Below are 144,179 nucleotides of genomic sequence, written 5' to 3'. Positions count from 1 at the left end.
ATTTGTGCACGCGAGAGTGTCTGCATGCGCGCACGCAAGAGTGTGCGTGTCCGCACGCGAGAGAGTGATAGAGACAGTCTGTATGTGTGCACGTGTGAGAGAGTGCGTGTGTGCACGCGAGAGAGTCTGCATGTGTGCAGGTGAGAATCTACGTGTGTGTGCACGCAAGAGTGAGTCAGTCTGTGTGTGTGCACGCAGGAGTGAGTCAGTCTGCGTGTGTGCACGCGAGAGAGACAGTCTGCGTGTGCACATGTGAGAGTGATTGAGACAGTCTGCGTGTGCGCACGCGATATAGAGTCTGCGTGTGCACGCATGAGAGAGAGTGCGTATGTGCACACACGAGAGAGAGTCGGCGTGTGTGCAGGTGAGAGTCTACATTTGTGCACGCGAGAGTGAGTCAGTCTGTGCACGCAAGAGTGAGTCAGTGCACGCACACAAGAGTGAGTCAGTCTGCGTGTGTGCACGCGAGAGTGTGAGAGAGTCTGCATGTGTGCACACGATAGAGAGTCTGTGTGTGTGTGCACGCGATTGAGTCTCCGTGTGTTCACGCGAGAGAGAGGCAGTCTGCATGTGTGCACGCGAGAGAGAGTCTGCATGTGTGCACGCGCGCACAAGAGAGAGGCACTCTGCGTGTGTGCACGCGCGATAGTGTGTCTTCATGTGTGCACGTGTGAGAGAGTCTGCGTGTGTGCATGTGTGATAGTGTCTTCATGGGTGCACGCGAGAGAGACCGTCTGCGTGTGTGCACGCGATAGAGAGAGAGAGACAGTCTGCATGTGTGCACGCAATAGAGTCCGCATGTGTGCGCGCGATAGAATCTTTGTGTGTGCGCGCGAGAGAGAGTCTGCGTGTGTGTACGCGTGAGAGAGACAGAGTTTGCGTGTGTGTACGCGAGAGAGTGAGAGACACAGTCTGCATGTGTGCGCGCGATAGAGTCTTCATGTGTGCATGGGAGAGAGAGTTTGCGTGTGTGCACGCGAGAGAGAGAGAGACAGTCTGTGTGGGTGCACACGAGAGAGAGAGAGAGGAAGAAAGTCTGCGTGGGTGCACACAAGAGAGAGAGACAAGTGCGTGGGTGCACACGAGAGAGAGAGAGAGAGAGAGAAAGTGCGTGTGTGCACATGAGAGAGAGAGAGAGACAATCTGCGTGTGTGCACAAGAGAGAGAGTCTGCATGTGTGCACGCGAGAGAGTCTGCGTTTGCATGCGAGAGAGAGAGAGAGAGAGACAGTCTGCGTGTGTGCACGAGAGTCTGCGTGTGTGCACGAGAGTCTGCGTGTGTGCACGAGAGTCTGCGTGTGTGCACGAGAGTCTGCGTGTGTGCACGAGAGTCTGCGTGTGTGCACGAGAGTCTGCGTGTGTGCACGCGAGAGAGTCTGTGTGTGCACACGAGAGAGACAGTCTGCATGTGTGCATGTGAGAGAGAGCGACTGTCTGCGTGTGCACACGCGAGAGAGTGATCGAGACAGTCTGCGTGTGTGCATGCGATAGTCTGTGTGTGCACGCGCGAGAGAGAGTCTGCGTGTGTGCAGGTGAGAGTCTACGTGTGTGCACGCAAGAGTGAGTCAGTCTTCATGTGTGCACGCGAGAGTGAGACTGTCTGCGTGTGTGTGTGCGCATGCGAGAGAAAGAGAGCCAGTCTGTGTGGGTGCACACGAGAGAGAGGCTGAAGGGCTGAATGGGCCTCTTTTGTGACATAACATTCAAAGAAGAACATTTAAGTTAATGACAGCAAAATTACTTTCTTTAACCCCACTGATTGGTTCAGCTGGGCCAGTATTCATGAGAGTTTAGAAGAATGAGAGGGAATCTGATTGAAATGTAGAAAATGTGAACAGGGATTAGACAGGCTAGATGGAGGGAGCATTTTCCCCTGGTTGGAGAGTCTTGAACCAGGGGATCACAGTCTCAGGATACAGGGTGGAGGCCAACATCCCAAATATATTCAAGAAAGAGAAAGAAAGTTTTAGATTTTAAAGGCATCAAGGGGTATGGGGAGAAAACAGGAATATGGCATTGACAAAGGGGATCATCCATGATCCTATTGAATAGTGGAGCAGTCTCGAAGGGCTGAATGACCTACTCCTGCTCCTCGTTTCTATGTTTCTTTTGTCAAGTCACGTCATGTAAATGGTGTGCAGTTCTACTGCCTTTTACAGCTAATGTGATCCTTTTTGAAGTGTAATTACTGTTTTATTGTGTGCAACTTGGCAGCCATGTGAAGCACAGCTAGCTCCCACAACCACCAACGGGTTAAGTGGTATGATCACCTATTTCTGGCACACTAATTGCAAGAAAAGTATACCTCGGGAGACAAATCTCCTCACACTTGTCGAAATGGGTGGCGTGGAATCTTCCCTGCCAGGGCAGACTGGGCCTTGTCCTTAATTTGAAAGCCAGCACCTCGGGCAGGCCAGCACTCCCTGAGTGGCACACTGGGAGGTTTTGAGCTGGGTTATGTGTAGTTTGGGCCATGAGCCTGAGACTGTCCAACCTCCCCATTGCATAGACCTTGCAGTTACGTACACAGGATACCTTGGGAGGAAGATTTTTAAGTTGATTTAGTTCCTGTGCCCTGACCTCAGTGAGGTACCGCTTGACTTGGCCTGTTTAACCCTGTGCCATTGGCTCTTCTTCCCACAGGATGGAATCAACAGAAAAATGTGAAGCCATCATTGCTCACTTCAATGGGAAATTCATTAAGATGCAGCAAGGAGTTGCAGGTGAGTACAATGGACTCTGAACCTGCCTCTTGCTTTGTATTCCCTTGAGATAAAGGAAGCTGGGAAATGCTCTCATTTACGATTACAGGGTGGAGTAACACAGCATGGGTTGAGGATTCAGATAACAAAATGGGCATTGGGCATGGGATTGAGAGTTCCTCGACCCAGACTGAGCATCATTCTTCTCTGACATGTTGGTATTTTCTGTCTTTCAATGCAGCTCCCTCAGAACCACTGCTGTGCAAATTTGCAGATGGTGGCCAGAAAAAGCGGCAAAACCAGAACAAGTACTTGCAGAATGGCCGGGCCTGGCCCCGAGACGGAGAGCCGGTAAGAAAGGGCCATATGGCCTACTCCTGCTCCTCATTTTGAGGTCTCTGTGAACTCAGATGCTGCTTTCTCTGTCACGTCAACCTTCGTACATCAGCCATTCCAGAAACCGTGAGAGGCAAGTAGGTGCCATTTCTACAAACAGGCACAGCCCACGACAGTGTCACCATGCCAAACCTTATGTGCACTGTTCCCTTGCCACACTGTCTCCTGTTCTTGCCTCCCATCTCAACCTGCAATAAGCACAAGCTCATCCAACCCCAAGGCAATCTATCAATGGGATCTGTCCATAAAAATGACCCTGAGATTCCAGTTGCCTGCCACTTCAACACACCACCGTGTTCCCAGGCCAACATTTCTGTTGCAGGTCTGCTGCTGCATTCCAGTGAGCCTCAGTGCAAGGACAGCATCACATTTTCCACTTGGGCACCTGCAGCCTCCAGGACTCAACAGAGTTCATTAACTTTAGAGCCTGATTCCATCCTTCAATGTTTTTCTACTGACCCCTCACATCCAGTCCTGTTACGACATGGTTGCTTTTAGTACATTTACTCATTCTGTCCTATTCTCAGCTCTCATTATCACTTGACTGCAAGCCAACTGACTCCCACAGTTACCTTGACTCTCTATCTTGAGAGTTGAACCACTCTCTCCTCATAGGTCAGTCCTGCCATCCCCAGTACCAACCTAGTGACCCTCACTACACTCCCTTTATGGCAAGGATATCCTTTCATAGGTAGGGAGACCCAAACTGCACATAATACTCTGGGTGTGGTCTCATCAAGGCTGTGTATAGATGCTGTAAGAAATTCCAAGTCTGAACTTAAGATACTCCTTAAAACCAAAACTTTGATCAAGCTGGTGGTTACCAAACTCATTACCTCACGTGGTTTGGGGTCAGATTTTGTTTAGTAATACTCCTGTGAAGCATCTTGGGACGTTTTGTTAGACTTAACATAAGTTGTTGTGGTAATGCCATTGGGCTGGTAATCCAGAGGTCTTGGCTAATGCTCTGGGGTCATAGGTTCAAATCCCACCATTGCAGCTGGTGGAATTTAAATTCAATTAATTGATTACAGTGAATAATAAAAATGTGGAATTGACAGCTGCCCTCAGTGATGGTGACCATGACAACAACCATCGATTTTCATAAAAACACACCTAATTCACTAATGTCCTTTAGGGAAGGGAATCTGCCATCCTTATTCAGCCGGGCCCATGTGTGACTCCAGACCCACAGCAACATGGTTGATTCTTAACTGTCCTTTGAAGGTTGAGAAAACCTCTCAGTTCAAGGGGTAGCTAAGGATGGGTGACAAATGCTGGCCTTGCCAGCGATGCCCACTTCCCATGAAAGGATAAAGAATAACTTCACTATCTCCTCCAAATCACAGCATTACCCATGTGCTGAGCCACTGCCATTGGCTCCCAGTCCTCTTTAACAAACTTTTTAACTGTTCAATTTTCAAATCCCTCCATGGCCCGATGTCTGCCATCCTCCAGCTTCACAACCCTTCAAGATATCTGCCCTCATCTAATTCTGGATTCTTCAATCACACCCACTAATGGTGCCCATCTTTCAGCAACATGGACTCCCTGGATTTCCATTCCTAAACATCTTTGCCTCTCCATCTTTCCTCATTTAAGATGCTCCTTAAAACCTGCTAATCCATCCAAGCTTCAGGTCTTGTGCCCAATTGTCTCCTTCTGTGGCCCAGCATTGCATTTTGTTTGATATTTGCAGTTGCAAAGCACTTTGGGATATTTCACTCTGTTAAAAATGCTCTGCCAAGGCAAGTTGGTCTTTTTGTTTACCTGCCAAGATTCAAAATGCAAGGAGCTCTCATCAAGAGTCAAGGGAAAACTGGACTTTCTGGTGTAATACAAGGCTATGCAGAGCACAAAGCTCCTAGGCCGGGATATCCAGCAAGTGCTGACTTCGTTGCTATTTATTGAGGCACAGTGACCAGGTCTGAACAGACAGGGAAGGGGAAAAGTTGAGCCAGGGTTAGCAAACCCATAAAAGACAAACTATACAAGGGGGCTTATTTCCTGAGGGACAGAATCGAAAAGGAGCAAAGTTATGCTAAACCTGTATGAGCATTGGTCATCTACATTACTGTGCGCAGTTTTGGTCTCCATATTATAGAAAGGATATAGAGGCACTGGACAAGGAGCAGAGGAGATTTACAAGGACGTGTGGGCTTAAATACCATGAAGGGATTGACAGATTAGTTTGTTTTCTCTTGAACAAAACAACTGAGGGGTGATCTAATGGAGGTCTTTAAAATGAGGTCTTTTTTGTTCAATTGAACACAGAGAGAATGTTTCCCCTTGCGGGAAAGAGCAGAACCAGAGGTCATTAGTACAAGATCATCCCTAAAAAAATCCAACAGACAATTCAGAAGAGATGCCTTCGCCCAGAGAGCGGTGAGAATGTGGACCTCACTCCCACAGGGAGTGGTTAAAATGGATGCGACAGATAGGTTTAAGGGGAAGCAAAATGAGCAGATGAGGGAGAAGGGATAGAGAGTAATGGTGACAGATTTAAATGAGGAAAGATGGGAGGAGACTCAAGTGGAGTAAACACAGGAAGGATGTTCTCAATGACCGGCGAGTCCAGAACCAGGGAGTCTGACAGTCTAAGGATACAGAGCAGGTCATTTAGGACTGAGATGAGAAAAACTTTCTTCATTCAGAGAGTGGGGAGCCTGTGGAATTCTTTGCCACAGAAAGCAGGTGAGGACAAAATATTGAATGTTTTCAAAAAGGAGTTAGATATAGTTCTTAGGGCTAAAGGGGATGGGGGAGAAAGCAGGAACATGGGACTGAGTTGGATGATTAGCCATGATCATATTGAATGGCCTACTCCTTCTGTTTGCTATGTTTCAATGAGAATGAACACCAGCATGAACTGTTTGGGCCAAATGTTTCTGTGGGATCTATGGTGCACAAAATAATTAACTTGGACCACATGCACGTCAAGACATAATTTTTCCATAATCTGAGAGTTTGTGTTATATTTCCCCTTTAGTTGATGTCTTTGTGAAATATTCACAATGTTTGGAAGCAGTTGTGCAAATAGAGACCTCTTGGGACAAGTGGCTGAACTTAAGGGTGGAGACTGATTGGAAATTAGGATTTAGAAATGGAGATGTGGCTTTAAATATTCAGGAATTCAGATTAATTTCACTTGGAGATTAAGGACTATTTAGAAATCAAGTTGGCGCCGACAGTAAGATAGTTTATGGGGTGGCACGGTGGCTCAGTGGTTAGCACTGCAGCCTCACAGCACAAGGGACCCGGGTTCAATTCCAGCCTCGGGAGACTGTCTGTGTGGAGTTTGCACATTCTCCCCTTGTCTGCGGGAAGTTTTACTCCAGGTGATCCGGTTTCCTCCAACAGTCCAAAAATGTGCAGGTCAGGTGAATTGGCCATGCTAAATTGTCCATAGTTTTAGATGCATTAGTCAGAGGGAGATGGGTCTGGGTGGATTGCTCTTCGGAGGGTCAGTGTGGACTTGTTGGGCCGAAGGGCCTGTTTCCACACTGTAGGGAATCTAACCATAAGGCTTGTGGAAGGAGATTAAGTGAATGGGTAGAGTATGATGAGTTACTCTACATTTAGTCTGTGGAAGGTGCAGATGGGAATGAAAGGCCTGTTCTGAATCCAGATCTGGTTACTTACTGTTAATGAGAAGACATTGTTAATTTATTCCCTCAGGGCGCAATGACTCTTACGTATGACCCAACAACCGCTCTGCAAAATGAGTAAGTATCCTCGCCTTACTGTGATGGTTGCTCCCATTATAATTATCAGATTCTCTTTCCTTTTTCAGTGCCTTAAGCCTCTCACCACCTATTACCTTGGCTAAGAAAGTAGTGAAGCAACTGTCTGCTGCTTCTCATGATTGATGAATCCACCAAAAAAACTCAGGCCATCTGAGGCAATCATCTTACATTACAGTGTTGTGTCTGGAAGCTCCAAAGGAGAGATGATTTATTTTCTAAACTGCCAGGAGAAAAGGCTAATGATTTGTTGGCAGATCAAGTCTAAGGGCCAGGTGTTGCTGTGGAACACCTTCCTCTGGCTGAGATTTTGCCATGGACCACCCTTTTCTAATTGGCCGAAGCATTTCCATGGACCACCCTTTTCTCCTGTGGTGTAAGTTATTGTGATTGTTGGAAATCTGGCATTCTTGCATTACTCCTGATGAGAGCGAGACAAAAAGAAAAACTTGGACAACTTGTCTCTCATTTCAGCAATTGCTTTCTCCTCGATGTTTCCTTCTATCTTCTTCTGAGCGTGCTGACCTGCAGTTCCTGGCCAATTTATTATCTAGGCCTAAGAGTGACTTTCTATGATCTTTGCTGTAGTGAAACAAGGATTCCATAGGTCTCTGCTCCATTTTTCACATGGCCGGAGGATTTCCAGGTGTCTTTGGAAAGTAGGCCATAATCCCTTCCCATACCATGAAACAAGAGATGGTAAACATGCGAGTCACATAGTATGTATGGGGCAGGGTTTCCTGTGGTTTTGATGAAGCAGGATCAGAATGGAATGGGAAGAAAACAAGGAATCACAGGGGAACAACAAAATAAACATTTGGCTAACAATGACTGAGTGTCTCTCTGTCCTCTCTTGTTCTAGATTTTATTCTAGTCCATACAGTATTGCTCCAAACAGGATGATCGCACAGACATCTATCTCACCATACATCACCTCTCCCGTATCTTCATATCAGGTGAGTGTTTGTGGATTACCCATGACACAATGCATACTCTTAGTGTAGGCCTCAGACCTCAAGTGCAGGTTGGGTTGGCAAACATCCAGGATTGCTGCCGTGTCTTTCGGAAAACAGCTAGCATATCCAGGAGCAATACCGTAGATCATAAACAAAGATATTTTTAAAAAAGGAATCTATTTGAATATTTCGACTCGAGGTTTCATCAAAATTGGAGATTGAGAGGAACAAAAGTTGCTTGACTGTCAGTCAAGAATCATCCAACTCTCTCTGATTTTCAATTGCAGTGGAAGGTCTTCCATTGAAAGATGTTGAACCAGTGATAGCAGAGTGTGTGTGTGTGAGAGAGAGAGTGTGTATACGGGTGGGGGGGGGGGGGGGGTGATGGGCGGAGAGGTGATTGGCAGCAGGAGGTCTTGTGATGATACACCCAGGAATGTACCCAATCAGAGGTTGTGACCCGCGATACTAGTATGAATATGAGAATACATGGTGGACCTCATGTTTTGTTTTAAAGGTTTGTAGACTTTTTTAAAAGTTTAACTGTTTCATGGTCCACACAGAATCAGAGAATTGTTATGGTGTCAAATAGGCCATTCAGCCTGTTGTATCACCACTAGTTCTATCCCCTGGTGCCAATCTCCTGCCTTTTCCCCATTTCCCTGTACTCCATTTCTATCCCAATAACCATCCAATGCCCCTCTTGAATGCCTCAATGGAACCTGCCTCCCCCACATTCCCAGGCACTACATTCCAGACCCTAACTACTCGCTGGGGGAGAAAGGTTTTCCTCACCTCCCCCTCACTTCATCCCTTTCAATCTCCCTCTTGTTCCTGTTCCTTTTACAAGCAGCAACAGCTTTTCCCTTTTCCCTATCTACTCTGTCCAACCCACTCATGATTTTAAAAAAACCTTATCAGGTTTCCCTCTTAGCTGCCTCCTCTCCAAGGAGAACAGTCCCAATGTCTTCAATCTCTTCTCACTGAAGGCGGAGGGAGGGCAATATCGAAGCTCCAGTGGACAGCTGATGTTTTGGACCATATTTTAAACATCACTTCAGGTCATGATCACCTCTCAATCTGTACTTTCAAGTGCATTGCTAAGTTTTGGAAGACAATAAGCTCTCTGCAAGCTCTCTGTGCTCCTCCTATTCTGATCATCTGAGCATCTCTGATTTACATCAGTGGACGTACTGTTGGGGGCTGTGCCTTCAGCCGGTTGGGTCCTAAGTTCTGTATTATTCCCTCCTTGAACCACTCCACCTTCTACTTATCTCTCCTGAGTTAAGATTCTCCTTAAAACCTACCTCTTTGACCAAATTCCTGGCCACTTGACCCAGTATATCTTTTTGTAACTTGGTGTTCTATGTTGTGATGTTTTTCTGCATTGCAGATGCTATAAAATTTAAGTTATTGTTGTTGACTATTCTCTTGTTTCGTGTCACACGAAGGTCCATAGCCCATCCTGGATGCACCATCAGTCATACCTTATGCAGCCTATGGTAAGTTTTATTCTTTTTCCCTTTTCAATTGTATAAAATCAGATCTTGCAGAAGATGCTACCAAAGCTTTTCATTTCACACCTAACTTTCAAACAATCACAATTTATATTACAGGAGAAAAGGGTGCTACTTATGGTTTCCCGTTTGTTTCAATGTCTTGGCTGATCAATCTGCTGACCAACTGATCCCTAATGATCTTGCCACCCTTCTGGAGTTACAGCACTACCTGATCCTGTTCACTGTGGTAGCAACAAAGCATATTCTCACCCAACCTGAACTCACTTGCAGGCAATCAAGGATTCAAATCTTGGACACCCCCAACAGACCCCTAGTTCTCCAGCCCAGGTTTAATCTTCCTTTTTGAACTATGAACCAATCCCAGTCAGGAGAGTGAATGGCAAACCAATCCTTCACAACCCTTTAACCAGCACCAGGAAGTGCCCAGTTGTCAACTTGCTACCTTGTCCTTTGACTTACACAAAATACGAGTAGGAATTGGCCATTCAACCCTTTGAGCTTGCTCCACCATTCAATAAGATAGTGACTGATCTGATTTTAATCTCAACTCAATATTCCTGCATATCTACTGATAATCTTTCATCCCCATGGTCATCAAGAATCTATTGACCTACATCTTGAAAATATCGACCCCCCCCCAACCCACCTCCATTGTCTTCTGAGGCAGAATTCCAAAGTTGTACAACGCTCTGAGAAAATATTTTTCCTCATCTCTGTCTTCATTTGAAAACAGTGTCCCTTTTGGCTGGGCTTAGCCAGGTTGGGCAACCTCCCTGCCTTGTTCAGCCCTCGCTGTCAGCATCAGTTTCTGGCCACCTTTGGAATATGTTCCCAATGAGAGTCACTGCCTCCAGAAGATTGAATAAACTGAAAGCTCAGAATGGTTTGTGATGCTTGTTTTTTTTTGAAGGGAACAGTAATAACACCTACGATGGACCACACCATGTCTATCCAGCCCACGTCGATGATGGGGCCATTAACCCAACAGCTTAGTCATCTGTCCCTGGGCAGCACAGGAACGGTAAGTGCTGCCTACACTGGTAGTGCTCTGGGATCATGGGGAAAAGTAAGTGAGTACATAATTAACCTCAAGCAGTTTCTTCTTCATTGTAAATCAAGACCTCAGAAGATAAATACCTGCTAGCGAGTTTTGAGAGAATTTGTAGCTCAGGTTGAGGTTCTGGCTGAGCTGGAAAGTTGGTTTTCAGATGTTTCAGCACCATACTAGGTAACATCTTTAGTGAGTCTCTGGATGAAGCACTGGTGGTGTAGCCCGCTTTCTATTTATGTGTTTGGGTTTCCTTGGGTTGGTGATGTCATTTCCTATGGTAATGTCATTTCCTGTTCTTCTTCTTCAGGGGGTGTAAATGGGATCCAAGTCGATGTGTTTGTTGATAGAGTTCAGGTTGGAATGCCATGCTTCTAGGAATTCTTGTGCGTGTTTCTGTTTGGCTTGTCCTAGGATGGATGTGTTGTCCCAGTTGAAGTGGTGTTCTTCCAAATCTGTATGTAAGGATCCTAGTGAGAGAGGGTCATGTCATTTTGTGGCTAGTTAATGTTCATGTATTATGGTGGCTAGTTTTCTGCCTGTTTGTCCAATGTAGTGTTTGTTGCAGTCCTTGCACAGTATTTTGTAAATGAAATTAGTTTTGCTTGTTGTCTGTGTCGGGTCTTTCAAGTTCATTAGCTGCTGTTCTAGTGTGTTGGTGGATTTGTGGGCTGCCATGATGCCAAGGAGTCTGAGTAGTCTGGCAGTCATTTCCAACATGTCTTTTATGTAGGGGAGAGTGGCTAGAGTTCCTGGATGTATTTTGTCTGCTTGTTTGGGTTTGTTGCTGAGAAATCGGCAGAATATCAACTCGCCACAAAACAACATGACCCTCTCTCATTAGAATCGTTACATATGGATAAGGAAGGACACTACTTCGACTGGGACAACACATCCATCCTAGGACAAGCCAAACAGAGACATGCACGAGAATTCCTAGAAGCATGGCATTCCAACCGGAACTCTATCAACAAACACATTGACTTGGATCCCATTTACCACCCCCCTGAGAAAAAGAACAGGAAATGACATCACCAACTCAAGGAAACCAAAACGCATAAATGGAAAGTCGGCTACACCACCAGTGTTTCATCTGGAGGTTCACTGAAGATGTTACCTAGTATGGTGAGGAAACGTCTGAAAACCAACCTTCCAGCTCAGCAAGCAAACCTATATCCATAAATATCTGCAATGCCACTGACTTGGATGTTCTTGCTGAGAAAAAACATTTTTTTGTCTGTGCTCATCAGGACAGTTTGCAAGAATACCAGTTCACGGGCAGTACTAACATTTATACAGTATGAAAGGCAAGTGCTGATTGGTTGGCAAGTGGACTCTGACTGGTAGAGGCATTGCCATGGAGAATGCACCAATTAATGATGATTGGCAATGCTTTGTTTACATTTTAAACTAGACAGGTTGGCTTTAACCTATGCATGGAGTGGGGCCCTGAGAACTGAACCAGTGAACATGTTTATATTTATATTTTATTGAGTTGAAACAGGTGCAATGTGTGTATATATTCTTTCTATCTACTAGGAACAAGGCCCTGTGTATTAATATGCCTAGCTTCCTGGCGTCCTTGTAGTTCTAGCTATGGAGTGAGTGCAACGAAGAGTTTACCCGACTGATTCATGGGATGGCAGGGCTGATGTATGAAGAGAGACTGGATCGGTTAGGGCCAAATTCACCTGAGTTTAGAAGAATGTGAAGGGCTCTCACAGATTAGACAGGATAAATGCAAGAAGGACGTTCCCGATGTCCAGGGAGCCTTGAAGCAAGGTCACAGCCTAAGGATACCGGGTAGGCCATTTTGGACTGAGGTGAGAAGAAATGTGGGGACTGAGGAGCCTGTAGAATTCTCTACCACAGAAAGTGGTTGAAGCCAAAATGTTGAATGTTTTCAAGAAGTAGTTAGACATAGTTCTTAGGGCTAAAGGGAATCAAAGGTAGTGGAGAGAAAGCAGGAAGAGGGGACTGAGTTGGATGATCAGCCATGATCATATTGAATGGCAGAGTGGGTTTGAAGGGCTGAATAACCTGTTCCTGCTTCTATTTTCCATGTTTCTATGTTTGAGTACAGACAGGTGCATCTCACACATACACATAAGTGCATACCCAACCTGCTCACCAATCAGAGTCAACCTTAAAATTTAAACAAAGCCCTGTGGTTAACTGTCAATCGTCATTCATTGGTGCATTCTCCATCGCAATGCAACTAGCAATCAGAGTCCATTCACCAACCAATCAACACTCTCCTCCTGTGCATTATAAATTTTCCCATTGAAGTCTTGTGAAGTGTCCAGATGAATGCAAAGCTTCGATAAAATGTGTCTTTTTTTTCATCAATACTCCAGGTCTGTACTACCAAAGAATGGCTTGGAAAGTCTCAGGTTCAACCTGGAATCTGTGTGAGCTGGTTTAAAACATGGCTGCTACAATTGAACAGGGCCTCTAAGATGGTGCAAGGAGGGAGAGTTGGGAGGAAGGTGTTGAAACCAGCATGCAGAATCTGCTGGACAGTGTCTGTGAGAATGGGGCTGGCCAGGGAAGATTAGACCACCGGTGGCTGACTGGATTCTTAACCAGGAGTGGGAAGTCCAAACAGTTATTTACTTTCATTGGCACAGAGGCTAATTGTAGCAGCCACCATGATGGCAATGAGCGACCTCAGCACAGAACAGGCATTGAACCTGCGATCTTCTTTGGCTTATCTACATGGCTCAGTCGCACACTTGTCTGGCTGAACCTCTGGGAATTGGTGGGGTGCTTGTAGTTTGTTTTCCTTCAAAGAAAGGAAAAGACCACAGTCAGCCCACAACCTGAAGTGTTAACTTGGCGTCCTTGCTTATGTTCTTACATCTAAGTGAAATGCTTGCGGGTTTTTGACCAAGTCAAAAGTTTGAGCGCATAATCCAGGACGAACATTCCCAGAGCAGTACTGAGGGAGTGCTGCCCTGTCAAGAGATGTGGTCTTTTGGATGAGCTGGTAAGCCAAGGCCTCATTGGTCTACTAAATCTCACAGCATCCTTGGAGATGCTCATTAAAACTGATCCCTTACGCAAAGTTATTCTAATATCTTTTCACCTGGCTCGGTGAATCATGGTGTGACATTTCATGAAGGGTGTTATATAAATGCAAGTTGTTATTGATGCCTGCACACCTTCCTGTGGTGAGCTTCTCCTCCAGGCAACAACAGTGAAGTCTGAATAAAGATCATGTGCACGTTTTGTAACCCGTGTTAGCCACATCCAGTGGCTACTTAGTTTAGCATCTGTCATTGGGAAAATGTTAGAGTCTATTTTCAGGGATGTAATTGCAGTGCATTTAGTAATATATGATGTGATCAAGCAGAATTAGCATGGCCTCATGAAAGAGTGATCATGTCTGACAAACTTACTAGAATTCTTTGCGAAGGTAACAAGGTGAATCAGGTAACAAGGTAAATTTGGATTTTCACAAGGCTTTTGACAAAGTGACACACTTTAGGTTACTTATTAAGATAAGAGCCCATGGTGCTGGAAATAGAATATTAGCATGGATAGAGAATTGGCAGCTATCCATTAGATTGTAGAGAGTTGAGATAACAGGGGGTAATTTCAGGATGGCAACCTGTAACCAGTGGAGTGCCACAGGGATCAGTGCTGGGGCCACAGTTATTTACAAACTATATAAATGACTTGGATGAGGATGTGAATGCAGTATTGCTAAGTTTGCAGATGATTCAAAAATTGGTGGGAAGGGAAGTAGTGAGAATGACACAAAGAGTTTGCAGAGGGACATAAACATGTTAAGTGAGTGGGCAAGAGCTTAGGAAATGGAATATAATTTGGAAAAATGTGAGGTTATACACTTTGACAGGAAGAATAGAGGAGATGAATATTATTTAAATGGAGAAAGACTGAAGAAAGCTACAGAGCAGAGAAATTTGTCCATGAATTACAAAAAAGCTGGTATCCAAGTTCAGTGGGTAATAGGAGAAAGTGAGGACTGCAGCTGCTGAAGATCAGAGTCGAGAGTGTCGTGCTGGAAAAGCACTGCAGGTCAGGCAGCATCCGAGGAGTAGGAAAATTGACATTTCGGGCATAAGCCCTTCATCTGCCCTTCCTGATGAAGGACTTATGCCCGAAACATCGATTCTCCTGTTCCTCAGATGCTGCCTGACCTGCTGTGCATTTCCAGCACTACACTCTCAACTCAGTGGGTAATAGGGAAGGCAAATGGAATGTTGGCCTTTATTTCAAATGGAATGGAGTGTAAAAGTAGAAAGGTTTTGCTAAAACTATACAAGGCATTAGTTGGACCACAGCTGGAATACTGTGAAAAGCTCTGGGCCCCTTATCTAAGGAAAGATAGACTGATATTGGAGACGGTCCAGAGAAGGTTCACTCGACTGGTGCTAGGTACAGAGGGACTGTCTTATGAGGAGAGGTTGAGTAGGTTGGGCCTGTATTCATTGGAGTTGAGAAGAATGAGAGGAGACCTTATTAGAACATATAAAATTCTTATGTGACTTGGCAGGGGAGATATGGAGAGATTATCTTCCCTTGTGGGAGAGTCTCAGACCAGAGGGCATCATCTCAGAATAAGGGCTCGCGCATTTAAGACAGAGATGAGGACGAATTTTTTATCTCTGAGGGGAGTGAATCTGTAGAATTCTTTACCACAGAGGGCTGTCGAAGCTGCGTTATTATTCAAGGTTGAGATAGACAGACTTTTAATCAGGAAGGGAATCGAGAGTGTATGGGGGAAAAGGCAGGAAAGTGGAGTTGAGGATGATCAGATCAGTCATGATCTCATTGAATGGTGGGGCAGATTCGATGGGCTGAATGGCGTACTTTTGCTCCCATGTCTTTTGGTCTCATACATCCATTACAGCTGCCTTTGACCGAGACCAGTCAGTGTGAAGAGGCAGAAGGAGCAGGCATGTTGCTTATTGTGTCCCCTGCAGTGGTCTCTACCTCAAGTATTCTATGGGACACTGTTCAAAGCTAAGAAGTTACAACTGGTATAATACTTTACCCCCAACTGTACAATTTATTAATTTCTATCACTTCATTCTCGGTAACCAAAGCTATTTCCAAAATATAATTAGCACAGAACATGGTTTTGTAGGCATCAAATGAACAGAAAAGTTTAACATGTAATCTCACCTTACCTAGAAATATCAATTCCCTTTTCCTACCTACCAAAATTTCAAAGCAACTAATTGATTATGAAGCTTTTTAATGATTGTTCCTGCATAATATAACAAGGTGCCATCTCTATTTTGCCCATGTTTTTGTAAATGATGGTATATTGTTGAAAACACCATTTTCAGATTAAATAAGAGTTATTTTAATTTACCTTTAGGATCGCACTACTAATGAGGATTACAAATAACTGAGGTGTATCTATGAAGTCTCTCTGTAGCTTTCTTTTATCAAGTTGCTAAGAATTGTTCTGTATTTTTTCCCAGTACATGCCTGCCACCACAGCAATACAAGGGACATACATTCCTCAGTACAACCCAATGCCTCCCTCCAATGTATCTGTCGAGGTAAGTCCCTTGAAACCTGAGACTTGCTGACTGTTCTTGTAGCGTAGACTGCAGGAGGCCATTCATCCCAGCGTTGTCTGTCCTAGCTCTTTGCAGGAGCAATCCAATCTCATCCCACTGCCACACTCATTCCTGTTGTATGTTTCCCGGTTTCAGAGTTTTGTCCATTTTTTTTAAATATGCAGTGATCTCCATCTCAAGTATACCAACTAGGAAACTGGTTAACAGCGGATGAACTGGTTTCACCAAAATGGCTGAGAGACTTTCATCAAATCACTTGAGGCGGTTTGTGAAGCTGAGGCTCCACATAGTACCAGTGCAGCCAGTATACCAAGTCCTTACAGAAATAAAGGGAGCTTTCACTCTGTCCAGATAAATCTCTGTCCACAGCTGACAGAATTGCCCCCTGTTCACTTTCAAAATTCTTTTGATTTTTCAAGAATCTTCTATTAAATCTCCTCTTGGCTTCTTTTGCTCCAGTGGAAATAGTTTCAGGATTTGTAGTGTCTCCACATATCTGTTATTTCTCACCTTGGTGAATCTACACTGTTCACACTCTTAATGTTCTTTCCGTAATGAGGAATGAGCACGTGCTTTGTATCACTTTATCATTCTTTCTTTGTTCTTATCCTCTTTTTCTGAAATCCTGGCATTTTATCTACCTGCAGTCACATGTTCCAGGATTGTGGATTTGAGTCTTGAAAACTTTCTCAAGTTTGGCCTTTCCAAAATGTTTGACCTCACAAAACTCCATCTGTCACCAGCCTTCCCATTGCCCTAAGCAAGTCAGTCCTGGACAATGGGATTCTTTCCTCAAATTTAGTATTTCCCCTCTCAACATCAAGCATTTGAAGATTAGCTAGATTGACAGCCTGTTACAGTTCACTCTGGGAGTTGGGGTTGCTATGGCAACGTGCACTTTTACATGCATGTTCTAATCTGGAGCGATGGACAGTGATACAACTTCTTTCCATCACATGGCTGAACAGGAATCTCTCTTGCTCTTACTGTCCACTATTGGCCTATGTTGAAAAGATTTTCAACTTAACACACTTTTCTTGTGTATCAAGCCCTGGAGTGGGGCTTCAACTGGGAGCTTCTAGTTCAAGAAGTAGGGACACTATCCCACTGAGTCACAAGATCTCCTCAGCTTAACCTTAGCATAGTTCAAATACAAGAAGTACCTCCCTCCAACACTGGCCTAGTTTGAACCTTGAAAACAATTGTTTTTCTTTAGCATCTATCGACTTAGCATTTCTGGGCAATTTATGGCAGGTTAGTGGTGAATTCCAGATGGTTACACCAACTAGGAAACTGGTTAACAGCGGATGAACTGATTTCACCAATATGGCTGAGAGACTTTCGTCAAATCACTCAAGGCAATTTGTGAAGCTGAGGCTCCACATAGTACCAGTGCAGCCATTTTGAGATCCTCCTGATTGATTGAGCAACAAGCTTACCAACAGCCAGGATAAGTGGCCGCTGGCCATTTAAACCATCTCCTGGTTCTGTTATGTTGCTTATTATATTGCAGTGCCTGGCAATGGGTATCACATAGCCATTGGCAACACAGAACCGACTGGCATGAGCAGGTCCTGGACTAGGAGATGTAAATGGAGCTGTCGGGCAGAGCTGCTTCAACTTGGGGCTGCTTGTTAAGTACCCTGCTGCTGCGAATCACGTATAAAAAGCACTCTGCTATACTTTGGGTTCTCGGGATGTTAACTCAGTGTGTTTAGTGATACGAGTGCGCGAGGGTGGGACACCAGGCTTTTGAACTCTGACCAATCATTAGATTTCTCCATCATCCTCACCGTTCCTTTGCCAAGCCTTTACTGTAAACAACATGGGAAAGCTTGCTTGTGTGACAGCTTCATGTTTTCCCATTGCAGGAACCCAGTGGCCAGCAACAGCAGGTTGCTATGGAAACATCCTCTGAACATGCAACCTATTCCTACCAGCACAGCAAGTAAATCTGAGGTAGGAAGCTAATCCTCTCAGTACGACATTTCTGTTACACCTCTTCAAGTTGCTCCTTCCTCCCTGAAAGTTCTGTTCCTCATGTGAAACGTCCACCTGTCCCACATTCTCTCTAGACACCCATCTCTCGCTGATGCCACTCTTGATGCCATCTTCTGTGAACTACACACGGAGTCCTGTCTTCCATGTTTCTTTTTCTCCACTGCCAGGAGACAATGGTCTGTTGGCTAGCAACTTCCTGTGCATGTGACATTCCTCATGTCCCCACTCTTACTCAGGTATTGCTAGCCAAGAGGTAAGGAATGATGAGTACAAACCTCTGTTTGAGCGCCAACCTAGGACTCAAGCATCTGGCCACTTTTAGTTTTGATTGAACGGACGGGCAACAAGAACAGATCAAGGCTGGGACCCAGGAAGACTGGGAAATTAGATTAAAGAAGAAATAAAAACGGACTGGAGAGCAGGGAAAATGGGATCAGAGCTGGGCAGTTTGCAGTGTGAATAGGCTGCAACATAGCGTTAGAATGTGAATCTTACTGACCTGAGCATTTTGAAAATGCGCTTCTCTGGATTCCATCAAAATCCACCCCTAACATAAGGCGAACCACCACAAGTAACATCAAACCCCAAAACCACGCTGACAGGCAAGCAAGGCAGCCTTTAACAGGGAGAAACATACCTGGATATATACTTGTGTGTGTACATAGTGTTTTCTATGACTGCTGAATGCACCAAAGCACTTTTTGTAGTCACTGCAGGAAATACACCAACCATTTTGTGCACAGCAAGCTCCTGCAATCAGGAAAATGACAATGACCAGTTACTTCTTTTCTGGACTGATAATGAAGATAGAACTTTTGAGCAGGAAACCAGAGATAATGTCACCAGCACCCTTTCCCCATCTTTGAAATAGTGCCAAAGAATCTTTTACAATCCATCTGAGCAAGCAAATTTGGCATTGGTGTAATATCGCAAACAAGAGACAGTACCTCAAACAGTCCCTCAGTAAAGCCTTCCAACAGTGCCTCGGTACAGCCCTGGAGTGATACGCTGCATTTTTACACACAAGTCTTGAAGTAGGATTTGAACCTGCCATCTTGCAGTTCAGAATCAAGAGACCATCGCTGACACAAGTCCTAGACTGTTGTTTGTCATAGTCCAATACCTGAATAGAAAACGTCATTCTTAAAATGATTGATACTAAGAGTCCCTTGCATTGTACTGAAATCTTTCTTTAGATTAACTATTAGACTAACTCCCCAATAACAGGGGAGTCCAGAACTAGGGATCAGAGTCTAATGATACAGGATTGGCCATTTAGAACTGAGATGAGGAGAAATATTTTCATCTAAAAGGTGGTCGGCCTGTGGAATTCTCTGTCACAGAAAGTGACTGAGATGAAAATATTGAATGTTTCTAAGAAAGAGCTGGATATATTTCTTCAGGACTAAAGGATCAAAAGGTATGAGGAGAAAGCAGGAACAGGGGGACTGAGTTGGATGATCAGCCATGATAATGTTAACCCCTCTAAGGGCTGAATGGCCTACTCCTTCTCCTATCTACTATGTTTTTAACTAAAAGCAAATCTTAGAAGGGCGTAACAAGGGCCAGTGCATAATTACAGACACTCACTGCTGAGAGTTACACATGAATAGCATATGGGTGAATTACCAGTGGGTACTTGGCACCCGTGGAACTACAAACCAATATATAAGAAGAGGTTCATTAGTGTCAGGCTTGCAGTATTCCCTAGCAATTTATATCAGTCCTGGGCTCAAATCTCCTTTCAGGTAAGTCATAGAATCAATATCGATTTATCTGACGACTTGTGGGCTGTCTCCAGAAAATGTACATGACTGTGGAAGCTGCTGGATACATGTAAAAAAAAGATGCTTCATTGTCAATCTGATAGGAAATGGAAGCTGCCAACTGTACCTGGTCCAGGTTTACTTTATGTGGCCAAGGCTGAAGTAGCTTCACAGAGTCTTCAATTGTGAGGGAAATGGAGGATGGCTATATGCAGTGGCCCATCATCTTCATCTCCTCAAGGAAACGAGGGCTCAGAACATAGCGCGTAGACCACAAACAGGCCGTGACCAACCAGTGCCCTTTTAAGATGCATCATGCAACTACCCTGAGGGTTCATACGGTACTAGAAACAGGCAGAGAAAAAAAAACTGGAGGCAACATTGGGGTGAAGCCTTGCCAGTGTCAACCCCATCTCGAGAGAGAGAGCAACAAGCGATGCTGTGAGTTTGCACAGATCTGTTTTAAGTCTTGTTTTCTTTTCTTCCAGATGTGAGAGTGAGAAGATGAATGGATCAGCTCTCCTGAATCGGTGTGAACCTGAAACCAGACTGCTCTGGAGGGGGTGGGATGGGGGGGTGGGGGGTGGGGGGGGGCAAAAACAACGAGAAATTTTTGCACAAGATTTGGGGAAAAAATCACAAACGTTTTTCCTTTCATTTGTAAGACACTCAACAAAGGAAGAAAAAAACACAGCTATTTTGATAAACTTTCTACTTCAGTTAACCAGACATACCAAAATCGGTGGCAGAATCTGTGGAAAAGAGGTTTATTTTGATACGGAAAGAGAGCTTATTTTTTTGAAAGTGCAACTATAGCAAATCATTATTTAAGCATTCTGAAACTGCTCAGAGTGAGAGAGGAGAAGATTACACATCAAATGTCTTTTTAACCGTGATTAGTTTTTTTTTTGTTTTGTAAAATATCCAGGTTGATTTGAGTTCAAACCTTCACTAGGTGGAGTCCATGACCTTGTACAGTTACAACCTTAACAATGAATTGATTGTCTGTTGCTGCCATGACGATGATGTAGAGATTAGTGCGGTTTCAATTTTCTCCTTTTTAACATCCTCTGTGGGAACACTAACAGAAAAACAAACAGACAACTTCAAATTACAGTTTCTCTTCATCCGTGTTCTGACCTACACCTCCCCAAGAACCTTCCCTCCCGTTCCCACTTTACTTGGAAAAGGCTGTGGCATTGGTTGAGTTGAATTAGTTCCAGTCAATGGCCCATTTCATGTACAGCTTCAAGGATTGTTCCAAACAATCAAAATCAAAAAGTCATACAGCATGCAAGGAGACCTTTGACCCATCATCACTGTGCTGGCTTTTTGAAAGAGTGATTCAAATTCTCCGTATTTCCCTGCAAATATTTCCTTCATTCCTCTTTCGTAAGTTCTGATTGAATCTGCTTCTACCACTCTTTCGGGCAGTATGTGGACATATATAATAAAATTCTCCTTGTCTCCCTCCTTCACTTCAATACTGTAAATTAGTGCCTATGACTTTGAGAGAGCAATGCCAAACGTGGTAAAATAGGCCTACAGCTTGCACTTTCATTGATGCTTTTAGGATGAGGTTTATAAACCAGCATAATAATTTCAGAGCTGATCAGAGAAAGAACCTCTTAGAGTGATTTACCAGCCACAAGTGTTCATGATTCAGCTGCTGGGATCATTTTATAAACGTGACTATTATTTGTCATCATTGATTTTAAAGGGAGCTTGAGTGGCTTTGAGTCACATAGTTCTCCCAAAAGCACACCTTTGCTATGCTCCCATTAAAAGATTTTAAAAAACTTGTATAAAAAAGGAAAGCAAAGATAAAACAGCCTGCTTGATTAGCACCTAATCCACCATTTCCAACATCCACTCCCTCAATAGCAGCAGTTTGTACTATCTATAAGATGAATTGTGGAAATTCACCGAAGTTGCTTAGACAGCACCTTCCAAACCCACGACCACTTCCATCTAGAAGGACAAAGGCAGTAGATACATGGGAACACATGGGAATTCCCCTCCAAGTCACTCATTTTCCTGACTTGGAAATAAATCACCATTCCTACAGTGTTGCTGGGTCAAAATCCTGGAACTCCCTCCCGTTGTGGGTCTCCCTGCAGCACATGGACTGCAGAGGTTCAATAAGGCAGCTCACCCCCACCTTCTCAAGGGGCAATAAATGTTGGCCTAACCAGCAACACCCCCATCTTGTGAATGAATAAAAAAATGACATTTGCCATATAGAAAGAACCACATTTACTTGGAGTTAATGATATAAGTCTAGCACTAAAAACATGTACATGTACAATTCTCTAAAATGAACAGGGCTAGGTTTCTTTGTGTTGTGTGCGGAAAGAAGCTTTTTAAATGTGCAAGTAGCCCCAAGATCAAGACATTTGAGCTGACTGGGTATTGAAAAGGCCATCGAAATCCATGAGATCCTCTACCCAGGGTACATGGCTGAATATTTATCAGATCCTCCCTCTATCATCTCACAGGAAAACTGACAACTGCGCAATGATATCTCACTGGTCCCAATCCTCTTTTTCACCTGATTTTATTACCATACCCTGAATTGAAAGGTGCCAACTAAGCCTAAATCATTTTGCTATCTGTGTGAAAGCTCTGGCTGTGTGAGGAGAAATCTCTAATATTATGTGAATTTTATGTCATTTATTTGTGTCAGTTAAGACAACGAGGATGACATGGCGCTTTAGGAGAATCTAACAAAGTCCAGTTAGTTGAAAGGATTCCTCATTTGATTTTGAATGCCCCTGATCACTTTCTAAATGATGAACAAAGGGAGTCTAACTGAGAGATGGCTGACTGATTATGCAACAACTTTAATTCATTCATGTGCTGGCTTTGTTTCATTGTGAGATTTGCGAATCTCAGGCATTATTATGGTTATCCTCCAAGTGTGTAAAACAGCTCACTCATGCCCATAGTGAGCCCACCTCCAGTCCTGCCCAGTCAACACCCACTGACACTTACCCTCATGGGTAAATAAGTCAAGGATGCCATACACAAACCCCTATTGTCAGGACTCTCGGGTAAATGGGAGTGTGTGTGATAAGAATGGTCACAAGAGGGAGCACTTTCACTGTGTGGCCCTGTTCCAACTTGATGCATCCCACAGTTTCCAGAACAGTGAAGCTGATCAAAAACAGCTGCATTTTAAACTAGTTCAGATTTTTTTCATTCAAAGATGGCGGTTCTCTGGAGGGATTTTTGTTTTAATATGACATCTATTGAAAAACGTGCATCTTGGAAGCGTCTTTGTGTTGGATGTAGCCCATTTGTAACACTGCCCAGGTGTCAACTTGGCAGGTGGCAACTGTTGAAAGGTTGTGGGTTCAGGTCTCATTCCCATTAGAGCACAAGATAAGGGCTGAAGCTTCACAGCAGACTTAGAACTGAATGATAAAAATTTATTGCAACAGGAGGCCATTTGGCCTTACTCTGTGTGCATGTGCTGGATCTTTGTTGTCTTTCAGATGTTAACCCAAAATCCTGTCTGCTTCTTAAAGTGGACACAAAAAAATACCATGGCACTATTTGAAGTGCAAGGAATCTTAGACTATATGACATAGGAGTAGAAGTAGGCCATTCAGCCCATCAAGTCAGCTCTACCAATCAATGATGTCACTGCTGCTCTGATAATCTTCAACTCCACTTTCCTGCCTTTTCTCTATAACCGTTGATTTCCTTCCTGATTAAAAATTTGTTTCAGCCTTGAATCATCGATTGAAGATGTCCTAAGTTTAATCTCTCTCTCTATCCTATCATGTAGAACACTAAAATAGTGGTAAACTAGTTGATCTAAACATGGCCTTTACCTTACAATAACCTCTTGTAACGTGCTCACTGATTATCAGTTAGTTAATCCCATATCACTTGCTCTGAACACTCTCAACCTACCAACCAGGCAACAAAAAGCAATGGCATAACTCTCTTGTCTGATTTTACCCTCCATAATCCTTCCCTACTCCGTATGGCTAAGAATATGGAGCTGAATGAAGATTGAGACATCCATTTTTCCCCCATCTCCCTTCATCCTCAATGATCAGCATAGCCATCCTACCTATGTCTCCCTTCTGAAGCGATCAGTACCTGCATGACAATCAAGCTCAATAATCATGTTAAGACATAGAGCTGTCTCTTGAGTTTATTTACCAGTAAACAAAAGTGTGTTCAATGTTCAGAATGCTCAAGAAATTATGAGCATTTGAGCCCTCAGTAAAATTCTCTGAGCAGAAGGGAGCCATTCATAACACAGGCCTCGGAGTTCACTTGTGGCCTACATCTCCTCAGTAGGCCTTCTCCTCGAGTTATCAGTCAGTTTATAGTGAGATGTCACTGGGTTGCATACAAGTGAGGGGCTGAGGGAAACAATGAAGTCATTTTCAAATGTAAATAAAAAGTGAAGTAGGGACAGGAACTAATTGAATTGCTTCGCTCAGGAGGTGTATAAAATGATTGCTTGCCTGGACACTCAGACAGATCTGTGGCCTCTGACATAGAAATGAGGGCCTGACAGTGAAATCTGGGACAAATGTGTTCTTGGCTTGCTGAAATGAATACAGCTCCTAAAAAAAACAACCATTTAACTTTGTACTCCCTCACACACCCACACTTCCAAAGTCAACATCTTGGAGATTTGATAACTATTTCTGGAAGATGTGCACAAAAATATAGACATTTTTTAGCAATCATGGAAATTTGTGTAAAACCACACAAAAGAATACTGATGGAGAAACGGGTAACTTGAAGTTGTGTTCTGGATTATTTTCTTGGGTTTTTTTTTCTCTCTCTCTACTACTTGCTGCATTAAATGATTTTTTTGACCTAGATTTATTAGCTGGCTTTGAGATGCGAATATATTTACATGTGTGTGTTTTTTTAAAAAAAGCTGCTGCAATGCATTCAACTGTCTTTTAAAGCTTTGCGGAAAATTAGAGTGGGGAGGGTGGGCCATTAGAGATGGTGATTTCTTCACTGTTTTATCGCTGACTTTTGAAAACAAGAAATGAATTCAACTCTTAGTAGAAATGAGACAAAAAAATGTTTGCTTCAAAATGAAATGTTTCAACTGAACACTTTTATAGATTTTTTTTAAAAAAACAGATGTTTGGAGAGAGAGAGAGAGGCAGATGCAATTTCTTTTTAGTAAATCTAGATGCCACAGCTTGTTTTTTTTTAAATTTGTTGATAAGGGTATGCTTTGTCAATGTTACAGTTATGTTGAGTTCTATTTTGTGCTAAAGATAGTCTTTATTTGAATTTTTTTGTTACTGAGAGTGGACACATTTGTAAAGAGACTTTTTTTTTGTTTCCTTTAATTTGTAAAGTGAATGCTGTTCATTAGTGTCGGTTAAGGCATCAATTTTGGAAGAAAATGATGTTTGCCACGTCTTAAGTGCGGTAAGATATAAAACTCCAATCCATTCCCCCTCCCTATAACTACTGGTTGCTGTGTGGTATTCTGTGCTGGCTCAGAATGGGTTATCCCAGGAGTAGTGTGGGTTGGCCCAACTGAAGGAGGGTGGATTCGGGCTGGGGGGAGGATGGTTTTGAGATTTAGGCAACTGGGCAGGAACAAGGCCTGGGAAATGTCCTCAGCCAAAGGCTGAGTGTGTACAACAAGGGGTTCCTGGTAAGGAATGAAGAGTCAGTCTTAATCAACCTTACCCTGTAACACAGTTCAATTGGGACCGTCCAACTCAACTGGATCAGAGAGGAAAATTGAATGATTTAAAGCAAGTCTGCGCAGATCTATTCTCCCCGACTGCCTCAAATTTCAGTTGGGCCGAGCTCTTCATTTTGGATAAAGTTACAGTCTCAAGGTGGAATTTATCAGCTTTCAAGAAGGCTGAGGAAATGAAAACTCCACCCAATACAGAGCACTTCTCTTAGTGCTATCTGACCCGACTGAGGTTTCCATCGACATCCACTGAGCAGGCCAACATGTTCCTCTCCTCCTTCCAAAATGCACAGGCATGAACAAGGGGAAATGCCCTGTGCAATCTGACCTTCATCTCAGAATGGGGGAAGAGCTGTCCCTGTCATCCAGATAAAATGGCAGCATGAGAACCAGCATGGGACCCATTCACAGTGCTCACTTCTGAGGCAAAAGAGAGCCATGAGAAAGCACCATGGGTTGAAGTGCAGATGGAAATTCCTCCCAGCCCTTGTCCCTTTTTTCCCAGCACATAGTCCTTGGCCCTCCAAATTCTGCCTTTGAGTTGTTGCAAACAAATTTGTCTGAAATTGGTGCCTGTGCTGCCTAGTTCCTAGTTAGAGACAAGACAACTGACTGGGTACTGTCAGAGAGTTTTATTTACCAAAGAGTCTCAATCCATCCACCAGTCATTGAAGAAGCTTTATCTCCACTTTATCATGTTTGTTTTTGGACCTTACTGGACCAGCTTCACCTTGTGGTTCCTCTAGTTCCAGGTGCACCTTTTTGTACAGTATGCCTTGCTGCTGGTTTCTTATGGTTCATTATTGCAACCATGAAAGAATCTTTTCACTGTCCATGCAACCACCATCTCTCTCACTCACACACTCACTCACTCACTCACACACACCAAAATGTATTTTGAAACTATGAAATTACTGACTGCTATGTGTGTTTTTGGAGCTTTTCTTGAAGTGTGGGGCAATTGTAACCTGGCCCTGGCTCCTTGCTATTGAAAACCAGGGAGGGAACAGTCTCTGTAATACTCACTATCGAGTCCTTACTCTCAATCCTATAAATTTCAGATCCTACTCTACTTTAGAAGCAATATATCTGTGGTGAGTTCTGTGTATGACCAGTTATTGATCTCTGAGCACATAAATCAAGACTGACACTTCGGTGCAGTCCTTATAGGGGAGGAGGGGGTGCCTGTTATTGGTCAGCAACAAGCAAAATCACGCGTCCCTATTTTGGAAGGAGTCAGGAGCTCCCTCAGCAATTTACTGCCCTTTCCCTCAGCCAATGCCATGAAAAGAAAGCAAAGGTGGCTTTGCCAGTTGTCTCACTCAGCTGCTATTTGTGGGAACTTGCTGCGCACAAAAATGGCTGCCATGTTAAAATTGCACTCCCTGATCAGCAGTGTGCCATTTCATTGAGTTTCTGGAGCTGCATCCACCTTAGGAAGGCAGTCGTTGTCTTACGAAAATATTTTTTGTTAGCTGATAATTTTTGCTTCAGTGGAAGATAGTCGAAGATTCCAGGACTATTTTCACGTTGGTTTTCCCCATTCTTGGCCACACGACCAAAGCAATGTTGTTTTTTTTAATTTAGGGAACAGTCATTGTTAGGAACAGCTACAGCTGACCGACCCATCTACAGCCCATTCCCCCTCACCCTGTTCAACCCAAGACTCATGGCACTTCTTCCTTCTTTCATCAAATCCACAGCCTTTTAAAACTGGTTTAACCACATACCATCTCCTGATTTAGGCCATATTTCCTCTGTTCCCTCAGCCTCGGTGGTGTCCTACATGATTGTCTTTGACTTATATTTTCTTATTTAAGTGCTGTTATTGACTACAAACAGAGGATCAGTTTCCTCAACACCCCTCTCCAAAGTCATGGCTGTTCACGATCTCTGTTCTATTTCCAAATTACAGCATGCTGCACACATCACACGGGATAGGGACTGATCGAGATAAAGACAAAGACAAATTATAGATCTTTATATTACTAACCTAATTCTTCAAAATTGGCTTGGTTCCAATTATTTCATTCAATTATCTCAACTTTTCACTGAACTCAAACCTCCATCTTTTATTAATCAGATAATGTCACAAGTCCTTGGCTGTTTTGGGCCTACAACAGGCCATTACAGGCTCCCAAATCTGGGTGCTTTCATGAAATTGTTTCTTGATTTCACATTTCTCTAATTCTACTAGGAATTTCATAGTTTCAAAAGATTATCTGCTGCTGTTAAACCATACGAGAGACCGTAGTGTAGAGTCTGAGTTTGACTCCTCGCAACTGTCTCTACCCGATGACCACAGTGCAAATGTAACTGCTTTTTGCTTCCATGGTGTTAAGTTCCCCTCTCCACCACGCCCAAATGCATGCTTTAACAAGGTGACAGATACAAACTGCAGTAAAAATCAGCAAAGTAACAATTTGGTGGAAGTTTATTACCATTATCAGGTTCTAATGATCTTGTTGTACCTATGTGCTGCCAAATTGTTAGTAAATAGTGAGGGGACATTGAAATCGGGACTGGAGGATTCAACTGAGAAAACTGGGCCTGGCAAGGCCTTCCCTATCCAGCAGCCAGATTGGTTTAGGAGTTATGTTTCACACAAATGATGACACTGGCACAGTTTGATCAGAGTGAATGCCCTCTACCTCATTCACAAGGAGTGAATGTTGACCTCAGAAGGTGTCCCAAAGAAGGTTAACTTCTTGTCGAGGTATTCAGGTCCTCAAGAAGCCAAGGTGACAACTTGAAGCCAGGATGCCACATCCTCAATTTCCTTTAAACCTGGGACCTTAATGTTGATTTTCATGGCCCTCCTCACTTGTGCCCTTCCCAAAAGGGAATGTGCTTATAAGCCCTCATTCTCAAGAGCCAGAAGCTAACAAGTACATAAGACACACCTAAGAGTAAGTTTCTCAAGTTTTGCTCTGAAGTCTACCCTTCATCTGTTAGTCTCCTTTTCATCTGGCTAGGACCCTGCTGTGTGTTGGGATCACACCCCACTGCTACTTAGTGGCAAAACCCGGCTGGACTCACTCCTTTCTGAAAGTGAATGTTCAGTGAGACACATCTAGTTTCCATTGGCTTTCTCCACAGTTACTACTTAAGCCAATTTTGTCGATGGTGCACACTTGTTTCAATTACGATTCATCACAAAATAGTGGGAAGGAGTGTGGGGAGGGTGGGGCAGAAGGAGTGATTAATGCCAACAGTGCCAAGATTAATGCCAAGAGGAGTGCTGATGAGGGTGGGAGGGAGAGGAGCGTGGGAGAGTGAGTGAGTAAGTGTGAGGAATGAGTGTGAGTAAAGGTGAGGAATGAGTGTGAGTAAATGTGAGGAATGAGTGAGTAAAGGTGAGGAGAGTGATTGGAGGATATGGGTGTGTGAAGACAGTGAGCAGGGAGTATAGTGTAAAATTAGTCAATTAAATCATGCTTATTGGAATCTTGTCATCAAAATTTGGTTTGCAGATAAATCGGAGAAAATCCCCGAGGGCTGGGAATTTGAAATAAACATAGAAAATGGCTGGAAATGAAAGGCCAGAGACTATATTGAGTCTTGTCTTTCACCATTGAGTCTATATTTTCACATATAAAGCACGCATTCTAAGAGCACAGAAACTGTTTGAACTTTAAAACAAATCTACTCTTGCCAAACATGATCATAGCAGGAGTAGTTTGAAAAGATTGAGAGTTTACACACACACACACACATCCAGCATTTCCTTTTGAAAACATTCATGTGGAAGACATTGGAGGTTGTGCATTGATAGAAATAGCTCATTTTCCAATGAGACACAAACTCCGGTGTAACATTACCTTGGAAGCTACTGGTATCTTTGTGTGATGGTCACATCGCCTCCGAATGGAAGGCCTATTCTTACATTCTGCTTGTGGTAAAGCAATGTCACAAAGTTATACTGCTACACTGGGTTGTGGTGGGGTGCGTGGGGGACAGGGAAGAGAGGGGAAGCAAATGTTATTCCGTGAGGAACTTGTTAGAAATGTAAAGGATTCTCAGAATGATCGGCACATTCGGATAATGTGATGTACTGCCTTTGTTTTGAGAAAAAAACTGTATGGACTGAACAGAAATTCTATTAAATGGATTATTTTTTTGTCAACTTACAATGCTAACTTCAATGGTTGCAAAAAAGTATATTTTTTATAAGTTAGTGGCATTACAGGCTCCCACCCCAACTCTTCATTGCTTTAAGATTTTTAAGAAATTATTTCATGAGATATGGATTGTCGCTGGCACAACTTATTGCCCATCCCTAATGCACTGCAGCAACTTGCTAAGACTCCTTAGACAGCACCTTCTAAACCAATGGCCACTTCCATCTGGAAGGACAAGGGCAAAAGTTTAATGGGAACACCACCCCCTGCAAGTTCCCCTCCAAGCCACTCACCACCCGGACTTGAAAATATATTGCTGTTTCTTCACTGTCGCTGGGTCAAAATCCTGGAATTTGCTCCCTAAGGGTATTGTGGGTCTGCCCACACTCCAAGAATGCAGCTCACCATCACCTACCTAAGAGCCTAACCAGCAATGTTCACATCCCATGAACAACTGAAGAATAATTGCCCTCAGTAGTTCAGACTTGACTACATTGCTGTGGGTCTGGAGTCACATGTAGGCCAGACCAGGTAAGGATGGCTGATTTCCCTTTCCTAAAGGGTATTAGTGAATCAGATGGTTTTGTGCAACAATTGATGATAGTTGTCATGGTCATCATTCCCCAGACTAGCATTCAATTCCAGATTGTATTAATTGAATTGAAATTCCATCAGCTACCATGGTGGGATTTGAAATCATGACCCCAGAGCATTAACTTGGAGCTAAGTTCAGTGATGTTATCATCTCTCCTGCCGCTAAATGAGCTGATCTCAGCCAGGGCCTCACATAGCACCACACTGTTGGTCTTGGTGCCTTTTGAGAAAAGGTGGGGTGGGGAAATAAGAATTAAACTTTGAATCTTTGTTTCTAGTTCCTGTCCGGTGAATCCTCACATACTGTCATCTTTCCTCCCCCCAGAATAACGGTCAATTGAACTAAATACCTGAGAGCTGTCAGTGAATGAGGAGCTGTATCCCTGGAATAGCAGCACCTTGAGGGCAGGAGTGATGAGGATCATGAGAGGACAAGGGAAGGGGAGTCATGTATAAGGGAAGCAGAACTCCCACATCTTCAGCTGATGTGTTGCATTGCTTCCAATAAATCCTGACAGTAAAGAAGTGGATCCTCCTGATTTTCACAGCCACCTGCCTGCTGGCCCCTTTAACTGACCTTTACTGGAAGGGGGAAAGCTGAATTTGCATTTATGTAGTATCTTAGATTGCACAATCAGTAGTTTATAAGCAGGCCATTCAGCTCAATTGATCCATGCTGGTATTTATTCTCCACTTCAGCCTCCTGTCACCCCAGCCCAATCTAATAATGCTAATGTGCTGCCTGCAACTTGACGGTCATACCAATGCAGGCAGACGCTAACCACAATGCTCTGGAAGGAAGTAACCATGCTACAACATCGGGATTATTGTGCAGTGCCTTTATTTTCTCTTAGGAGTATGGGCGGACTTCTATTTACATGTCAAAAGAGATCAAGTACACCAATACAGTACTTAAAATTGATTCTGTTTTTCATCAATGCTCCCATATCAGACATCCTTATGGACAGTGTTTTCATTTATTACTGAACATCTAACTGGTACACACTGAAAATCCAACATTTTTTGCTTTTTTAAAAATAATAATCTTCTTTCATGTGCTTACCTGGTGTTCCTGTGTCTCGCATTCCATTATGGGCAGGAATGAAGGAATCTTCCTGCAGCAATTCCAGATCATCAGATGGTTCCAACCGCAATTGAAAAAGAAATCCTCTTGCTGCAGGGGCAGTGAGAGGGGGCACATTGGGATTCAAATCATAGATTCTTGCATCTTCCTTTCCGTTCTTCAGTTGAATATCCCGGCAGCCCTCACCTCAGCTTCCTGAAATCCAACCATTCACACATCAAATGATGGGGAGATTCACGTCGTTGAAATGAGTCAAAAACAATCTGAACAGGATTGGAAATAAACATGGAACACACTGAATGTACTGAGCTGAAAGGATACATCCGTCTCTCAAAATATTCTAGAAATACAGAAAATAGGAATAGGCAATTCAGCCCTCCAAGCCTATCCCACCTTTCAATCTGATCATGGCTGAGTCCCCTGTTCCTGCTTTCCTCTCATTAACCTTTGATCGCTTTCATTCTAAAACTTATATTTAACTCCTCATTTAAATCTGACAAAGTAACTGATTTCCAACATTTGCAGTCACCCCTCCCCAATTTTGTATGCTTTGAAGTGAAAATTTCACTTTATTTCTACATCATCCAGTATGGGATCTCAGCAGTCCACTAATGATAAGTAACTGGAAATTCCCCTTGATTCAAGTGTTCCTCCCTGATAGGTTTATTGTGATGAACTCTTCTATCCATCAGATACAAGCCCATGCTTTTCCCATTCGACAAAAAGAAATGATATCCAGTCAGCCAAACACCTACTTACCTCCTGACTGGGCCCAGATGCACCTTTATCTTGATGGAACAAGATTCCAGTCTGACTCAACAAACCATTTCAAATGCTCACTCGAGCCTGTATTGTGTTAGGCAAAAGTAAATGTTAATTTCCAGAAACCATTAAAAAAGTGTTAGGACATGGGGTAAACCCTCCTGCTTAATTTAAACCAGCAACACAGAAAAGATTTATCCCGTGCAGTAATCTCTGAAAATTCGAGAGGCCAAGAACTATTTAAAGTAAAAGTTAACAACTTTATTTCTTAAAGTCTAACCGAGAATAATTAACTAACAACTATTTACAACTCCTTCCTCTAACCTATTGTTTACTTTCCCTTCTATAATACTGGTCCGATAAAGCCCCCAAGTAAAATTTACCAAAAATTCAAATTCCAAAACCTGGCAGCTGTTGAATCTTCACTTTGTATCCTCCTCTGTACATTTTCTTCTCAGGATTTCTCTTTCACTAGTCATTGATAGATAAATGTACCTTTTAAGAGAGCTAATTTTCCAGGCAGTCTGTACATGTTGGTGGCTTGGCAGTTCTCCCTCAAGTGTTCAATCTTCCCCAGTCTTATGCCCCCAAAGCGTTGGATTGTGTCATTGGCTTTTAATGTTGTCAATATTCTAAATTCAAACAGGATTGGAGTTTGGTATTTTTGGGGGTATAATTTAAACTGATTGGCTGAATTCAAATTTCTTTTTGTATCCAGGTAACCAGCTAATCTAGCTGTTGGACCAAATGTTACAATGTAACTTCTCCAGCACTCTGTGTGCCTCTCTAAGCCCTTCAATCTCTTAAAGGTACAGTACACTTCTACACCTTCATAACACCTCCTCCCTTAAGAAAAACTAAACCATCATAATGAAAAGATGGCTTCATTTTTCTTTCTATTCTTTAAACACATCACCCTAGCATACTGATAACTTTAATCTAAGTTCACCTTAATGTCTTCCTATATACCTATATATATAACTAATTAAATAAATATAAATCTCATCTAAAGTTTATCAGTTAAATCCATGATAATGCATCTGCGATTACGTTCTTACAATCCACAACATGTACAATTTTTAATTTAAAAGTCTGTAACATAAGACTCCAATGAAATAATCTCATTTACTTGTCTTTAAAGAGAATGCTTTAAAGAATGTAAGCAGATTGTGATCTGTGTACACAACCTTCTCCGACACATTGTTAGTGACATACACATTAAAGTGTTGTAAGGCCAGTACCAAACTCAATCGTTCTTTTTCGATCGTGGAGTATTTCCTCTGGTGGATGTTGATCTTCTTCAAAAAGTAACCACCTGGCAGTTCAATCCCATCCTCATCCTCCTGTATGAGTGCAGCTCCAACCCCTATGTCACTAGCATTGATGGTGATGTTAAAAGATTTTGAAAAGGTTGGTGTAGCTAAAACTGGTTTGGTGGTTAATATGGCTTTCAAATGGTCGAATGCCTCCTGTCGACCAGAACTTTGTGTTCTTCTTCAGCAAATCAGTTAACAGTGCCACTACACTGCTGAAGGTTGGAACAAACTTCCGATAGAATCCACTGAGTCTGAAGAATCAAAGCACCTCTTTCTTTAAGGTTGGTTGTGGAAATTCCTCGATGGCCTCCATCTTTGTGTTCTATGGGGTCAACCTTCCATGACCAATGTTATGTCCCAAGAACGTCACCTCTGCTTTTGCGAATTCAGTTTTATTTAAGTTTATCACTAGTTTTGCTTTGCGTAGTCGTTCAAAGAGCTCTGCCAACTGGACCATGTGATCTTTCCAGGAATTACTAAAGATCACTTCATCATCCAAGCAGACTGTTCAGTTTGTTAACCCAGCCACAACTCTGTTCATGAATCTTTAGAATGTGGCGGGTGTGTCCTTCATTCCAAAGGGCATCACTTTAAACTGATATAGCCCATTTTGGGTCACAAACGCAGAAATTTCTTTCACCATCTCTCGTAAAGATACATGCCAGTAACCATGCATTAAGTCCAACTTGGTGATGTACTGGCTTGTCTGACTTTCTCGATACAGTCCTCCAATCTTGGAATTGGATAGGAGTCCAATTTTGTAATGGTATTAACCCTCCGATAATCCACGCATAATCATTGATTACTGTCTGGTTTGGGAACTAAGACGATTGGCAAACTCCACTTGCTCTGGCTTGGTTCGATGAAATCCTTGTTGAGCATGGCCTCCACCTCATTCTGGACCTGTCTGGCTTTGAAAGGATTAAGCTGATAGGGGTGTTGTTTTATCGAAGCAGTATTCCCTATGTCTACTTCATGTATTAGTCCTCCCCATCTAATTTTTACATATGTCCTGCTACTGCAATAACAAATCTTGCAACTGTGCTCTATGCTCATGAGACAGATAGTTTACTAACCTATCCCACTCTTCAAGGAATTCTTCATTTTTAAATCTATTTTGAGGCACACCAAAATCCACATCATCTGGATTTGATTCCTTGTTCTGTAGGGCAGTATCTCACACCTGTTTCTCCTGTTCTTTCTCTCTTGTATAATACACATTCAACATGTTCACATGAAATATCTGATACCATTTTTTCTCGATCTGGCATCTTTACTAGATAGTTCACCTGACTCAACTTTTTCTCAATTTGGTAGGGACCACTAAACTTGGCTTTGAAGGGATCTCCTATCACTGGTAACAGTATTAACACCTCATTCCCTCGGGAAAATGTCTGAGTCACAGAGCTTTTATCTGCCACCTGTTTTATTCTATACTGTGCCCTCTTTAGGTGCTATTTGGCTAACTCACCTACTCTATTTAATCTTTCCCTCACCTCCAATACATAATCTAAGTGTGAGATCTCTTACTTTGGTCCTGTCAATTTTTCTTTAATTAATTTCAAAGGATCTCTCACTTCATTCCCTAATATTAACTCAAAGTGAGTGAACTGAGTAGATTCATTTGGGGCATCTCTATTGGCAAACAATACGAATGGGATACTTTTATCCTAATCATTTGGGTAATCCTGACAGTGTGCTCTCAAAGTGGTCCTCAAGGTCTGATGTCACCTTTCTAAAGTTCCCTGGGATTCAGGATGATACACACTGGATTTAAAGTGCTGTATACCTAAGCTATCCATAACCTCCTTAAACAGCTTAGCAGCAAAAATTGACCCTTGGTCTGACTGAATCTTTCTGGATAGCCCATACACTATGAAGAAAGCTACTAACTCCTCTATTACCCTTTTTGCCTTGATACTCCACAATGGAATTGCCTCCAGAAATCTGGTAGACACATCCATTATGGTTAACAAGTACTGGTTCCCACTTTAGGTTTTGGGAGGGGACCTATGCAATCAATTACAACCCGCATGAAAGGTTCTTCAAATGCGGGAATTGGCAACAAAGGGGCTGGTTTTATTACTGCCTGTGTCTTACCTACCATTTGGCATGTATGACACGTATGACAAAGGTTAACCACATCCTTGTGAATTCCAGCCCAATACAAATGTTTTCATACCTTAGTCTGTGTCTTTCGTACCCTGAGGTGACCTCATACAGGTAGTTCATGTGCTACCGGCAACTTAATCTGGTGCACTACGGCCCAGTTCTCCTCTGCACTAACCTGCTGTGGTCTCCATTTTTATATTAGGATTCTTTCAGATAACCCTCCAAAGTATTCTCTGCCTCTTTTCAGAGTACGCATTTACATATATGTTTTATCATCTTGTCTTGCTGTTGCAAGTCTCTTAGCCTTTCAGGACTAAACGTTTCTGTCTGACCCTCTGCCTGTTCAGGTTTTTCCTGTACCATTATGTCAAACAGGGTATCTGCTAAGTGAACCTCACTTCCTCCATCTTTCTCTTTGTGCTGTGACTTATGATAGTGGAATCCAGTTACCACACAGTCTGGGAGAATACCAGGATATTTTTGTTTTAACTCCTCAGTTTCTTGGTCTTCCTTGGGTTTCTCCACAACAAGGGGTGTCACTCCCACCTTGGATCCTCCCAAATCATTCCCAAGAACAAACTGAATTCCTGGAACTGACACTCTGTCAATCACTCACACTGTAACTTCCCCAGTCTTGAGTTGGCACCCCAACCTGATCTTGCATAGGGGAACATTAAATTTCTGTCCATTTATTCCACAAATTACCACACTCTCGGGTAACAGATCAGAAAGAGTGCATATTCACTCATCCTTTACTATCAATGACTGGTTAGATCCTGTATCTCTCAAAATTATAGCTTCTTGTCCTTATCCCCCTGTTCTTTCTTAGTAAACTTTAACCACAGAGATGAATTCTTTATAGAGATCAGGTACTAACTCTACCCAGCCCTTGCCTAGTCTGTGCACTCTCCTGCAGCTCCTCGGCTCTTCTTGGGGTCTCCTTTACTATCTTCACTCATGCCACTGCCTTATCTTCCTTTACCACATCTTTTCCCACAGTGCCTTTCTTTAACAACCAGCACTGTGTCTTTACATGTCCTCTTTTACCACAGTGGAAGCACGTGAGGTCTTTCACCCCCTTTACACCCTCTTGGTCTTTTTTTATCCTGTGGTAAATTCTTACCAGTGCTCTCTACTCTTGGTTTCGTAGTGTAAAATCTCCCCTTCTCCCAACTTCTATCCCTCACATGATGAAATTCTGGCAGGAAGCTTGTCTTATGCACCAACATGTACTCATCTGCGAATTCTGCTGCCTTTCTCACTTGCTAAACTTTCTGTTCCTCCACTTGAATTCTTACCATCTCCGGCAGTGAGTTTTTAAACTCCTCCAGCAGAATAATCTCTCTTAGAGCCTCATAGGTCTTATCTATTTTCAAAGCATTCACCCATTTATCAAAATGACTGTTTAATTCTTTTGACTCAACATAAGTCTGACCTGGTTCCTTCAGTGTTTCTGAACCGCTGTCTCTATGCTTCTGGTACCAATTCATAAGCATTTAAAAATAGCCTGTTTAACCTCTTCGTAATTTCTTGACACCTCATCTGACAGCGTGGCAAATACCTCACTAGCTCTGCCTACCAGTTTAGTCTGAACTAGCATTACCCAGAAATCCTCAGATCACTCCATCTGCCCAGCCAATTTTTCAAATGTAATAAAGAAGGCTTCAACATCTTTTTCAATAAAATGTGGCAGAGTTTTGACATATTTGTATATATCACTACCCTGTCTTTTCATTTCCATCCTGTTAACTTGACTTTGTCGACTAAGACGAAACTTCTCAATTTCAAATTCTCTCCTTTTGCCTCTCCCTTTCTTCTCTATCTCTTTGCTCAGCTAAGAACCTCTCTCTTTTTTAATCTGTTTCTCTTTATCTTCTGACTCCATTTTCCTCAATTGTAATTTAAGTTTTTCTACCTTTACTGCACTTGTCTGTTTCTCTGATACACATAAGTGTTTTGAGTATTTCCTTTACAATTTCAGCTTTACTTTTGTCCTTGGTTAAACCCAAACCTAATTTCTTTGCTAATTTTAAAAGTATGGCCTTTTCCTTTCCTTCTAAATTTTCTTGGCAAATTTGAGAATCATCTTCAAATCCCAGAACCTCTTTTAGGAATTTTAAGAACTATTTTTCTCACTTCTAATTTAATCAACCAGAAGTAACTGAAAGTAAACAAATTGTCTCACCGACGTTTTATTTAAAGAAGTAGGACATTAACCTGCAACAAGTGTTTAAATCTACTGGGCTTTTTCGTACCCCAAATTTATTCAAATCTGTCTAAACCTGTTGAAATCACAAATCCAAAACCCAAACTGTTCAAATCACAGACAAAAGCCCCCCAAACTATTCAAATCCCAGCGATGAATTCCCAAACTGTTATGACATGGGGTAAACCCTCCTGCTTAATTTAAACCAGCAACACAGAAAAGATTTATCCTGTACAGTACTCTGTGAAAATTCGAGAGGCCAAGAACTATTTAAAGTAAAAATTAACAACTTTATTTCTGAAAGTATAACAATAATTAACAATGATTTACAACTCCTTCCTCTAAACTATCATTTACTTTCCCTTCTATAATACTAGTGCGATAAAACCCCCAAGTAAAATTTACCAAAAATTCAAATTTCAAAACCCAGCAGCTGTCAAATCTTCGCTTTGTATCTTCCTCTGTAGATTTTCTTCTTCTTAGGATTTCTCTTTCACTAGTCATCAATATAAAAATATACCTTTAGGAGAGCTAATTTTCCAGGCAGTCTGCAGATGTTGGTGGCTTGGTAGTTCTCCCTCAACTGTTCAATTTTCCCTGGTCTTATATCCCCAAAGCATTGATTGTATCATTGACTTTTAATATTGTCAGTATACTAAATTCAAACAGGTTTGGAGTTTATTTTTGGGGTATAATTTAAACTGATTGGCCGAATTCAAATTTGTTTTTGTATCCAGGCAACCACTACTCTAGCTGCTGGACCAAATGTTACAATGTAACTTCTCCAGCACTCTGTGTGCCTAAGTCCTTCACTCTCAAAGGTACAGTACACTTCTAGACCTTCACATAAAAAGGCAATAACCTGAGACCGAAGGCCCCAACCTGTGGCATTGTAAGTGTTCAGGTAGGCTTCCACAGATTATTTCGCATCTATTCACCACCTAATGATCTCCTGGAACACCAGGCCTATTAAGTATATTTAAATCTACGATAGACAGATCTTTAATCAGGAAGGAAATCAAGGGGTCTAAGGAAAAGGAAGGCAATTGGAGTTGAGGATGGTCAGATCAGCTGTGATCTTATTGAATGGTGGAGCAGACTTGATGGGATGAAGTGTGCAGTTTTGGTCTCCAAATTTGAGGAAGGATATTCTAGCTATTGAGGGAGTGCAGCGTAGGTTCACGAGGTCAATTCCCGGAATGGCGGGACTATCATATGTTGAAAGATTGGAGCGACTGGGCTTATATTCACTTGAGTTTAGAAGGATGAGACAGGATCTGATTGAGATATATAAGATTATTAATGGATTGGACACTCTGGAGGTAGGAAGCACGTTTCTAATGATGGGCGAGTCCCGAACCAGAGGACACAGTTTAAAAATAAAGGGTAGACCATTTAGAACAGAGTTGAGAAACTTCTTCACCCAGAATGGTGGGTGTATGGAATGCTCTGCCCCAGAAGGCAGTGGAGGCCAAGTCTCTGGATACTCTCAAGAAAGAGATGGGGGATAGAGCTCTTAGAGATAGTGGAACCAAGGGTTATGCGGATAAGGCAGGAACAGGCTACTGATTGTGGATGATCAGCCATGATCATAATGAATGGTGGTGCTGGCTTGAATGGTCTACTCCTGCACCTATTGTCTATTGAATAGTCTACTTCTGTTTGTATGTTTTATGCAGATCCTGCATCACGGAGTGGGAGGTGAAATTTATGGACTTACAGCTGAAAATGATTGCTGGTTACAAAAACACTGATATTAGGGCAAGGCCTGTTTGCTTTTGTCCAAATTAAAATTATATAACTCACCTTTGTGCCACATATTTTGGCCACCAACTCAGGCCAGATAAAGCAACCGGTCGGACAGAACAAGGGTAGAAATCAGTGTGTGTTGTGTCTGTTTTTCCAGTTTTAAATGGGTGCATTTAACACTGGAAGTACTATGTCTAGTGTCGTGGGTGTGGCGCTGGAAAAGCACAGCAGGTCAGGCAGCATCTAAGGAGCAGGAGAATCAATGTTTCAGGCATAAGCCCTTCATCAGGAATGACTTATGCCTGAAACGTCAATTTTCCTGCTCCTGGGATGCTGCCTGACCTGCTGTGCTTTTCCAGCACCATACCCTCTCGTCTGATCTTCAGCATCTGCAGTCCTCACTTTCTCCATACTGTGTCTAGTGGCCAATTTGTGGGACAGTCGACATCTGAGTTACACAGACCTTCTCTCCACTGCTTTGGGCCCAATTTTCAGGCATCTGGAGTGGCCACCAAAAACAGGAGTTGGCTTTCTGTTAAGCAGGAGCCAAGCATTCACTGAGAGATGTCTCTGCTCAAAACTCTTCAGCTGCTGTCAGCTAAAGGCAATTTTTCAGAAAATAAATATGGTTCTTGGAACTCTCAAAAGTGTTTTAATTCCAGCTTGACAATTTCTACATTAAAACTAATGCAGTTCCCATCTCAGTTCATCTCCTTTGGGACCATCTCCGGTTATCAGCTGACAACCTTGAATATTTATGAGATGAAAAGTCTTTTCTAATTCCACACAATTTATTAGGACAAATGGTATTGGGGTCTTCAGCTTGACATCATCTAGAAAGCCTGCTAGAATTTATACCCCTGCATGAGCAAGGTAACAATTGGGTTGAAGCAGTAATCCAGTGCTGGAGTTGTGAAATGTTTTGTTTCTGGGTCCCTCATTCCATTTTATCCAGACCCCAGTATTGCAGCACAAACATTTTTTTTGTGTGTGTGTGTGTGTATATTTATAAAATGAAACACTCCTATGTTTGTTACTTCTATTTTACTTCATGCTGGTGCTGAATACCATTTGTCAAGTAGCAGAGATATCTTTTACAGAAACGAGTAAAAAGTGGGAGAGGATTGAAATGATTAAATATCCAATGCAAAGATCATGAGACTGGAGAAATGGCTAACCAAAAAAAAGGGACGTGAGAAACCAAAGCACGTGAAAATTAATAAAAAGTCTGAACCAAAAGCTAAAAATAATTTTCAGAGTTTGGTGGTTAATCAAGTACATTCCTGAAAATAAGTGCTGTCCCTTTACAGGCGAGGACGTGAAATTTCAATCATTGATGATTTCCCATTGAGTGTGTCATCCAACTTTGCTGTGTTCTTGCTAGGTTTTGTTCTGGAGTTTCATGTCTCATTTTCTCATGGAATGTATCATTGAAACATCTTTTTGCTGATGTGCACTATTTGACGACTCTGACCCTGACCCAGCATGGAAAGATAATGAAGTGGCAACTTTCTGATAGTGAAAGCTGGGTTCTTGAATATATTCAAGGCCATTTTCAGTGATTTTAAAATGAAGTTACTTATCCTGGACATCCTTGGGAAAGTGTCTAACATTTGGTGATTTAACACATTGTCCGCTGCATTAGTGAAACTGCACCAGGTTACCACTCTTAACCACATCAAGGAAGACTAGAAAGAAGACTCAATGTATGAATAGTTACATTATCAGGTTGGTTCCTGAATGATGATGCAAATACATTTCTGTAGAAACTTTAAGCCTAACCTAAACAGGACACATTTAAGCACATTTTGGCTGCAATTTCCTGATTCTATCCAAAGCAGAAACTGTGTCCCAAGCACACGTTTTAAATCACAGAGACAACCTGTCTCTGTACAACTGCATGAAAGATCTGCCAGCACTCGGTATGTGCAACAAGCACCACCTTGATACTTTGCCCAAGGCAGGTCTAGAACAGGTTCCTTAAGATCATGGTTCACTTATGTTCTGGATGATCTTGGAGGCACTTGACAAATTCAGAGACTGGTTTGCATTCATAACAGATTTGGTACACGGCAGTGAACAAAGGGAATCTAGAAAGAAACAGAAAGATTTCACACAGTCAATGTGTAGATGGGAATAAAGTGGTTATGCTACTGGAATAGTAATTTCAGCTAATCTGGACACTGAGTTCAAATCCCACTGTGATGGTTGGAAGAAAGTCAACAAATAAAGCAGGAATTTAAAAGCTGCCTTCTATAATGGTAAGTAGACAAGCAGGTAACCATGGAAAAACTATCTGATCACCTTTAGGGAAGGAAATCTGCCACCCTTAGCCAGTCTGGCCTACTGTCACTATCAATTACTCTCAGAGCCAGCCCAGCAAGCCATTTGTAAAATGATTCCAGCACAAATTGAGGCTATTTGGCCCTTCACCTTTTCAGCAAGAGCATCTCAGCTAGTCCCACTTCCTGATCAGCCTGATCCAATTTCCTTTTGAAGCCCATAATGGAATCTGCCATCACCTGCATCAGGCAGTGCATGCCAGATCCCAACCACCTGGTGTGCATAAAAACTTTCCCACATCCTACTTGGTTTATTTGCTAATTGCATGAAATTAGGGTCCTCTGCTTCTCAATCCCTCTACAAACAGGAACAGTTTCTAATCTGTCTATGCCACTCTGTCTAGACACCTCATGATGTTGTGATTTTATTTAATATGGCAGCTCCCTACCACCTTGTCCTTTATTTCTTATTCAGTCAGGGGACATGGGTGTCCCCTGGGCCCAGCATTTATTGCCCATCACTAGTTGCCCCTTGAGAGGGTGGGGGGTGAGCTGTCTTCTTTGAACCACTGTAGGTAGACCCACAATGGCATTGGGGAGGGAATTCCAGGATATTGACCCAGTGACAGTGAAGGATGGTGATATATTTCCAAGTCAGGATGGTGAGTGGCTTGAAGTTGGTGGGGCTCCAATGTATCTGCTGTGTGTATCCTTCTGAATGAATTATAGTTTGGAAGATGCTGTCGAATGAGCCTGGTAGAGTTGCTGCAGTGCATCTTGTAGATGATACACTCTGCTGCGTCGGTGGTGGATGTGGGGCCAATCCAGCGGGAGCTGCTTTGTCCTGGATGGTGTCAAGCTTCTTGAGTGTTGTTGGAGCTGCCCCCATCCAGGCAAGTGGGGAGCATTCCATCACACTCCTGACTTGAGCCTTCTAGATGGCGGACAAGCTTTGGCTCCTTGATGTCAAGGGCTGTCCCTCTCCACTCCCCTTTGGAATTCAGCTCTTTTGCCCATGTTTGAACCAAGGCTGTAATGAGGTCAGGAGCTGAGTGACCCTGGTGTAACCCAAACTGGGCATCACTGAGCAGGTTATTGCTGAGCAGGTGCTGCTTGATAGCACAGTGGATGACACCTTCCATCACTTTACTGATGTTCGAGAGTAGACTGATGGGGCAATAACTAGTCAGGTTGGATTTGTTCTACTTTTTCTGTATAGGATGTACCTGGGGCAAATTGCCACATTGTTGGGTGTTGTCAGTGTTGCAGCTAACCTGAAGGGCAATTAAGGATGGCCATCCAAATGTGTCCATATTCCATGAACAACATCATCGTTGGCACTCCAAAGGCAGTTCCCAGTTAGGGCAAAAGAAAAACATGGTCTTCACGGTCACTGCCAGTGAGTCCTGGGTCAATTTGTTGCTCTGTTTATTGCAGCTCAGTGGTCACACTCTTGCTTCTGTTATTCCTGTCAAACATTCATTTTTAAATCATCGGCTGGAGACAAACAATAGACTTTTAAAAAAACGGCAGTCTTTTAGGTGGCACAGTGGCTCAGCAGTTAGCACTGCTGCCTCACAGCACTAGGGACCCGGGTTCGATCCCCACCTTGGGTGACTGTCTGTGTGGAGTTTGCACGTTCTCCCTGTGTCTGCGTGGGTTTCCTCCGGGTGGTCTGGTTTCCTCCCACAATCCAAAGACATGCAAGTTTGGTGAATTGGCCTTGCTAAATTGCCCCACAGTGTTCAGGGATGTGTAGGTTAGGTGCATTAGTCAGGGGTAAACGTCGGGGAATGGATCTGAGTGGGAAAGTCTTCAAAGGATCAGTGTGGACTTGTTGGGCCAAATGGCCTGTTTCCATACTGTGGGGAGTCTATGATTGAGAGATATTCAACCATGGAATAACGAACAATTCAGAAAGTAATTGTTTGGACAAAAGGTTTTGATCTTCTGAAGATCACTGTGCAGACCTGAGAGAATCAAAGCTACCTTTTTAGTATAGAATGGATTATTCAACTTTTGATGGCAGATTGAGAAATATCATGTGACCAACTACTTCGATGAAGGGTCACTGGACCTGAAACATTAATTCTGCTTTCTGCTCACAGATGCAGCCAGACTTGCTGGTGTTTTGCAAAGGACATTTTTTGCAGACAACACCAACTGTGTAAAGGAAACTGCTGATCTCCATGCGTCTCTCTCTCTCTCTCTCTCTTTACCCCCCATCTATGATGGCACTCCATCGTCTGAGTCCTTTTACCTAGGTCAGATTTAGCTTAATAAAACAAACTCTTTACTTGCTAATGTTAAGGGAACATAGCTAATGTTTTATAAACAGCACGTAAACACACTGAACTGGAAGATACATCTGATTTAAATTCAAAACCTTGCTACAATCAAACAAGGAACGTGAAAAGACAGGGGCCTTTCCACTGGGCCCCACCTGGTTGTAAAATCAGGATGTCATGAGTTCAAATCTTACTCCAGAGGCACAACCTAGTCTGTACCACTCCAATGCATTGCTGTGGGAGTGCTGCATTGCTGAAGGCACCATGTTGGGGATGAGACGTTACACCAACACCCCCACGTAGATGCAAAAGGTACCACAGCATGGTTTCAAAGCAGAGCGAGTGGAGGTGTCCTCGCCAATATTTATCTCACTGGCTCAATGGTTGGTAGCCATGAGACAGCGATTAAACAGCACTGAGTTGGGGAAACCGAGGAGAATGTTTCGACGCATTGAGTTGATGGGAAATGGCAACAGCAGAGATTCCAAAGTAACTTTAAACAGGGATTTGGGTAAACACTCAAAGAGGAAAAGAAAACTTGCCAATATTTTGGGGAAAGAGCAAGGGAGTTGCAGAGCTCTGATAATGAGTCAGCATGGGGGGGGGTGGGGGCATGTGTTAAATGGCCTCTTTCTGTGCTCTGCTGCAGCAGACAGCTGCACCATCTTGTTCACATTGTCAAAGCACGAGCTGCCCATGGCTGAATAAAAGAGGCCGTTACCCCAGGTAGGTGCATGATGGGAGAGTGGGGAGCTAGGGTGTATGGAGTACTTACTTATTGACTAGGTTTTGGAGCTTTAGAGTGTGATTGATTTCAATCGCTGTCTGTGGTCCCTGTAGCTTCTGCCCATTCAGCATCTCTTCTTCCAGCTGTTTAATAGACTGAGGAAGGATAGAACAGTCTGTCATGAGTTTAGCTGCCAGACTAACAAGTTACTTCAGCTCAGATGGTGGTCTTACCTTGAGTGGAATGAGCACCAATGGTGTATCGGAATCAGCACGGGAATGGGACTAGTTCAGTTTGGGAAACCTGGTCCGAATGGATGAGTTGGGTCAAAAGGGTCTGTTTCCGTGCTAAATGACTCTATGACACAATGGGCTCCAGTTCCCCTTAACTAGGGTGGGGGAGGTGCCATTGACCACCAGCTCCTAATCCCAGTGGTGTTCCCCTGTGACCTTTGCTGGAAATGGGTAATGCAGGGACAGGAAAACAGGTACTCAACCACACTGGGCCTGCGCACTCATTCCGTCAGATCATGCCTAATCTGTCCATTAATTCTATTTAGCAACTTTTTCTCCAGAATCCTGCTCACCCGCCTCCCATTCTTCAAGAGGGATGGGGTTAGATTTTGGATATGATGTAGGTAGTGTGCTGGAAGGTGGAGTTGAGGTCGATTGGCCAGGATCTCTACATGAATGGCAAACAGGCTAGAGGGGCTGAATGGTCTGCTCGCATTTCTTATTTTGAGCAACCGTTACTAGGAAACAACATAATTGTTAGAAAAGCCCATTTGGTTCACTCATGTCTTCTAGGGAAGGAAACTGCTTCCTTACCTGGTCTGGTTTACATATGGCTCCCAACCCACAGCAATGTGGCTGATTCTTAACTGCCCTCTACACTGGTAAAACAAGCCACTCAGATATCACCACCACCTTTTCAAGGGGCAATTATGGATAGGTAATAACTGCTGGCCTTGACACTGACGTCCACAGAGAAAACCAAACCACAGTGCCTAGCATCGATTACAGTGCAAAAGCAGGCCATTCGAACTGTCAAGCCAATGCCAGCACTGTTAGGTGAAAGTTGTTAACGCACCTCATGTTTGAAGAAGGACCAATTGGCTGGGAGTCCAAACAACGGTACTCGTAAAATTTGGTGTCTACAGGACAGAAGGGCATTCAGGTCATCCACCAGGTTGCTGATGGCAGGGTTGAAGCTCAGGGGTGGGAGTGGGGTCAAGCTGGTCATCATCCCCTTCCCCCTACCTTGCCTGTCTTTGCAAAGACCTCCGCGATTTTCCTGTTGCGGCCTCCATAGCAGGTGGCGATTAGGTCGGCCACGCCACAGCTCTCGAGGAAGATGGAGTCTGGCACCAGGCCCTCGCAGTGCAGCCTCACAAAGGCGATCATTTCCATCAGCCCCAGGCGGATCACTGCAGCCTTTGTGTTGTCACCGTAGCCCAGTCCATCACAGAATCCGGCTCCCATGGCAACCACATTCTGAAAGAGAAAAGAAAACGGAACAATAACAGGCTGTGCGTTAGCAAACATTCAGAGAAACAGGGCAGGCCGGAGGCCTCAATAACTCACGGGACTAATGAACTGACCAAGTCATCGAAAAGAAAGAAACTGCATTTGTATCAGATCCTACAACACGTGCCGAGGCATGGTAGCCAACACCACTTTGAAAGCAAATGCAGCATAAATTTGCAAGGTTCCAAAGATAGAATCATAGAATCTCTACAGTGTGCAAGCCATTCAGCCCATCAATCCTCTGAAGAGAATTCCACCCAGACCTCCTCCCCCCACCCTATGTCATTAACCCTGCATTTCCCACGAACAGCAAGAGAAATAACCACATCATGTAAAGTTTGCTCACTGAGCTGGAAGGTTTGTTTTCAGACGTTTCATCACCATACTAGGTAACATCTTCAGTGACAGTCTCTGGTGAAGTGCTGGTGGTATGTCCTGCCTCTCTATTTATAGGTCTTGGTTTCTTAACCTACAAACAGGTCAAAAGATCACCCATGGGATCCCCAATATCATGGCTCATAGCAGAAGCAGTAATAGAGAGACTTGAACAAGCTGCTCTCCCATCTATCCAACCCAAACTTTGGGCTTGCTACGTAGATGACACCTTTGTCATCACAAAATGGAACATACAACACCATTAACAATATCCCGACAGGCATAACATTCACAAAAGAGAAGGAGAACAACAACAAATTCCCATTCCTAGACGTGACAGTTGAACGTACAGTTAATAGAGAGCTTCAAACCAGCGGGTACAGAAAAACAAATACTTAACTTCTGAAGCAATCATCCCAACACCCACTAATGGAGCTGCACTAAGACATTATTTCAATACATCATACTGCAGCACCCAAGAACTACAAAAAACAGAAGAAAAATATTTACACAACATTTTCAAGAAAAATGGTTACCCAATAAACACAATCCGCTGATTCCTCAGAAACAAGCCCAAACAAGCAGTCACAACGCAACCAAAAACTATAGCCACATTACCTAACATCAAAGACATATCAGGAATGACTTCCAGATTACTCAGATCACTTGGTGTCATGGTAGCCCACAAACCTACCAACACACTTAAACAGCGACCAATTAACCTAAAGGATCCATTAGATACTACCAGCAAAACTAGCATCATTTATAAGATACCATGCAAGAACTGTAAAAAACACTACATTGGACAAACTAGCAGGAAACTTGTCACCAGGATACATAAACACCAGCTGGCCACCAAAAGACACGACTCACTCTCACTAGTTTCTATACATACAGACAAGACGGACACCACTTTGACTGGGTCAACACACACATCCTAGGACAGGCGAAACAAAGACACGCACAAGAATTCTTAGAGGCATGGCATTCTAACCAGAACTCCATCAATAAACACATCAACTTAATATCTGTCTACCTTTCCTTGAAAAGAATGTAAAATAACATCACCCACCTTAAGAAACTAAAACCTATAAATAGAGAGGCAGGACATACCACCAGTGCTTTACCGAGACTCTCACTGATGACGTTACCTAGTGTGGTGACGAAACATCTGAAAACAAACCTTCCAGCTAACTTATAGACTTATCATTAACCCTGAGCTACAAATCTTCTCAAAAATCGTTAACATCATCTCTCTCTTTAGATGTTGGACTCTTTATATTTGTTCATGTTAGTATGCATGCTGTCCATTAAGGGGTTAATGGTGGCAAACATACCAAAAACAAAGCTTCCAGTAAAGTCTACGGGATCTTATACATTCCCATGAGTGAGCAAACAGGTGCCTGAGTTTAATGATTAATTTAAAAGACAATGCAGCACTCTCTTCACATTCCAGTGCATGGACACAGAAACTCATCTCCTCGTGGGAATGGTAGTCTCAGTAAGAGTGTCTGGGAGGGAGTCTTTCTCCATCCTGCAGAAAAATGACCATTTTTGTCTCATTGGTTGTTTCCAGAGTACCAAATTCAACTGTTTTGCCTCCAAGTCATTTCCAGCTGAGAGACCACAGTTAAGGAGAAGTGGTATGGAAATCTGAAATCAAACAACTGTGGGCAGGTTGGGAGCTCTGGACTCTCTTGAAAGAGGATCTGTTTGGTCAACTCCTAAACTCCCTCCTTGCTCTCTGACTGGGAAAGTAGACTTTAAGTCCTGTCACCACCCTTACCTCAACAGCTCAGGTTGGCAAGCAAACCTGGGAGCCTTGCGGTGCGCCCGGTTCAGTGCCATGCTGTGGGTGGTGCATTTATGCACTTACAGCATGGCAGGGAGGAGTAACCACTGACGGGCACTGTTCAAACCTTTGCTCCATCATTGTTACATCACATCGTCTTCAAAGAAGGAACAAACTTGCATTTATGAGGTGCCAGGCCCAAACCTCAGGCTCCCTCAGAGTGCTTTACAGCAAGTGAAATGAGACTGAAATGCAGTCAATGTTGCAGCATTGGGAATGTGGTAGCCAATCCATGCACAGCAAGCTCCCACAAACACCAACGTGATAATGATTTTTGCAATGTTGTTTAAGGGACAGGTGACCGGGAAGAGTTCTCCCTGCCCTCTTTCAATAGTCGCACAGGATGTGTTCAACTCAACTGACAGGGGAGGTGGGCTCCTAGCCCACAGTATCTCATCCAGGGCAGCACCTGCTCAGTACTGGGGTCCTTGTGCTCAAACTCTGGACTGGGACTCCAACCGTCACAAATTTCTGACTCCAAGGTGGGACTGCTAACCACCTTGCTCATATTGTGCTTTGAACAGCTCATCACTGTTGTATGTCCACACTCCACCACTGAACTTGCAGGAGGGACACACACAATAACAAAATTCAAAGTTAAAACAACGATCCTCAAAGGAAGCAGGGGAACCGGGTGTGAGAGCTTCACAGACCTTTAAGGCCCCGCAGATCTCCACAGCATCTGCCTCCTCCACCACCCTGAGCCTGAAGTTTCGAGTCTGCAGCAGTTCTTTTAAAATCTTTCCATGTTCAATGTTTGCAGCTCCTAAACAGTAGAAGAGGTCAGGCAAAGCTCTATCAAGAGAATTAACACTGGCAGTGGTACGCAGCACATACTGGGGGTATATTTATATTGTATGAACAGAAGCCAGAGATCATCATGCATTAAGCTCTGTGACCAGCTCTGATCGCCAATACAAAAAAGGGAGAAGTTGGAGGCCTGACAGTGGTTCCAGATGCTCATGGTTCTTCCAACCACAGACTAGGTCCCCCCCACATTTGCTGCTGATGGCTTCACCAGTAAACCTGCAGCAGCACACATGCGAGAGGAAATGGCTTCTCACTGGAGCAGCGGCTCCTTGCAAAGTTTTCCACTTACCAGAATTTGAAACTGCGACTTCGAAAATAAAACAGACATGAAAGAATCAAACATTTCACAAGCCAACAAAAGATCACTGGGCATCACACCTTTCCTGGATCTGTGCTCCTTTTGGTGTAAGATAATATAACGATTCATAATGGGAGCCCTCTGAATGAGCTGTAAATTCATCCGCCAGGAAAGTAGGCATGTAGCTCTATGTAATGTTCTGGACGGCTGTACATGGCTGGCAGGATGTAGGCTAGACACCACTAGGCCAGCTGCATGAACTAAGTTAGGCTTAACCTTCTTCATCTGCTTCTCTTATGCCTCTTCACCAATGAAGGTGATATCTAGACCCGACCGTGCTCCTGGCCCTCGGGTTCTCTTCCCAACCCTATAGTCATTGCTGGCACCAGATAGTGTCTGGGTGCCGACATCATAGATGCCAAATACTGGCCCTCCCCAGTTTATATCACTACAGGTCTCAGCATCTATGTCCTATACCTGTGTACAGCTATGCAAATACTCTATACCTTTGGGCATCATACCCAGTACCTCGTCATGGATGACTGTGAGATATTACCAATGGTGGACTCGCAGAACTTCTCAGCCGCTACTTCATTGGCAAGATTTGCTCCCATCAGCACGCTCACTTCAATTCCAAGTGTCTCCCGAATTACGTCAGAGATCAGCTTCAGACCGTACGATCCAACTTCAATACCCTGCAGAAAAGAACAGTGAAGAGCTTGGTTTTATATTAATTCTTTAGAAATGAAATCATTAGTTATTAATATTTTTTATGCAACTGAAAATTGCCGAATCTAAGTTGGAAAATTGAACTGAAGCAGACTGTACAGGATTGTACAGTTTTATAATAGATATTTGTTCATGGGATGTGGGTGCTGACCAGCATTTATTGCTCACCCTAATTGCCCCTTGAAACAGCAAGGCTGAGCTGCCTTCACGCACTGCTGCAGTCCATTTGGCGTGGGTACACCAGGCCAGGAGGAGATTTTGACCCAGCCACAGTGAAGAATGGTTACATGTTGTATAAACTCAAGTAATAGTCGAGTCTTGTATAAATGTAAACTCCCAGCTTTGAGCCTAAAAATCTCCATTGTTCACATTCCTTGCACTGGTGTTGGGTGTGGGGTTGGTGGCAGTGGAGTAGTGAGCCCCCCCCCCCCCCCCCCCACCCAGGTGGGTCTTTTCTCATTTAAATGTTAGAAAGCAGAAAATGGCTTGAGACAGCTGACATTCAGCACCAGGGACAGCAACCAGCAGTGTCATTCTTGGCAGTTCCCAAGCCTGGTTTGTATTTTCATCATTCAAAAAATATTACCCGCGGAGAAGTTGGGCCCTATTTTTTGCCTTAAAAGTTGGTGTCAAAAACCCGCATTCTACACAAAGTATATACTCCTAGTCAGGATGGTGAGTGACTTGGAGAGGAACTTGCAGGGGGTGGTGTTCCCACGTGTCTGCTGCCTTTCTAAATGGTTCAGTGTGCAGTTTGGAAGAGTTACCCCAGGGTTAAGGAAAGCAGGGAGAACAGAAATAGATGGGCTTGAGGCACAGCGGAAGGACGAAGGGGAGAGGAGGCAGAAAGAGAGCAAGATTGGCAGGGGGAGGGAGAAGGGAGAGGGAAAAGTGAAGACCCTGCCCATAATTGAGGTTCAGGCTGTACCTTGATAAGAGAGACTCCAATGCTGGAAAGCTTGATCTGACCTTTCAACTCATCACAAGTCTCTCTGATGAACTGGTGTGGCATGACAAACACCAAAATATCGGCATCTCTCGCTGCGTCCAGCAGCCCAGGCACCGCAACCTAAACACATTGGATAACAAACACCATGAGGAGACAACACAACCTGGTCCAGCAAATAGAAACTCTTCAGCAATGTCCACTGTTCACTTCCCACCATGGCTTTTCGCTTGCTGCAGTAACTCCCCCTTCTCACTGATCGACATTTTAAACTTCCACACAATTTCAGCCTCAGTTGTAGGTTTGGACTTTTTTTTCTGCTCGTGTTTTTCTTTTTGACATTCTTTAACCCTGTACTTGTAACTTTGCTGTCTAGTAGGTAGTTCAGAATATTGTTAAGTTGATGCAAGAAGTCTTAACTGTGCTCCTCAGTCCAGCTTACTGGGTGTAAACAAACCCTTTGTGTCCTTTCCCTTCAGGGATTAAATGTGCTTTGGATGTCTGATAATCAGCTGCTTCTCATGGGTATTCGATTCAGATTTCCCCCCCTTAGCTGACGGGTTTTTTCTGTTCTTACTGCTTTTTTAAAAGATTTTTTCCCAAGTACTGTACTGGTTATGAAAGGTTTTTTTGTTGTGACTTACAGTGATGGTTTTTCTGGACAAGGTTTCTGTTCAGAGATGTTTACTTCACAGTAGGAGTTCAGCCCTATGACCTTATGGTTGTTAGCTGCTGGTAAAGCTGTACCAATCTTTTTTTTTAAAAGGTTACTTTTTAAAAGTCCTTCTCTTCTCCAGGTGATGTCAGGTCTGTTTCCTGTTTTCACTGCTGCCGTGATTTTTCTCTTGGTTGCCACCACCGTTTATGGTATGATTTGATGTTACACTATGAGCTTCAGATCAAGACAGACTGGTCAAAGAGAAGGCAAACTGATGAGCTATCCTCAGGCCTAGACTTCAAAGTAGCACTACTTATTATATGATAATATTAAATACTGCTATACACGGTAATCAAAGATATACCAGGTTCTAACTTACAGCTACGGTAGGTAAGGATTAGTCCATCTACTTCATGTCCATGGGCCTTCCAGTCTGTTCAAACGCCACCCATTTATACTCGGTGATGTGCAGCTCTGTGATATCATTGCAAAATTGCTCCAGGGTCTTGAAGCCCTTAAACGTACTTTGTTTCTGAGTCCAATACTGTGTTATATTTCAAGTGTCTAAAGGTTTCTTTGCCAAGCTGGCTTTAAGAGATAGATCTGGACTTGTTTTCCTCCATTTAGTTTCAAATTCCCGTCGCCATTTCTAGCCTCGAGCTTAATGAAAATGCCGCCTCCTGCCAGTGATAGTGTGATCTCTTCCAGGTTTGGAATGGGGGAGTGATTCCTTGCTTAAGATTGATTAAGATCTTTGGATCCAGGCAAATCCTTGGCCATCCGTTTGTCTTCTCTCTCACCACAATGGAACTGAGCCAATCTGTAGGCTCTGGTGATCATCTTCTTATCTTCCACCTCTTGAGCTCTCTTTCAGGAATTTCTTCTGGTTTGAATAGTGTGTTACGTGGAAGGGGACTCACTGGTCCATCACTGGGTCAACAGTGATGGCATATTCAAAATCCTCAAAGCCTCCAACTGACTCATCAAAACACTCTGGGTGGGACGATCCAAGATGGTGGTGATCTGAGAAGATCGCACTGCAGAGCTTCGCATCACAGCACAGGCAGAACGGTCCTTTAACCCGCCCAACCCAGGCCGTCGCAATATCTTGGGACTCTGGAAAGATCGTGGAGTTCCAAGAAACTTCTAAAGATTAACTTACCTGTGTTTCCAGCCATCTAGAGATGCTGAGAAAGGGAGGAGGAGCATCTGAGGCCGGGCCTGCAGTTCAGCCTGCAGCAGCCTCAGAGTCAATTACTCTCCAGGCCCTGGTGAAATCTCGCAAGATGCAGGGGAAAGAGATTGAAGAGAAGCTGGCTCCAATCTCTCTCATGCTGCAGAAGCATGAGCAGCAGCTGGGAGACCTGGAGAAGAGGATGGATGAGGTGGAGCACAGGGTCACAGTGGTGGAAGCTGATGCCAGTTCATCCAAGGAGGAGATCCAAGCCCCGGAGACGCAGGTCTGTAATTTGCGCGACCAATTGGATGATCTTGAGAACAGGGGCAGGAGAAAAAACATTCAGATCATCAGTCTGCCTGAGGGTAAGGTAGGTGAGCGGCCTGCAGAATTTGTTGAAGACTGGCTTCCGAAATTCCTTGACTTGGGGCTGGCATGAGAGGCTTGAAGATAGAGAGGGCTCACCTGGCTGCAACACGGAGATCAGGTCTGGGTCAATGTCCTCGTCCTCTCCTGGTGTGGTCCCATCATTACTGGGATAAGGAGTGGGTCATGGAGGCTTCCAGAGTCCAGAGGAAGGCTCCGAAGGCCCTAATTTACGAGGGCTCTAAGATCAGGTTCTTTCAGGACTTCTCAGTGGCAGTGATCCAGAAAAGAAAATCCTATGACGGTGTCAAGAGAAAACTGAGGGAGCTTGGGATTCAGACCTCTCGGAGGTATCCAGTGGTGCTTTGGAACACCTTAGATGGATCCATGCCTTCTCTGACATGTCAAAGAGATGTAAGAGACTTTGTGAACAAATTAACCTAATTTGAACAATTGCAGTATGTATAAATAGTGTAGTTTGGGTATGTGTTTATTATTCTGTAAAAGAAACGGAGGAAGTCCGGTTGGAGCTTTATCTTTCTTTTTTTTCCCTCTATTGATAATAATTTGGTTTAAACTATGTTTGGCAGTGGTTGAAATGTACATTTTCTATTTCTAAGTTAGGATATACCAAAAGATGGGTGGGGTATTTATTCCACCTTTTCTTAAAAAAAATGTTTTTTATTCATATCAATATTCTATGGGGTGTTTATTATTTTCTGCTTGTGTTTGCGGTGTGGCTCTAGCTGGGAGAAGTGAAGGTGGTTGAGATGGTTAGATGCCTACTTAATGGGCAGTTTGGGATGGGTAGTTGCCCTTTCTGGGCAGGGGGTGAGCTCCCCTACTCAGCGCTGTTGGCACTTTATATGTTGGTTTGTTTTTTTGGTTTTTGTTGTTTTTAGTTTTCAATAGTTTTGTAGATTTGTTAAATGTAGTGGTTTTAGTTTATGTAGTTTTTATATTTGGTGGATCATGTGACACTAAGGCTCAGTAGTTTGTGTCAGGGAATTTAACTGTTATTGCAGAAGATTATGGCTAATGATTTGATTAAATGGTGTACCTGGAATATCAAGGGAAGTCATTCACCAATTAAGAGGAAGAAGGTACTCTTGAGTCTTAGAAAGGAGAAGGTGGATATTGTTTTGTTACAGGAGACACATTTGGATGACAAGAAGCATCTGAAATTACAGCAGAATGGCTTTGACCGAGTTCATTTTTCATCATTTAATACCAGAAGTAGGGGAGTGGCTATATTGGTTAGAAAGAATCTCCCATTTAAGTTGTTGGAGTGTGTTAATGACATACACGGGAGGTTTGTAATTCTTAAAGCCTTGATAAATGGGGAAGAATATGGTGTTTTAAACGTTTATTGCCCTCCAGCTCATCCCTTTAAATTTTTGGTAGACACTTTTTCTAAACTGATAAGTCTTGAGTCCCAGCATATCATTATAGGGGGAGATTTTAACTGTCTCATGGATCCCACAGTTGACAGGTTGCCCAAAGGTTCCTTGATAACCTCTGTACAAACTAAACAGTTAGTGGGTCTGTGTGGGGAGAGTGAGGGTTGGTGGACGCGTGGAGCTGTCTCCACCTTACAGGTAGGGATTTTACTCCAATCCGCACAGACGTCACACTAGGATTGATCTTTTTTTCTGACTCCTGCAGTAACCCTGGATTTGGTGGCATCTTGTACGATTGGTAATATTACCATCTCTGATCATGCTCCAGTGCACCTTATGGTTAAGATTAAGGACATTACAGTGGGTTCGAGATACTGGCAAATAGATCCCTTTATCCTCAAGGATAATAAGTTTGTGGAGTATTTCTCTTGGGAATTTCAGGTGTTCTTAGACATCAATATAGGCTCGGTTGATAGCTCATCCGTTCTCTGGGAAACTGCCAAAGCTTATGCTAGGGGGTTAGTTACTTCATATTCCGCCAGTAGGAAGCGGCAGAAGGGTGAGCAGCAACGTCTCCTTGAAGCACGGTTGAAGGCAGCCGAGAAGGCCTATTTTGACAGACCCTCGTTGGTCAAACTACAGAGGATTATTGCGCTGCGGTCTGCACTAAATTCCGTGCTCACGCAGACGGCAAAGAAGGAGCTGGCTTTTGCAAAGCAAAGGTTATATGAACATGGTGACAAGCCAGGCAAATACTTAGCATATCTTGCCAGGAAAAGGAGCGTCCCTCAAGCCATTACGGCGATTAGGGAAGGGTCTGGGAACCTAACATGCGATTCTAAAAAGATTAATGTGCCGTTCCAGAGATTTTACTCCAAGTTATACCAATCTGAGGATTGTGAGGAGGGGCAGGCCAAAATGGAATCCTTTTTTAGAGATCTGAAGCTCCCAGGTGTGACTCCCGAACAACAGTCCTTTCTCAATGCCCTGTTATCAGAGCAAGAAGTGCAGGAAGCTGTGAGGCAGCTTCAGAGTGAAAAGGCGCCCGGTCCTGACGGACTTCCCAGTGAATTCTATAAGGTATTTATAAGTATACTGTCAGGCCCAATGCTGAATATGTTTAATGATTCATACAGTTATGATTGTCTCCCACCATCTCTGAGAGAGACCAATATTTCACTTATCTTTAAAAAAGGGAAAGACCTGGAAGACTGTGCTTTGTACAGGTCCATCTCGCTCTTAAATGTGGCCTTTAAAATCTTCTCTAAGACTATCATGTTAAGGCTGGAGACTGTGTTACCTCCTTTTATTAAAAAGGATCTGATGGGTTTCATAAAAGGTCGAAGACCCGCCAATAATGTTAGGACGCTGTTTAATGTAATTCAAGCATGCTAACAGCAGTCAATACAGGGATTGATGATTTCCCTTGATGCAGAAAAGGCATTTGACCCAGTTGAGTGGCCATATATTTTCTATACTCTGGAGGGGTTGGGTTTGGTTTGGGGCGAAATCTTCATAAGATGGGTAAAGGTTCTCTACAGTAGCCCTCTTGCAGCGGTCATCACCAATGGGGTATGATCAAGCAATTTTAATATTTTTAGGGGCAGCTGATAGGGCTGTCCCCTTTCGCCATTACTTCTTACGTTGGTGATTGAACCATTGGCAGAGGCCATTCGTGGGGTTCCCAATATATCAGCTCCAGAAGTGGGGTCAAAATTACATCAAGTTTGCAGACAATGTTGTAATTTTTTTGACAAATCCAGCAGTTTCAGTGCCTCGCCTGATACAGAGCATTCACGCGTTTGGCGCTTTCTCGGGGTACAAGATTAATTTTGCGAAATCTGCAGCTATGCCTATGGGTGGTCTTACAAAGGAGCTAGGTCTTGGGGGGGTGGGTGGGGGTGACTATAGATTCCCATTTGGGTAGTCACAGGGGCGTTTTGTGTATTTGGGCATATTCATTACTCCAGTTCTGGACTGGCTGTTCAAAGCCAATTTTATCCGATTATTTGGAAAAATTAAACAAGATCTCCAAAGATGGGAGGCACTTCCAGTCTCGTGGTTTGGTCGGATAGCGCTTATTAAGATGAATATTCTCCCCTGTTTGCTATACCTTTTACGGATGCTCCCTCTGATTTTCAATAAGCAAACACGCAGGAGGCTGAATGGCTGGTTCAGCTCCTTTATCTGGCATCGTAAGCGGCCCCTCATTAAATTAGCTAAACTGCAGTTGCCTCTCAGACTGGGGGGAGTAGACCTTCCAGACATTAAGAATTACCAATTAAGCTCACTTTTGTCCGACGTGAGTGATTGGGTTTGTGGGGACCCTCTTTCAATATGGCTAGATATCAAAGCCTCCCAGGCAAGGTGCCCCCTTACCAGTTTGCTGTTTTTGGACAAGGTGAGGACAGTTCGGGAATATTGCGATAACCCAAGAGTCATCAATACTGTTAAAGCATGGTGGGCTATTCAGCAGAGGGAAGACAATATTGGCAAAATATCTTTGTTTGCACCTTTAGTGGGTATGCCAGGTTTTCCACCAGGAATAATAGATTCAGGATTTAACCGTTGGGCAGTGAGGGGTGTGTCTTGCATGGGTGATTTATTTGAGGGAGACGTAATGATGTCCTTCGATCAGTTAGTACGGAAGTACGAGTTATACAATAGAGACCTCTTTCGTTTTTTTCAAGTTAGGGATTTTATTCAAAAAAAGACCACACTTTTGACTGATCCTTGCAAATCCGACATAGAGAGGGGGGTGCTAAGGGCTGAGAGTACACTCTCTGTCAGTACTTTATATCATCAGGTGGGGGGGTGTCCCATCAGATGAGTTTGATTGACTCTGCAGGATTTGGGAGAGAGAGCTGGGTGTTGAGGTTTCCTCAGAGGCATGGGAGGATATTTGGGAGAATACAAGGAAGATATCAATTTTTAATAGGACCCATGCTTTACAGTTGAAGATTCTCCACAGGGTCCACTTAGCCCCAGACCGTTTTGTCAAAATTTAAACCAGGGGTATCTTCAGCATGTCTGAAGTACAAGGTCTGTACAGGTACTCTTATGCCCATTGTCTTTGGTCTTGTGACAGGCTTCTAACATATTGGAGCGCTGTGGTGGGCACAATGGAGAGGATTTTGGGTGTAGGGGTGGAGAAGGACCCTATTTCTCTCCTTTTGGGCCTACCCACTGTATTTCCTGTAGATGTGCATAAGAAAAAAACTTTTCAATATTCTCACGTTCTGCACAAGAAAGAATATCTTGCTAGGTTGGATATCCGAAACTCCCCCAGGCCTGTCAGGTTGGCGGAAGATTATTATGGAGCATATTCCCCTGGATTTTCTCACAAATATGGTACACCACAAAACTGAGAATTTCTACAAGCCATGGCAGCCCTTTTTGGAATACCTGGACACAGATTTATCTGCCACACTAACAAGGGCTTTTATATAGCCGTAACAATTGTGTTTTACGAGTTCAATATCCAGGGAGAAGGAACTGTGAATGTATGAGTGTTTTGTTTGGCTGGGCTGAGTTATTACTATTTATTAGTTTGTTGTTGGTTGTTTATTTATCTAGTTAAATAGCCAGTTTGGGGTTTTTTAAATTCTCTATTTATCTATATATGTTTATACATTTGTACATAACGGTAGGTTGGGGATTATTTTAAAATTTATTTTTTATTTGGGTTTTTTTTTGTACTGTTTTGAATTGTATTGTTTTGTACTTGTTGTAATATCAAAAAAACCCTATTTTTTTCAATAAAAATATATTTAAAAAAAAAACACTCTGGGGTCCATTTGTACAAGATCTTCCTGCCCTCAGAGCCACCTCCTGCTCCCTGTGGCTTGCTAAGATAATCTACGGCTCTCCACAACAGCTCTCACCCGGGATAGCAGGACCCCTTGTTTCAGTATCCCTCTGATTTGGGCTGTTCACAGATATCAAATTGCTGTTCCCCTGTATGCTGTTAGCATGATAACCTTCATTAGCTCCTACTCATGGGGGAAGATCTTCTGTTATGGTCTGAGTGGGATGCTGCTCCTCTACATTTTACCTTCAGATCTGTGAAGTGGGCTTATTTCTGACCCTTTCTCCGATGACTTTCTTTCCTCTGGGTGCTGTTGCATCCACACATTTCATGCTGTTTTACGGCTTTTAGGGTTTATCGATTGTGTTTTCATTGTTGACACACTCTTCCAGAGCTTTCCCACCAGTTGGCAATGCTCGTTGCTGTTCTGCGGCTGGCTTTCTCTTGGTTTATCTGAAGGCCAGCAGTCTAGTAGCTTAGTCTCTTCGCCGGTCTGTTCATTGCTTTGTGTCCTCTGTGTCTACAGCCTGAGAAATTGTGAGCTTGTCCTTTCTAATGACTGCTTTCTGTATTTGAGAGTGTGCAGTACCTCACAGTAGTTGATCAAATAGCCTTTTGACTCGGTCCTTAAAACTGCATTTACTGGCTGCATTTTTCAATCGTGTTGCAAAGTTGTCTACAGTTTCACCTATATCCTGTCTAGAGTCTTGAAATTCATGCCAACATTCAATTTTGGTTGGAGATGGGTGCTGAATCTGTCATTATATCCACTTGGCTTTTTTATGGCCTCTTCTGACAGTTCCAGGTTGTTAAATAAATGCAATCCTATATCCCCTGCCCATAGACAGATATAGCCGATACTCACTTTTTACAATATGTCTTTGAGGTAACTAGTGAAAGCCAGCTTGCATTTTTACATAAATGGCTTGAATTGCTGTGCATTCAATGCTGTGCTGGAAGACATTTGCTTTTTTTAGCCTTCGTCAAATTTACTCAGTCTACCTTCTGGCACTTATGTGGGTCATTTTTCTGACAGATCAGCAGTAAATTCAATTTAAAGCGCTTTTGGTTGGTTACCAACACGTACTGTCACTAGGAAGTGTCAATGCAGCAAGCTTTGTTTTAACCAGCATCTTATGAACTGGTACTTTCAATAACTTGGCAAAAATTATATCCTTGAAATACTGGACGTTTACTGTAATCCTGCGATGTCTGAGTGGTCAGTTGAGGGTGTGAGTGAGAAGGCTCTCTGCCAGTATTAAGGCAAATTATTTTAGTGATTTATGCTGTAAATCAAGTATAATAGTGATGTAAAAACCTCCTGCATTACATTTCTATTCCTCATTGCGTATTTTTACATTAATTATATGGACCTCTTGATTATCCGAAATATCTGATTAACCACACATTCCTGGTCCCAGAGGTGCCAGTCAATAAAACTGGCACCTATGGCTTTACATACGTTTTGTGATGTTTGGATAATCATGCTTTAAGTAAGGAGAACTCTTATCTTGTTGAATCCTTCAGGTAGACTATCCAGGTGAAGGCTCCGTCAGGCCGTCCATACTGGTTCTTTCACAGTACAAGATTACCAGGTGCAGCTGTGAGAGTATTCCCTACCGAATCACTTTCACTCATAGCTCCTAGCTCTGACATATAACAGACAGATATACAGCATGATAAATGCTCCCCTTTGCTAAGCGGTTGCATTGTCTCGAGCCAAAATTGAACAGCACTCACCACGTTGGCTGGTAGCTTGCATCCCGGGAGGTACTTCACATTCTCATGCTCAGTGTTTATGATTTCTGTTAACTTCCTGCCGTTTACCAGCTCTTCAAACACCCACATGTAAACAGTGCTGTCAAACATCTTATTTTCGGCCGCATTTTCTCCAATGATTTTTCCGATGACTGATCCCCTGTGGAGTTGAGGGAGGGGGCAGAAAGATGACATTGGTCGGAAAATAACTTGCACTTGATGAAGCGACGTGCATTGACACGGTGCCTTTCACAACTTTTGAGAGGGTACAAAGCTCTTTACAACAAAAGGATGTTTAAAGGGGACTCACTGCTGTAATTTTGGGCACAGCAAGATACCAGTGGCAATGAAATAAATAACCAGATCATCAATTTTTACTGGTGTTGATTGAAGTTCAGCATTAGTCAGGTCACCAGGAAGATGCTCCTGTTATTTAACTCATGCCACAGGTCTTTCATGCCCACCTGCCTCAGCTTAGAGTCATCGAGATGCACAGCATGGAAATAGACCTTTCAGTCCAACTCGCCCATGCTGACCAGATATCCTAAATAAATCCAGTTCCATCTGCCAGCATTTGGCCCATATCCCTCCAAACCCTTCCTATTCATGTACCCATCCAAATGCCTTTTAAATGTTGTCATTGTACCAGCCTCTACCACTTCCTCTGGCAGCTCATTCCATACATGCATCACCGTGTGTGTGAAAAGGTTGCCCCTTAGGTCTCTTTTAAAGCTTTCCCCTCTCACCATAAACCTATGCCCTCTAGTTTTGGACTCCCTGAGGGGTGATAGGTTTAAGACAAATGTCAGCGGCAAGTTCTTTGCCCTGCCTGCTAATGTAGTTAACTCAGCCACATTAGAGGCTTTTAAACAATCCTTGCTTAAGCACATGGATGATGATGGGACAGTGTAGGGGGATGGGCTTAGATTAGTTCACAGGACGGCGCAACATCGAGGGCCAAAGGGCCTGTTCTGCGCTGTATTGTTCTATGTTCTATGTTCTTACCACTGGAAAAAGATTTTGGCTATTCACCCTATCCATGCCCCTCATGATTTCATATGCTTCTATAAGGTCACCCCTCAGCCTCTAATGTTCCAGGGAAAAAGTTCAGCCTATCCAGTCTCTCCTCATAATCAACAACTTGTGGTGCACGGACATTGCAACCCTGGGCAGCCATTGCTCTCCAAACGTTGAACTCCCCACCATCAAATGTCGCCCCTTCTATCCACCACAGGAATTTCCCGCTGCTATGGTAACTGCTGTGTACATATCGTCACAAGCAAAGGTTGATGAAGCTCTGGATGTGCTGTACTCCACCACTAACACCCCGAGGCCCTGGTTTGATTGAAGTCGCCAATTACAATAAACAATCTAAGGAAGGTGTTACCCAAGTACCACCAGAACATTACCTAGCCCACCAGGAGCCCAAGCATTTTAGACCATTGCTACACCTACCGCTCCACCCCCCACCCTCATTTCGGAAACTCCGACCACAATGCCATATTTCTTCTCCCAGCTTCCAGGCAAACGATTAAGCGAGATTCCCCTCGTGGATACAGGTCCGGTGCTGGTTGGCAGAGGGAGAGGATCAACTCCGGTTATGTCTGGAATCGGCTGATTGGGCCGTGTTCAAACAGTCAGCAGGTACCTTGGACGGGTACACCATCACTGTCACAGACTTTATCAGCAAGGTGTGTGGAGGACTGCATACCGAGGAACTCAACCCAAGTGTTCCCCAACAGGAAACCATGGATAAATCAGGACATAAAGAACCTGCTAATAACCAGGCATGAGGCCTTCAGATCAGGAGACCCACTCAAATATAAGGAATCCAAGTATGACCTTCGCAGAGCCATTAAGACAGCCAAGGACCAATACCGACCCAAACTAGAGACCCAGACATACACCCGGCGACTATGGCAAGGACTGAATGACATCACAGGTTCTAAGAAGCAGTGCAAGATAGCAGATAATGACACATCCCTCCCAGATCATCTCAACGCCTTCTATGCTCGCTTTGAGCAGAATTTCGGCGGAAAGGTAACATCCATTCCGACAAGTCCTGACAAACCTATCCCAAAGTCACTCCATCAAAGGTCAGATCAGTTTTCCTTCCTGTGAATCCAAGGAAAGCAATGGGACCAGACGGAGTACCAGGCCGTGCACTCAGAGCATGTGCAGATCAACTGGCAGAGGTCTTCTCGGACATCTTCAACCTCTCCCTGCAGTGGGCCACTGTCCCTGCCTGTTTCCAGAGGGCCAACATCATCCCTGTGCCTAAGAAGGCTCATGCAGCATGTCTCAATGACGACCGCCCAGTGGCCCTAACTTCGATGGTCAGGAAGTGCTTTGAAAGGCTGGTCATGGCATTAATCAACTCCAACCTGCCCACTACTCTTGACCCACTCCAATTTGTCTATCGGACCAATAGATCCACTTCAGATGCCATATCACTTGCCCTTTACTTCTCCCTAGAACATCTTGACACCAAGAACAGCTACGCAAGAATCCTACTCATTGACTACAGTTCAGCCTTCAACATTATTATCCCTTTGAGACTGATTACTAAACTTAGTGATCTCAGACTAAGCCCCACTCTCTGCAACTGGATCCTCAGTTTCCTGACCCACAGGCCACAATCAGTGAAGACTGGGGACAATATTTCATCGTCACTAACACTCAACACTGGAGCCCCCCAGCGGTGCGTACTCAGCCCCCTACTGTACTCACTGTATACCCATGACTGCATCACCAAATACCAGACTAATGCCATTTACAAGTTCGCTGATGACACCACCATGGTCAGTCGAATCTCAGATGGCGATGAACAGACTACAGATGGGAGGTGGAAGACCTGGAAAAATGATGCACTGAGAACAACCCAGCTCTCAATGCCGGCAAAACCAAGGAACTCATTATTGACGTTCAGCAGGATGTTACTCATGCCCCCCCTACACATTAACAGCACAGAGGTGGAACCAATGGAGAGTGTCAAGCTCCTGGAAGTGGTCATCAACAACAAGCTTTCTTGGACTCTTCATGTGGACGCACTGGTTACAAAGGGCCAGCAACATCTCTTCTTCCTCAGGCAGCTGAGGAAATTTGGCATGACGGCGAATACCCTTGCCAACTTTTATAGGTGCACCATCGAGAGCATTCTGTCTGGATGTATCACTACCTGGTACGGCAACTGTACCATTCAAGATCGGAGATGGTTACAGAGAGTGGTGAACCCAGCCCGGACAATCACAAAGGCCAACCTCCCATCGATAGAATCCATCTCCCAGGCCCCGCTGTCAAGGAAAGGCCGCCAGCATTCTCAAAGATCCATCCCACCCTGGCAATGTTTTTCTACAACCTCTCCCATCGGGGAGAAGGTACAGAAGCCTGAACACACGCACCAGCCAGTGTTGAAACAGTTTCTACCCTACTGTTGTTAGAATACTGAATGGACTCACAAACTCTTAACATTCACCTGTACCTGTGTTTTGGTTTTTGCCACTGCTTGCCTATTATTTACTATCTATGCTACTTAACTCTGTGACCTGCCTGTATTGCTCGCAAAACAAAGCTTTTCACTGTGTCTCGGTACTGACAATAAAATCAATTCAATTCAATTATAACTCAAACCCTTTGGTCCTGGCAACATTCTGGTAAATTTTTCCCAGTTTAACAACATCCTTCCTATAATTTCTCAGCCAGAGGACGGGAGCTCCTGTAATACTGCACAAGAGGAGTTTTGATTTACTTGTTATATGTGGGCATGTTGGCTAAGCTGGCATCTACTACCGGTTTACCCTCGAGAAGATCATGGCCAACTGTTGTAATTACAGACAGACTGAGGGTTATAAAACAAATCTCTCTCCCTATTCTCATCACCTGTCCATAAGCAGATTATTATTTAGTTCCCAACATGTTAGAAAAACACAGTGGGCGATATTTCCCGCACTCTGTCTGCTTGTGGGCTCTGACTTTGCACAGAGTTGTTTTGTTTCACACACTCTTAGACCTGGGGAAAAGTCCACAACACAAGCACACTTAGAAACACACAGGATGTAGAGATAACTCAATAAAACAACAGTTTATTAATGTCCTTGCTCTTAAGATGAAGCCCAAAAATCCAAAGTTGGAGTTAGTTGTCTAGAATTCCTTGCTGAGGATCGGAGGATTGGCTAACGACAAGCAGTTGAAGAGTTGTAGGTTCTTGCTTTAAAAATTCCTTTAAACATCTTCTGAGAAAGCTCTGCTGAAATGTGATAGAAGTTTTCCATCACACTTGTGACTTGTGCCTTATCAATGGTGGACAGTTTTTGGGGAGTGTCACCTTGAATTATGTGCTTCATTCTTGGGAGTGGTTCTTGAACCCCTAGTCCTCTGATTGAAAAGTAAATATGCTCCCCCATGAGTGATGCTGATGCTAGAATCTAGGCTGCTGTTCAGATTGCTCCCCTGAGGTATCTATCCTCATCTGCCAACTATCTACAACCGTGCCACATCATCAAGTGGCACCTTCAGAAGTGAAAAGGAAGAAGGTTGGTTTTATAGAGGAACGGTTTCTTTCTTCATAGATGCTGCCAGACCTGTAGTTTCTGTCTTTACCTGAGCAAACTAGCATTCACATCATTTTACCTAGTTGCACAGATTGATTTGGAGAAAGTGAGGACTGCAGATGCTGGAGATCAGAGTTGAGAGTGTGGTGCTGGAAAAGCACAGCAGGTCAGGCAGCATCTGAGGGGCAGGAGAATCAACATTTCGGAATCCTGATAAAGGGCTTATGTCTGAAACATCAATTCTCCTGTCCCTAAGATGCTGCCTGACCTGCTGCGCTTTTCCAGCACCACACTCTCGATACTGATTGATTTGTTTGATTGGGTAAGGGTGCTTAAGGCTGTGGAACCAAGGTGGGTGGGTGGATGGATGGAATTAAGATACAGCTGACTTATTGTCTAGCAGTGGGTCGAGAGACTTCATGAATGGCCTGCCCAAATTCTTAGTTTGCTATTTTTCTTATTGGAAACTTGTGTCTTGCCTTGGCTTGGTGGATTCAGAATCAGAGAGATCAGGAAAAGTCCTGGGTCTTTGATGGAGGGGAGTTGAAGCTGGGCAGAAGGAATATCATGCAAAGCAGAAACACCAGCAGAGGGCAGATGGGCCAAATGGCCTGATTCCATGTTGTAAACACTCAAACATCACAGACCTTCCCATTTGAGTTGCCACCAGCAGCCTGAACATACAGAGGGACAGCCTGAAGCAATGTCTTCTTCCCTAACATTGCTCCTGGCAAAGGCGAAGGGTCTTTGCTGCACATTTACTTGAGGTGTCCAAACACATACGGAAGGTTAACACAAAACTGGTTTTGACTTCAACAGGCTTTTGCCTGGAATGAGTTAATGTTAAAAAAAGGGCTAGTGCGACTTCATCGAATCCCTACAGCGAGGAGACAGGTCCTTCAACCCAACAAGTCCACACCGACTCTCCGAACAGTAACCCATCCAGACCCAGTACCCTACCCTATAGTTAGCCCTGACTAATGCACCTAACCTACATATCCCTGGACACTATGGGCAATTTAGCATGGCCAATTCACCTGACCTGCACATCTTTGGACTGTGTGAGGAAACCGGGGCACCCAGAGGAAACCCACACAGACACGGGGAGAATGTGCAAACTCCACACACAGTCGCCTGAGGCTGGGATCGAACCTGGGTCCCTGGCATTGTGAGACAGCAGTTCTAACCACTGAGCCACCATGCCACCCATAAACTAAATTTCTCAATCAGACATTTAAAAGTTTGCTCATTTGAACTGTTGGATAAATTAAAACAAAAAAGCCCTTTCTGTAAGGTGGTCACAACTCCAACTGCTAAAGGAAGACCAACCAGTCTTTTCAATGAGACATTAAATGGATGCCTTGCTCACTCCCCCAGGTGGGTGTATGAAATCCCATGGCATTCTGAAGAGGAGCTCTCGCTGGTGTCTTTACTAGTATTTTATCCCTCAGCCAACAAGACTAAACCTGATTATCTGGTCATTATCACATGGCTGTTTGAGGAAGCCCTCTGTGTGAAAATTCACTGTTATATTTCCTCCAACAGTGACTACATCAGAAGTACTTCGCTGGCCGTAATGTTTTCTTGCGAAATCTGGAGATTGTGAAGTGCACCAGAGAAATACAAACCTTTCTCTCTCATGCTCCAGTTTACTCTCCATGCACATACAATGCAACACTTTGCTTAATCCTCTGAATGATAACACAAACAAAATATTTTAGTTTTTAATGGAATCACTAGTCATTAGCATTACCACAGCATGTGCACAAAGCAAACTGCCAAAGTCACTGGCTAGCAATCAAATTTACAGTAGATTATACAGTTTCCAACAGCTGGGCTAAGCCTTAGAAGATTCATTATTGTTCTAAGTTTAAACCTTGTACAATCAGGTGAAAATTGGACAGCAGAAATCAGAAGTATAAAGGCAAGCAAAATGAACACCACCCCCCTCCCCCCCAGCCAACATTGAGGCCCTGCTTTTCTGGATATACATTAATGATCTGTACCTCTGTGGCTTCTGGATGTACAATAATGATCTGCACCTCGGTGGGCAGGTGTGAATTTCAAAGTTTACAGATGACATTAAACTTGGCAGGTTTGTAAACTGTGAGGGGGATAGTGTGGAGCTCCACAACAGGACATTGACAAGTTGGTGGAGTGGGCGGAGAGGTGACAGATGAGGTTCAATGCAGTGAAGTGTGAGGTGATGCACTTTAGTTGGAAGAACATTGAAAGACAATCTAAAATTAGGGGGACAATTCTAAAGAGGGTGCAGGAGCAGAGGGAGCTGGGTCTATCTGGGTACAGATCATTAAGGTGGCAGGACAGGTGGAGAGAGCAGTTAATAAAGCACACAGTGTCCTCAGCTTTATTAATAGGGACATAGAGAACAAGAGCTGGGAGGTGATGTTGAACTTGTACAAGACCCTTGTTAGACCTCAGCTGGAGGATTGTGTCCAGTTGTGGGCCCCACACTATAGGAATGATGTGAACACATTGGAGAGAGAGAGGGCAGGAGGGATTTACCAGAATGGTTCCAGGGATGAGAAACTTCAGTGAGGAGGATAGATTGAAGACGGGACTGTTCTCCTTGGAGAGAAGGAGGCTGAGAGGGAGATCTGAGAGAGGGTTCCAACATCATGGGGGGAGGGGGCTGGACAGAGTAGATCGGGACAAGCTGTTCTCACATGGAAAAGGGACAAGAACGAGAGGGACAGAGATTGAAAGGGATGAAGTGAGGGGGAGGTGAGGAAAACCTTTCTCCCCCAGCGAGTAGTTAGGGTCTGGAATGCACTGCCTGGGAATGTGGGGGAGGCAGGTTCGATTGAGGTATTCAAGAGGGGCATTGGATGGTTATTGGGATAGAAATGGAGTACAGGGAAATGGGGAAAAGGCAGGAGATTGGCACAAGAGAGGGAATGACGCTTGTTTGAAGAGCCGGTGCAGGCATGATGGATCAAACGACCTCCTTCTGCGTTATAACACTTCTGTACTTGAGATTTTGAGTATTGTTGAAAAGAAGACCCATTTTGTGTGTCATACAAAAACCTTCAACATTGGGACATTTTTGCAAGAATATCAATTTAAGCAGCAAACTAACATTTACACTGCATGAGAGGAGAACACTGATTGGTTGGTAAGTAAATTCTGATTTGTAGAAGTTTGCCATGAAGAATGCACCAGTTAATTAGGACTGACAGTTAACCATGCAGAAGTGGGTAGTGTAGATGCTGGAGATTACAGTGGTGCTGGAAAAGCACAGAAGGTCAGGCAGCATCCGAGGAGCAGGAAAAACGATGTTCCCGGCAAAAGCCTTTATCAGGAACGACAGTTAACTGCCAGGTTTCGGTCTGTTTAAAACAGACTACTCTGATTGGTCTAGGCATTGCCCTGAGAAACAAACCAATTGTCAGTTGGGCTCACAATGTTGCTCATATGCATGTGCTGGAAAGCTACATATAGTAATGCACAGGGCCCTGATCTTTGCAAACAGAAAGAGAATGTGTACAGGCATTGCACCCATTTCAAACCAACAAAATAGGTGACAGCTGTTCACTGGCTCATTTCTCTGGGCAATGCCTCGACTAGTCAGAGTCAACCTACCTGCCTCAAAATTGAAACAAAGCCTGGCAGTTAATTGCCACTCATCACAACCTAGTGCATTCTCCATCCCAACACCTTTACCAATCAGAGTCCACTTCACAACCAATCAGCACTCTTCTCTCATGCAATTCAAGATTTCCCACTAAACTGGTATTCTTGTGAGTTGTCCTGATGAGTAGATAGAAAGTTGCAGCAAAATGTTTTTTTCCCCAACAGTACATAGAGATTTATGACTTTTCAGTGCACTAAGCACAATTTAAAACGCTTTGCAAGTTAGCACAAAGACTTTTGACAGGTCGCCACCTCCCGAGCAATCAATATTGCTTTCGAAGACAAACACAAAGCAATGGTCAGATGGCCCAGCCACCAACGATGGAACTCCACAGTCCATGCTCAAACACAGAGAGGTCTCCATGTTGAGTACGATCTGGTTTTGATGAATGTACAAAAAATGATAGTAATGTGATTATATTTGCCCTGTTTCTTAAATAAACACCTCATCCACCAAACTGTATGCACTGATGCACAATGACATACAGTTCTACAGTACTTGTTGGTAGCACACCAAGGATTCCTCGTTTTCACCTCGCACGAATGTTAACGTGACATTCAACCATGGGAGGCTGCTATCCAGTTGCCACAAACGTCTACACTCTCACATGTGCTCAAGCAGAGCTCACTGGGTAGCAATTGGAATCAGGAACCTTTCCTGATAGGGTTTTCCCTCACAAACTCTGGGACATTGAAACCAATTGTAGTGTCACTAGTACAGTCTAATTTTGTTCCACTTCTGCCTCCTTTCCGTTTTCATTTCAGTTTCAGTTATTTGCTGCCTGTATTTGTTTGTAAAATGACCAAATTGCAGTGAGACAAGAATTGCAAAATATTAATTCTTCAACAATATGAAATAATTACATTATATCTGATCCAATTGATACTGCTCAAACCGGGATGGAAACGCCATTTGCCTGATTTCAGTCAAAGGAATCTTTTCTGCAGTGCTCTCCAGCATGCTTCACATGCCACCCTGAGCACTGACATTTACTGACAGGGCAGCATGGTGGCTCAGTGGTTAGCCTCACAGCACCAGGGTCCCAGGTGTCTGTGTGGGTTTCCTCCAGGTGCTCTTGTTTCCTTCCACAATCCAAAGATGTGCAGGCCAGATGAAATGGCCATGCTGACTTACACCACAGTGTTAGCCAGGGGTAAATATAGGGTAGGGGAATGGGTCTGGGTGGGTTACTCTTCAGAGGGTCGGTGTGGACTTGTTGGACCGAGGGGACCTGTTTCCATAATGTAGGAAATCTAATCTAATCTAAAATTTACAGCACTGCATACTGCTGGCATAGCAAGTGCAGAGGGTAAGACTTTGAAGAAGCCAATGAACTGGGCCAACTGCATCAACTAGTTAAGCACAGGGGGCATAAAAGACTCAAAGGACGTTGGTGAGGCCTCTTCTGGAATATTACGTCCAGTTCTGGTCACCCAGTTATAGGAAGGATATTATTAAGCTAGAGAGAGTTTAGAAGAGATTTACCAGGATGTTGCTGGGTATGAAAGGTTTGAGTTATAAAGAAAGGTTGGGACTTTTTTCACTGGAGCATAGGAGGTTGAGGTTTATAAAATCATGAGGGGTATAGGTAAAGTGTCGTTTCCCTAGGATGGGGGATTTCAAGACTAGGGAGCATATTATTAAGCTGAAAGATTTCAAAAAGACATGAGGGGCAATTTTTAAAATACAGAGAGTAGTTCATGCGTGGAATGAACTTCCAAAGGAAGTGGTGGATGCAGGTACAGTTACAACATTTTAACGTCATTTAGATAAGTACATGAATAGGACAGCGACTTTTGAGAAGATTTGTAGCTCAGGTTAAGGTTCTGGATGTAGGTTTGCTCCCTGAGCTGGAAGGTTCGTTTTCAGACATTTCGTCACCATACTAGGCAACATCTTCAGTGAGCCTCCAAATGAAGCACTGGTGGTGGAGCCCATTTTCTATTTGTGTGTTTGGGTTTCCTTGGGTTGGTGATGTCATTTCCTGTGGTGAAATCATTTCCTATGGTAATGTAATTTCCTGTTCTTTTTCTCAGGGGGTGGTAAATGGGATCCAAGTCAATGTGTTTGTTGATAGAGTTCCGGTTGGAATGCCATGCTTCTAGGAATTCCCGTGCGTGTCTCTGTTTGGATTGTCCAAGGATGAATGTGTTGTCCCAGTCAAAGTGGTGTCCTGCCTCATCTGAATGTAAGGATACTAGTGAGAGAGGGTCATGTCTTTTTGTGGCTAGTTGATGTTCATGTATTATGGTGGCTAGTTTTCTGCCTGTTTGTCCAATGTAGTGTTTGTTACAGTCCTTGCATGGTATTTTGTAAATGAGATTAGTTTGGCTTGTTGTCTGTTTTGGGTCTTATCCCAGTTCCAAACTTCTAGCTCAGCACCACCCTCATGACCTCTCCCACCTATCAATCTTCTTTCCCACCTATCTGCTACACCCTCCTCTCCGACCTATCACTTTATCCCCACCTCTAACCACCTTTCCAGCTACCTCCCCCCCACACCCCAGGCCCAGCGGGCCACCCCTCATTCCTGATGAAGGGCTTTTGCCCAAAACTTCAACTCTCCTACTCCTCGGATGCTGCCTGACCTACTGTGCTTTTCCAGCAACACACTTTTCGATTCTGACTAAACACAGGCAAACCACTTGCTCATATGGTATTTGGGAAAGTACAATCGAATTAAATGCAACTCAGCGAACTGGTGCAGATAAATGAAACACTATTTTTTTTTCTGAACGAATCTGGTTTTGAACACTGCAATGAGTCCGAATCAATATGGGGGCCGACACATGCTCTTTTTAACTCAAGTAGTGCACAAACCAAACAAAAAAGATCATTTTTGTACTACCTATACCAAAAGAAATACGAAACATACAGGCCTGAAATGACACCAAGTGAAACGTACATTACGGTTATAAGCAGGAACTGACTCAAACCTACCAGTTGCCAGATCCAACGATGCAGACTTTAAGAGGAGGAGCCATGGCCTATTTGCTGCTGCTCCGTGCTCGGGCTCTGCAGCGGATTGCGGGACACTTTGTGAACTCGGCACTTTGTAAACCACGTGCTCTCACCCAGGCAAAACACGCCTCTCGTCCCCCCCCCCCCCCACACACACCTTCCTGACCTCGCTCAATGACGATTGCTGCAGAGAACCGTTACAACTTTTCAGTAATAACAGCACGGAGCATTCAAAATGGCAGGCTCAAGGATCCGATAAGGTTCTCCTCGCGAAGCAAATAGGCCTGGCTGCATTTCATTATCCCATAGAAAAAAAAGAGAGCAAGTTGAAACCTTTCGCGGTTTTGTGTTCAGGCGAGCATCAATACCCTAAGCTGCCCACCCTAAATTAAGTGACACCAAGCACTAGAGTCATATTTACGACAGCGTCCTCCACAACCTTAAGGTATCCGTTTTGCAGTCCTTTTTGTTAATTCATTAATAGGACGTGGGCATCACCGGCTGGGCAAACACGAGTTACCCGTCCCTAACCACCCCCTGAGAAGGTGGCATGCAGCTGCATTCTTAAACCACTGCAGTCCATGCGGTGTTAAATACAGCCACAGTGCTGCGAGGGAGGGAGCGAGCTCCAGGATTTTGACCCAGCCACATAGAAGGAATGGCAATATGGAGACATAAGTGTCTCCCGCCTAAAAAATGGGCCTTCAGCCCATCCAGTATGCACCGGTCAAAAACAAGCACCTAACTTTCTAATCCTGTTATCCAAGACTTGAGCCATTGCCTCATATACCTTAGCATTGCTAGTCTCCCATGATTAACATACTGCTTTTCGATCTCTTCTTTATCTCCTGACTTATTCTCTATCCTATCACATAGTTACTGTCAGTATATAAGGGGCCTATAGACTATATCCTTTTTTAAAACCCCACCCATATGGATTCCACAATCCAACTCGTCTATGCCAAACATAATCCCAAACTAAAGTAGTTCCACCTGCCTACTCCTGGTCCATATCCTTCCAAACCTCTCATTCACATACCTACCCAAATCTTCCAATCCAAGATCATTTCTTGCTATAATTCTCCATTGTAGACAATGTGACAGTGAAAATACACACAGCAAGACTTGCTCTGTGCCAATGATCAGTTAATGCTTTTTATGGTGTAGGTTGAGAGATAAACAGTTTACAAGACACTGCTCTATTTTGAAATACTGTAATGGGACATTTTATGTCCTTCAGAACAGACAGCATTCCAGCTGTTGAGTTCTCCCCGAGTACTGGAGGTGAATGGTAACCTAAATTCTATCAAGATTAAAGTAGTGCTGGAAAAGCACAGCAGGTCAGGCAGCATCCGAGGAGCAGGAAAATAGATGTTTCGAGCAAAAGCCCTTCATCAGGAATCTCCTGAATGGCTTTTGCCTAAAACATCAATTTCCCTGCTCCTCAGATGGCTCCCTGACCTGCTGTGCTTTTCCAGCACTACTCTAATCTCCAGCATTTGCAGTACCGCTTTAACCTAAATTCTGTGTTCAAGTCTTTGGTGGATTGAAGCTAGATTGAAAAGTGAGGAAAGCTGATGCATCTGACGATCTGAATTTGGCTGAATTTTCCAAACAACTCAAGTCTACAGCAATCAACTAAAAACTGAATAAAGCTTCCTTGCCTTGCGAGATGAAACAGAAGCAACTCAAAGTGGGTTATAAATTAATAAACAAATCAGTGGTTCAGATATCATCTTTACCGTTCAGTAGATCTCTTATTTGGATTGCAACCTTTTAATCACACCCGACTATTCATTCACAGAATCACAAAATTGTTATGGTGCAAGAGGAGACCATTCAGTCCATTGGGTCTGTACTGGATAAATCGTTTCGTGACCGAGTGACTTTCTCCCACTCTTCCCCAAAACCCTGTACAGTGACTATTTAAGTAGAAATAATGCCCTTTTGGATGCCTCAATTAAGCCTGTCTTCACCACATTTTCAGTTAGTACATTCCAGACTCAAATTACTTGCTGTATAAGTTTTGTTTCTTACACGGTGTTGCTTCTTTTACTATTTAATTACTGTAAAATTGGTCCGAAACACTGGCTCTGGGGAAAAAAAAGGTAATGACTTGTGTTGATACAGCAACTTTTCCAACTGCCCAAAGTCTCTCCGCACAGTTGTAATCTAAGAAGCATTTTTCAAGTGTAAGTGTGAAATTTCGAAAATATTAGGAGCAGACGAGTGATCAGAACTCCTGACAGTTTGAAATTTCACAACATTTTTCGTCATTTCCCTCAGCCACATTTACTGGTTCCTTTCCAAAAAAAAATTCCACGCTTCATTAAATTGGACAGCCTCAATTTGCTTTTCTGAATTGAAACAACCTGGTGTGTCACAGCCATGACTTGTGCTCAATTAAAGGTTTCAGAAAACCACTCAATGCGGCAGTTGGGAGCGATCTGCGGTTCTGCTACATGGCTTTTGATGGGTACCATTTTCACCTAGGCATATCTACCTGCTGAAGAAATTGCTGCAGTCTGGGTGATGAGACTGAGTAGGGCTGTAGTGTTTGTAACAGCTCAGCCACAAAATCAGCATGTGAGAGAGAGAGAGAGAGAAAAGAAAAAGGTTCACCTTTTAAGGATATTCTCAAGTGAGGCATTGGTCTCAGGCCAATGGGAAAAAAAAACTGCCTTTCATAATTTTGAGACATCCCAATGAAGTAGTGTTCAGTTATGTAGGAAACGTGAACGCAATTTGTGCACAGCAAGGTCCCACAAATCTTGATTAAGACCAGATAGTCAGTTTTCAGTACAGGACAGGACAGCAGAGACACCTAGTCTTCCTTCAAATACTACCTTGGAATCATGTACCCCATGTGAAGACAGACAGGGCTACAGTTTGATTTCTCATCTGAAAGATGCCACCTTTGATGTAGTAATCCCTCAGTACTGCACTGGAAGCATCAGCCTAGAATGCATGTTCAAATCTCAAAGTGCGAATTGAGCCCACAACATTCGGACTCACGTGAGGTTGCTACCACTTGGCCACGGTTAATTGAAGCTGTAGAATGTGTTTTGCGCCAGCAGATTGGAGCTTTGCGATCAGTTGCATCCTGCTCAATGATAAACTCTACCCACAGCCACATGCATGAGGTTAGGAAAAATGAGTGACTGATCTCAACAAGTGCTCCACTCTCTGCCGAGTTGGCTGATCAATGCAGGATAGATACTTCGGGACAAACATTGGCCTAAACAGGAGGCAGAGAAAATGGGCTCCCTAGCTGGAAACTTGTGCACTGACATGGGGTTCAATACAAATGCAATATTCTCACACAGGTTTCAATGTCCAATCTTTACTAGCATCACCCAAATGGCTCATTCTATGGTGTGATTCTACCATTAATTGTAGAGTCCAAACACACCAAATTGTTTTTACAGCGAGTAACTAAAATCTAAATGCCTACTTGATTAACAAGTGTATAGCCTCTGTCCATCCCCATCCAAAACCAAAACGAAATCAGTTCAGTTCTCATTAAGCAAGGAATATCAGTTGTACACAAACTGGTGAACACATTCAGAAATGCAGCACAGTATAGCTGACTCCAAACTCTTCTGGAATAATTTAGTGACATTGAAACTAACTAATGTCATAAAACCCATTCACTCCTTATTCAAATTGATCACTTACTGCATGCCACAGAAATTGTAGGTCAGCCTATTTTGATTTATATGAGTAAAAGAAATCTCAAATTTAACCATGATTCACTTAACAAATTTGCAAATATGCATCAAGATGCTGCAGGACTTGCCTCCCAATACTGCGCGCACCCAAGCACTCCCCCTTCCTTCAACATTAAATGCAGGTGTACACTGCAGTAAATAAGACAGCAACATTCCGTATTGAAGGTTTTATTAAAACTGAGTGACACATACAAGCGTACAGTACAAAAGTCTGGTCCCTCAAAATACTACTCAGTAAAAATACAGATTATTGCAGCAATAACTGCAGAGGTTTAACTGTCTAAATACAGCTTGTTAGTGACTACGCCCATCCTAACCACATTCGTACCACACTTGAAAAGAGCAGGCAAGGAACAGTTTGAAACCCAATTACCTTCATATAGATTTTTCCGATATTTGAGAGGTGGCTTGCTGGAATATAGACCCCTAGAACACCTGGCAACACAGATGAAGGCTTACTCCAAACAGACTTCTATATACTGGCCTGTTCAAGTGGTTTCAGCTTATGTATTTAACAGCAGTGTCAATCTTCATTGGAAATGTAACTGATGTAATACCCAGCAGGTCAGTGACTGACAGAGAAAGCCATTTGCCATTACTTTCATATTTGACCCAATGAAATTTTAGAAGATCTGCCCCCTTCAACTGGTTCATCTCCAGAAGCTATGGTTCAGTGGGAAATGGCAGTTTTCCCCCCAACCATACGGATAGCAACTGTTCACAAGAAAGTCAAGACATTGAATACTACTCCAGCATTCTATGATGGAGAACTGCAATAAAATGGATTCAGCCTGTGCTGGATATCCACATCAGCACTTTCCAGCAGAAATTACCAGGCAGTGATTTGGAGTGGGAACTCAGGCTAATTATTTTCTCAAGTTGAGTACCATGTGAACTTGGGACTTAATTGTTCAGGCATGGTTTAAGTATCATACCATAGGGTACACCAAATTTGGAAGATTTTTAAACAAAAAGACTCTTTAGAGGGGAATGATTTTCACTTTATGGTGGTGCATAAATAACACATTGGTGTGACAGTAGTTCTTGTCGAATGTCATGGTCAGGTGGAACAACTCTACCGCAATCCTACCAGATTATTTGAACAAATCTCTAACTTTACATTTAGAACTACGTTTCTTCAGCAACCTCCTGGCAGCATTCACCCTGCAGAATCTCACTCAGTGAGAGCTTGATCATGAGCGTCAATAGGCTACACAATTGCAAAGAGCATTAGAGTGTCCTCAAAAGGTGGGTAGTGCATGAGTAATTGCTGAAAACTAAATGCTAAAGTGCACACACCCATTCATTTAAACTAGATCAGGATGCGTATTAAAATCCTTGCAATTAATTTCTTTACAATAGGGAGTTGGCGAATCCTGGTTTAGCTAATTTCAGAGAATAGCATCAACTCTTTCCAAGCTGAATGGTAGAATCAAGTTATGATGGGCTCAGGTGAACAGCCTTATCTCACTGTCACAAGGTTAAATTTGACTAATACATGTGGTTCACATGAAAGAGGGATCACACATGAATCAGCATAAGCTGCTACAATGCTGCTGCAAAGACCAAGAATGGTTGTGTGTCAGTTTGTCACCCCTTCACTTTTTGAAACTAATTAACTTTTTAAAATCACTACAAAATATTGACTCCTAAGAAGCTGCACTCTTCCAAGACTTAGTCCAACTGTTGCAGTTTATACAACTATGGACTGGGTTTCAATCACTGCTACGTGGATTTACATACATGTTCACAGAGGTAAGAGGTTACAAAGTAAGGTAAGAAGTTAACTGACCATTTAGTGCCCTGATCAAGACTGAAGTGTGTTTTGAAAAGTTCCCTATTTTCACCAGCTTGCCAGGTATTACTATGACCAATCAGTAGCATTGTACTGAGATCTGTTAAGACTAATGCAAAATACAAGGGTGATGTTTAGGGTCCAGCGCGCACAGTCTTGAAATTAAAGAACTGAATGATACATCAACAAGGAAACATACTATAACTTTATCAATGCATCAGATAGAGCAACAATAGCCAGCTTACCACCTTTAAATTGGAACTCTACATATTTTTCTCATCTAAAGCCAGAGAAAATTATCCCTTCATTTCTGGCCTTGCAACTTCTGATAGGAGTCAGGAGGAATAAAGAATAACACAAAATACATTCGACCCAGTATATAAAGCAGCACTGGAGTGATTTTTTTTTAAAAAAGTCATTCATTAATTTGGGTGTAAAACTCACTTTAAACTCGTAACTTCTCATTTGTTCAAAACTAGCAAGATGAGTTTCAAACCAGAGTATAAGAAACCTTTCAGTCTAAATTAGAATCAGCCTTCAAAACAAACAAGACAGAGGAAGAATGCATTGGAAATAGAAGGATTAATAACTCAATGTAACTTGCAGGCTAGTGATTTTTGGGTTTTCTTTTTAAATGCTGCAACCTAGCATGGCCCCCAACAGTTGGCAAGTGGCATTATTTAGCCCTGACATGAAAGGGTGAAGAAGCGCTGATCCACTTTCATGCAGATATCAATACTGCTGCAAATACACCACTGGCTCACTGATATTAAGGATTGCCAGAAGGAAGCATATGTTGAAGAAGGTAGCTGGAATCACAGTTTGTGGTCAAAATACTTGCCACTTTCAACACAAAGCCACTTTAAAAATAATGTAACAAAGTAAGCAAGTGTAACATCAAATCTGTTGGATCTAGCTTGCTAACGTGTCTCTATTAGTAGTTCTACTAAGTCATTTATATACCATTTTACATAGTTACTGAGGTCACCACGTGTGACTTATACTTCCCCAAATGCCAATAGAAGCTAACTTTATTTTCTAATCCTATGCTGTTTTATAAAGGGAACGTGTCAGTTGGACTAAAAGGTAGCAAAGAACACTTCAGGAGTACAAGGGCTATGCGGTGATTTATTTTGTGCAAGTGATGCATGTAGTTTTACAGTTTGTATACTGTAACGGAAATCTTTGTGCACTCATAAAACTGCGTTCAACCTTGAACCCAGACATCTCGTGTCAACCTGCTGCCACTCATGGGACGAAGCCACACAGGTTGCTTATGTATTACGGATGCCAAGAGCTTGTTCAAGCTCCTGTCTTCTCTGCTGCACCTAAAACAAACAAGAAAGGAGAAAGAAAGTTGCTCATCCATCTTTACTGCAAAAAGTACAACACAAAAGCAAAGGGTCCATTTTCAGAATACCTGATCCAGCGGAAACAGCACGCAATGGCATGCTGTCGCTGTCACAATGCTTTCCTGGACCTACCTGATGAATAAAAAGAGCACTTCAAATCACGTACAGAAGACCCCAACTAGCATAGCTGGACTGAACTGGAAAGTGAAAACATGCAAGACACTAGCATGGTTGAGTAGCCCCAAAGGGCAGGTTCCTCTCTGCTGCGGTCAGGCAGGGAGTCAGAGTGCTCCACAAAGATAATTGGGCATTATCACTGACCCCCAATCAACATACTGTCCTTCGGCCAACAGGCAGAAAATTAACCAGTTTGGGGAAGATGGGCATCACAACCTAAGGGTTAGAGTCAGACCTTTCAGGAGTGAAATTAAAAACTACTCCTGCACACAAAATGGTGCAGAGGTTTGGAACTCTTTTCCACAAATCAAAAGAAGTTATTGGGTCAATTGTATAAATTAGAGATTGATGACATAATTGATTCCTGTTTGTGTGTCTGCGACCTCCTTTGATGTCAGTGGCTGCTTAGTCAGCCTGACCAAGATCACTGAAGTTTTATGCTGGGAATCTCCAGCATCCCCACACAGTGACAGAAGTGAACTTCACATTGAAGATCATTTGAGCTCTCAGCGAGACCAACTTCAAGATGAGCAGCAAATGTCCCTGCTGCACAGCGGGGTGAAAATCCAGCCCATATTTCGAAATTCAAATAGTCCATCCTTTGCCCTTCACTTTGGTATGGCAAGTAGATGTTTACTGAAGAATTGAACAATTTCATAACAATGTACTGGAGGTCATTTAAGAAGCCAACACAATGACAGAGAAAGGGAAACCATTCAACACTTGTTTGTCGAAGGCCTGACAAATGCATCCTTATCAGTAAGCTGCCTCCAACAGATTTGTCCCTTTCACAACAATGTGGTTTAACTTGTATAAAAAAACAACAATGTCATATCACAAGTGTACTCGTTTCCCAAAGCAATCTTGTTTCTGGTCTCTGAGCACAGTTGCCATTTTGTGGACAAGTTTGTGCTCTAAGCATAAAATGATGAGTCTGAGGTAGTGTCAACCTTCCTCTTCCTCAACACCGCATGGGGATTTCAGTTATAAGAGAGATACATCCCACTGACACCAGGTTTAAGGAATAATACAGATTATGCCAACTGAACAGTGCCAAAGTCCCCATTACAAAGTAATTAAAACAAAAATTTCACCCAATGATGGTCAATTCCGATCACATTCTTACCTTAGAATAGAAGTATCTGCAAACAGCTTCTTGAGCCCAGGGCTGGAAGTAGAACTCTGCTCTGCGCTCCTCCTCTGGGTTTCCTACCACATCAGTCATAGACTACAAATACAAAATATCAAACACGTGACTGGAGTAGACAGATGCAATTTAAAAATAAATGGTGTCGAAGGTTCCCAAGATTCTATGCAAGTTACCAGAGGTAGGCCAAGTTCACTCGCTATTGAAACATCAGGGGACAGATGGGCTTTTGGCAATTGCACTTTGCATTTCATTAGCGCACCACAGAAACACAGGATCAGCAATGCAGCTGAACACCACCTTTCTGCCACTTCATGCTGTCGGACAAAGTGCAAATATTGCAATGTAAAGTGGCTGTAAGAAGTGCTCAAATTTGTTTTGGGCAGTAATGCAGAAAGCATTGGGGCATTGCGAGGATAAATACAAGTGAGTTTTTTTCTAAGGTAATGATTAAGTGTCTTATATCTGCGAACAGAGGAACAAAGAAACAGGAGCAGCCAATCAGTCTTTCCAGCTTGCCGCAATATTCAATTTGATCACAATAGTTTTGTGCCATAAAGGTAGATCATTATTGCAACATTGGAAGATTTGAGACTTCATATTCCACAAGTTTTATTTATTTATAAAAATCCATAAAAGCAAAGTGCTTGCTTTTGCTGTTCTTTTCCTGAATGCTGTACTGGCGTATAGATATTCAATTAGATCAATGCTCTTCAAAATAAACGTATTCATGGACGGGAGCTTAGCCTATTAATGGTAAGTGTTTTTTTTAATCAGAGTGACTTACGAAATCATTACGAATGTAGGGGGGAGACCAAATCATGGCAGACTAAAACAATACAGCAGTTTGCTTCCATGTATCAGCCTATAAATGTCTAGATTGTCATTTAAATTTCACAGCTTCCAGAATTCAAGACCCTCAGCCTGCTCACAGCTTGGCAATTGCCAGCGCCCGTTTTACTGCTGGTCATACACTGGCAGTGCAAACTACTGTCGCAATTACTTTGTACTATTAGGAAGGATCTCCTGACGTTCTGTAACATAATGCCTAAAGAAGTGGTTTCATCCTGGGTGAAACTGGCAGCAGCAAATATGAACAGACCTCTGGAGGTCACAACCGCCCCTTGAGCATTACAAAATGCCCCATGTCACTGCATTTCAGTTACAGGGAGGCTGGGACCTCAGTCTTTCACACAGGTCATGAACACACTTCTGATGTCGCTGGCCTGTATGGACCTTCTGGTCCGGCAGAATTGGAAAACATTATCACTCAGTTGCTGTTCCTGCCATGAATGTGGCTTGAAGCATAAAGTTTGGAGCATCCAAGGCATTGTTCTACCATGAGAGGGGGGAAAAAAAGAGAAAGAGCAAGAGAAAAGATAAAGAAAGAAGACCTCCATGAATGTGGGCAATCAGGAGCAACTCTTCATGGTCTGAAACAGAAAGTCAACTGGCTGACTGATACCCAACTAGTATTCAAAATGCCCCAGTTTGATAATAGGCAACAGAAGCTAATGAATCACGTGCACCTCTCATACCCAACAAAACAAGACCAATCCTGGCCACGACAACTGGGCCAAGGTGCCAGGTTTTATTTTTGCTTTGCGCAGTTGAGTTCAAACAGAGGGAAAAGTTTCCATTTCTATCAGAGCAGAATCCATTTGTAAATTTTTAAACCCCAAAAGAAAAACTTGTATTAACAGTAGGGATTCATGTTAGGACTTCTCTTCAGACAAGAACGAAACATTTGGGCACGGGCAGAGTAAACAGAACAGGATTTGATAATTAGTGGAAAGGATGTAAAAAAGGCACAGGGAACAGGGTCGTTGTGTAGAAAATGTAGGTTAATATAGTAATGAAAACTTTTTTAAAAAAGTGTGGTGGTGGGGCGTGGGGAGTCAAAGACAATGGTGGCAGGGCTGTGTGTGGAAGAGGGGAGAGAGAATGGAAAAACACCCTAACTCGTTCAATGGAATTTGGCTATGGGTGCGGATTGATTCAAGTTTAAAATCAAAAGCACTAATGGAATCTTAGAGTTCATTTACATGGCAACTTAAAGGCAAGGTGGTAATGAATCTGCTGCTTAGGCTAAAGTTAGAGTTCTGTGGGCAAATTCATGGAAAGGACGTGAGAACCTTGCAAATGGTGCAACTCAGATTTATGAGGATGCACAGAAATAATTATTGAGAGACTTGAAAAGCTCCACATGTTCACTGAAAAGAGGCAGCCATGGGAGGAGCAAATAGATGTGCTCAAAATGTTAGAAATATTTGAAGAGGTATCCACTGATTAAATTATGGCATAAGTTCAGAACAAGTACAGGTATAAAGAGGGTTAAAATGATCCCTTTTCACGTGCAGGAATATCAGAATGTGGAATATGCTATTACAACTGGGAGCTGTTAAAGCCATGTTGATCACATTACTGAAAATGGGATATAGTCAGAGGAATAGTAGTAAATGCTGCAGGCAGAGCAGGGCAATGACACTGAATAGTTCCAATACAGAGCTTGTGCAGACAGTGGAATAAAATGATCTCCTCATGAGGTGAAATTTCTATACAATTAAGCCTTTTTAGACTTTTGATCATCTCACGGTCATAAACCTAATGCAAAACTCGGAACCATTGAAACAAGTGGTTGTTGCCATCCGAGGCACTCTTATGTAGACAATGACAGAAAAGCTAACCTTGCTGCTCACGGTCTGCTGGAACCCGCAAAAGGTACAAACATTCTGCAGGCAATGACTGGATTTGGATCTAGGGCTGTCATTTGCGTACCCTTACTATACATCACATTCACCAAATTTACAGTCAAACATCTTGCTGCGATATCTATGAAAATCCGTGCTTTCGTATTTATTAGCTGTCAAACTCGCTGTAAAAAATAAATGAAAGTGTGCATTATTTAGCGCCTTTCCTGACCTCACCATGTCCCCAAGTGCTTGCAGCCCAATTAACTACTTTTGAGGTGCAGTCCTGGTTACAATGAGAAGCCAAATGCAGCAGCCAATTTGCGCATTGCAAGAAGCAAAAACAGCCACGAGATAATGACCAAATGATTTTTCTTAAAGCCCTGTTGGCTGAGGGATTAATATCAGCTAGAACACAAGAATGCTACTGCTCATCTTCCCAGCGCTATTGATGGACAAACAATCTATTCACAAAGCCTTTCTTGTCTACAGGATCTGTGCAGCTGGAATTGCATGCCTACTTTCAAATCATACAACTTTTCTGAACTGTGAGTCTCCTACATTCACATCTGTAATGGAAATCACCCACATAAACATACTGCAGTATAATTACATCCACTTGCCAGTGGGAGCATTCCAGGTCTTGGAATAAAGAGGTGAAATGAGAACAAAATATGTCCATTTGGGGGTCTCTAGCACAAATGTGGACATAAGATTTAAAATGGCAAGTTTTACAGGAAGTGCTTACAGACGCAGGTCAGACTAACATTTCTGTTTAACTACCAGCACCAAGAATGTACTTTGAATGCACTAACTGCTGCCTGCTGATATTGACGATTGTTAAGCTCACTATGGTAAAATGGAACAGAGTCCAAGACAGCGTAGTTTGGGAATGGCTCAGAGAAAGGAGAGGCTTGGCAGACTGAATGACATTTTTCTGTCCTAGGCTCTTATTTTGGCAGTAATAAAAACGAGATTCAACATTTAGCAAGAACGTGGCTTTTTGGGTTTAAAATAAAGCCAGTGTTTATTTTAATAGCTCAATCAGGAGAATTAATGCAAAGTACAGCAATTCAAAATAAGACAGCAATGTCATTCTGGTAGGTCAATTATCAATTCAGCTTGTGAGCTGCTCAACAATGTGGTTGAAGTCTTGTTTCCTGAAAGATTACTCAGCCCCAAATACAACAATGCAGATAATACCAGCATGACTCAGCAGAAAGGCAGGTTGTTTGCATAAACCAGTTTATGATGGCCGACTGGACAGGGAGATCAGAAACTCATACTGGGTTGAACCTACAAACAGCAATCTCGGTCCTTTTATCCAGAAAGGCACTCGAACACCAGATTCTTCAATGAAATATAATTCACCCCAGGCATTATGCAAAAAAGGAATACACACTAACCCAGCTATTATGGTGATTTATAAAGATAAAGTGACACGCCAAAGAGAAAAAAGTAACCAGTATGACTGTCACAGGAGCAAACTTAATCATCAATACCTCACATGCGGCTATGGAAGTGGTTCTACATTAGGCTTACTCTCTCTCTCTCGCTGCACTTCAATACTGTGCACACTAATCTATGTTTCCTGCATACTTTGTCAATAAACAACAATGTCTGTTTATAATAATGGAAAATAAAAACCTCAAGCCTGTTATTCAACAATTCACCACAGGCAGTTCAGATTGGAAGTACAGTATTTTGGTTAAATAATCAGATATAAAATTCCCTTCTCCTCAATACATTCCTGTGATAACAAATTAAGGACTTTTGAATAATGTTTCTTATAACTCGGAAGTGAGAGACTTGTGAAATACACATTATTCCAATAAATGCCCATGTTTGACGTAACAGTTTCACTAACTAGTTTTGCTCACAAGTACAGTGCATAGTGTTGCATTGTCAAAAGAACGTATTATCAAAGAGAAGCTATACATGATTTCAGATGGTGAAATACATACCTTCAGGTCACGGCACTGGGACTGCAACCAGTCATTGATGAAGCCCTGTGGATCTCTGGCAAAACTCAACATGAACTCCCTCTGTGTCTTGAGCTGGTTAATGGTCTCTATTGTTTCATGGATCTGTGAAAGTAAAGCAGCGGGGTTACACACCTCAAACTCAGAAAGGAGATTGCAACTGGCTAATGGTCATTCTTGGTGGTAGAGGCTGCAGGAAGATGATGTCACAGGAGCTTTGGCAAGCTGCTGCAGGGTCAGTGGGACACTGCTGCTACTGTACACCAACGATGAAGAGAGTGAATGTTGAAAGTGGTGGATGTGGTGCCAATCAAGCGGGGGCTGCTTTGTCTTGAATGGTGTCAAGCTTCTCAAGTGTTGTTGGAGCTGCACCACCAGGCAAGTGGGGAGTATTCCATCACAGTCCTGACTTGTAGGTGGTAGACAGGCTTTGGGGAGTCAGGTGGTGAGTTACTCACTGCAGAATTCTCAACCTCTGACATGCTCTTCGAGCCATTTATATGGCCAATCCAGTTTAGCTTCTGGTCACTAGCAAACACCAAGTTATTGATGGCAGTGGATTCAGTAAAAGTAATGCCAATGAACGTCAAAAGGAGATAGCTAGATTCTCTTTTGTTGGTGATGGTTATTGTCTAGCGCTTGTGTGACATGAAGGTGACTCGCCATTTATCAGCCTGAATTCTGTCCATATCGTGCTGCATACAGACATACACCATTTCAGGAACGGAGCTGTAGTAAACAGTACTGAATGCTGTTCAAGCATAAAAGAGTGTAAAGAAAGAGGAAGAGACAAGATGGTCCTTGTGGTTGCCTCAGTATTCAATGCAAACATTTCCACTTTCCTGCCCTGGATGATAACAGATTAGTGTAGAATAGATGGGCTTCAAATTAATTTCACAGGTCGGCGCAACATCGAGGGCCAAAGGGCCTGTACTGTGCTGCAATGTTCTATGTTCTATCCCATACCCCTCAATTCGGATACCAAAAATCTGATCATGGCCTTGAATATTTTCAACAATGAAAATATCCACAACCCTCTAAAAATCTGTTTGAGACTTTACATGCACTCAAATAACCATCCAATGACCTCCATCTCTATTGCACCTCAGTTGAAACATTAATAATTGAGACCAAAACTGTGCATATAACCGAATTATGTCTCACCAAAGCCATGTAAACTTTTAGCAAGACTTCCTTATTCTTGTACTACAGTCCCCTTACACTACAGCCCCTTTGCCATTTATCTTCCTCATTGCTTGCTTTTCCTGAATGCTAACTTTGTGCATTTCTTACACCTTAGTCCCTCTGAACATCAAGATTTATGAGCTTCACGCCTTTTAGAAAATAATAACTCATTACTCTCACAACCAAAGCGAGTAAACTCTCACTTTCCTACATTATACTCCATCTGTCATCATCCTGCTCATTCGCGTGACCTGTCTAGCTCTTTGCAGACTACATTTTCCTCACAGCTGACATTGCCAGCAAACTTCCATGAAAACACAGTAAATGTTTCTAAGCTATTAACACAGGTCCCAGCACCAATCCTTGCAGCACTCGACAATTCACAGTCTGCCAACATGAAAGTGACCTATTTATCCCTACTCATTGCTTTCAGCCTGCTAACCAATCCTTACAACCCAACTCCATGAGTTCATGCCCTACCTTTTGTGCCGCACCTTGTTGAATGCCTTTTGCGAATACAAGTAAACTACATTTGTTGGTTTCCCTGTGTCTACCCTACTAGTTTCATTCTCAAAAAAAACTGACATTTGTAAACATATTCTTGCTTCCATAAAACCATGTCGACTTTGTCTGATCATACTACCACCAGCAGACGTCCTTGCTTCTGACCTTACGATGGAGGCAAAGCCATTGATGAAGCAGTTGAAGAGGAGTGTCTAGGCCATTACCTGAAGAGATTCTCCTCATGCTTGAGCAAGGAGCCTCAGGTTCAAGTCTCACCTGCTCCAGAGGCACATATTCACATTGCTGAACAGACTGATGAGAAAATATCTACCTGAAGGAAGTGCTGCAGCAAAGTCCTGGGGCTGAGATTAGATTAGATTAGATTACCTACAGTGTGGAAACAAGCCCTTTGGCCAACAAGTCCACACCGACCTCCGAACAGCAGCCCACCCAGACCCATTCCCCTACATTTACCTCTGCACCTAACACTACGGGCAATTTAGCATGACCAACTCACCTAACCTGCACATCTTTGGACTGTGGGAGGAAACCGGAGGAAACCCATGCAGACACGGGGAGAATGTGCAAATTCCACACAGACAGTTGGCCGAGGTGGGAATTGAACCCGGGTCTCTGGCGCTGAGAGGCAGCAGTACTAGCCGCTGAGCCACCGTGCTGCCCACGATGATTGGCCTCTGACAATCACAACCATCTTCCTCTGTGCTGGGAATGACTCCAATCAGGGGAAAGTTTGCCCCCAATTCCCACTGACTTTATAATGCTGCTAAATTTGTCAACTATTTGAGCAATGGACTAAGGCGCCCTAAACCTGAGAGAAAAAAAAAATCACTGAACGGCTTTTTAAAAAAGCTTAGTGCATTGACAGTAAAATCTATTGTGCACACCAACCTGAGAATAAAAATTCCTTTGAATCACTAGCTTTGCGTTGTCTAACTAGTTACAATCTCTGGTCCTTTCATCATTTAAGACTGCAATAAAAGGTTATCTGACCAGAGGGAGACGCAGTAAAGAGTCTTCACTCTTGGTTTCGGTCAGGCATCAATACCCAGTGTGAAGTCAAAGACCGGAACTACAGAAGTTAGAATGTTCCAAGCTAACCTTATTATCGAGAGCAGCAATTTCCTGCTGGCTAGCAGTAGAAAGGAGAAATGAATTCATCTGAGTCTTTAGCGTGTCGTCCACTTCAACATCAATGTCATAACATGCAGTCTTCTTCTGATCATTTGGGTCCACACTGAAACATTAACAGGAATTGGTATGATATTGTAGAATACAATGGCATGCATTAAAGCTGCAGTGATATTAGTTCGCCGATGCATTCGTTTGGCTCGAATACAGATATTTGCTAAATACAAGCAGGTCACAATGTTGACAATGTGTTATGCAGTTATAGACTACATATCTGCAAAAAGGTTCCTGCTTTTGAACTTGTGCTTCCGACAATGTCAATATCTCACTGTCAGACTGCATCAGAGAAAGCTAAAACAGTCCAAGGTTAACACCTTGTAAAGCCTCGAACCAGTTAAAATACACTGCAAGTCAACCTGTTCAGTGAAATGAAAACCCAAAGGAATAACACTCAAATAAATTAGTAGAGTCATAGAGATCTACAGTATAGAAAAAGGCCTTTTGGCCCATTGTGCCCATGCCAGGCCAAAGCAACCACCTAATAATTCTAATCATATTTGCCAGCACTTGGTCCATAGTCTTGTATGCCTTGGCATTGCAAGTGTATCTGTAAATACTTAAATGCTGTGAGGGGTTCTGCCTCTACAACCCTTAAAGGCAGTGAGTTCCACATTCCCATCACCCTCTGGATAAAAAGGTTTTTCCTCAAATCTCCCTCTACCCTTTCGCCTGTTGCCTTAAATCAAAGCCCCCGGTCATTGATTCCTCCATTACGGGAAACCGTTTTTTCTTGTCTACCCTATCTATGCCCCTCATCATTTTATACATCTCAATCTGTGTCCTCTCAACCTCCACTGCTTTCAGGAAAACAACCCCAGTCTGCCCAAACTCTCTTCATAACTGAAATGCTCCAGCCTAGGCAACATCCTGATAAATCTCATCTGCACCCTCTCCAACACCATCACATCCCTCCTATAATGTGGATTCCAGAACTGCACACTTCAGAACTTAGCCGTGGCCTAACCAATGTTTTATACAGTTCCAGCATAGCCTCCCTGCTCTTAAACTCTATACTTTGACTAATAAAGGCAAGTATACCATTAGCCTTCTTAACCATTTTATCCACCTGTCCTAATACTTTAAGGAACCGGTATAGATGCACACCAAGGTCCCCCTGATCCTCAGTGCTTCTTCGGGTCTGACTGTTCATCATCTATTCCCGTACCTTATTTATCCTGCCCAAGTGCATCACCTCATATTTATTCAGCATAGTGTGCGCTTTGAGAAATGTGTCAAGAATTGTCAGAACTTATTATTCAGAAGCTTTGTAACAAATGGACCAAGTTCAAATGCTGTACCTGATAATATGGTTGATGATGATGGGCTCAGGTGGCATCAACAGAGCATGTAGTCTCTGAGGGATTTCTGAGAACTTCATTCGCTGGCATTCAAAGATCTACAAAAAGAGAGAAAGCATATTCAATAAAATCAGGGTCCAGCTGTCATTTAAAAATAAGACCCACATATACCATCGGCTGGCAGGCTCAGTTGGTAACGCATTCATCTCTGAATCACAAGGTTCCAAGTTTAAGCTCCACTTCAGGGCTTAAGCATAAAACAAAAAGCAAGGCTGGCACTCCAGTGCAATTCTGAGGGGATGCTGCACGGTCCGAAGTGTCATCTTTCAGGCATGTCAAACTGAGGCAGTCCTTTGTCTGCTAGAAGATCCTGCGGAACTATTTCAAAGAAGAGGAGAATTACCCCCAGCGTCCTAGCCAATATTCGTTCCTAAATCTACAAGATGATTATCTAGTCTTTATTACGTTGCGTCACCATGCTAGGTAACATCAGTGAGCCTCCGTGAAGCACTGGTGTTCTGTCCTGCTTTCTATTTGTGTGTCTTGGTCTGTTGTGGTGGGTGATATCACTTCCAGTTCTTTTTTCTGAGAGGTTGGTAAATGGAGTCCAAATTGATGTATTTATTGATGGAGTTCCATTTTGAGTGCCAGGCCTTTAGGAATTCCCGTGCATGTCTTTGTTTAGACTGTCCAGAGTGGGAGGTATTATCCCAGTCGAACTGGTGTCCCCTCTTTGCCTGTATGTAGGGATACTAGTGATAGTGGGTCATATCTTTTGGTGGCTAGTTTGTGGTCATGTATCCTGGTGGCTAGTTTCCTGCCAGACTCTGTCCGATGTAATGTTTGTTGCAGTCCTTGCAGGGTATTTTGTACATGACATTCATTCTGCTGTTGGTTAGTACAGGGTCCTTTAGATTCCTCTGGAGCTGTTTCGGTGTGTGGGCTACCATGATGCCTAGGGGCTGGAGTAGTTCGGTCACCATCTCTGACATGTCTTTAACGTATGGCAGGGTGGCTAGAGTCTCTGGGCGCGTTGTGTCGTCTTGTTTAGGTTTGTTATGTAAGAATCAGTGGACTGCGCTTATCGGGTACTCGTTGTTCTTGAATAAGTTGCAGAGGGGTTTTTCTTTGGCATTTCATAGCTCCTGGGTGCTGCAGTGTGTTGTGGCTCATTTAAATAATGTCCTGATGCAGCTCAGTTTCTGGGTGTTGGAATGATTGCTCCTGTAGTTGAGTATCTGGTCAGTGTGTGTCACTTTCTTGTAGATGTGCGTCTGCAGCGCTCTGTTGGCTTTTCATTCTACTATGGTATCTCGGAAGGGGAGTCTGTTGTTGTTCTCTTCCTCTTTGGTGAAGAATGTTGTTTATGTGTTTATGAGTTTCTTCTAATTTGTTGCGTTTCGTGATGACAAAGGTGTCATCCATATAGCGGACCCAAAGCGTGGGAAGGGCTGTTCGATGCATCCTCTGCATAACTGCTTCTGCTAAGAAGTGGGGAGTGGTCAGAGTACCTGTAAGCATTACCAACTGCCCTGTATAAAGGGGATGGGTTTCCTTTGTTCGGGGGCCTCTTTGACTCGACTTTGCATGCCTGCGAAGAGGGTCAAAGGGGGTCACCTAGCTTGTACAGGCTTTAATAAACTTTACCTGTTTGCAGAAGGGGTGTGTGAATTGCATCTTGTGCGTGAAACCTCAGGAAAAAGAACCTAACACCTGGGCATTGCAAACATCATGGCCATGGAAATTTCGCACCTGGCATCATTGCTGGAAGGACTGGCCATCCTCCCAGCAGACTGATTGGAGTGATATGTGGGCACATTGGCGGAAACTTGGTGCTTATAATCTAGGTAGATTACTATCTTAGCCATAGTTTAGGTGTCGAGAGCACACAAAGTTGCTTGCCTTTAGAATTAAGTATTACTGCCTGATTGTTTTCCCATATTCATACTAAGACATGAGGGGAAAATGTTTCAACTATATGCAACAATGTTTTGACAGATTCTTAATTCATGATTCCTGTTGGTCCCACTGTTCCACCAACAAAAATCTTGCGCTGGTCGAATCTCAAAAAATAGTAATTCAGCCACTTAGCCCTTTACAAAATCTAGGTGGACATAGTCTCAACGTCTATCGCCATTATGACACGTCACTAAAGTACTAGTGACAACATGGCTACACAGTCAACCTAATGGATGTGTCTTCAACTGATTTGGGCACTGGTATGTTCAACATGGAAAGACCTTAGAAAGTACCGTATTAAAATACAGAACCACTTGAAATAGAATAGTCCAGGTTTTTGAAAAATCTTTGGATTTTGTTTTTCAGTTCATATGTCAGAATGTAATATAGGCATTGTGGAATCTCAGAATTGCTACAGGACAGTAGAGCTCATTTGTGCACACACCAGCTCTCCAAATGAGAATGCAACTTCTAATCTGCAGCCCTACATTCATCTAAAATATCCAAGCTCCTCTCATTTCAGCCTCAGGAGCTTCTCCCATTTTAAATGCTCCACGATTTGTGGCGGTGCCTTCAGCTGTTTCGGCCCGGAGCTTCAGAACTCACATCTAAACTTTGCCAGCTCAGTTTCCTTTTTTAAGAGGCCTTTGAAAGCCATCAAGCTTTTGGTCATCAGTCTGAACGTCAATTTTTGCTCTACAACATTGCCGTGAAGCACCGAGGAAGGTTTCACTCAGGTAAGACGCTGCGGAAATTCAAACTGCTGCCATTATCACCGACCCTGGTTATTCTGCACATTGATTCTTGTGGTTTTCTGATATTAATGCAAACAAATAACAAATATACACATCAGTTATATAAGCAAGAAAATACTTCAGGGTGGTTTATAAACTGGAGTGCCCAGGTATTTTATTCCAAATGAGCAACTTCTCTCGATACATCTAAAAGTAATGGTCATATTTGGAACTACCTGTGGTTGAGTACCTTCAAGGGGATTTGTGCATTGATTTGAAGAGGCTCAGCCTCACATTACAATGAGAGAGTGGTATACTCATCGGAGAATAGATCTCTTCCTTAAAGTAGCATTATAGGTATTTAAACTGTCGCCATTTTAGATCTAGACAACTTCAGTAAATAAACCACTGAAGAGGTGGCTGTAGGACAATGCACATGCAACAAGCTGCTCTGAAAACCCAGATCCACACTTTGACAGATGTGAAAAAATTTCACCACAGCAACTGTTACAATCCATAACACTCAAAAGAAATTCTCATATTCCAAATCAAATTACTCACTTCATTCTTAAAAAAATGCCAATTTGCCCCATCTCCTAACTTTAACGGATACGTTCTTAAAAAACAAATCCCAGGATCCTTGCCAAAAACTAATTGTTTGGGCCAATCTTTACCTGTGGACCGTGTTTCATTAAAAAGTCAATCATTAGCTTTTGAGGTACATTGTTTAAAGATAACAGAGTAGCAAACAAGGGCAAAAATATTACCCCATCCACTTTCAAGTGGCAGAGATAAATATCCACAAGCTGTAATGATTAGAGGTTACAATCGTCCTGATGTTGCAGTGTAGAAAAGCCTGTATTAAAATCAATTTTACATGGCAGCATTTCATTCAGCAGATAACCTGGTTGAAGCATAGTGTGTTAATCTACTATAACATCCAATCTCTGCATCTTCTCCTTCAAACATCACCTGAATTCCAGTACAGTTGTGCACGAGAAGAATAGAATCTTACATCTCAATGAATGCTCAACAGCAATTCTAAAGGAAATAATTCAAATCCAGTTGGTGAAAACAAACCACTTTTAAATGACCCACTTCCTTCCCACCTTAAGTTTGATGCCTGCACGAACCTGAGCATGGAGATAAAACTCAATTTTGATCAATGTAAAGTCGCGCAAGACATGGGAGTTAAACAGAGTTACATTTGGCCTTTGCAATGGGATAACTAACAAAGTTATATTTTTACTCCATTTTTTTTTCAAAAGACAATGCATAACTGCAGGCATGTCCAAGTTGTAGCCAGTGGATTAAGAGAACCCCCAACGTTGAACAATCCAACCTGCAAAAAGCCTACAGTATAGCTTCATTTGTGTCTATATTTTAGATTTGCTAGTTTATCTTGCTTCATACTTGTGAAACTGGAGCTTTGCACTATTGGGGGATGAACCCAACGCCTACTGCTCAGAGTACGAAGATACATAGGAATATACAGGGGCAGCACAGTGGGCTCAACAGTTAGCATTGCTGCCTCACAGCATGAGGGACCCAGGTTTGATTCCGGCCTTGGGTGATTGTCTGTGTGGAAGTTGAACATTCTCCCAGTGTCTGCGTGGGTTTCTTCCCACAATCCAAAGATGTGCAGGTGAGAGTCGACTGGCCATGCTAAATTGCCCCATAGTGTTCAGGGAAGTGTGGGTTAGGTTCATTAGTCAGGGGTAAATATAGGATAATAGGATAGGGGAATGGGTCTGGGTGGTTTACTCTTCGGAGGGTCGGTGTGGACTTGTTGGGCCTGTTTCCATACTGTAGGGATTCTATGATAATAGCACACACCAAGTAGCCCACAAAGAGACAAAAACTCTAGACATGTCTGCATTAGCAAATAAAGCTAAAGTGGAGATTGTGTGGGTTAAAAAGCACACATCCAACCTGGTTTTTCAATTGCATGAACGTATAGATACAAAGCACAATGATATTTACCTGCTGGAGGTATTTGTCACAGTTGATGAACTCCCGCTCATGGGAGTCCTGCAGCTTGTGTGTTTTAATGTACTGCCAGAGAGCCTGGATGATGACAGGCCGGGTCTGAGTGTGGATGCCCAGCAGACGTGCCAGTCGCGGATCCAATTTAAACTGGGGTGGCTGCAAGGAAAATACAAACGTATTGGTACACGGACCCAGCAAGGCCACCAACTAAACATTCACCAGGTACTTGATCTAGCCGATGGCACTTTTGTGTCTCAGGCTGTTAAGTTTGCTCGCTGAGCTGGAAGGTTTGCTCTCAGATGTTTCAACACCATGCTAGGTAACATCATCACTGAGCCTCCGTTGAAGCACTGGTGTTCTGTCCCACTTTCTATTGGAGTGTCTTGGCCTGTTGTGGTGGGTAATATCACTTCTGGTTCGTTTTCTGAGCAGTTGGTAAATGGGGTCCAAATTGATGTGCTCGTTGATAGCAATCAAACTGGAACTCCATCAAACATCACATCGATTTGGACCCCATTTACCAACCCCTCAGAAAAATGAACCGCAAGTGATATTACCCACCACAACAGGCCAAGACACTCCAATAGAAAGTGGGACAGAACACCAGTGCTCACTGACGATGCTACCTAGCATAGTGAACAAACCTTCCATCTTAGTGAGCAAACTTACAACCTGAACTACAAACCTTCACAAAAATCGCAAACGTTTGTGTCTGCGTGCAGGAGAATGTTTGCCGCCACCCTGAGGCTGCACAGAGCTCTGCAGAACTAGTTTTTACATCGCCCAAGTTGAAAATTCAAAAGCAAACAAACATGGACGTAACAGTACCACAACTGAGTAAAGGTAACTATCAAGACGTGAGGGAGGAGCTGGCCAGAGTTGATTGGAAGGAGAGCCTAGCAAGGAGGATGGTGGAGCAAAAATGGCAGGAGTTTGAGGGTAATGTGGGAGACCCAGCACAAATCGATCCCAAGGAAGTAGAAGCATACTAAGGAGAGGAGGCGGCAACCATGGCTGACAAGAGAAATCAGGGAGAGCATAGAAACAGAAGAACAAGCACACAATGTGGTGAAGAATAGTGAGAAGCCAGAGGATTGAGAAGCATTTAAAAACCAGAGGATAACTAGAACAGCAATAAGGGGGGGAATGGGGCAGAAGATGAAATATAAGAGTGAGCTCGCTAGTAATATAAAAGATTGCAAGAATTCTTCTACGTATCTAAAATGTAAGAGAGATGCAAGACTGGACATTGCTGGAAAATGAGGTGCAGAAGTAGCAATGGGGAACAAAGAAACTGCAGAGGAACTGAATAGGGACTTTGCATCTGTTTTCACAGTGGAAGTCATCAGCAACATACCACAACTTCAAGATAGGTGCAAAGGTGAGTGCAGTGGCCATCACTAAGGTGAAGCTGAAAAGTCAAAAGGCAGATAAATCACCAGGACCAGATCACCTATACTCCAGAGTTCTGAAGGAGATAGCTAAAGAGATCGTAGAGGTATTGGTGACGATTCTTCAGGAATCACTGGAGTCAGGAAGAGTACCTGAGGTCTGGAAAATGGCTCATATAACATCCCAGGTTAAGAAGACAAGAAGACAGAAGACAGGAAACTTGAATTTGAATCATTTATTGTTACGTGTATTTAACATAAAATAGTGAGAAGTTTCAAACTATAGGCCAGTTAGCCGGAGTTGGCAAGATTTGAGAGTCCATTATTAAGGATGCAGAGTACTTGGAAATGCATGGTAAAATTGACAAATCTGTTAGAATTCTTTGAGAAGCGGGACAAGGAGAGCCAGTGGATGTGATCTTTTTGGATTTCCAGAAGACTTTTGATAAGCTGCTGCACAGGAGGCCGCTAACTAAGCTAAGAACCCATGGTGTTAAAGATTCTGGAATGAACAGAAGATTGGCTGACTGGCAGAGAGTAGGGATATAGGGGCCTTTTTCAAGATGGCAGCCAGTGACTAGCGGAATTCCACAGGGGTCTGTGGTGGTACAACTATTCATGTTTTACATCAGCCTGGACGATAGAACTCAGGACATTGTTGCTAGGTTTGCAGATGACTCAAAGATAGGTTGAGGAACAGGTAAGGTGGAGGAAGTGTGTAGGTTGCAGAAGGACTTGGGCATGGTAGGCAAATGGGCAGAGAAGTAGCAGATGGAATACAATGTGGGAAAGTGAGAGAATATGCACTTTAGTAGTAAAAGAAAGAGACATAAACTATTTTTTTTACACGGGGAAAGGCTTTGGAAACATGAAGCACAAAAGGACTCGGGAGTCCTAGCTCAGGATTCCCTGAAGGTTAGCATGCAGGTTCAGTTGGCAGTTAGGAAGGCAAATGCAATGTCAGCATTCATTTCAGGAGGGCTAGAATACAAGAGCAGAGATGTACTGCTGAGGCAGGACAAGGTTCCAGTCAGACTGCATTTGGAATACTGTGAGCAGTTTTGGGCCCTATATGTAAGGATGGATGCACTGGCCTTGGAGGAGCTCCAGGGTTGGTGTACGAGAATGATCTTGGGGGTTAAGAGCTTGTCACATGAGGAGCAGTTGAGGACTCTGGGTCGGTACTCAATGGAGTGAGGGGTGGGATCTCACAGAAACTTATAGAATACAGAGAGGTCTGGTTAGTGGATATGGAGATGATGCTTCCACGAGTAGGAGAGACTAGGACCCGAGGGCACAGCCTCACACAGTGAAGGGACGACCCTTTAGAACTGGGATGAGGAGGAATTTCTCCAGGCAGAGGAGTGAATGTGTGGAACGTGTTGCCACAGTGGGATATGGAGGCCAAGCCATTGAGTGTATTTAAGACAGAGATAGATAGGCTCTTGACTGCTAAGGGGATTGAGGGTTATGGGGAGAGGGCAGGAGAAAGGGGTTGAGAAACGTATCAGCCATGATTGAATGGTGAAGCAGACCCGTTGGGCTGAACAACTCAAATCTGCCCCCATGTCTTATGATCCAACATTTGCGGTTTTTGTTTTAACAGATACCCAGCATCTGCAGTATTTTGTTTTTGATGCCAGAATTTAAGCCCAATCACTCACTTAAACAAGGGGCAGGAATTAATGTAGGATTAATTCCATTCCTCTTGACTGCTTACTGCAAGCTGCTCCTCTCAGCAAAGGGAAGGATGCAGAAAGTCTGCAAGCAGAATTTATGTGCCACTTGCTGATTAACCTGCTTGCTTCTCTCTGCAATAACACTTGACTGATTCCTGTCGTTTATTTAGCTTTAGGAAAAACGCAGATTCTCCTGCTCCTTGGATGCTGCCTGACCTGCTGCGCTTTTCCAGCAATACATTTTCAGCTTTATTTAGCTTTCTCAACTTTAAATGATTGGCTGAGAGAAAGGAGCAGTGATAATGAGCAAGAGAACAGAATTGTGAATTGTGCCCATATGTCAAGGAGGCACATTTGAAAAAAAAAGTGTTGATTGTCAACTCAGTCCAATGATAGGAGAAAGTGAGGACTGCAGATGCTGGAGATCAGAGTTGCGAGTGCGGTGCTGGAAAAGCGCAGCAGGTCAGGCAGCATCTGAGGAGCAGAAGTGGTGTTTCGGGCATGAGCCCTTAATCGGAAATCACGCTCTTGCCTGAAATGTCGACTCTCCTGCTCCTTGGATGCTGCCTGACCTGCTGTGCTTTTCCAGCACCCCACTCTTGACTCAGTCCAATGATAGACACCCCAAAGTATCCAGGGATTTAGGGTGGTTGAACATTTAGAAGGGGGCAAGATTACATGTTAGTCTGCTGCTCCCTGACAACTCCCACCACAATCAACTAATTGGACCTTTTTGTATGAAGGTGCTTGTTTTTGCCAAAACTGATTGGCCATTTGTTCACAATTATTTGACTGCAAACTCCATTCGGGAGAGGAAGAATCCTGCTTTCACCTGATATCTACACCATTCTCAGGAAGCGTCACCGAAGAGCCATGCAGAGAGCTGCAGCTATTGCTACTGTTTCTCTTGCATGGGAGACGGGCAACCCTCCTGCCACCTCAGCCAAAATCCACAAAACCCAGTACAGACCAGGGCTCAAACCAAGATATTTTATACTCCACATGCATCAGCTCCTCAATGTTTTTAACCAACAGAGCCATTGGGTAGCTCAAATGATAATTTTGTTAAAATATTTTGTACACTTTACTAGCTCGAGCTATGTAATTCCATTATAGAATGTACAGCACTGAAACAGACCCTTCGGTTGAAATCATCCATGCTGACTAGATATCCTAACCTAATCAAGTCCCATTTCCCAGCACTTGGCCCATATCCCTCTAAACCCTTCCTATTCATATACCCATCAGGACCCTTTTAAATGTTGTAATTGTATCAGCCTCCACTACTTCCTCTGGCAGCTCATTCCATACATGCACCACCATCCTGCGTGAAAAAGTTGCCCCTTGGGTCTCTTTTATATCCTTCCCCTCTCCACCCTAAAGCTATGCCCTCTAGTTCTGGACTCCCCCACCCCAGGGCAAAGACCTTGTCTGGTTACCCTATCCATGCCCCTCATGATTTTATAAACCTCTTTTAGGTCACCCGTCAGCCTCTGATGCTCCAGGGAAAACAGTCGCAGCCTGTTCAGCCTCTATCTATAACTCAAACCCTTCAACCCTGGCAACATCCTTGTAAATCTTTTCTGAAGCCTTTCAAGTTTTATAGATTACTTGTAAATTTATTACGGTCTAGAACTAATAAATGCTTTTTAATTCATCACAATCTCAAAATGAATTTGCTTACCTGGTAATCTAGCATCAGTAACACAGTGCAGCGCACATTCACATCTCCTGGTCTTTTCACCTGGAAGCCATCAGTCTCTTGGGTTGTGGCCGTCCTGTGCCACTGAATGGAGTTAATGAAAAACAGTTACCACTTTGTATAACTAAGAGAGACACATTCCTTCAGCCACTGTATCGACAGGATTCTTCAGAGCTCTATCAGGCATGCATCATGCTGCTATTCAGGGCACTGTCACTACATAACATCCTACACAAAGACATACACGAGAATTCCTAGAAGCATGGCATTCCAACCGGAACTCTATCAACAAACACATCGAGTTAGACCCCATCTACCACCCCCTGAGAAAAAGAACAGGAAGTGATTTCACCACAGGAAATGACATTACCAACCCAAAGAGACCCAAACATATAAATAGAAAGCAGGGATATTCAGCAGTGCTTCGCCTGAGGCCCACCGAAGATGTTACCCTGTATGGTGATAAAACATCTGGAAATGAAACTTGCAGCTCAGCGAGCAAATCTACATCCAAAACCTTAACCTGAGCTACAAACCTCAAAACTCGCTACATAATATCCTGTCTAACTAAGAATATGCTCCACTACTAGTTTGCTTGCAGTGTTTGTGCAATTAGTTCCCCCTCTAATGACTCAAGGACCTTTCACTCCCTGAGCAATATTTAGTCCCACTGCTAACCCAGAGGGGAAGACAATTGTGGGTACACCAGCCAACCAGAAAGCCTTTACTGGCATCCAACAGGCCTTTATGCAGCATCTCTCGCATGTAAAGGAACAAGTTACAGGATCCACACAAGCCCTTGCCATGACATATGTTATAGGGACACATGAGGAAAGAAGAGATTCAAACTGATGTGACCACTAGGAAGTTGCTATTTTACTGCAGATAGAAAACACTTCAAATTTCAGCATGAAGGAGGAAGTAAGATGTCATGCAGCTACATTTAATGGTTCGGGTGCATGGTGCGCCATTCTGCTTACCTCAACCAGGTGGTTGTCAGGTCCATAGAGATCTTTATCTAGTTCAATCACAAGGGATTTGAAGAATGAGGAAAACTTCCGCTTCTGTTTAGTAGCATCATATTTTGATACAGCTGACTACAAAGGCAAAAAAAAAATCCATCAACAGTTCAATACAGAACAGATGATTAAGGGAAATTGAAAATATCAACACTCTTGCAGAGCTGCGCAATTTTTTGAACACAACCCTTCAATCTCTCCTCCACAACAGCTCTCTTACTGTCTGCCACATGCCCCTTGTAGTCGCATATAAAGAGAGATAATCGCAATTCAATTGACACTTAACCCTCTACCTTCCTCCTCCCCACTCCCCCACTGTGCCCGGATTCTGTGTAGGGGCTTTGCACAACAGGTCAAGTTGCAATCAAAGTTCAACAGAACCAGGGCCCAAAACTTCAAGCAGTTCAAAGCAAACTCTTGGCAACAGCAGTAAAAGCAATAGTGAGCTTGGCTAGGATATCAGGGAGAAATTATGGAAAGGCTTAACATCAAAGCATCTCTGGTAAAAAGAGGGCGAAAGGTAAATCTAAAACCTTACATCCTCGAGAAGCCTGCCTTCCACCCGAAGCTCCCAGGATGCCACAGTTCCTTCGCCATCTTCTGCATCTGGTTTGGCAGGGTTGAATGTATTGGAAATAAATATACGAAGCTTTCGCTTTTGCTGGAAAGAAATAAGAGGAGTTTCAGGAATCAAGTTTTTTTTTTCTCCTCCGTTACACAGAAATATCACTGTATAGAAGGTGCTCTAAATCAGGTGACTGAGGAATCCAACCAGATAGTTTAATTTTGCCTTGTGAAGAATGCATCTTCTTGGAGCATCTGCATTGCTTTCAAACATAGTGCATTTGAATTACTCTTTTGTCTGGTGAAGTTTTGAATTCCTGCCCTTGAGAGGGAACAATTCCATTGATGTCGGCAATTGTACTACACCTCACGCAAGCGTTTATTCTCAAGAAGCAAGTCTGGGTGGCAAGTGTTGGTGTCATGCTAAACTGCCAAAATGTCCCAAGCCTCGCCACAGTTAACATTCCAGCATGCATCATATCAGCCGTTTCATTTCTTTTTGCCTCTTTTGAATCGCACAGAAATCAATTTGAACTCTGGAGATCAGTTAACATAGACATAGGCCATTCTGTCCCTACCTCGAGGCCCCTGCTGAAAAAAAAATCTTGGAATGCTTTTAAAAATTGTTATGCCAGCCTTAAGAGCTTTTTGCAGTCATAATGTTCCACACTTATGATCTAGAGCCTTGTTGGGCTGCAATGATCTAGCATCAGACTCTCCAACACATTCATTCACAAGTCAGAGGAACAGTTAATATTCCACGTATGTCAGAGTTGTGGGTATGTCCACCAAACTGGGAAGTTGACTTGCAGACATTTTGTTCCCAGTCTTCAGTGCTTTGGAGCCTCCTGTGAAGTGCTGCTGTATTGTCTTTTCTGGAGTTTATTTGGTTCCATTTCTGCTGCTTCCGGTTGTTCACTGTCGTGACCGGTATATTGGGTCTAGGTCTATGTGCTTGTTGTGCGTGGGTGAGTGCCATGCCTCTGGAAATTCTCTGGCTGTCCTCTGTTTAGCTTGTCCTACGATCGTTGTGTCGAATTTGTGGTCCTTGTCATCTGTGTGCATGGCTACTAGGGACAGCTGGTTGTGGTGTTTGTTCATGGATGCGGTTTGCTAGTTGTCTGCCTGTTTGTCCTTTATAGTGCTACAGTGAGCACAGCGTGAAAACCTCTGCTATTAATTTGGGCGGCACGGTGGTACAGTGGTTAGCACTGCTGCCTCACAGCACCAGAGACCCAGGTTCAATTCCCGCCTCGGGCAACTGTCTGTGTGGAGTTTGCACATTCTCCCCGTGTCTGCGTGGGTTTCCTCCGGGTGCTCCGGTTTCCTCCCACAGTCCAAAAATGTGCAGGTTAGGGTGAATTGGCCATGCTAAATTGCCCATAGTGTTAGGTAAAGGGGTAAATGTAGGGGAATGGATTTGAGTGGGTTGCTCTTAGAAGGGTCAGTGTGGTCTTATTGGGCCGAAGGGCCTGTTTCCACATTAACTAATCTAATCTAATTTTCTATTTTGACTTTTAGGAGGAGATGAAATTTATCAATCGTCCACTTCAAGCTGTCCTATCTGGTGAAGATGGATAAAGTACTGCAGAATTTACATCTAGGGCATGAATCTAGTGGTCCGCTAATGTAGCTTGATCAATTTGTGACTGGCATGCAAATGTTGCCCCAATGTCAAGCAACAAAGTCAAGGAACTGTGGCAGAACGGACCTTTGAAGGACAGAGACGCTGGCAAAGTCAGCATTTGCTACTGATCCCCAAGTGCCCTTGGACTGAGCGGTTTGGTTAACAATTTCAGAGGGCAGATAAGAGTCAAGCACGTTGCTGTGGGTCTGGAGTCACATGGAGATTAGACCAGGCAAAGATGCCAGATTTTCTTTCCTAAAGGACATTAACAAAGAGCCTGTTTTTAAACAAAAATTCCCAATAGTTCCATGGGCACCAAAAATCAGAAACTTTTCAATCCAGATCTTAAAAGCTTTAATGCAAATCTCACGCGCTACCATGGTGGGATTTGAACCCAGCTCCCCATGGCTTTGGCCTGGACCACTGGGTTACAAGCCCAGTGGGATTGCCACTGCACCACTATGTTTTATAGAAAGATAGCATATCCATGTTTCATTCCACCTTCCATTGCTTGGCCTGGAGCTGTGGAAGCTTTAGCACTTCAAATGTGTCGTTTTAACGGGATGGGAGCTTCTGCCTCTCACACACTTTTAAGCATGAGTCTAAGACCTCTATCAAGCTCTGGTTAAAATATTACTCAACCCCCTTCTAAAGCATATACAAATTACCTTCCATCTAATATCACAATGTTGCTCAGCACCCCCCACCCCCCCGCCGAAAGGCAAAAAAGACACTTGGCGCGCATTCTATTTCGGCCCCTCAGCTAAATTTCCACAAAGCCTCACTTTATTTCAAGGAAATAAATTTTCTCATTGCTAAATGTCACAGATTCTGGGAACATCCTCCTAAACCTCCTCTGTACCCTCTCTAGTGAGGATTCATCCTTCATGTAATGCATCAACCAGGTCTGTGCATAATTCTCAGCTGGCGATCGACCATAACCCCGTGCTCATTCTCTTGGCCTCAGTATCCGACATGTCTTCTTGACAACATTAGTGACCTGCCCTACCACCCTCACTCTGAAGAGTTTCAAGATCTCTCATTCCATTCGCAAACGGTTTAGCACTTCTCGACATTTGTTTGGAGGTGTTAGCCTGATTTCTGAAAGGTCAGGTTTTAGTGGGGCAAAGTACAGATAGATAACAAAAACAGAAGTAGTCCAACATGTTTTACCTTTATCGGTCTTTTCAGTGCTTCCTGGATGTCCAGGCGCTTCCTCATTATAGTCTGGTCCAACTTCCTCTCAAACGCCAGCAAATCCATGTAGGCTTGAGACTCTGGCACAAGTTCCCGAATCTATAACGAAATGCATATCGTACCACAATACTCATCACGATGATCACCAAAACTGCTGCTTTTAAAGGCACAAACATCCTTGTTGACAATGCCTTTCACATGCCTGCAGCTTTTGACATGGTCGACCACATGCACCTCTTGCCTAGTATCACTCTTATCTGCTCGGGTGTAGTCACAGAATCTCCTGCAGTGAGGAAAAGGACCCTGCTGATACACAGCTCTACCCACCCACTGCCCATTGTTGCTCTGCGTACAAACTGCTTGCCCAACATCCAGTTTTTCATGAATCACAATCTCCTCCAGTTAAATAGGTGGACTGATCAAAGGGTTGCCTTCATCAGCTGTGGAAAGCTCTATACCAGAGTGGCCGATTCCATTCCGTTCTCCTCAGCATCTGTTGCAAGCCGAACTGGAATGCTCTGATTCGGATTTGAACCCAGATTCCAGTGGGTGCAGGTGCCTGGGCACATCAATCCTGAACCAAAAGGTTGTGTTGCCCTAGGCCTGAGGGGTCATTTCATACATGGTAATTAGACAAAGGTTTGCAAACGGTTCACCTAGCTTGCCTTCAGTTATGATATCCCACCCCACAAAAATAAAATCACTTTTCTGAAAAAAAAAGTTCAAAATATTTGGATTCCCTGCCTCGGCTAAAAAGCAGGGTGTAGGAAAACCTTTAACTACAAAAAAAATTAAGGATGCACTTTACCCTCTGAGGTAGAATTTTATCAGCCATCTTCTTCTTCTTTGCACTATTCAAAAAGAAAGAATAAACTTGTTACCCTGGCAACTTACTTTCCAAAATCAAACACTCTGAAAAGAAGGCAGTTTAGTTACACAGGCAGGATAAACTAGCCATTTGTAGTAAAAGGAACTGTCATAAACAGACACTTAAAACATTCAAAAGCTAAAGTACAGAAACACGAGCTGTGGTCCCAGAAAGCCACGCAAATTCATCACAAAACTGATCAAGTATCAGGTCAAAATGAGACCACACAATCATCCCCATTATTGAAGGACTTGAATCTCAACGGACTTTTAATGTTTATAAAAGCGTTTTCCTTTCCAACTGGTTCCCCATCTGCTGCATCCTTCCTTCCCTTATTGACTGGCAGTCATGCCTTCAGCCCCTTAACCTAAGGTGCCCCAGCCCCCAAAAGCAACAAGACTCTCGACCAACCACTACTGGAGAAAAGCTCAAGGTTGTAGGCAGCCACCCACCTCCTCACTCAAGTGGCTGTATTTCATGTGGGAATCAAGGCAATGACTGTCAGCAGGTTACTTGAGCTCATGGAGAGTAGATCGTATAACAAAGTTGAATCCTAACATATCTGTGCGTTTCAGTAAGTCACTGGATCATGACCTGAGAAATGATCCCAGGAGTATAATGGGGCCGATAGCTCCCGAGCTACTGCCCCAGCTAAAATCAACTGATTCAGCACATGGCAGTGGTCAATCTTCTGAACTACAGTCCCCCACCACTTGCATGCCTGTGCTCAGTGCGGCCAATCACCAAAATGATTAAATTACATCAAAACTAAGATACCTGATTTTAAAAAAAAAACAAAAATTGTATGCTGTTTGCACAACAAATGATGCATTTATTCACTAAGCCATTTGGGTCGTTTCTAATGCCAGTTTTTCCATGCTAATGGATGGTAAAGACAAGTATGATCAAATAACTACAGCAGCTGAATATGTGATATCAGGTGTGCAGCACTGCAAAAGTGTGAAAGATGATGAGTTTATTATTCGAAACAGGTCATCGTGCCTCTGCAAAAGTATTATGTTCGTTACTAAGACAGCCTAGTAGGATCACAATTTTCAGCAATTATGGGTGCCATAGTACGTTGCACTTGAGAGAAAGGTGATGTAAAAAAGAAATCAGCTAGCCTCTTCTGCTGAGCTCTGACCCGGTGCACAGATATGGATGGCGATTACAGGCTGAACTGCCGTATGCTTAGTTTGATTCTTTCACAGCAGAATAGCAAGCCAATGCGTCCTGAACTTAGTGGAGCTGGTGGCAGGACAACACTTAATAAGAAATGAACATGTGTCCCTCATGTGCACTGGGACACAAGTTCATTGTCTTCTCTTGAAGAACAGTTTCTCAATAAATTATATAGTCATTTTACAGGGAGGAGCATCCAGATAAGGCAACATACATATTAATTGGGTGACCATTACAATCAACGAGTATCAACAGCAGAGACCCCCAAGCTCTTTCCTGTTATACAATGAATGTTCTTAACCTTGTTAACTGGGCTCATACAATGAATACTTTTCTCCTTGTTAGCTGACCTTGCATACTAAATCCTTCCAATATGGTTAACTGACTCTACATAATGAATGCTTTTCCACCTTGTTAACCCATTACCCTTGCCTCCAGCATCCCATTGTTAACTGTAAATTCTTATCTGATCTGAGTCATACTCAGCTGAACCTCTTGCTTCACAAAATTCTGAACTTAACTCTTTCCCTGCCTGCTTATACCGTATACACATTCTCAGTACCTTGCAGAATGCCTTCAGTAAGTTCAATTACAACACATTTCCTGGTTCCCCCTCTCCAGTCTGGCTGAGACTTCCTCGAAAAACCTGAATAAAGTAGCAGACGCAACTTCTGGTATTGGGTAAGGAGGTAGGTTTAATAAATTACCCAAGTTAAGGATCCCCTGGGAAGCCATGATCATAACATGATGGTACTTAATATTCAGTTCCAGAGTGAGAAATTTGGGTCAGAAACAAATATGTTTAACTTAAATAAAGGGAATGACAACGAAATGAGGACAGAGTCAGCTAAGGTGAACTGGGCCGATTGATTAGCAGGAATGAAAGCAAGCAAGCAGTGGTAGACGTTTAAGGAAGGCAGTCATAACTCTCAGCAAAAATACATCCCAGTAAGGAGGAGAGATTCTAAGAGAGGGGTAAACCAAGGAAGTCAAGGAGAGTATTATGTTGAAAGAAAAAACAAACAAGGAGGCCAAAGTCAGCGATAGTCCTGAAGACTGGGATAAATTCAGAAACCAAATCTAATCTAATTCAGGACTGAAAAGGTAATAAAGACAGAAAATAAATGAGGAATAGAAAAACTGTCAATAAGAGCTTCTTTAAATTCATAAAAACAGAGAGTAGTTAAAATGATCAGCCCCTTAGGAAATGAAGCTGGGGAGACTGTTTTGGGGAAAGGAAACGGCAGAGTTAAACAGATATTGCATATCAGTCTTTATAGTAGAAGATATTTCAGACATTCCATCAATGCTAAAGAACACAGGGGAAGAATTAAGTACCATCATCATAATAGTAGAATTAGACAAACTAATGGGGCTAAAGGCAGATATGCCCTCTAGCCCTGCATCCTAGGATCCTAAAACGGGTAGCTACAGAGGCAGTGGATGCATTGGCTGTAATTTTCCAAAATTTGTTGGATTTTGGAGAAGTACCAGAGGGTTGGAAAACTGCTAATGTGACACCTCTGCACGAAAGCGGAGGCAGGCAAAAAGTGGGTAACTATCAGCCAATTAGCCTAACATCTATTGCTGGAAAAGTGTTAGAATCAATTATTAAAGAAGTTATAAAACATTTAGAAAATCATAATTTAATCAGAGTCAGCATGGCGTCATGAAAGGGAAGTTGCATATGACAACTTTATTCAGGTTTTTCGAGGAAGTCTCAGCCAGACTGGAGAGAGGGAACCAGGAAACGTGTTGAAATTGGACTTACTGAAAGCATTCTACAAGGTACTGAGAATGTGTATAGGGTATAAGCAGGCAGGGAAAGAGTTAAGTTCAGAGTTTTGTGAAACAAGAGGTTCAGCTGAGCATGACGCAGATCAGATAAGAATTTATAGTTAACAATGGGATGCTGGAGGCAAGGGTAATGGGTTAACAATGTGGAAAAACATTCATTATGTAGAGCCAGTTAACCATATTGGAAGCATTCAGTATGCAAAGTCAGCTAACAAGGAGAACGTATCCATTGTATAAATCCAGTTAACAAGGTTAAGAACATTCATTATATAACAGGAAAGGGTCATTGAAACTCGTTGATTGTAACGGTCACCCAGTTAATATGTATGTTGCCTTACCTGGATGCTCCTCCCTGTAAAATGACAATATAGTTCATTGAAAAACTGTTGTTCGAGAGAAGACCGTGAACTCATGTCCCAGTGCACATAGGCGATGGTTCTCTTGCCCTCCAGGGCCCAGAATAAAGATGAAGGAGGTAACACTACATTGAGTCTCTGAGCGCTTTGCTCTGACTGGGTTGGGGGGGGGGGGGGGGGGGAGAAAACGGGATGACAGTACCTCACAAAAGGTTAAATCATAAGTTAAGAGTCCACAGTGTTGGAGGTAGCATATTGGCGTGGATTGAGAGAATTGGCTCGTGGGCAGGAACAGCGAGTGGGAATAAGGAATTCTTTTACAGGATGACAATCTGTAACTAGTGGGGTTCCAGAGGAACCAGTGCTGGAACCGCAACTGTTTACAATAAGTATTAATGAACTGGAGAAAGCAAGTGAATGTACTGCCGCTAAATTTGCAGATGACACAAAAATACCTAGAAGGCAGGTTGTGAGAGGGGAACAAACAGTTCACAGAGAGATATTGATAGGTTAAGTAAGTGGGCAAAACGTTGGCAAATGGAGTATAATGTGGAGAAACGTGAAGTTGTTCATTTTGGAAGAAAGAATAGAATATGATTTAAATAGCGACAAATTGCAGAAGGCTGCGACACAGAGGGACTTGGGAGGACTTGAGCACGAAACACAGAAAACCAGCACACAGTGAGACAGCAGGTAATCAGGAAGGGCCAATGGAATGTTGGCCCTTATTTCATGGGGATTGAAGGATTAAAGTAGGGAAGTCTTACAGTAACTGTACAAGGTGGTCAGTCCACATCTGGAGTACTGTAAACCGTTTTGGTCCCCTTGTTTAAGGGGAAATATCATTTCATTGGAGGCATGCCCGAGAAGGTTCACTGGGATGATTCCCAGTGTAGGACTGTCTTATAAACAAAGGTTAAGCAGGCAGGAACTCTATCTATCTATTGGAATTTAGAAGAATGAAGGGTAATCTCATTGAAACCTGTAGGACTCTGAAGGGCCTTGATAGGGTCAGAGCTGAGAGGATATCTCCCTTCATGGGAGAGTCTCCGACCAGAGGAGCACAGTCTCAGAATAAAGGGGCGCCAATTTAAGACTGAGATCAGGAGGAATTTCTTCTCTCAGAGAGTTGAGTGTCTTTGGAACTCCTCGCCAGGGCACTGTGGGGCAGAGTCATTGAGAATATTTAATGCTGAGAAAGATTTTTGAATATTTAGAGAATCGAGGGTAATGGGGAAAGGGCAGAAAAATTAATGTCAGGAATGTCTGATCAGCCATGACCTTATCGAATGGTGGAGCAGGCTTGAGGGGCCGAACGGCTTACTCCTGTTCCTACTTCTTATGGCAGAGTGGTAATGTTGCTGAACTAGTAATCCAGAGGCCCAGGTTAATGCTCTAGTGACATGGACTAAAATCAAACCATCGCAGTTGGTGGAATTTAAAATCAATTAACACATCTAAAGTTATTCTCGATCAATTGTTGGAAAAGCTCATCTGGTTCGCTAACAGAAGGAAAATGTGACATCCTTACTCGCTCTGGCCTATGTGTGACTTTTAACTACACTCCACAATGGTATAGCCACCCACACAGTTCAGGGGCAATTTGGTTTCGGCATCAAATCCTGATGCTGGCAGCGACACGCACATCACAAAAGAAATATTAAAAGCGCAGTCAGGTGAGGTTTTTGGAGGCTGCTGATGCACATGGAACAGCAACCTGAATGAGTGAGCACTCCACTGGGGTGAAAATGAACCAAATGTTTATTCCAGGGACCACAAGAACAATACTGGTGCGTCTGACAGAAGGTGACCATTGTCAAAGCACATCACTCACGGCAACATCTGTTGTACCGAATCTGGGAAAATGCATTTAAAAGTTCTTCGACCTACTTGTGATTGCGGTTTTGGGCTGCTTGCTGCTGCACTTGTTGAATTTGCTGAGGTGCTGGCCGTTTGCGAGACTGGTCCATCATTGACTGAGGCATTCCTGGTCGCACAGCTGGGCTCCCCCCATACGAAGGACCAGGCGGACCCATAGAAGCACCCTGAGGTGGCATGCGGCTGCCTGGAGGCATCCCTGGGCGCTAGTCAAAAAGAAGAAAACAAAATAAGACATCGGAAAGATTGCGACCTTGTCACGAGAGGCTGGATTCAGCAAACAAACACCTTAGATGACACAGGCAATGCAACTTCACCATTCATCCAGTGCAGCCTAGCACATCCCTCAACAAACAAAAGTCCATGGCACGATGAAAAGGCAGCAGCAAGATCAGTTTCCAGGACACAAGATCTGTCATTTTAATATCAAACCTAAAATTGTTAGTAATGTAGCCTTGTGCACTAAACTAGAGGCATCCAAACGTTTTCCTCGTGTGATCCCATTTTTAGACATCAGAATGCGTGTGGCCCCAGAGAAAAACCTTGTGGGGAGGGGGTGTAGACAGGTCGAGTGCTGCTGAACCAAAGCTTTAGAGGTCCTCGGGGGCTGGGGACCTTCAGTTCTTCAGTGAGATGGGGCTTCAATTCTCCACTGTGGAGGAGTGGCTTGGGAAGGAAGAGGGAGAGCCGGAGTTGGGTTTTGGGGAAGTGTGGAGAAGGGTTTCTCCAAAAAATAAAAACCTCAATTTTTGGCAGCAACAGCAGCAATCGGGTCACAGAGAGCAGCCCTTTAGGCTACGCCTACCGATAGACAAAAAAAACAAGGGTTTAAGGGGAGATCGAGGCTGCCAGAAATCAGTCAAAGCTGTGAAACTGCTATTGCTGCCTCAGAGATCAAGTCCATGCTGGGCTTGGGAAGTCCTGCAAGAAATGATCAATGGGAAAGATTCAATCGACCTGGTGATTGCTATAAAGGGGAGTGACAAATTACAGAGAATAAGATGCCCGATCAAACTTGTACTTCAGTTGACAGGTTAAAGACCTATTTTTAGAAAAGATGGCAGAGGGGAGTGGGGGTGAATATGTTGGCCAGAGACCACAATATTGTCAATTTTCCATGCCAAGGTGCAGTACAACGGGGGTGGGGGGGTGCTTTCAGACAGTTACATTTAAAAATCTGCAAATTGACCGACAAGTTTAATCTGAATTGTATTCCGTTACAAGGACACAAAAGAGACAGGTCAGCAATTCTGCTTCATTCTCTCCACAGCAGACAGCTACAATAGGAAAATCCCGTTTGTGGGGCAGCGGTGAAAGAGGGCAAATTGGAAGGTTGGGGGTGGGGGAGCTGAACAAAAACAGCCACTGGAAATGAGTCGCACAAGGGAAAGAAAATAATAATTGCTGGACAATTTAAGCCTCTGTGCCAGTACAGGCATGTATCTTATTAATCCAATTGTTCAGTCTGCTGCACAGAAGACTGCAACTGATTCTGCAGTCAATGCATCAACCTGGGAAACAACACAGCCCTTTCCTCCTTTAGGGCCGGAGGCAGTTGATGGGATAACCTTTTACACCCAAAATTCTGCATTACAATTGATAATAACCTGCCACCGCAGTTGGAATTAAAAAGCCTCGTTAATTTTTTAAAAAAAAACAAACCCTTACCAAACCGTGAGCAAGAAATTCAAAGAGTTTACTCCTGGTTGCTGACTGCATGCCACGCTTCCCTTTCAAACACCCTTTGTCCGTGAGCCACGCTCCACTTTACTGCACCCTCGTTTAGCAAGCTGGTGCTGTCGCTCTCGGGCATCCGACATTTTATTGTGGGGAAGCAGTCGCCTCAACTTTATAAGAAATCCAGCAAATCAAAAAGCAAACTATCGGAGCAAGTGACATTTCAGGAGATGCCGTCATATTGTTCAGTCCAAGGCCCTACAATGTGCATTCTAAACCCCACAAAGAAATGAATCAATGAAAGACCTTGTACCAGCAGTTGTCACGTCACTTGTGCATGCCTTTCAGCTCCATACTACTGCTCTTGCAGATCTCAGCTAATTAACATCAAGACTCAAAAGAGGAAATAAAAGACCCCGCCTGCACACAGCAAAACAGTCGTCAGCAGCAAAAGGGTGTTCGGGAAAAGCCTTGAACATTGCCACAATAGCCACTCAGTCGGTGCAATTAAATACCATTTAACTGGAGAGAGAATTTCAAATAAAGAGTAATACATTTCAAAACTGTCTCATCAGCAGACAGATCAGCAAAAAAAAAGGTATGTGTTTGAGAAATAGTTGATAAACAACACTCAGAACAGCAGTTTACATTCACATAGTGCCTTGAACTAAGAAAAACATTTGAGATGCTTCTCAAACCATGCCAAACGGGTCACGCTTTGCTCTTTTAGGTCATTTTCATAGATAACGAAGTTTGCTTGGTGTCAGCCATGGCTCAGTACCCTTGCCTCGAAGACAGAAGATTATGGATTCAAGCTCCATTCCAGAGACTGGAGCACCGAATCTAGGCTGATGCTTCTGTGCAATCCCAGGGAGAGATTATACCGTTGAAAGTGCCTTCCTTGGAAAGGAATGCTGAACTAAAGCCCCATCTTCCTTCTTAGGTCAGAAAAATAGACCAAATGGCACTATTCAGAGCGCTGGAAATTTGCGCCCATGTCCCGGCTACTGTTCCTCCCTTGGCTGTAATCAGTAAACCAGCACTAGATACATCTTGAGCTCACGAAAGCCGCTGTATTAACGCAAGTTCTTTGTTTCTAAAGGAATGGTGAGCAGGGATGAGTCAAAAGGTTGCTTGATAGAAGTTTTTTACGGAGGGCTAGAAGGAGGCTAAGACATCAACAATCATCCCACAAAGCAGAAAGTGTGCAGCAACACAGCAGTATCATCGGAAATAAAGGGTGTCAAATTAGCTCCTTTTGCTTCATTTACATTGGCACCGAGTCAAGCCAGTCACAGCTAAAGGGACACCATTCTCTCTTTGGCATTATTAAAGTGTTTGATCCAAGTGTATTAAATTAGTTGCTTCATTCAGAATTTAACAGTACAACCTCCAACACATTTACCTGTAATTAACACAGTATGATCTACTGTTACAACCCAAACGTGAAGAACAAAGACCGATTGTTTCTCAGCATTGCACAGACAAAAGCATTCTAGTGCCTGGATTTGATCTTGTCAATATGAGCACTAAACTCAACAATAGGACCCCCAGGCCTCAAATTTAAACAAATTGCACCTTGCACTGAAGTAGAATGAAGACAAGTACCAATGAAGACCAAGAACACTGGCTCATTTCTTGGGTCTGCTCTGTCATTAAGATCTCGGCTAATCTGATTACTCTACATTCACCCCAAAAACCTTTCACCCCCTTATCAAGGACGAATCTATCTCGATCTTACAAAACATTCAAGGACTCTGCTCCTAAAATTTTTTGAGGAAGAGAGTTCCAAAGATTCATGACTCTTAGAAAAAGATTTTTAATATATGTTTTAAACGGGGTATCCCCTTAGTTCGGAACAGTGACCACTAAATTCTCTCTCCAGAAGAAACATTCTCGCCACTCAGCTCAAACTTTCCATCTTCCCATCTCATTCTAAGCTGGAAACTAAAAGTGCACTCAAATGACACTCTGGGTCCAAGCCCAGACCCGCAAACATTTCACCTCACAGTATCACCTGAACACATCTGCAACAGCCCCCGCTGAGATTCTACTAGTAAACTCCATCAACGAAAGGATAACCAGGCACATTTTTGCCCCTGAGATGGCAGCGGATTTTGTTGCTGTAGATGTAAAGGCCTCCAAAATATGCTTTGCAAATTACAGACTACTCCCAGGCACCAAATACAATCCAATGGCCAGAGGCAATGTCTAGAGCTACTTCAGCACAGACATGGTCACTCAGGTAAAGGCGTGAAACCAGAAGCTGTGCGAAAGGCTATCTGCAATGCACTGATATACGTGGAAAATACTGTCTTAAAACATCAGAACTTTTAAGTTACAGGAAAAGGAAGTAGACCCAACTGATTTTAATGTGTCGCATGTTGAAATCAGAGGCACCAGTTAACTGAAATCGGCTTCTTTCTTCAAAAGGTGTGTTCAGGATGACTGTCTACAAATTAGCTCAGGTTACTAATTCTGAATCAAGTCGAAATAAAAAGAACTTGCATTCACATAGTGCCTTTTACATCCATTGGAGCAGTCGAAAGCACTATCACCGACACACTGTAGCGCCATGCCAGCCAAGGAAAGTTTCGAAAACATTCACTGGCTCCTGTCCATCCCCATCTCATGCTGTGTGATCTACTGATTTCGACTTCTCAGCTTGGTTTCAGACTCCCAGCAGCTGCAGTCATCATTTTGTCTTCCAGAATCAAGGCCTTTTTCATCATGCAGCATCAGCCTCAGACCAAGATGCTCTTCAATATGCCATGTCTATGCCACAGCAATCAACTCAAATCTTATTTAACTACTTTCCACCACACCCCCCCCAGCCCACATTTTTAATTAATGTATAACCCTGCAATATTTAAAAATATCATTGTCTCGTGGGAAATGGGTATCGCTGGCTGGGCCAGCATTCATTGCCCATCAGTAATTGTCACTTGACCTGAGGGGTTTCCTAGACCATTGCAGATGGCAGTTAAGAAATCAATCATATTGTTATCATCTGGAGTCACATGTAGGCCAGACCAGATAAGGATGGGAGATTTCCTTCTCTGAAGGACCTTAGAGAACCAAATAGGGTTTTAAGCAAAATCTACAATGGTTACACGGTCCCCATTAAGCTCGCTTTCAATTCTAAATGTTATTGAGGCACACTTCACCATCTGCTGTAGAGGGATTCAAACCCCTGACCCCAAAGCATTAGCCTGGGTCTCTGGATTGCTAGTCCAGTGATATCTGCAAGCCTGCTTCTTTGTAACCCCATCTCCTGACCTCTTTAATCCTTCAGTGCCCTGAGAATTTCACCAGCTCGGGCATATTTTTGCTCTGAATTCTTTGCCCAACACTGTACAATGACCTAATTGTCAACTGCAAAATTCACTTGCCACTTCCCTATCCACTCTGTTTAACTCAGTCCTCCAGCATTCTTCCTCATAGAATGACACACTAGAGATTTCTGGGGCACATGATTAACACAGGTTGGCAATCTGAAAAACATTAATATACTTGCCCTGCCGATCTATCCTTACCTTTAACCTCATGTCTTAAGCACAGATCTACCGCAATCTGCATTTCCTAGTTTTAATTTCAGTGGGAATGGAGTATAAAAATAGGGAAGTTATGCTAAAACTATACAAGACACTAGTTGGACCACACTTAAGAACATGACAAATAGTTTTGGGTCCTTTGTTGAAGAGAAGATATACTAGCACTGGAGGCAGTCCAGAGAAGGTTGACTGAACTGATACCACATATGGAGGGACTGTCTTACAAGGAGAGGTTTAGTCGGTTGGGCCTGTACTCATTGGAATATAGATGAGAGAGAGGCAAACTTAGTGAAACATAGAAGATTCTTAAGGGAGTTGACAATGTAGATGTGGAATGGTTGCTTTCCCTGGTTGGACAGTCGAGGAACACAGGGCATAATCTCAGAAGATGGTGCTGCACAATTAAGACAGAGATAAGAAGGAATTTCTTCCCTCAGAGCATACTGAAACAATGAATTATTTACTGCAGAGTCTTGGTAATTAAGTATATTCAAGACTGAGACAGACTGATTTTTAATCAATAAAGGAATCAAGGGTTATGGGGTAAAGGCAACAAAGTGGGGTTGAGGATGTCAGATCAGCCATGATCTCATTGAATGGTGGAGCAGACTCAATGGGCTGAATGGCCTACTTAGAGTTAGACAGCAAAGAAACAGACCCTTTGGTCCAACTCATCCATGCTGACCAAATATTCTAAACTGATCTAGTCCCATTTGCCAGCATTGGACCATGTCCCTCTTAAACCCTTCCTATTCATGTCCCCATCCAGGTGCCTTTTAAATCCTGTAATTGCACCAGACTCCATCACTTCCTCTGGCAGTTTGTTACATACACACACCACCCTCTGAAAAGGTTGCCCCTCAGGTCCCTTTTAAATCTTTCCCCTGCCACCTTAAATCTATGCCCTCTGGTTTTGGACTCCCCTACCCTGGCAAAAAAGACCTTGGATATTTACCCGATCCATGCCCCTCATGATTTTATAAACCTCTGTAAGGTCACCCTTCAGTCTCCAATACTCCAGGAAAAAAGAAGCCCCATCCTATTCACCCTATAGCTCAAACTCTCCAAACCTGGCAACATCCTTGTAAATCATTTCTGAACCCTAAGTTTAACAACATCCTTCCTATAGCAGGGAGACCAGAATTGAATGTAGTATTCTAAAAGTGCACTTACCAATGTCCAGTGCAGCTGCAACATGACCTACCAACTCCTATACTCAGCGCACTGACCAATAAAGACAAGTATACCATGTGCCTTCTTCACGTGGTGGCTCAGTGGTTAGCACTGCTGCCTCTCAGCATCAGGGTCCCAGGTTCGATTCCAGCCTCGGGTGACTGTCTGTGTGGAGTTTGCACATTCTCCCAGTGTCAGCGTGGGTTTCCTCCGGGTGCTCCGGTTTCCTCCCACAGTCCAAAGATGTGCAGGTCCGGTGAATTGGCCATGCTGAATTGCCCATAGTGCCAGATGCATGAGAGAGATGGGTCTGGGTGGGTTACTCTTTGGAGGGTCGGTGTGGACTGTTTGGGCTGAAGGGCCTGTTTCCACACTGTAGGGAATCTAATCTAATCTATCTAACCTTCACCACCCTGTCTACCTGCGACTTCACTTTGCACCTACACCCCTAGGTCTCTTTGTTTAGCAACACTCCCCAGGGCTCGGCCATTAACTGTAGAAGTCCTGCCCTATTTTGCTTTATCAAAACACAACACCTCACATTTATTTAAATTAAACTCCATCTGCCACTCCTCAGCCTACCGGCCCATCTGATCAAGGTCCTGCTGTACTCAGATAACCCTTCTTCACTGTCCACTAAAGCACCAATTTTGGTGTCATCTGTAAACTTACTAACCATATCACCTATATTCACACCCAAATCATTTATATAAATGGCAAAAAGCAGTGGATCCAGCACATATCCTTGCGACACACTGCTGGTCACAAGCCTCCAGTCTGAAAAACAACTCTCCACCGTCACCCTGTCTTCTAACTTCAAGCCAATTTTGCATCAAATTGGCGAGCTCCCTACAGATTCCATGTGATCTAACCTCGCTAACCAGCCTACCATGCAGAACTCTGTCAGATGTTTTCAGTGTCTACACTCTGCCTTCAACAATCTTCTTGGTCACCTCTTCAAAACACTCAATCAAGTTAATGAGACATGACTTCCCACGCAGAAAGCCACATTGACCACACGTGATCAGTCTTTGCCTTTCCAAATGCATCTAAATCCTGTCTCTCAGAATCTTCTCCAACAATCTACCCACCACAGACGTCAGGCTCACTGGTCTACACTTACGAGTCTATTCTTTACCACATTAGCCACCCTACAGACTTCTGCATCTGTATTTTGTGATTTATCCTGTTCAACTTAAAATAAAATCAGTGTTTTACAGATTAATTTTGACTGTCTCAGGTTAGCCTACATTTCTCCAAAACTGCAATGTGGAGGAGCGAGTGTTGGACTGGGGTGGACAAAGTTAAAAATCACACTACACCAGGTTATAGTCCAACAGGTTTATTTGCAAGTACCAGCTTTCGGAGCGCTGCACCTTCATCAAGTGGTTGTGCCCATTTGATGAAGGAACAGTGCTCTGAAAGCTAATGCTTCCAAATAAACCTGGTGCTGTGTGACTTTTAACTTCCACTAAAACTGTCACTGTTATCCTTTACAATGATTTCTCAGATTTCCTTCTAAATAGCATGAAGCTGTAACATTTATCATTCTGTCCTTTGATAGAATTATGCTCAACACTCCCTGATGTTAACAACATGAAGTCCCCTGAAATCACAGTCCTGATTTCTGAAGAGCTTTCGGCAAATTTCTGGCTCATATAAGCCAAGCAGGCCTCCCCATCTGAATGATATGGCTGAGGCCAACATTGTTGCTAACCGGCACGAGAAGGCTGGGTCTGCTAACATTCACAGTGTCTCCTCTTGCCACTTGATTCTTTTCCAAAGGCTTGTTTAAAATCTAATTGCCTTTCAGACTGATGGGCAAGGCCGTTGCAACTTTAGTGCCTGCGTATCTCTTATCTCAACAAGCTTATTACTGTTATGTTATTTCTTTTCTAACAGGGCTTGATTTGTGTGCATTTGATTAGTTTTAGCACACTGAACCTCTGGTCTGAGATGCCTATTTCTTTTTAATTGAATAGATGAATGGTACAGTGAGAGGTCTGTGTCATTCTGAATACGATGACCACGATTGAGGCAATTGTTAATCCAGATGCTCACCCACATTCTCGAGGCAGGCAGCCAGAAAAGGTAGAGATCTCAGCTTCCAAAAGATCTGGTCTCCAGATGGAAACCATCAGATCACCGAATGTGAAAATGGTGAAGAAGCTAACATCTTAACATTTGAAAATGCAATTAATCAACTGTGATTATTAGCACGACCTTGAATCCTTGATAAAAACTATCGCGAGGCAGAGATGTCAGAGACGCAAGGGGCCACACTGCAGCAGAGAAGGCCACGACAAAGTTTAGAGACTTTGAACTCACCAAGGGCCTGACTGGGTAACAAAGGTCATTTCCCCTGGTTGAGGGGTCAGCGATGAGGAGCCATCGATTTAAAATTCTCACAAAGAGCGAGCCTCACTGCAGTGCACTGCTGAAGTAGAGACAACAGCACCTTTTGTCAGGAGGATAGAGGGGGGAGGGGGAAAAATAAAAGCAAAACAGTGGGAAGACATTTGGCGTGGTCCAGCATAGCACAGTTTGCAAAGGGACAGTAAGCAAGCAGCCGAGATGAGCACTGCATGCTCCAGACAACGTGCAAGGGACAGCTCCAAATTACTTTTCAAGTGCAGACATTATTATACAATCACACAACCAGTAATGACAGACAAGGATACTAGTGGCAATGGTGTAGTGAAGAATTTTGGTCAGAGCTCGGATAGAACACAGAATTGCATTGGAATAGCAACCTCCATGGTCAACAGATATTCCATGTGGTTTATAGCCAATGAAATGCAACAGTCAATTTATGCACAATAAGCTCCGACAAACACTAACGTGAGAACAAACAGATAATCTGTTTTTGCAATGATAATGAGGGATAAATATTGGCCAAGGCATTAGGGAGAATGTAACTGTTCTTCAAAATAATGCAAGAATTCTTCTGCATCCACCTGAGGGGGAAGGCAGGGGTGGCAGGTTATCACCCATTCAATACTGCACTGAAGCATCAGCCTTGATTTTTGTGCAAGTGCCAGAGTAAGGCTTGAACCCAGAATCTTCTGACTCAGTGAACTTACTTGAATAGTGCCAGAGAACTGTTCCAAAACCACTTGATCAATAAGACAGGGGTTTTAGCTTGAAATCTCTTGAAAAAGACAAGAGCAATTGATGATTCAACATTCACTCAGATCTGCACTGAAGCAATCACCTTTATACGGATGGCCAGAATTCAAAACTGTTTCAAAGAAACACATTTGGCCATTGACTGAAGAAAATGAAAGCTTGAAAATGATGCAGAAAAAAGTTGGTGGGAGTAGATTTCTGCTCCCAGATAGTTACCAGTCACTGGCATCATCAGGAAGCAGAATCCGAGCATAATCTTTATCAAAAGGAGAATATATTTGAGATGAACCTGGTTCAGCCAGCATCTGAAGTGATTCCTAAAACTGCTATTTCAGCAAACTATAATCAAGCACATGAGCAAATGCATTTTAAAAAAAAATCAATATGAACAAATGCTTTCCTGTCTGCAGTGTCACTTTCATGTCAATGGTATGAATGAGCAAGCTTCACAATTTTAAAATTTAATCCCAAGTAAATGACAATGGCTGATTGTGCACTCAGACAGCAACATATAATGGAACGCTCGACATATTAATCACAAACAAAGTGGCTGAAGTCTACTGTCATAATTTTGATATGCTTCTGACATGAGCAGACCAGCACAATTAGGAAATTAAAATCCACACAGTCCACAGGACTGCACAAATAAAACTTCAACATTAAAACAGAATTCAACATGGTGTTAACCATTGTGGAAAAACTGACAAAGGAATGAAAAGCTGCTCTAGATAAGGGCTGCATAATGGAAGGTCACGCAATTGTACTATAATCCCAATCTTTCATGTTGTATTGTCCCATCAGAATTCCCAACTGAACAAAGTAATGAAAGACGAACTGGCTTTGGGCACCAACAAACGCACTGGACAACAGTCAGCTCTATTTTCACTTCAACTGGGTCAGTGGACCTGCCGTTCAAAGCCATTCAAATCCCAGTCCAGAATTCTCAGCCAGAAATCTAGGCTGACACTCCACTACAGTACCAAGGGGGTGTTTGACCTGCTGCCTTTCCAATGAGATGTTAAACCAATGCTTGGTCTACTCTTGCACAGAAAAGATCCCATAGTACTATTTTGGACATGGAGGGGCATCTCCTCAATGCACTGAACAATACAGATTCCTCAAAAAACAACAAAAAATAAGAAATAGGAGTAGCAAGCTATTCGGCCCCTCAAGTGGTCCGGATGATAAAGCAAACCAGTCTGATGTGAATCAATGACATTGAAAGAGATGATCTGCTTAGTAACACATTGCTGCCCCTAGGGTTTCTCTGAGTGCAAGGCGACTGTCAAGTTTCCTACATCATAGCCGTGACCAGGCTTCAAAGAGCACTCCACTGGCTGTCCAGCACTTTTGGGACATTGTGAAGGACAGTACAGTAATGCAGGCCTTTTCTTCTTTGATTCCTTAAACAGTCAATGTTTGCAACTGCTCAACCCAGTTAGCAAGGCTGACAGATGGAAAGTGAGACAGACTTCATAGAAAGCAGTTCGTTGAAAAAAAATGAAACAGCTAAGATGTAGAAAAGTTATCAGTAACTCACAAAGAGTTCAGACGAGTGATAAATTTCATACTTATGTCTTTTGCAAAGAATGTGTGAACTCATCTGAATTTTCCCGAAGACAGACACATGGAGATAATATTTGCAAAACTCTTTGATGCCCAAATTTTGACTAAAGTTCAGGAAATCACTGGGACATCGTTCAACCTTGATCATTGCCTTCCACTGACCTCAGACAGACTGGAACTTTTGCATTCCCCTCAGTGAAGACAATAATTCAATTGAACACGTTTCTCTCAGAACTCAATCCAGTTGCTGCTCAAACATTCATCCAGCTAAACCAACGTAGCCCAGCACGTGTGAACACAGAAGAAAATCAACTGATCTGGTTTTTGATTCTCCACTGCACCCAGCCCACAGAGGAACACAGCAGGGCTTCCCACAAAGCTGACAAACGCACGGTCAGTAAACATGCTTTCCTCCAACAGTGGGACATTTTAACTCATCACTGACCAAAGCTGGAGCAAATTCATTCACAACCTTGCCTACTTCAACCTCAGTACAGCACCCAGCCAAGCACCTGCCCCAGTTTGGCTGCTACTACATGCCTCAGTCATGCCTTTGTTACCTCTCGACCCTCGACACCCAAGCAACTGTCCATTTTCCACCCTCCATAATGTTGAGATCATCCGAAGCTCGTGCAAAGCTCCATTCACATAGCACCCGTGTTCACTGTCCTACACTAACCTCCTATTTTAAAACGCTCACCCTTGTTTTCAAATCCCTCCATGGCCTTTCCTTTCCCTAGTTGAGTAATCTCAACTCAAGTAGATCTCCCACTTCTCCGATTCTAGCCTTTTACACATCCTTTTTTATTGGCCATTACAGCAGCAGTGGCCATGCCCTTCTGGTATCTAGGCCTTAAACTCCAGGTTTCATATTCTAAACGTATAAGTGATCATTTAAATTGGAAAATAATAACAAAAGGGTATGGTCAGCAGGGATTTGCAAGTGGAAAATTGTGATTGACAAATGTGGAGGTTTTTTTGACAACGTTAAGAACAAAATTGAAAAAGTGGAAATCAATAGAAATAGTACGCTTGGATTTTCAGAAGCCTTTTGATAACCAACTTCCTGTGGGAGTTTATCATAATTAGAGTGTATGATATAGGAGGTAATGAACTGGCATGGCTTAATGATTCGCCAACAGACCGAAAACAGAGTAGGAACACAGAGGTCATTCTCACACTGGCAGACTGTGACTAATGGAGTACTGCAAGGACTTGTACTTACGCCCAGTTGTTCACAATATATATCAATGATTTGGAAGAGGGGATTATAAGGTCTTCTCGTGGCACATTGATACTGTCCCTATACTTGGGCTGGGAAAGCCCAGGTTCAAGTCCCACCTGCTCCAGAAGTGTGTAATAACATCGCCAAATGGGTTGATTCGAAAAATAATATCAAATTTTAAAAGTATGGACTAAGCAACCAAATATAATATTTCCAAGCTTGCAGATAATATAAAGTAGAGCAGGAATGTGTGTTGTAAAGGAGATGCAAACTATTTTAAGCAAGGTTTGGACAGACTAGAGATTGAACAAGAACATGGTAGATGGAACACAATGTGGAAAAGTGAGAGATAATCCACTTTGGTAAGAAAAACAGATGTGGCCAGCATTTCTTAAGTGTAGATGTGCAATGGACTTGAAGTCCTTGTCAACAAGGCATTGAAAGCAAGCATGCAAGTGAAGCAAACTAATGGCATGATGGCCTTTATTGAAAGAGTAGTGAAGTCTTGCTTCAATCATACAGGAGTTTCGTTAGACCACACCTGGAGAACTGTGAGCAGTTTTGATCTCCCTTATCCCAGGAAATGTATTATTGTAACAGAGGGAGTGCAGTGAAGGTTCACCAGACTTGTTCCTGGGACATTTCTCTGAATTTCAAAGAGTGAGAAACCTGCAAAATACTTAAGGGATAGAGAGGAAAGATGCAGGCAAGATGTTTCCTTGGTTGTGGAGTCTAGAACCAGGAGCGTGAGGGGAAGAATACACTGCTGACATTCACCAAGGCTATTTAGACAGCACCTTCCAAACCCATGACCACTACCATCTGGAAGGATAACAGCAGCAGATAAATGGGAACACAACCCACTGCAAGTTCTCTCCAAGCCACTCACCATTTTGATTGGGAAATATTCTCATTCCTTAAGGGTCTCTAGGTCAAAATCCTGGAATTCCCTCCCGAACAGCATCATGGGTCTCCCTACACCCATGGACTACTGTGGTTCAAGGCAGCAGCTCACCACCAGTCTCAAGGGCAACTCGGGACAGACAATAAATGCCAGCCCAGCCAGCAAATCCCCTTGGCAAATAAAACACATGGAATCTGGACAGTTCAGATAGGTTGCTCCTAAAGGGCCGCGACCAACTTTCTTGCAGGGGGAGTTGCTCATACCATTAATGAGAATTTAAACTAACCTAGCAGAGGTGCAGAGAGCACGAGGTAGAAACAGATAGCACTAGAATAGCAAATAGTAATGAATTAGGTGGGGTCAGAGTAAGCGGGAAGGAATCAAGTCTGAATTAGGATTATTGTAGACATTTGGGAATGTACAGACCAGTGAGCATCAAGTGCAAACTGACATATAGAAATATGATGTTGTGGCAATAAAGAGATCTAGTGCCAGATTAGAACCGGGACTATTCACCTTGGGAATGCTTGAGAGGAGATTTGATCAAAGTGTTCAAAGCAACGAAGGGTCTGGACAGAATACAGAGAATGAAACCATTCTCATTAGTTAGTTGATCAAGTTAGTTGAGGATATCGATTTAAGTCAACTGACAAAAGCAATGGGGACACGAGGAAAGTTATTTTTTGACACAGCTGGTGGTTAGAATCTGGACTGCAATGTCTGGAAGTGTGGTGAAGGCAGGATCAACTGAAGCTTTCAAAAAGGAATTAGACCATTATCTGAAAGAGAGGTATTTGCAGGATGAGGTAGAGAAGGCAGTGAAGCGAACTGCTCCTTCAAAGGGCCAGCACAGTCAAATGGCCCTTCTGTGATTATAAGAATAGTAGCAATCTCCCCAGAGTCTGAAGCAATCTTTATCCCCTAATCAACATCACTAAAACTGTTTATCACAACGCTGTTTGTGCAAGATTCCTGTGCAAAATCTCTCTGATTCTGTCAAAATCATAAACCCCCTGAGAGCATCAAGTATTTTTCTCTTTTTAAATTCAGGCTTCTTACATCAGCATCCTGTTGAGATTTAACCACAACTCGTTTCCAAATTCAAGACTATAAGTCAAATCTGAACATGACTCAACAATACAATCTTTCCAATTCACATAACTGTAGGAAAATCATCACAAGGCACTACAAACCAGGCGTTATTTTCTGGCCTAGAGGTAAGAATGTGAGGTAGCCTTAGGGGATGCAGTCGATTATCCAACTGAAGGAAACAAAAGCAGCTAGGGTCAGGTCAGATGTCGAAAATCGAAGTGTGGCGCTGGAAAAGCACAGCAGGTCAGGCAGCATCCGTGGAGCAGGAGAACCGACGTTTCGGGCATAAGCCCTTCATCAGGACACATTCCTGATGAAGGGCTTATGCCCGAAACGTTGATTCTCCTGCTCCACGGATGCTGCCTGACCTGCTGTGCTTTTCCAGCGCCACACTTTTCAACTCTGATCTCCAGCATCTGCAGCCCTCACATTCTCCTCAGGTGTCAAAAAACCAACCATGTAATTCAGGAGGGCGAGAGAGGAAGTTTGCTGGCCGTGGCCGGTTGGATTTAAGGAATGAGGCCTCATTCGGCCAGAACAAGGGCCTCGCCTTCCCCCCTCATCCCCTGCACTGCACACAGTTCCATATCCCGGCCTCTTACTTACCGGGTATCCCTGGCCTGGCATGGCCGAGCGAAACATGTTCTGTTGCTGAGCTCCTGCTATCCTGCCCGGGGCCTGCCCCGGCCCTTGCCCCTGGCCAGGCCCCGGACCCGCTGCCATAGCAGCCGCCGCGCCCGGGCTCATTGTCTGGAATCCTCGCGCCGCCATTTTCGAGAAGGAACTCTTTCGCACCGGAAAGCGACAACACTACTTCCGGTACGCGGCCCAGCCCGCATGCGTTAATTGATCGCCCGAAACAGCGCTCCCCTCCGGCTGGAGACTGAGCTCCCGTGGCAGCGTCACCATCATGCTGGAGACTGAACTCGAGAAGTAGCGCCACCCTCTGGCTGGAGACTGAACTCCAGAAGTTGCGCCACGCTTCGGCTGGAGACTGAAATCCACAAGCAGCGCCACCCTACGGCTGGAGACTGAAGATCAGAAGCAACGTCACCCTCAGGCTGGAGCTTCAACTCCAGAAGCAGCGCCATCCTACGGCTGGAGACTGAACTCCAGAAGCAATGCGACCCTCAGGCTGGAGTCTGAAAGGTGAGGAAGGCTCCAAGAACAGCGTTAGCTGGTGGAAGATTCAAATCCACATGATTGATTTTGTCTCGCATTTGTTTTGTGTAGACCATGGGCTAACCAAGGCTTTCCCAGTGAGTTATATACAGCTGTAGTATTGTCTGACCATTGAGAAATTTTGTTCATTATTGTCTAGAAAGTACGAAGGGTAAGTGAGAAAGGGAGGCAAATCGAAAGTATACTAAGAGTCTGGCAGTCAACTTAGAAGGGAATGCAAAAGTTTATATAAGTAACATAAATTGCATGAAGAGAAGGGGTAAATCAATTAGGGACAGAATGTGGGATCTATGCATGACTGAGGTACCTCAGGCGACTGTCTGTGTGGAGTTTGCACATTCTCCCTGTGTCTGTGTGGGTTTGCTCCGGTTTCCTCCCACAGTCCAAAGATGTGCAGGTTAGGTGAATTGGTCATGTTAAATTGCCCGTCGTGTTAGGTAAGGGGAAAATGTAAATGTAGATGTGGGGGTATGGGTGGGTTGCGCTTCGGCGGGGCGGTGTGGACTTGTTGGGCCGAAGGGCCTGTTTCCACACTGTAAGTAATCTAATCTAATCTAATCTAATGAGTACACTGCATCTACTTTTAATAATCGTAGAATCCCTGTAGTGTGGAAGCAGGCCTATCGAGTCTACACCAACACCCTGAAAACATCCCGCGCAGATCCAGTCCATCCTTGTAAACATGCATTCCCCAGCTAACCCACAGATCTCTGGACAATTCACCCAAACCTGCGCATCTTTGGACTGTGGGAGCAAATAATTGTCAAAAGCGGCAAGAGTGAAAAATGCTTTTCACACAGCAAGTGGTTAGGGTCTGGAAAGCTCTGTTTGAGGTTGTGGTGGAGGCAGGTTCAATGAAGGCTTTCCAAAGGGAGTGAGATTGTCATCAGAATTGGAAATATGTGCAGGGAACAGGTGAGAGAGTGACACTGCACTCGTTCAGCAGACACAATGGGTTGAATGGCATCTTTCTGTGCCAGAATAATTCTGCCAATGTGCGCTTTCAATGGTGCAAAAGAGGCTTCACTTCAAAACTTTGCTAGAAAGGACTCTGAGGATGGGGAAAACGCTCGAGAAGTGCACGGTTCTTTTAGTTTAAAGGAGATGATAAAGATCCAAAAGGACTGCCTGGTTCATTCCACAGAGAACTGGGATAGACTTGATGGGCCGAATAGCCTCCTTTTGAGATATAATGACTCCTTCATTACCATTGTGAGTGGCTTGTTGTGTATTTTGAGGACTTTCAATATTTGTTTCAGATTGTCAGTGTTTGTATCTTTGCCAGCTCCTGCTGTATAATTCATTACAGTCTCTAATAATTTATTTATTTTTTGATCTCTAAGATGGTGGCAGAGTTGCAGCGCAGTGTGTGGGCTCCTGCCTGGAGCAGATTGTCCACTTCTACCTTTTTTTTCTTCCTTCACAGCATTTTTTTCTTATTTAAATCTGTTTATCTTCTGGAGGGAGAGTGAGCCCAGTGCAGGGGAGGTTAGGGCAACATGGTGGCTCAGTGGTCAGCACTGCTGCCTCACAGCATCAGGGTCTCAGGTTCGATTCCAGCCTCGGGTGGACTGTCTGTGTGGCGTTTGCACATTCTCCCTGTGTTTGCGTGGGTTTTCCACAGTCCAAAGATGTGCAGATTAGGGTGGATTGGCTGTGCTAAATTGCCCATAGTGTTCAGGGATGTGTAGGTTAGGTGCATTAGACAGGGTTAAATGTAGAGTAATAGGATGGGGGAAAGGGTCTGGGTGGGTTACTCTTCAGAGGGTTAGTGTTGTTGGGCCAAAGGGCCTGTTTCCACACTGTAGGGATTTTATGACACCGCCCAGTCCGGGAGTGATAGAGGTCCCACAGCATCTACGATGGTGATGAGAGCAGGCAACCCGATGTCTCTTGGCATCTGAGGCAGCATCAAGCACGGGGAGATTGATCCCAATGCAGAGAATATCGAGCCCAGCACGGAGAAGAACGAACCCTTTATGGGGAGTGCAAACCCAGCATGGTTAAGCACTTAGAGAAGGACTTTAATGTTGGACTTTTAGCTATATTTCCTTATTTTTCTACTTTGCACCTATGATTTTGTACCTAGGTACCTTTGTACCCACGATGGTGCCCAGAATGGCCTCATTGTACACTTTTCACTGCACTCCTGCACTTGAGTACACGTCACAATAAAATCTGATTCTAATCAGTATTTGTTGATCATTATAGTTTCTTTGCCATATCTTTTGGCTTCCTGTACATTCTCCTAAATCCTTGTCAGCTTAACAAAATAATTTCGGATGACCAAGACCACGTGAATCATTTTAGTTCACTGAGCCAGAGACATGGAAATTTATGGAGTCACGGTGGCTTAGTGGTTAGCACTGCTGCCTCACAGTACCAGGGTCCCAGGTTAGATTCTAGCCTCGGGTGACTGTCTGTGTGGAGGTTGCATATTCTCCCAGTGTCTGTGTGGGTTCCCTCCGGGTGCTATGGTTTCCTCTCAAAGTGCAGGTCAGGTGAATTGGCCACACTAAATTGCCCATAGTGTTAGATGCATCATTTAGGGGGAAACAGGTCTGGGTGGGTTACTCTTCAGAGGACTGGTTGGGCCAAAGGGCCTGTTTCCATACTGTAGGGAATCTAAGCTATGACTCACTGGGTACTGTTTTTACCTTCATACCCTAGAAGGTTGTAGGTTCGAGGCCCACATTGCAGCTGTGAGCATGAACACTTGGCTGACACTCCTGTGCAGTGCTGAGGGTGGGTGCTGCCATTTCTAGGACATTCTGGGGCAATGTTTGTCACTCAGAAAGAGATAACGTGGGTTTTTAATCATTCTGGTAGAGCTTGCTGTGCACAAATTCACTCCCACACTAAAGCAGCAATGATTCTTCAAATGTTGGATATAAAGCGCTCAAGGGCATCTTGAAGTCATGAAAGGTGCTACAGAAATGAAAGTCTGTACTGTATTCTTATCTATTTGCATGTTTTTACACACTGCTTCCAGTTGAGGGCACCCTTTCTATTGAAAAGGGCTCTTTGGACAGACAATTGGAGAAAGTGCTCCAAGTATCAAGTGTTGATGCCACAGTAATCACAGTCATAATTGTAGCTTTGTAGATATTTTCTGCATCATCCTATTCAGAGATGTTATTGCACACATCTGGTGTAGATGGAATTTGAATCCGGGTCTTCAGTCTCAGAGGGGGGGGGACACTACCACTTATTTTTCATGGGATGTGGGTGTTGCTGGCATCCCTAATTTCCCTTGCCCTGGCTTGGTAGGGCCACTTCAGAGGGCAGCGAAAAGTCAAGAATTGCTGGAGAACCTCCGCAGGTCTGGCAGCATCTGGCAGTCAACATTTCGAGTCCGGTGACCCTTCCTCGGAACGTTTAGGTCTTCAGCGTCCGCAGTTCTCCGTTTTATGCTAAGGGTCGAGCACGTTGCTGAAGGTCTGGAGTCACGTGTAGGCCAGATCCTAGTAAGGATGGAAGTCTCCTTCCCTGATGGATATTAGTGAACCAGATGGGGTTTCACAACAATCGCTGAGACGAGAGAGAGAGAGAGAGACATGGGGCCTGAAGAGTGGAGACTCAGGCTTTATTGGTTTTGGCACTGCTGGTGGCGAGGCATCGATGGTAGCGTTGGCGATTAGTGGTGACAGATGGCGCCTGAGAGCAGAGACTCTAACGTCGGTGAATCTGCCAGGGTGGCGAGGAGGGTGAAAGCCTTGGATTGGGCCAGCAGAAGAAAAAACAAAGATGGAGTCTCTTTCATAGGGTCATAGAGATGTACAGCATGGAAACAGACCCTTCAGTCCAACCCGTCCATGCCGACCAGATATCCCAACCCAATCTAGTCCCACCTGCCAGCACCTGGCCCATATCCCTCCAAACCCTTCCTATTCATATACCCATCCAAATGCCTCTTAAATATTGCAATTGTACCAGCCTCCACCACTTCCTCTGGCAGCTCATTCCACACACATACCACCTTCTGCGTGAAAAAGTTGCCCCTTAGGTCCCTTTTATATCTTTTCCCTCTCACCCTAAACCTATGCCCTCTAGTTCTGGACTCCCCCACCCCAGGGAAAAGACTTTGACTATTTATCCTATCCATGCCCCTCATGATTTTATAAACCTCTATAAGGTCACCCCTCAGCCTCTGACGCTCCAGGGAAAACAGCCCCAGCCTGTTCAGCCTCTCCCTATAGCTCAAATCCTCCAACTCTGGCAACATCCTTGTAAATCTTTTCTGAGCCTTTTCAAGTTTCACATCTTTCCGATAGGAAGGAGACCAGAATTGCATGCAATATTCCATCAGCGGCCTTTCAGTTTGTTAAAATTATTATTGTTATCCAAAATGGCACAGGAGCGTGGCAACAGTTGAAGCTTTGCATTGTATTTTCCCTTAAATATTTGTGACAATAAATCATTCAGTTGAATCAAATCAGTTCCAGATTTCTTAATTGATTTCAATTCTACTCATTGCCTGTCCCAGAGCATTCAGGCTAGGCTCTGGGCCTCCTAATCCACTGGTGGGAGCACTACACCACTATTGCTCATTCAGATATGATTCTAGTTGTGCTTAGCACTCAAGGGTCATTATTCCTATGTGAGCCTTGAGCACATATACAGACTTACTACGGAGCAGAAGGGGCCATTCGGCCCACATACACACCTGCTAGGTTCCTCAGTACATCACACTCACCTCTAAGTCAGACGATCATGTGATTAAGGCCCACCTTTGGGCCTTAAGGTCAGAATGTTGGTCGGCAGTCTGATGCAGCGCTGTGGGAATGCTGCACTGTCAGAGGTAATGGCTTTCAGGCAAGGGTCCGCCTGCCTACTTGTGTGGGTGTAGAAAGATACCACAGCACTGCTCAGGAGGAGTTTTCGTGCGTGTGTGCTGGGCAGTGCTCACCCCTTCAGTCAACATCACAGAAAACAGATGATGTGGCTTCCTTGTCGCACTCCCGTTTGCGGGAGCTTGCTGTGTGCAAGTTGGCTGCCGCATCTCCTGTGTTACGACAAGAGCTAGGCTCGAGAAAGTACCTCGTTGGACACGTTTGAGGATGCCCTGAAGTCACGAAAGGCGCTACAGAAAGGCAGGAGCTAAACCAAGCGGATGCTGGAAATCGGAAACAGGCAATACTGGAGAAACTCAGCAGGTCTGGCCAAGATAGAGAGAGAAAAACAGAGTTAATGTTTCAAATCTGATGCCACTTCTTGGGACTCTTTCTATGCCATAAATCTTGCATTCAGTAAATTGCTGTCTCCTCATCTTGATTGTTTTCCCCACCCTGTGAATCCGATGGTTTCAAAATGTGCTTTGACCTGAGAATTGGCGATAGTTTTGGAAGCCCAAATGTCTGAGGGCAGAGTGGTCATTTTCGCATGTTTAACATGTGCTTCTCTGCCTCTGGTTAGAGTGTTTGCTCTTGCTTGTGAAAGGCATGTTGGTGCCAACACCCATTGGGAGTGACAGGCGACAGATTTGTATCATTCCTCTGTATTTCTGACTGTACAGAGGGGAAGAAAAACCTGCAGGGCCCAGTATCTGAACAAGAGTGTTCATTCTCACATCATTTAGCTGAACAAAGCTTTCAGTGGTGGGAAGATGGCCTTTAGATTGCGTCCTCGCTGCCGGGGTGAGAGGTTTGCTGGATAGCATTCAGTGTAGGCCGTGGTTTCAATAACCTCTAAGGGACCCCAGAGTTACTTTGCAATGACTCTACTTCAACCAAGCGCAAGGATTCCCTTTCTGACTGTTCACTGGTGCTGAATGAGCAAGTTTGTTTCAAACTTTTCATGCTCCATTTCTAAATTCAGGAATTTATCTTCCATCTCAACAAACAATTGCATTTAAATAGCCCCTATTTAAATGGTAAAACATCCCGAGACACTTTCCAAAGACGATGACCAAACAGTGTTTGACTCTGAGCTACATTTTAGGACAGATGATCAAGAGGTTGGACAAAGAGGTCGGAATTCTGGAGCAGAGGTGAGCAGGTTATGGGAGGGAATTCCAGACTTTGGGATCCAGGCAGCTGAAGACATTCCCCTCCTCCCCCCTAGTGGCAGAGTGATTCAAATCAGCGATCTGCAAGAGGCCAGGTCAGCTGCGGCGTAGAGATGGCAGAAAATTGCGGGGCTGAAGGGGATTGCAGAGATAGAGATAGGGAGGGGGTGATAAAAATTACACTTGTGGAACTGGAAGCAGCCTTCAGTATAATCCGAGCCAAGTCAATGTGCTGTGGGCATATGGAACCAGTGTTAATGGAGTCGAAGTGTTCAATCAGCCGCGATTGTATTGAATGGCAGTCAGGCTTGACGGACTATATGGCCTACTCCTGTTTTTTATCTCCCTTTGTCCTTTGTATGTGAATTCCACTAAGATACGCACATGAAGAACATTGTTTAATTAAATACCTAAAGCACGTATAAAAAGAGACTGTCCTTTTAATGTGGATGTTAATTTAGGTTAATCGGTTCATTAGGTTTAAGTTTGCTTTATTGGTTATTTTCAAAGTACAGGTTGTACCTTTGTAATCCAGCAAGCTCAAGACCAGGCTTTTGCCAGACCAGCATTTAAGAGGCCACAATTGTACATTCTCCCCATGTCTGTGTGGGTTTCTTCTGGGTGCTCCGGTTTTGTCCCACAATCCAAAGATGTGCAGGTTAGGGTGAATTGGCCATGCAAAATTGTCCATAGTGTTCAGGGTTGTGTAAGTTAGATGTATTAGTTTGGGGTAAATGTAGAGTAATAGGGTAGGGGAACGGGTCTGGGTAGGTTACTCTTTGGAGGGTCGGTGTGGACTTGTTGGGCCAAATGGCCTGTTTCCACACTGTAGGGATTCTATGATGATTCTATGTCCACCCCTCCCAGCCTCAAGACCTGCGCCTCTCTCTCCCTCTCCCTCTCCCTCTATCCCTCTCCATCTATCCCTCTCCCTATCTTTCTTTCTATCTCTCTCCCTCTCCCTATCTATCTATCTCTCTCCCTCTCCTTAACTATCTTTCTCTCTCTCTCCCCCCTCCCTCTCTCTACCTCTCCCTCTCCCTCTCCCTATCTCTCTGTTTCTCTCTCTCTCCCCTTCTGTCCCTCCCTCCCTCCCTCTACCTCTCACACTCACTCTCTCTCTATCTCTCTGTTTCTATCTCTCTCTGTCTCTGGATGCCAGCATTCCTGAGGAGGATCAGGTGATAGTGCTTAGAGAGAGGGATGGCTATGAGGAACACATCTTACTGAAGTTCTGAGAGTGATAGGGATTGAAGCAGGACACTGACTAGTAAACCCTGTCAGTAACTACCTGCTGACTTTCTAAACATCAAAATAGTACTGGAAGGAATGAGACAGGGGAAGGGTGCCTTAAACTGGAAGGGCTGGTAGCATTGCAGGTGCCAGGCAACAGACATCACCAGGCAAGAGAGTGCTGTTTAAGTGCAGTACGACCTACAGTTTAAATAGAGACTGCTAGAACGCGGGTTTAGCAGGTAGGTTGCAGATATACATAATGCTGCAATATATTACAAAGTGACTGCCACAAAAGATAGAGAAATGTCTCACGTCAAACTTGAACTTGCTTGGGATTAGATTAAAAGAGCCTAAATGTCAGAATGCCACAGAGGATGTGAGATGTACCTGATAGCACCTTCAAAATGTGACACTGGCATTTCTCATTCCATACTTTTTGTCAATATTGATTGATTGATTGTCACCAAAGTACAGTGAAAAGCTTTGTTTACGAGCAGTACAGATCATAGTAAGCAAGGATGTACAGATCAAAAAGACTTCGACAGAGGCAGACGGGGTGACTTTGCTTCTCGAAACTAGAGAGTCCATTCACCAGTCTAATAACACCTTGGAAGAAGCTGTTCCTAAACCTGCTGGGTGCGTGTGTTCAGGCTTCTGTATCTTCTGCCTGATGGAAGAGGTTGTGGGAGATCATTACCGAAGTGGGAAGGGTCTTCGATGATTTTGGCAGCCTGTCCGTGGAGCGAGCCATGCATGGATGGAAGGATGGCTTCTGTGATGTCCTGGGCTGTGCACACCACCCTCTGTTGTTTCTTACGGTCCTGAGCAGAGCAGTTGCCATACCAGGTTGTTATGTAGATCGTTATCACACCTCGGGCCCCAGAAGAGAACCAGGGAGATAATGGGGGAGACGTGTCGTCTTCCCAGGTCAAATCAGCATTAAAACAAAAATAAGTTCAATGTATCGGGTCACTCAGAGTATATCAGCTGCAGCATACTGTGTGCTCCATTTTGTGTACTTTGAAAGGAATCATCCAAAGTGGATTCGATATTTGACCACATCCATGGCACATACACATGGTGAGTCTATGGGAGGTGGGATACAATGGACCACAGGGACTCAGCAGCACCCAAGCCTCAGGTGTCAGCAGTGGCTGAGTGGCAGCTTCTGAGTCAGAGCTCAGAAGGAGAAGCTGTCAGAAGGCTGGCTTCAATAGGCAGCTTCCTTCAACAGAGTTCTCATTCCATGCCACCGTGTGTGGCATCACTGTGTTTGTGTGTGTGCTGTGCATGGGAGTGAGCTAGAAAAGGACACAGGCAAAAGAAGGAAGCCCTCAGCTTCACGTGACCTCGCCCTCGCTCCGTGCATTCACATGCCGCTGTCTCCGGTTTTCCCAATGCTAGGTGAGGGAAGGTAAGACACGTACGTGGGGATCAAAAGCAGAAATTGCTGGAGGAACTCAGCAGGTCTGGCAGCATCTGTGGAGAGAGAAACAGAGTTAATGTTTCGGCTCTGGTGTCTCTTCCTCAGAACTGAGAGGGGAGGGAGGATGTGAAGGGTCAGAATAGTGAGGGTGAAAGGGATGGGGGAAGAAAGGGATGGCTTGTTTGAAACTGGCAGCTTGACAACTATTGCCGATCTAACCTGGCAGGCTTGGCGCTGACACAAAAGGTGCCACTCCTCTGTACTTGGCGCGCAGCCTGGTGTTGAACCAACAAGAAATTCAAATGCAAATTCACATCCCAGTGGTACCTCTACTCGGTAGAAGTGGCACCAAATCCACGTAAGTACATGGAGGCAATGTTTTAAATCTTGATGGAACAGCAGCTCCAACAGTTTGAGCTTGAATAGTTTTACTCATGATATCTAAAGCTGGCTTATACTTTACACCGAAACAGGCCGTTCAGCCTATTTGATCCAGGCTTCTGCTTCACATGTCCTGAAGAGATTCCATTATTTATTTTATTGAGAATTTGTTTAAAGGATTATGGATAATGGTTCATTTGAACAGGCTGGGAAGAAATCTGGCCTTTTCTTTGAAGGGGTAATGAAAAGTACACATCAGGACATAAGCCACATGGTTTTCAAAAAGTGTCTTTTTAAGTTAATTGCTTGGACTAACTGGAAATCACATGCTTGTGTTTATGGCTGTTCGGAGTTAGTCTTTGTTTTGAATATTGCTAAACAGTCAGCTGGGGAAGAGCCTACTGGGGGAGAGAGAGAAGCTACACAGCTCAGCCTCTGCCTTCCTGAGAAAGCTCTTTCAGAGTGCAGTGTGATAACTGAAGCTGTTAGTCCAACTGTTCTCCTCATTAGCCTCTGAAAGTCTTCCTCTTGGTATTTCCTGAACGAATTGTGTCTGCAAACATTGCAGTGACTACTGCCTGTGCATAGTGACTCTGGTCTACATGTGCCAAGATGCTCATGAAAGGTCATCCTGAATATTTCTTAACTTATCCTTTTATCTTTCAAGAACTATCAGTTGTTACCAAAGTATTGTTTTTCTTCCAAGGTTGATCTCTGTAGAGAAAGATTTTTTTAAATTTAACGTGTGTGACTGAAACGTTGTTTAGATGGGGAAGTATTTGCATTTTAATACGTCAAACTGTGTGTTCATTCATTTTGCATCATTGATGAATATGTCTTGTTGTATAAAGAAAAAGTATTTTTGTTGTTTGTCAAATAAATCTTATTGTTACGACACCGGGTAAACTCTCCTGCTTAATTTAAAACCAGCAACACAAAAAAGATGTATCCCATGCAGTAATCTGTGAAGATTCGAGAGATCAAGAACTAGTTAAAGTAAAAATTAACAACTTTATTTCTTAAAGTATAACAGAGAATAATTAACTAACAACTGTTTACAATTCCTTTCTCTAACCTATCTTTTACCTTCCCTTCTATAATACTAGTCTGATAAAACTCCTGGTTATGATTTACAAAACAAAGCTTCTTCTCTCAAAACCAGGCAGCTTTATGTTCTCCACTGTATTTCAGTCTTTTCTTCTTGGGGATTTTGCTTCACAGGTTACTGGTCGATAAAGGTACTTTTAAGAGAGCTATTTTTTGGGCAGTCTTTTTACATGCTGGTAGCTTGACAGTCCTCCTCTCAACTGTTCAATTTTCCCTGATCTTATACCCCCAAAGCATTAGATTGTGTCATTGACTTTTAAGATTGTCAATATACTCAATTCAAACTTGATTGGAGTTTGGTATTTGTTTTGGGGTATATTTAAACTGATTGGCTTAATTCAAATCTGTTTTTGTCTTCAGGCGACTAGCTACCCTAGCTACCCCAGTAGCTGGAGCACATGTTTATATTGTATCTTATTGAGAACACTTGGTGCTGTCACTGCTCATTTTTAACTCTCTTAAACGTACAGCACACTTCTACACCTTCATTACATTATTGGCAGATCTCTTTATTCTAAACCTAATGTGATTAGAATATAGCCAGTATCTGCAGATATCAGGCACCAATATGCAATAATTCTGAACTGCATATGTGCAAAAATCCTGAACTGCACGTGTGCAAACATCCAGAACCGTGCATGTGCACAAACCAGAACTCCACATGTGCAAAAATCCAGAACTGCATATGTGCACAAATCTGAAATTGCATATGCGCACAAATATGAAACCATGTATGTGCACAAATACCAAACTGCACATGTCCACAAACCAGAACTGCACATGTGCATAAATCTGGAACTGCTCATGTGCGCAAATCTGGAACTGCTCATGTGCGCAAATCTAGAACCATGTATATGCAAAAGTCCAGAACTGCACATATATACAAAAGTCCAGAACTGTGCATGTGCAAACATCCAGAAGTACACGTGCACAAATTGGGAACTGCTCATGTGCACAAATCCAGAACCGTGTCTATACACACACCTGGAACTTTGCATGCTCACAAATCCAGAACTGCACACGTTCACAAATCCAGAAGTGTGTATGTGCATAAATTCAGAACTGCGTATGTGATCTTCTTCCTCTCAGAAAGATGTTGTGTAACTTGAAAGAGGTTAGAAAAGATTTACAAGGGTGTTGCCAGGGTTGGTGGATTTGAGCTATAGGGAGAGGTTGAGTAGGTTATGGCTGTTTTCCCGAGAGCATTGGAGGCTGAGGGGTGACCTTATAGAGGTTTATAAAATTGTGAGGGGCATGGATAGGGTAAATAGACATAAGTCTATTCCCGAGGGTGGGGGAGTTCAGAACTGGAGGGCATAGGTTTAGGGTGAGAGAGGAAAGATAAAAGAGACCTAAAGGGTAACTTTTTCACACAGAGGGTGGTACATGTATGGAATGAGCTGCCAGAGGAACTGGTAGAGGCTGGTACAATTGCAACATTTAAAAGGCATCTGGATGGGTATATGAATAGGGAGGGTTTGGAGGGATATGGGCCGGGTGCTGGCAGGTGGGACTAGATTAGGTTGGGATATCTGGCTGGCATGGACGGGTTGGACCATGCCGGCCAGGTATGTTTCTGTGCTATACATGTACACAAATCTGGAACCCCACATGCGTAATGATTTTGCCCATATCAATTGTGGTCAGGCTTTATGTCATCACATAGAATTGCCACTATTTTTCATATTGGCGATGATCCTTTGTTTAAATTTGTATGATATGCAGGCATGAGGTGTCAATAGACATGGCCTATCATTTACAATTGGCCATCATGGGAACTGAGTAGACTTAAAACAACAAGATGAGTCATGGAGAAGTGTGAGTTATGAAATATGCAAGAGACAAGCAACATGCAGGGTGTGAGTGATAGTAACAGAAAGGGCCGGAAGCTCACTGCAACTTGTTCCTTCCCTGAAAAGAGAAGCAGCGATTCAATTACATTAGCAGGCAGCGAGAATGAATGACATTACACATTTGCCACCCTCAGGATATGTAGTTAGATAGGGCAATAGAAGGTCACACAGTTGGTCGTGAAAAAAAGCTAGTAAAACAGATAGCAAGTTCCTGCCTCTGCTACCACCACCCCCCTCGACCCCCACTTGCCCCCTTAGCTACCTCCAGCCTCAAATCTCTTCGCCCACTTTATTTGGATGCATAAAAATGGCCTTGGAGGAGCAAGGGGTAGGTTACCATTGCTTCCCACTCAGTAATGCAGGGTCTGATTAGGAAGGGTCAGCTCCCAGTATCTCCAGGGGAAGCAACCTGCACCGTTCGAACTGCCCGGTCATGCCCCTTCCTATCTCTGTATCTTCCTTCATCCTTACAACCCTTCAAGAACCTCATGTTACTCCAACTCTGGCCTCTCACTCAGCCTTCATCCTTTGGTGTTGAATTGCTCTGTGTTTGACGATGTGAGCTTGTTTACTATTGGTGCTCACAGGGGCCTCAGAGGCTAAACCTGGGCGTGGAGTCAGGGAAAAGTAAATAAAGAGCTGGAAAGCTGAGCTAGAAGCATGGAGAAGACATTTTAAACACCCTGAATAAAGTTCTGACACACGTAGGAATGAGTCTAATCACTGCAGAGATCTAAAATATAAAACCATGGAATCCCTACAGTGCAGATAGCGGCCGTTTGGTCTACACTGACCCTCCAAAGAGCATCCCCCTGTCCTATCCCCATAGCCCCACATTTCCCATGGCTAGTCCCCCGAGCCTCCACATCCCTGGACATTATGGGCAATTTCCCATGGCCAGTCCACCTAACCTGCACACCTTTGGACTATGGGAGGAAACCGGAGCACCTGGAGGAAACCCACGTAGATATGAGGAGAACGTGCAAACTCAACACAGACAGTCGCCTGAGGCAGGAATCGATCCTGGGTCCCTAGTGCTGTGAAGCAACAGTGCTAACCACTGAGCCAGTATATAACACACCCTAACAATTGCAGTCATGCCATCCTGGCTGAGGGCTTTGGAAATCCCCGTCCATATCTTTCTCCTTTAACTCAGTCTTTTCAATCTTCTACTTTGACAAAGCATTTGTTCACATATTCAAACATCACCTTTGTTGGTTGTGTTAATTTTTTTGGATCATAATGTTCCCGTGAAGTGCCTTTGACTGATGGCTCAGTGGTTAGCACAGCGCCAGGGACCCGGGTTTGATTCTAGCCTCAGGCGACTGTCTGTGTGGAGTTTGCACATTCTCCCCGTGTCTGCGTGGGTTTCCTCCGGGTGCTCCGGTTTCATCCCACAGTCCAAAGATGTGCAGGTCAGGTGAATTGGTCATGTTAAATTGTCCGTAGAGTTAGATGCATTTGTCAGGGGTAAATATGGGGAATGGGTCTGGATGGGTTACTCTTTGGAGGGTTGGTGTGGACTAGTTGGGCCGAAGGGCTTGTTTTCACACTGTAGGGAATCTAATCTAAATTATTATACGTTAATTGTCCTGTATGACTACAAATGGTGGATGTTGTTAAATGTCCATTTCTGTTGATTGAGAAAGATTGAAAGATCAGTGGTGTGCAGCATTGCTTCCTGATAGTGCAGGTCTGAGTTAAGACAAAACGTTGGAGAGGCGTAGACGTTTGAACCTTGTAAGTCAGGTAACCTGGTGGAAGTGTATAAGAAAATTCATCTTTAGTTCAAGCGCAAAGAGGAGACCAAGGGGTGGTAACTTCAGCCAAGCTCAAGGCAATATGCTGGCTAGTATCAGAAAGGTTCTTCTGGAAGGGCGCAGAAATTTTAGGGTCATTCTGGATGGATGATTTAAGCTAGGTGGAAAGAAAATGATAGAAAGAAAGAAAAAAAACGTGAAAAGGCTTGCATTTGTACAGCCCTTCTCACAATGTCAGGATAGTCCAAAGCATTTTACAGCCAACAAAGAGCTTTTGAGGTGCAGCTGTGGTTGTAAAGTACAAGATGTGGCAGCCACATTTGCGAACCGTAAGCCCCCACAAGCACCAGTTCGATAAATGCAGAGATAACCATGTTTTGGTGACGTTCGTTAGTAGAACTCCCCTCCAAAATTGTGGCCATGGGATTTTTTGCGCCCATCTGAGAGGGCAGACAGGGTCTTGATTTAAGAGATGGCTCCTCTAACCTAGGTCGGTCAGCTCAGATTATGTGGGACTTCAACTCACTACTTACTGCTGGGGAAGAGGAAGAGCCGATAGGGGCAGCACCTCTGTCTGAAATGACACAACCAAACTGCTTTTTGTACCTAAGGTACAAAATTGAGTTGTACACAAAAAGGAATTGAGTTACACACAAAACAATATCATTTGATTTTGGGATAGATTTTTGTTTTGTTTGGCACAGAACTCACTCAATTCTTCTACTCTGTTCTTCTCATCTGCACCAATGGAATATCTTTGTGAGATTTGAATGCCTTCCAGCCGTTGTTTAGGAACAAAAGGTCAGAGTGCCTTTTTTGAAATAGCATCCGGACCTTTTCATTGAAAATTGATCACAGAACCAGGCTACACGAAGTGATAATGTTGCTACCTAACAACTAATAGCTGATCTCTTCCTCTGATACCTCTGAATCAATACATTGGCATTCAATTTTAACTGCATCCTTCCAGATAAAAGTCATTTAAATGATGATCGATTGTAAATGGGACCACTCCAGCACTTATTCTACAGAGTTGTTCCTTAAAAGAATCACATTTGAAGAGGCTATTAAGATTTGAACAACGAGTGACTGGCGATCATACTGATTTGAGGCTGAAGTGTGCAATTATTGGTAATCATTTCTGCCCATTGAAACATGTTCATCAGATTTTGAAGTGCATCTCATCATCGAGACTCACTTTTAAAGAAAACTTCTTTAGAAAATGGCCAACAATATTAACATCCATGGTCCATTCATTTGTATGTCAATTCTTGAACATTGTTCTTTTCAAACAAAGTATTTAATGAGATCACGAGGCACTAGGCACTAAATGTTTTCTCCTCGTTACAATCTTTCTTGTCTTTCTATCTCACCAAAGACACATCCAAATCTCACGACTGCTGAGAAGGGCAACAGATGTAAAGGAGCACCACCAACTTCAGGGCTGGACATCATCCTGACTTCAAACGACAATAGATTGTGGTGTACAAGTTGACGCAGAAGAGAGATGCAATGGTTTTGGTCGAGGTTTGTCCCGAGCAGCTCCGTGACACAAGACTCTGTGCTCTACGGTCTGTTCCCTGGGAGGCACACCAAGACGAACATCGACTGTGCCTGGAGGACCATCAACTCAGTGAAAGACTCTCTTTGATTGGCCTGAAACGTATTGGTCTTCCGGAACAAGGGGTTGACCCTGATCGACTGTTGCAAACTGGCACAGTCCAAGCTCCAGGACTACGTACTGAGGGACACACTAAAGATTGGGGCAACTACTGCCAAGGCGCAGTGGGGAAAGACCACTGTCTGAGGGCCTTTTAGACCCCAAGTTAAGATTAGATTTCCTACAGTGTGGAAACAGGCCCTTCAGCCCAACAAGACCACACCAACCCTCCAAAGAGTAACCCACCCAGACCTACTTCCCTCTGACTAATGCACCGAACACTATGGGTAATTTAGCATGGCCAATTCACCTGACCTGCACATCTTTGGATTGTGGGAGGAAACCGGAGCACCCAGAGGAAACCCACGCAGACACAGGGAGAATGTGAAAACTCCACACAGACAGTCACCCGAGGCTGGAATTGAACCTGGGATCCTGGTGCTGTGAGGCCGTCCGTGGGGGTCCGTTCAGTTATCGGACCCTTCCGATGCCTCAAAGGCATGTAAATATAGTCTTGTACAAATAAGAGATGCCTTTGATTTGTTTGGATAGAGTCAAACTCCAAAGTTTGGTTGTTTCCTTGATATGCTACTGTACAGAATCCAAGTGCATTTGTGACTATGTACATATATAAAGATATTTTTTAATGAATAAAGTATCTCTTGAAATAAAATAAGTAAGTTGGCGCAATGCATAGGGTGGCCCTTTTTTGATACCAAAGTGCCCATCCGTTGGAAGTTGTCCTCAATTTTTCAGCTCAGCAACACATTTCGGATTATACTCGCCCTAACCACTGGCACATGGAATCAAGCAGGTGATACAGACTGAGTTGCCACAAAGGTGCATGGCACGCCAACACAAAACAGATGCCACAGGATGCTTGGCAAACAGAAATAGGTTGTCCCGCGCCCACATTAGGGTTCACATTCTAGACTCAGCACCCAAGTTACTCACCATCTTTGGAAGGAGTTTTCTAAGCTTCAAAGCTCAATTCTTAAGGCACAATCTATAACTGATTGCCATTCCTTCACTGCCTCTCAGTCAACATCCTGGAACTTCCTCCCTATCAACACTGTGGGTGTCCGTAAACCACGCGGACTGCAGGGGTTCAACAAAGATGGCTCACCAAGACCATCTCGAGGGCAACCAGGGGTGGTCGATACGCCCACATGCCATGACCAACCACAAAATAAACTATCAGTGATGGTCCTCTGTACGTCTCAGTCTTGTTCCCCTTAAACTCTTAATAACCAATCCGACATACCATCTCTCCTTCCTGCTTCTGCTATCTTTTTCTATCTGAAAATATAAAACTGTGGGAGTCTTCACTTTCCTTAATCATCCTTTCCTTCCACAATCTAGAGGCACCTGAAACACAAAGTTGACATGATTTATTTCTACACCTTTGAGTTTATTCACCTTCACTCCGACTGAGTGTTGGCCTTTGAGCATCGAGTCACAGAGACGTACATCACGGAAACAGACCCTTTGGTCCAACTTGTCCATGCTGACCAGATATCCTAAACTGATCTAGTCCCATTTGCCAGCATTTGGCCCTGATCACTCTTCCTATTCATATACCCATCTAGATGCCTTTTAAATGTTGTAATTGTACCAGCCTCCACCACTTCGTCTTGCAGCTCATTCCATACATGCACCATACTCTGCATGAAAAAGTTGCCCCTTAGGTCCCTTTTAAATCTTTTGCCATCTCACCTTAAACCTATACCCTCTAGCTTTGGACTCATGTACCCTGGGGAAAAGACTTTGACTATTCTCCCTATCCATACCCCTCATGATTTTATAAACCTCTATAAGGTCACCCCTCAGCCTCTGACACACCAGGGGAAAAAAAAACTCAGCCTCTCCCAATAGCTCAAACCCTCCAATCCTGGCAACATCCTTGTAAATGTTTTCTGAACCCTTTCCCCAGTGTGTTCTGAAGAAAGGAAATTATCTCGGGATGTGTTTACATTTTTGAAACCTGCAGCATTCAAATCTGCTCAGAAAGGGAAGGATGTTGTGAACCAGTTGTGTTCATGTTTTGGTGAGAATATGTATATTGTCCTTTCAGGAACCCTAAGGATCAGGCCATATTGTGAGGAAGTGTTCTTGCACCATGTCATTTAAGGCGCAGTGATAACAGGTTTCATTTCCACAGCCTATATTTATAAACAACCTTTAACATCACAGAGAATCTCAAGGTCCTTCACAGGAATGTTAGGAAGCCAAATTTAATACTGAGCCACATAAGGATTGAAATCTTGGCTGAAGAGGTCAGTTTTAAGGAGTGCCTTAAAAGAGGAGAGAGAGAGATGGAGAGGTTTGGAAAAGGAATTGCAGAGTTCAGGGCCTTCTTAGTTCTCTGTGCAGCTCTGGTCGCCACACTATAGGAAGGGTCTGATTGCATTATAGAGAGGGTGCAGAGGAGATTCACCAGGATATTGTCTGGGCTGGAACATTTCAGCTCTGAAGAGAGACATGACAGTTTTAACATATGAGGAACGTTTGAGGACTCTGGGTCTATACTCGGAGTTTAGAAGGATGAGGGGGGATCTAACTGAAGCATATAGAATACTGAATGGCCTGGATGGAGTGGGATGTTGGGAAGATGTTTCCATTGGTGGGAGAGACTAGGACCCCAGGGCACAGCCTCAGAGTAAAGGGAAGACCTTTAAGAATGGAGATAAGGAGAAACTTCTTCAGCCAGAGAATGGGGAATCTGGGGAATTCATTACCACAGAAGGCTGGGGAGGACAGGTCATTGGGTATATTTAAGACTGAGATAGGGAGGTTCTTGAGTATCAAGGGGATCAAGGGTTGTGGGGAGAATGCAGGAGTATCTGGAACTCACTGCCTGAAAGGGTGGTAAAGGCAGGAACCCTCGAGACATTTGAAAAGTATTTAGCTGAGCAGTGAAACACCATAGCATACAAGGCTATGGTCCAAGTGCTGGAAAATAGGACTAGAGTAGATCAATGTTTGATAACAGACATGGACACAATGGGCAGAAGGGCCTCCTTCAGTGCTGTACAAACTCTATAACTCCCTAGCCACTGATGATGGAGTGATTGAAATCAGATATGTGCCAGAAATGGAAGAGGGCAGAGATCACAGAGGGTTTTAGAGGGAGTTACAGAGATAGGGAAGGCTGAGACCATGGAAGGATTTGGAACCCAAGAATGTGAATTTTAAAATCAATGTATTGCTAAACCAGGTTCCGATGTAAGTCAGCAAGCATGAAGTGATGGGGAAAATGACTTTGTGTGAGCTTGTTGCATATTACAGAAGGTGAATACATATTGTGTATCTATTCACCTTGATGCTACCTGTTTTGTGAACAATTGTCATTCGAAGTTCCTCTCTCGACATTGAAGCCGCCTGCCTGAACTTCCTGCAATTACGCTTCTTCCCAGTGGATGTTGGAATTTATAATGAAATTATAAAAATAGCATTGAATGTATTAAAATGGGAACTGAATACCTGTGCTAGTCCAATTGTCCCACTGCCTGTTAATTGCACTTCACTTCAAAACTGCAACCAGCCTTGGAATTTGGGATAGTGATTCAGCAGCTCACTTTGCTTTTAATCCAATCTGTGCTTACAATGAGGCCCCTGACTGTCCTTAGAATGTAAGACATAGGAGCAGGATTCGGCCATTTGGCCCCTTGAATCTTCTCTGTCATTCAGTAAGACCATGGCTGATCTGATTATGATCTTAACTTCACTTTTCTGCCTCCCACCCATCACCCTTGGTTCCCTTGTCAGTACAAAAAAAAATCTGTCGAGCTCAGCTTTGAATATATTCAGAAATCCATTTGCCACTGCTTGCTTGGGGAGAGAATTCCAAAAACTAATGGCTGTCTAAGAGAAAGGGTTAGGCAGAAATGACTCGAGGGCACTATTCAAAGAATGAGCCTGTTCTTCCTAGTGGCTTGACCAGTAAAAAGGTAAAGTTGCCATCGTCTTAACAGACTGTAGGAATACTCCCTCATTGGAGAGGGACTATGAGAGAAGGTTTAATCTGAGACATTGCAAGTTAGGGAAAAGGTTAAGAGGGCAAACCCTTCATGGTAACCTCAGCTGCTGCAAAGAATTGAACCCATGCTGTTGGTATCACTCTGCATTGTAAACTGGCCACCTAGCTAACTGACCCCCACACTTGGCCAGCATTTCTCCTTCAAACCACACCACTAACAGTCTGGTCATTATCACTGCTGTTTCAGGGGCTGGACAGATGCATTTTAGTTGCAAAACATTTTGAAGCACATCTTGAGGATGTAAAAGATGTTAAATAAACAGAAGTTCTCTTTCCTGCTTTACTTATAATTTAATAAACGTAAAAAATAAAGTTTGATCATAATCCCTCCGTATTGTGTAAGGGCCCAATTATCTTACTGGATAATACCATTGTGACGTTCTGATCAGTTCTGTCTGGAATTTAGTGACCAGCACTCAATATAAACACAGGCAAATATTAAAGTTGGAATGGCTTTCGCATTAATAGTTAAAGAGAATTTAAATAGGCTTTCAAATACAGTCTTTGGCTCTTGCATAATTTGTCTGTTCTCGTCCATGCCCATTGTTCATCCTAATCTGGGTCTCACTTTACTTCTGACATCTTTTATGGACCATTCCAATCAGTTCAAATTCCACTGTGGCCAACATGATTGATGCTCACAGAAGTTCAGCAGAGCACCATCGTTTTACCAGCTTTTTCTTCTGGTTT

The 144,179-nt window shown here is 43.5% G+C and overlaps 3 protein-coding genes across 12 annotated transcripts in view; 1 reads left to right on the top strand and 2 right to left on the bottom strand.

Moving 5' to 3' along the window:
• The window catches only part of LOC140471286 (RNA-binding motif, single-stranded-interacting protein 2-like), a 247,305-nt gene extending 217,764 nt beyond the window's left edge, over positions 1–29,541 (top strand). For 2 of the 7 annotated variants that reach the window (XM_072567263.1, XM_072567264.1), the window contains exons 6-14: positions 2,643–2,722; positions 2,943–3,052; positions 6,776–6,822; positions 7,703–7,796; positions 9,248–9,298; positions 10,227–10,382; positions 15,824–15,904; positions 17,797–17,884; positions 20,181–29,541. In XM_072567263.1, the coding sequence (XP_072423364.1) occupies positions 2,643–2,722; positions 2,943–3,052; positions 6,776–6,822; positions 7,703–7,796; positions 9,248–9,298; positions 10,227–10,382; positions 15,824–15,904; positions 17,797–17,877 (700 nt within the window). In that variant the 3' untranslated portion in view covers positions 17,878–17,884; positions 20,181–29,541. Of the gene's footprint in view, positions 1–2,642; positions 2,723–2,942; positions 3,053–6,775; positions 6,823–7,702; positions 7,797–9,247; positions 9,299–10,226; positions 10,387–15,823; positions 15,905–17,796; positions 17,885–20,180 lie in introns of all 7 variants that reach the window. The other 5 variants (XM_072567265.1, XM_072567266.1, XM_072567269.1 and 2 more) reach the window with 5 other exon arrangements.
• A 10,826-nt stretch (positions 29,542–40,367) lies between these two features.
• Positions 40,368–84,483, bottom strand: LOC140471250 (glycerol-3-phosphate dehydrogenase [NAD(+)], cytoplasmic-like). Of its 3 annotated transcripts, none has more exons than XM_072567209.1 (8): positions 84,363–84,483; positions 60,323–60,500; positions 51,156–51,296; positions 50,055–50,193; positions 49,044–49,156; positions 45,897–46,130; positions 44,686–44,792; positions 40,368–41,430 (listed from the first exon to the last, which is right to left on the bottom strand). In XM_072567209.1, the coding sequence occupies exons 2-8, from the start codon at positions 60,449–60,451 to the stop codon at positions 41,334–41,336; spliced, it is 960 nt and encodes a 319-aa protein (XP_072423310.1). In that variant the 5' UTR covers positions 60,452–60,500; positions 84,363–84,483; the 3' UTR covers positions 40,368–41,333. The 3 variants fall into 3 exon arrangements, with proteins under 3 accessions (XP_072423310.1, XP_072423308.1, XP_072423309.1); XM_072567207.1 differs by lacking the exon at positions 84,363–84,483 and adding an exon at positions 71,486–71,656; XM_072567208.1 differs by lacking the exon at positions 84,363–84,483 and adding an exon at positions 71,421–71,475.
• Positions 75,390–123,628, bottom strand: smarcd1 (SWI/SNF related BAF chromatin remodeling complex subunit D1). 2 transcript variants are annotated; one of them, XM_072567205.1, is made up of 13 exons: positions 123,445–123,628; positions 108,531–108,724; positions 103,246–103,288; positions 102,414–102,536; positions 99,588–99,710; positions 99,011–99,127; positions 98,013–98,114; positions 93,253–93,414; positions 88,577–88,674; positions 87,189–87,324; positions 84,363–84,485; positions 79,688–79,789; positions 75,390–78,360 (listed from the first exon to the last, which is right to left on the bottom strand). In XM_072567205.1, the coding sequence occupies exons 1-13, from the start codon at positions 123,607–123,609 to the stop codon at positions 78,307–78,309; spliced, it is 1,542 nt and encodes a 513-aa protein (XP_072423306.1). In that variant the 5' UTR covers positions 123,610–123,628; the 3' UTR covers positions 75,390–78,306. The 2 variants fall into 2 exon arrangements, with proteins under 2 accessions (XP_072423306.1, XP_072423307.1); XM_072567206.1 differs by lacking the exon at positions 123,445–123,628 and adding an exon at positions 110,187–110,550.
• Positions 123,629–144,179: the final 20,551 nt, after the last annotated feature.

Source organism: Chiloscyllium punctatum, chromosome X (assembly GCF_047496795.1).
Source record: "Chiloscyllium punctatum isolate Juve2018m chromosome X, sChiPun1.3, whole genome shotgun sequence".
Classification (NCBI taxonomy): Eukaryota; Metazoa; Chordata; class Chondrichthyes; order Orectolobiformes; family Hemiscylliidae; genus Chiloscyllium; species Chiloscyllium punctatum.
The sequence above is the reverse complement of the archived record's forward strand: the minus strand, read 5'-3'. Positions and strand labels throughout refer to the sequence as shown.

Bases quoted from the DNA above. Each gene is read 5' to 3' on its own strand.
- LOC140471250 (XM_072567207.1), bottom strand. From the start codon at position 71,529: ATGGCTCCTCCTCTTAAAGTCTGCATCGTTGGATCTGGCAACTG. The intron at 51,297-60,322 runs GTGAGTGCTGTT...CAATGTGTTTAG, and splicing joins GCAAGCTACCAGCCAACGTG to GTTGCGGTGCCTGGGCTGCT. The intron at 41,431-44,685 runs GTAAGTACTCCA...GTTTCTTTCTAG, and splicing joins CTCCAAAACCTAGTCAATAA to ATTCCCTTTGTTCACTGCCG.
- smarcd1 (XM_072567205.1), bottom strand. From the start codon at position 123,609: ATGGCGGCGCGAGGATTCCAGACAATGAGCCCGGGCGCGGCGGCTGCT. The intron at 108,725-123,444 runs GTAAGTAAGAGG...CTTTTTGACTAG, and splicing joins TGCCAGGCCAGGGATACCCG to CGCCCAGGGATGCCTCCAGG. The intron at 84,486-87,188 runs GTTAGCTTGGAA...TTACTTTCACAG, and splicing joins TTGCTGCTCTCGATAATAAG to ATCCATGAAACAATAGAGAC.